Source organism: Taudactylus pleione, unplaced genomic scaffold, assembly GCF_031769625.1.
Source record: "Taudactylus pleione unplaced genomic scaffold, aTauple2 ptg000522l, whole genome shotgun sequence".
In the NCBI taxonomy this organism is placed as follows: domain Eukaryota; kingdom Metazoa; phylum Chordata; class Amphibia; order Anura; family Myobatrachidae; genus Taudactylus; species Taudactylus pleione.
In genome coordinates, this window is record NW_028284924.1 from 4,279,688 (window position 1) to 4,393,893 (window position 114,206).

Here is a 114,206-nt window from a genome sequence, read left to right on the forward strand (position 1 = left end):
TGTTTCATACCGATTCCATCAATTTAGCAGCTACAGCATTTGGTAAATAGCACATGCTTTATGTTGATGCTGAATTTTTATTTCATCATTTGAGATCCTCTGCGTTTTACAGCAGATTGGGACGCGTGTTCCCGGTCTGGTAATTACAACAGTCAGCATGGGCTGAATTATAGCACTTTCAATGGGCGTTCACAGACATATCGCGCCGGCTGTGCTGCACAGCTGATGCCCAATATTTCTGCAGATATATTGGGGCATCGTGCGGTGTGTACGGGCGGTCAGCCGACTGCTCGTACACTTGCAGCGGCAGCCGCGGGGAGGGGGATGTGATACGCCCCCGGGACCCGCCCCACTCAAACACACAGTACACTGATGATGGTTGTTCAGTGTTTATGAGCAACCATTATCTGCAGATATATCTATCCAGTGTGTACCCAGCTCAACTGTCACTTTACAGGCTATGGGGTCTATTTACTAAGCCTTGGATGGAGATAAAATTAACGGATAAAGTAGCAGCCAACCAGCTCCTAACTGCCATGCAACAGGCTGTGTTTGAAAAATGACAGTTAGGAGCTGATCGGTTGGTACTTTATCTTGATCCACTTTATCTCCATCCAAGACATTAGTACATAGACCTCAGTATATTTAAAACTCTCTCGATCCAAAGACAGTCTCAGAGAAAGCTTTATCTTGTCTACAGGGAGAAATAGCGGCAGTTCTTCATCACAGTGTATTGTTTTGTGGGCACCGGGCAGAGCTATTCAATTATTGCTCCAATCAGGCGCGAGTGCCTGCTCGCACCTCCCCCGAGGTGGGGACTAGAGCAGAACTGTGTGAAATGTCGACCATTTGGGTGCACAAATAGTTACAGTAGCTGGTTTATGCATATAATAAACCTGATGCATTTCTGTGTGTCGTGCCTGCCATAACAAATAGCTCTGTCGGGCACCCATTACTTTTGGACGTGCAAAAAACTATTGAATATATATATATATAATTTTAACATATAGGGGTAATTTTGCTAAGATGGGAGTTCTATTGAGAAGTGATGTTGCGCATAGCAACATATCAGATTCCAGGTATTCTCTTCTAGAAGGTGCTAAATAAATAAGAAGAATCTGATTGGTTGCTATGGGCAACATCACTTCTTAATAGAACTTCAATCTTAGTAAATTTACCCCTTAAAGTCAGTATTTCAGAGAGTAGATCTGCGGCAGCTCAGTGACCCAGGCCAGTTATCGTATGTAACTGAGAAACATCCAGAACAAGGTCTGTGGGGCTGACGTCGGCGCAGAAAGCCCATACAGTACAAATTACTACAAGCCAGGAGGGGGCGCCCGCGGGCGGGGTGGTGGACTTCCTGGTAGAGCGGGAAGGCTGCGCAGAAGCTGCTGGGGCCAGGTCCGTGTGACGCAGTGACCTGTTCCTCGCAGTGAGGGCGGCAGAGGCGCTGGGTGACCGCTGGGTGGCGTTACCCGTTGCGAGGAGATGATCATGGCTCACTCTGGCAATCCGAACCCGGTGGTAAGTGCGGCCCATGTAGCGTACTACAGACCCTGGGCACGGGAGTGGAACCCCCATTAGGGCCCAGTCATCACTGATCACCATTAATAATAATTATTAGTATTAGTGGCTTTGGGGAACAGTTTGTGAAACCAGCTGTGACTCTCCTAGTTGCCCCTTCCCCTTGTTTGATGGCTCAGTCCTAGCCTCGGTGTATCTGCTGCCCCTAGTGTACAGTACAATTCCTATTTATACAGTATCTGTCCCAGCCTCGGTGTATGTGCGGCCCCTGGTGTACAGTACAATTCCTATTTATACAGTATCTGTCCCAGCCTCGGGGTATCTGCTTCCCCTGGTGTACAGTACAATTCCTATTTATACAGTATCAGTCCCAGCCTCGGTGTATCTGCTGCCCCTGGTGTACAGTACAATTCCTATTTATACAGTAATGGTCATAGCCTCTGTGTATCTGCTGCCCCTGGTGTACAGTACAATTCCTATTTATACAGTATCAGTCCTCGGTGTAGCTGCTGCCCCTGGTGTACAGTACAATTCCTATTTATACAGTATCAGTCCCAGCCTCGGTGTAGCTGCTGCCCCTGGTGCATAGTACAATTCCTATTTATACAGTATCTGTCCCAGCCTCGGTGTAGCTGCTGCCCCTGGTGTACAGTACAATTCCTATTTATACGGTATCTGTCCCAGCCTCGGTGTATGTGCTGCCCCTGGTGTACACTACAATTCCTATTTATACAGTATCAGTCCCAGCCTCGGTGTATCTGCTGCCCCTGGTGTACAGTACAATTCCTATTTATACAGTAATGGTCATAGCCTCTGTGTATCTGCTGCCCCTGGTGTACAGTACAATTCCTATTTATACAGTATCAGTCCTCGGTGTAGCTGCTGCCCCTGGTGTACAGTACAATTCCTATTTATACAGTATCAGTCCTCGGTGTAGCTGCTGCCCCTGGTGTACAGTACAATTCCTATTTATACAGTATCAGTCCCAGCCTCGGTGTAGCTGCTGCCCCTGGTGCATAGTACAATTCCTATTTATACAGTATCTGTCCCAGCCTCGGTGTAGCTGCTGCCCCTGGTGTACAGTACAATTCCTATTTATACGGTATCTGTCCCAGCCTCGGTGTATGTGCTGCCCCTGGTGTACACTACAATTCCTATTTATACAGTATCAGTCCCAGCCTCGGTGTATCTGCTGCCCCTGGTGTACAGTACAATTCCTATTTATACAGTAATGGTCATAGCCTCTGTGTATCTGCTGCCCCTGGTGTACAGTACAATTCCTATTTATACAGTATCAGTCCTCGGTGTAGCTGCTGCCCCTGGTGTACAGTACAATTCCTATTTATACAGTATCAGTCCCAGCCTCGGTGTAGCTGCTGCCCCTGGTGCATAGTACAATTCCTATTTATACAGTATCTGTCCCAGCCTCGGTGTAGCTGCTGCCCCTGGTGTACAGTACAATTCCTATTTATACGGTATCTGTCCCAGCCTCGGTGTATGTGCTGCCCCTGGTGTACACTACAATTCCTATTTATACAGTATCTGTCTCAGGTTTATACATGCTGCTTCCTTTTCTTTAAAATGTATATTTGCAATGTTACGAATATTATTATGGTGGTTGTAGTAGTGTACCAAGGGCCGCCCATGCCCAATGGCGCCATGCCCCCACAGAAAAGCCTTACGTGTCCTTTACTTCTGGGATGTTTGTATATCTTTAGATGGTACTCAGGGCCTGATTCACTATGGAACGCAATTGCGAATGCAATGCGATTACGCACGCACGATCATATGCTAATCCAGTGCGATTGCAATGCTGCCGCAGCGCTGCATACGGACGCCCACTTTACCGTACACATATCCGTAATGTTTAGCAAGACTGGAAAACCATCGGTACCATCGCAGCCTCACGCACACTTGCACAAGCTCTGATCTCACTCAGAAATCGCTAACAACCATGCACGCTATTATGCTTCAGGCTGTGTAGGGCATCGCAGTGGATAATTTATGCACGCCCCTACAATGGTATTCAAACGCACTGGCACACCGTCGGAGGGAGCTCCGTCGTGCGAATGTGCGAGACGCGACGAGCGAAGGACTTTCCTTCGCTCGTTGTGTCTGATCAAAGGGGGCGTGCTGTCGATGTTGATTGACAGCACGCCCCCTTTGGTAGGCGTGCCGGGGGCGTGCCTGCCAGACGGAGGCGTTCCCAAGGGAACGCCTACCGTCAGAAGCCGGCCCCACTGACATCACTAGTGATGTCAGTGGAGTAATTTTGGCTCTGATAGAGCCAAAATCACTCCGGGCCTTGCGGTTGAGAAACTCAACCGCAGGCTTTAACTCGCAGTCGCGATAGTCAAGACCATTGCGAACATCAACCTGCACGCTCGTATATGCTGTGTGTGGTGACCCACAGCTATACGAGTGTCCAGGAGGACGCTCCATATTTATGGAGGTGGGCGGCCCTGATTCAGAGCGAGCGCTCTGGTCAGAGCGTCCGGCTCTGAATCAGGGCCCTTGTTTCGTCTCTGGAAAGTGTCATTACTTTGTATAACTTATTATGGAAAAAGGAGCGTGTATAGCCGGGTCCGTCCTGCCTGCTAGTGCCGCAAGCTCTGAAAACATTTGGCATCACCTGAGAGGCACCTTCCAATAAATACTCAACTCTAAAGGCGCATATCCACTGCACGATATAAATGGATGATTGAACGATAACTACATTGTTTAGTAATCGTGCAGTAATTATGCCGGCAACGACCAGCGATGCGCACTCCCGTCATCTGTCATCGCCTGAGCATACTGCACAACATGACTATATCGTCAGGTTGTGCAAGTTTGGGGATGAGGGAGGGTGCCTGCACTGAACGATATATCGTTCAGTGTGGGCACATTATACACTGCACAATATAATGAACGATAACGATGTCGTTATTGTTCAATCATTCTTTCATCGTATAGTGGATATGCGCCTTAACCCTCAAACCCCCGCAGCTTTGAGGATTTCTGCACGTGGAAACAGGTGGGATAATTACTGACCCAGCAAAGTAGAATAACTCACCTGTGTAGACATCCACAAAACATGACCAATCGGTGGTACTTAAGTGCTAAGGGCGGGTACACATCCGATCCCATGGATTGGAGCAACATGTAGTACACATCGCCTGATGCGTACGCACTACCATGCGCTTCCGCCCACCGGCAGATGGGACAACCCAGGTGGCCGAAAGCATGCAGCCATAAATGATATAGTGCTCGATCATGCACTATGGGGGGGAAATAAATTGACTGCGGGGTTTACCCCCACGACTAATTATCGACAACAAAGCCAGCAGCGCTTGGAAAGGCTATTAAATGAAATAGCCTTCTACCCGCGCCAAAAAAATCGTGATTCAGGCACGGAAACCTACCGATTCTGCGTAAACTGTGTTTTTTCCTGCATGCGAACCCGATTTTGTGGTGTTGTTATTTTTAAGCGGTCTTTACCTCGCAGCTCATGGTTCAGTCCGACTGCGGGGACTCGCACGCAGGGTAATGCCTGCTTCTGTCGTTCAGTGTGTATGGCCGAGCGACATTTCGTCCCGTTGGCCGAGATACACATCGTTTTGGTGTGTACCCGACCTACGATGGCCACACACCTAAAGATTAAAAAATTAATATCTGGTGATGTTTTTGAGAAAATTACATTCGTCTGACTGCTCCCAAAAAACGGAAAATGGTCAAAAAAGGTCTGCACGGCCACATTTGTCTGCTTTCTGGTGTATGAGAGCAAATGGTCATTAGTCATTTGCTCCCATACATTACCAGATTTTCATTCCAACCAGTCAAATAGTTGGCTGGTTGGAATGATAATCTGTAGGTGTGTGGCCATCTTAAAGCTGGGTACACACCATGCAATGGTGCCACCCAGTGGTGATGTGATGATACGTAACAAGTGTTGTACATACTACATGATCTGGTGTATGAAGGCGGGATGATGTGTCGTTCCATGCTGCATGTAAAATCACAGCGTTGATCATTGCATCGTCCATCTTCTGTGCAGAACAGGACGATGTGATGAATGACTGTCATGAAAGATGGATTGGGTGTACACTCTATATCAGGGGTAGCCAACCCTGGTCCTCGAGAGCTACCAACAGTGCATGTTTTCCAGGTCTCCTCACAGAATCACAAGTGATCTAATTGGCTCCACCTGTGGATCTTTTCAAATGTGTTAGTGAGTAATGAATACGGTAATGTCTAAATCCCCTTCACGGAAAGGACCCTGACGTCATCAGCCAGTGTCCAGCGTCATTCCCTGCCATCCAAGTGGACATAGAGGGGGGAATATAACCATGTGGTGAGCGTAGCGAGCCACCGTGCCCGAAGCGAGGCGAGTGCAGCGAGCCCGCGAGGGGACAACAAAGTTGTTTAAGTGGGGACAAAGTACTTCTGTAGCTGCCTGTCATGGGCAGGAACTGCACTTCCGCCATCACTCACGTCACTTCCAGGTCCCTAGCACGAAGGGGAAATACAGCCAACCTAATGAATACACCTGTGCACCAGCTAGGTGGTCTGGAGAACATGAACTATTAGCAGCCCTCGAGGACAGAGGTCCTGATTCAGAGCCTCCTGGCCGCTCGCATAGCTGTGGCTGACCACCCACAACTATAGCGAGCGGCCATGATGATGGTCGCGATGGTCAAGACCAACGCGACCATCGGTCTTGCGATGAAACCCTTGTGGTAGGGTCTTGTTCATCGCAAGCCCCAGAGAGATTTCGGCTCTAACAGCGCCGGAAGCTCTCCACTGACATCACTCGTGATGTAATTGGGGCCGCCCCCAAATGGCAAGCGTTCCCTCGGGTACGCCTCCGTTTGGGCAGCCACCCCCCGGCCCACCCACCAAAGGGGGCGAGCTGTCACTCAACATCGACAGCTCACCCCCTTTGGTGCGAGACCCGGAGCGACGGATTGCCCGTCGGCTCCGTCGTGTGCATGCGCTGTGGGCCACCATCGACCCGTTTGCGAGCGCTCAGCGTTTGCGACCGGGTCTGAATCAGGCCCAGAGTTTGCCTACCCCTGCTCTTTACGATGTGTACTATATATATCGTTCTGATCCATGTCGGAACAATATATTGTACGATACATTGGTGTGTACCCAGCTTTAGGGTTGAGCACCACTGCTCTAGACCAGTGGTTCTCAATCATTCTCCTTGATACCCCATGTTAGTCCATTTGTGTTTTTTATACCTCCAACATGTGCAAATTAATAAAATTGCTATTGGATGGGCATCACAATATAAAAAAGCTATTAACAAGATAAAAAAAATGACACAAATAGTATGAACTGTACATGTACAGTATTTCTCATGTTACATTTTATGAAAAATGTTAAATTGGTATTCTAACTATAGTGCATATATGCTTCCTTATACAGGGATAGACTTTTTCACATAGTTATCTGTGATGCTTGTGGCTAGAGGACCCTTGGACACTGCTTTCCCTGTGTGTCTGACACTTAGATGTTACAGAACATTTTTTTAGTATCCCTGGGGGTATTAGTATACCAGGATGAAAACCAATGCTCTCGTGCCTTGTTAGCAATAGTGTTCCCCTGACAATAATATAAATGTTGTCAAGTTTGTTACTGCAAAAGCACCCAGACATGCAATGATTTTTGGAATGATTTGCTGCACTATTGAATTTTAGTTCACCACAGAACTGTGTAAGCGGGAGGACCAATTCCGGTCTCTTGACTGTAGCTTCTTATTGGTCCTAGGATGGCCATCGAAGGGTCCGACATCAATGGTACCATAAGTGTTTTACATTGATGACAGGAAACCATCAGTGGTTTACACCAGGGTTTCCTAAACTCCATCCTCAAGGCACCCTAACAGGTCAGATTTTAAGGCTATCCCTGCTTGTGCAAAGATGGTATAATCACACTGGGCGGTATTCAATTGTTTACGTGGTCCGGATCTCCCGTTTAAAGTGACAGGAGATCGCGTGCCGCTATGCAATTGTTGCCATTGGTTGGGTTTAGCCACGTAAAGCAGCTACCCCCGACCAAAGTGCTGGGTGCGAACGTGAAAAGTGATGTTTGGTCACCCAAATAGGTCACTTTTGTGAAATGGTGCGCCGGCAGCTGATCACGACTGACAGGCGCAACAATTGTATAGCTCCGGACGCGAAGGGTTGTAGAAACAATTGAATACCGCCCACTGACTGAGGTACTAATGAAATCACCTGTGCTTAACTATGAATATCCTTAAAACCTATTAGGGTGCCTTGAGAACTGAGTTTGGGAAACCCTGGTGTACACCATTGATGTTTATAACAGTTCAGGCAGCGGCTGCAACACGGTGGGGGAGATGTATGAACCTCTGAAGTGTTATCAGTGCACGTTAGCACCCGTTAGCTGAGCGCTCGCAACCGGGTCGATTTTTGCCCACTGGGCATGCGCACGATCGGCTCGGCTCCGTTGCCTTCCAGAAAGAGGGCAGGGCGCCGCGCCCCGCTAAAACAGCCTAGCGGGAACGCTATCCATCATATATCTATAGCCTGCGTGCATCCATCATATATCTATAGCCTGCCTGCATCCATCATATATCTATAGCTTGCGTGCATCCATCATATATCTATAGCCTGCGTGCATCCATCATATATCTATAGCCTGCGTGCATCCATCATATATCTATAGCCTGCGTGCATCCATCATATATCTATAGCCTGTGTGCATCCATCATATATCTATAGCCTGTGTGCATCCATCATATATCTATAGCCTGCGTGCATCCATCATATATCTATAGCCTGCGTGCATCCATCATATATCTATAGCCTGTGTGCATCCATCATATATCTATAGCCTGCGTGCATCCATCATATATCTATAGCCTGCGTGCATCCATCATATATCTATAGCCTGCGTGCATACATCATATATCTATAGCCTGCCTGCATACCTCATATCTATAGCCTGCCTGCATACATCATATCTATAGCCTGCCTGCATACATCATATCTATAGCCTGCCTGCATACATCATATCTATAGCCTTTGTGCAGCTTTGCAATTACGATCCTTACAGAATCGGGGCCTTAGTCCCTGTTTTATGCCAGACTAATCATGGAATCTAGCAGAAAATGGGCGCATGGAGCACACCCCCCATCTTTGGGGGGGAGAGTGGAGTTATATTGCTCCACTTCCTGTTAATGTAGCTTTAATCAAAGTGAACTAAATAATAAGCTTACATTGGACAAATGTGGCCGGATATGCTTGAGATTTTGTAAATGCGTAGAAAAGCAATTTTCATCATTCAACCTAACACAATGATAAAATTGTTACCATTATACGGTCACATTTCTGAATGATTTGATAGATTAGATTATATAATTCTGTATCGTACACATACACGTGTAGCAAAGGATTTTATGGTCATAAAAAAATAATTGAACTTGTTCACATTGCAAGTGAGAATGGTATTTGTAGTTACATTGATGGAATTATTATGATGTATTTTGTACCCTGTAGCCACGTCTTGGAGTGTGGAAAATGATGCATGCAGCTTCTAAAGAAGACCCTTGTTTGTCTTGAGAGGCTTTCTTTACATTCATAGCTTCGAGCAGGTCTTTGGAGTGTATATGGAGAGCTTAGTTTCAAATATACTTAAGAAAAGTTAGTGTGGTTAATCCTGGGCACTCTTTCCTGTCCACGGTGCATGTTACATTTATGCCCTGTGTGCTTCTCCATATAACCAGTGATCCCCATTTCAGTGTTTGTCTGTTCCCTATTCATCTGTCAGACCGTAAAATGCAACAAAAAGGAATAATGAGTTACCACAAAGTCTTAAGGTGCGTACACACTGTGCGATCAGGAAAGACAGAAAGATTACAACATCATAATCGTACCGTCGTTCCTGATCACCTGTAGTGTCTGCACTGAACGATCAGTCATTCAGTGCAGGCACTGTCCATCATTCCTGAACATGCCAATCTGTCGTTATCGGCAGATTGGCCGGCATGTTCAGGCAATGGACAATGTCGGAAATGACCAGCGGGAGCGCGCATCGCTGGTCGTTTCCTACATTTTGGTGCACGATTTGTGCACGATTACTGAGCGATTGCACGATTACGATGTTGTAATCGTGCAATCGCTCAGTAATATCGCCAAGTGTGTACTCACCATTAGGCCTGATGTACTTTAAGGGGCTGATGTGCAGTTTGAACACACGTGTCCAAAATGCAGATTTAAAATGTGTTCCACGCAATTACGCATATATGCATGAGTCGCTTGCATTTTAAGATATGAGCGATTCGGTGTTATATGGGTGTATCTTTGTAGCCCTTCCTCTCGGTGGGAGTTAATGGGAGGGCATAGATGGAGTGCAAGGCGTGGTTATCGGCGCTGCATTGAGGAGGGGCTGGTAATGTGACGATTGCGCTGTGTGAATGCAGACTATAGGGAGATCAGGAGAGAACTGGAATCTGTAAAGAATATGGCATCCTGTATCCATCAACAGTTTGGCCATATAGCTAATGTGTTTGGGGATCTTGGGTTTCCTCGGTCTCAGGAGGGGGTTGATCCTAGGGAGAAGAGATGGAGTTTCCCTATGAGCAGGGGCCCCCTGTAGGTGTGCCCCATATTATTATACAGATTATTAGGTCTTTAGTATTATTTTTTTGGTAATTCTAGAGTAAGACCATAGTGACTTTACTGTTGTCCTTTCTTTATTTAGCCAAAACTTTACAAGTCCATTATTGAAGATGTTATAGAAAGTGTATCTGACCTTTTTGTAGAAGAAGGCATAGACGAGCAAGTCCTTAAAGATCTAAAGCAAGTAAGTGCCAAGTTACTTCTATATTTTGCTTTAGTTGTATTACAGTTGTTGTTACTGTTCATGAAGTGATCTACTTGACCAGATGTGTCTGTGCAGTGTAAAGGGTCATAAATAAAAACAACACTGTTTTTTTGCAGACCTCACTTAATGTACAGTAAAAGTAATATCTAAATATAAAGGTCAAAGGAATTTTTGTTGCAGTTTCAAGGTAGTGTCTAGGGCTGATTCCCAGTTGCATACAAGTCATCCGCAATTGCATGCATAGGAATAAATCCGGGTATTTGCCCGTACGTAGAGTTGCAGACATCTGTGACGGCACAACCCCCTAATCCACGTTAGAAGTAGTTGTATACCAGGTGCAATAGATGCGTCTAAGAGATCTCGGCGTATGCTCAAATCAGCATAGCCTGCAATCCTGCCTACATGTACCCCGTTGCTGCCCTGTTACACCCATTTAGCGTCAAGTGGAGACGAAACGGAGTTGCCATTTCCCGCAGTTGTTTATAGTTGCACATGCTTGGCTACAGAGCACGCACATTGCTGACCTCGCAAGATCTATCCGCAGTATAGAATTGCATGCAACTTCATCAGCCCATCTGTCGCCAAGATGCGCTGCAATATTATTGTCCCTGCTTGTCAAAGTGCCCAATAATTATTATTGTTGGACTAATCTATCATATATTACGTCTCTGTGATTTTCTGTTCATGGTTACTGCGGTACCCCCAGCCAGGCCTCCCGTGTCCCTCCTCTAACCTTGGCCATTACCCAGAAAGCGTGTGCAGGTGATTTGCTGGTTTAGAACAGACCTGGCAAGAGTCCTCAGGAAAATCAGCTGCGTCCCATGAGTCTGTGGCTATGGTGGGACACCCTGGTAAAACATTTTTGCTAGTGTTCATTCTAGCACCCTGCAGCTGTCACAACTCACGCAGTTCGTCTTTCCTGCCTGGGGTATCGCTCTCTGCTCTGGTGCTTCTAACACACTCTGGTCTGTATCTCAGCAGTTTGTCAGCTGAGTGTGCTAGAAGCACCAGAGAGCGACACTCCAGGCAGGAAAGAGGAACTGCACAGGTTGTGACAGGTGCAGGGTGCAAGAATGAACACTGTTAGCTAGTTGATAGTGCAGAGGTAAATCTGTAATCTAGCAATTTACTAGATTTACAGAGTTAAGTTTTATTTACATTTCTATTGTAATGTAATTGGTGTCTGCTTTAATCTCTTTGGCCCATGAGCCACGATTTGTCTAATCAGGGGGCAATTCAATTCCTGGTGATGTTACATCATCTCAATATTACTTTAGTAACACCTCAACATTACGCATTTTGCCTTACACCTCCGTATGGGTGCGCAGGAAACTACATGATGTTGAGCTACCATATGTATATGTGATGCGTGCGCTGCAAATCACCCGTACAATTTACTCTGTAGAAATGAGTTGCCCCCCGAGGGGCTGATTTAGCACCTTGGTTCAATTCTATATGGCATATGAAAATATATTTTTATTTCTCTGATGTTTAAAAATTCTTATTGCCTTTAGTAAATATAAGTTGATGCATAATTAAAATGGCTTTAATAGTCATTCTAGTATTCAATGCATACCCTGCTGTTAGGACACATTGTATCCGCGTGCACTAAACCCACCTGACGCATTTGTTTGCTACTGGTAGTGAGATTAGAGGTGAAAGGCGCGATCCACACACTGAGTGACAAGCGCTTGATCAAGACATTCATCTAAATTAAATATGCTTCATCTACTTAGATAATGTGAAACATAATGAATTTAGAATTTTAACCCTTAGGAGACCGACAGAATAGTGCCAGGATTGTAGTGGTAGGGATTAGCATTATGTGTCAAATTAGTGTTTTTAGTTATAATTTGAGAGCATTTAGATCTCTTTTAGGTGTTGGCTGAATATTAATTTCTTAAAAAATGGTTTTGACTAAACGCTTAACTGAATCCTATGAAACAATGTTATTCCAATTTAAACTTGGAAAAAGTAAAAAATAAATAAAATAAAAAAGTACAGTATATGGACTCCTGAGCATCACATATAATTCCAAAATAATGGGCATTAGAATGTGGTTGGTCCTGCTGATGCTATAACTGCATCCGCTGTTCTGGGAAGACTTTCCACTAGATTTTGGAGCCTAGCTGCGGGGTTTCACATCCGTTTAGACACGAGCCCGGGCACTGATTGGACTTCATGCCTGGCTCTGTGTCCCAATTTGTCACAAAGGTTCAGCGGGTTGAGGTCAGTGCGCTGTGCAGGCCAGTCAAATTCTTCCCTACTAGACTCTGCAAACCATTGTTTGATGGACCTCGCTTTGTGCATGGGAAATTGTCATGCTGAAATGCCACAATGTTGGAAGCACACAATTCTCTAGAATGTCATTTTATGTTGCAACCTTAAGATTTGCCATCACTGGTCTAAAGGGTCCCAGGCATGGACTGTATAATGGGTCCAGCAGGACCCATACTGCACACACTGCATGCATAGTTTATATACATGCTTCTCCCCACGACACCACTGTAATCACCAGAAAAATGGTACACAGTTCCAGAGTCTACTCCACGCAGGCGAAAGAGGGGGCTGGGCTGCATGGAGACCGTACATGGGGCTCCTCCTTTCTTAAACCATCCCTGGTCCCAGGCCAAAAAATTACAAACAGCCCCGACCAATATTCTTCTGCTCTGTTTTACAAAACTCCAACGTTTGAAAATGCACGTGGGGATCTGAGTCTCGGCAATGGAAACCCAATCCATCAAGCTCCCGATGAACAGTTAAGCTGGCCACACATCTAAAGATTATCTGTCCAACCAGCCAACTAGATGATTGGTTGGAATGAAAATCTGATAAGCTATGAAAGCAAATGACAATCAGGAATTTGCTCCCAAACGCCGGAAAATGGACAAAAACTGTTGTTTGAACAAATTGTTTAGATCAGTTAACAAACTTGTCTGACAACCATTTTCATCTGTTTTCTGACATTTAGAAGCAAATTGCTGATCATCATTTACTCCCATACGTTACCAGATTTTCATTCCAACCAATCAACTAGTTGGCTGGTTGGACCGATACTCTCTATATGTGTGGCCAGCTTTATTGTTCTGATGTTGCTTTCAGGTGCAGTTTGGAACTCTGTAATGAGTGTTACAACCTGGGGCAGACCACTATTAAGTGCTGCACGTATTCAGTATCCGGCAGTCCCATTCTGTGAGCTTGTGTAGTCTACCACTTCACAGATGAGCCAAACACACTGATTAGAAGAGGTGTCCAAATTATTTTGACCATGCACTCTATATACTCACTTTATTTTGTCTCTTCGGATCTATATTGGAAAAGTTATCCCTTGCAAAATAAAATACCTAAGTCGATTATTTGTTATAAGGGGCTGTCAACTTTTAAACAGCTTATTCTTTAGGTAACCAAATTCATTGGTAATAGAACCTCCTTTAGGATATTAATTATATAATAATTAATTAATAATTCCACACGTTTTGTTGCTCCCCCCTCTTATAGCTATCTAACTTCACTTTTATATGTCATATTTTAGAGTACCCACAGATCAGGGTATTTTTTGCTATATATTTTGTTTGCTTTTTACTGCTGTGGCGGGCACATGGAGCAGATGGTTTAACTGGGCTGTCTACAGTCCGGTGCAGGCTATTGAGGTTCTGCCATGCAATCCCAACAGGGGTTGTCACCTGTGGACCCTCTCCACTGCTGATACATACCCACACCATAGTACAAGTATGGCAGTGCCAAAGGAGTGGCATAGTAGGTGCCTCATCGTTAGGAATACATTGTTTTTTAAAATTGTGAGTCTAGCTGGAATTGTTGAGATCAGTTGTCAGTGGGATGAAACTGTGTGAAAACATCGTATTCATGGATCATCTACAATGCATAGTATGCACAATCTGATTTGGGAAGTCACTAATTTCTTTTCAGATTTGCATTTCAGTCCCACCAATTTCCATTCAAGGCTGTGTCTTTTGGTCTGGCGACAGCTCCACATAGCCTCTTTTTATACAAAATAGTAAGGTGCTATAGGCTTTCAGATGGACATCCGTTTCTTTATGCCAGTCCTAGAAAAGATAGCCCAGTATTTGAAGAAGTGAAGTCTCCATGTTTATTCAAAGGTATTTCAAAATGAACATCCTCAATAGGGACTATGCCTTTACCATATGGCATTGAGTAATTGTGACAACAGACGCCAGGCTCCAGGGCTGGGGGAGTTTTTCCGGATCTGTCCTCTGGACGAACCCATTTTTTTCAACCTAAGGAGGTTTCCAAGTTGAACTTCAATCAATATATTATGATTCCTGCACTTGATCAAAATATATCTATGGAGGAAGACGGCTCTTTCATTTATTGGATGTGGGTAGGACATTAAAAATCTATGTTAAAAGGAAACAAGAGTTGAGGAAAACTGATGATCTCTTGTCTGTCTATGATGCCTGCATCAGACTATAGCCAGGTGCATCACATCTGTGATTCAGAAAGTTTACGTTGGGACGAGGAAACCTGTCTGTGCAATGTGTATTATGTACTGTCACAATTCAGACTGGTTTTGTGCATCTCACAACAAACCTGGATTTGTGCCTTGAAGTGATGGAGGAGTGGAGCCTAACAAACCCCCGGTCTCCCCCCATGGACCCCTCCAGTAAGGGTTGGACATTGCTTTTGGTGGGCTTGCCATGGGATGTAGTTATGAGACCGGCGGTCTAAATCCCGATGGTGGGGAAAGCCCAACAAGGGGCTTAAAATAGGCGTAGGAATACCGACACCTATCTTAATCCCGATGCCGGAATCCAGAAGGACGGCTGCCCGAATGAAGTAAGTCCGGGGCGCCCTTAGTGTTAGCCGCAAGGGGGGGGGGGGGGGGGAGTGTTAGGTTTCGGTAGCATAGTGGGGTTAGCGTTAGGTTTTTTGTGGGAAGGGTTAGGCACCACTGGAGTGGTTAGGGTTAGGCACTAAGGGGGGAGGGTTAGGTTCAGGCACGAAGGGGGTAGACTTAGGTTTAGGCACTAAAAACTATCTACAATTGTTTGTTGATCAATACATATAATAAGAAATAAGGTAGTCTTTTTCATAGTTAAAGTATTGCAATACTGAATAGATCTCCTTAAAGTGATGTGGCCTATCCTAACACTGATACAGTAGTGCAGACTATAAGTGTATTATAGATAAACAAGTTTAAGCCGCTCTGATGGTTGAGACTCAAAGTTCAAATGCCGAAGAAAAGGGACCATAAATGTTTTGGGACATAAAAGCCACCGTGTTCTATTGTGTGGAAAAATTCTTGCAAACGGAAGTAAAGGCGCATACACACAAGACGATAATTTCCACAAGTGATATCGTCTATTGTTCTCCCTGCAGTGCCGGGCTGAACCTACACACTGAACGATATCGTTATCGATATAGTTCAGTGCTGGCACCCTCCCTCATGCCCGTGCTTGCAGAACGTGACTATATAGTCAGGTTGCCCTGCAAGTACGGGAGATGGAAGATATCGCTAACGACCAGTGGGAGCGCGCATCGCTGGTCGTTGACGGCATACACACTGGCCGATATTGTGAATGTTATCGTTCAATCATTCATAATATCGGCTAGTGTGTACGCGGCTTTAGAAGCCAGAAGAATTGAAAGAGCACCCTGTACACCTTGAACATGAAACTAAAGATGCAAATTGGAAAAGCTGGGATACTCAAAACTTTTGTGCTGGCATTTCACAAAAACCTTTTCATGAAACATTCTTTAAAGTTTGTTACTGGATTGCCAGATAAAGAAACCCCACACTGTTGGAGACTTTATAAAACCCATGTGTACTAGAAATGGTCGAGCTGTTTTGTGTGCTGGAACAGGGCGAAAAAAAAAAAAAAGAGAGAAGCGGTTCCCTTTATCAAATGATGTGATACATTTTAGAATAGTTTATATTTCTTTTAACATTTTGAAGCGAGTCATCGAGGAATTGGCAGCCTCGCCACTCCCCTCCAATAGTATGCAATAGCAGACAGTATCGTCGGCTCTTCTTTTGTTTTTCCTGTCTGCTGTGTACATGCATATCAAAAAGTATTTATTTTTGAGTCCTTTTTGGAAATAAAAGTTACTAAAGTTGGAGTTTAAGTCAAGAAGCTTTGGAGAATTCTGGTTTTCCTTGAGAGAAGCCTATCCTCGCCTTGTAAAGCTAGGTACACGCTGAGCGATGTGTACCCAGCCGACATATCGGACCCTGGGTACACGTTAGACTGCTGTAATGAATTACGGAAGGATCACTCGTTCCGTCCTTCGTTATCCTTTCATGGCGTTGCATGCCCTATCGTCAGGTTTGATGTGCAGCACGTCAAACCTTACAACGTTGCATGCGACCGCGGGCGTGCGCATACCATGCATACACACTGCACGATTTGTGGCCAAATCGGAACAACATTGCTTCAATGTGTACCCAGCTTAAGGTGAGCTACAGTATAGAAGCTTTCTGTCCATTTGCAACAGTACATTTTTGTGAGTCTGAAGGATCAACAACCATTAAAACAAACAATTTAATTAATTGGGTGTCCAAGTTGACGTGCATGTTTCATGTCAAAGACCACCCCACTGTGTAATGTACTACTTTGAGCTAAGCAATACCAACCTTCACACTGATGTAGAATAAAAGCTTCTGCCACCATCTTTTGATGGAGTTGCACCTCCTACAGAGGGCTGTGTAGCCTTGTAGCTCATTATTGTGCTATTATTGGGTTATGCTGCAGGAGATGCTACTGTAAATATTCAGAGGTAGATTGATTTTAACCTATTTCATATCAACCTAAATCGATCATCATTGATGAGTTTCTGGGGCTAAATCACACATTTACTAGCACTTAAAAAAATTGTCAGTGAATGTGTGATTTAGCCCCAGAAACACAACATCGATGTTGAGAGATTTTACTCAATTTAAAACCATTTTTAGGAAATATACCCCCTCAGTCTCTGGTTGCCAGAATGTATGTTCTGGATTTTGGTATATGTATTGGTAGAGGGTAGAATATATTTTATATCTGTCAGTCAAACACGAAAACAGATTATGCGATGCCCTACATGTCGTACAATTCTGTTTTAGAATATACCCAGCGGTAGATTGAAAAAGGTAAAACTCATATATGTACAACTTTATGCAAATTATAATATGTACTAAATAGTGACCTAATCTGCATTTTCAAGTGAATGAGATTAATACTCCTTTCAGACTGGGAAGCCGACTGCCTATATACCGGCAGCCGGCTTCCCGACTGTCTTATCCCGGCAAGGGTGAAATGCCGGGCGTCTAGATGTAGTCGCCCGCATTTCCCCGACGCAGGGAGACCGGCGCCCGGCATCACGATCGTAGTGATGCCGGGCGCTGTGAGCGGACAGCCGCGGGGGGGAGGGTTAGGTTTAGGGCTCCCGGGGGGGACTTAGGGTTAGGCACCCCCCGGGAGGGTTAGGGTTAGGCTAGGGGGAGGGAGGGTTAGGGTTAGGCACCCCCGGGGGGGACTTAGGGTTAGGCAACCCCCTGGGGGACTTAGGTTTAGGCATGCGGCCGGTGGTATTTCATACCCATTCCTTCAGACTATCAGCAAAATCCTGTGTTATAGCAGGGAAAGCCCGGGTTGCTGCTAGGTGTAAAAGGGTCAAGGGTTGGATTCCCGGGTCGGTCGAGTGACCCAGCATTCCAACCCGGGTAACTTGCAGGGTTTAACACTGGAACAACCCGTGTGAACAGGTAACCTGGGTCGTCCGAACCAGGTCCCGTCTACAGCATGGGCACTTCCTGTTTTCTCTGTGCTTGGAGATTGTCATCTCCAAGTACTGGAAGAATAGTTCCACCGCACCTGTGCGCAGTGTGAACAGCACCCCAACCTGGGAATAGCCCAGGTTGGTGCCGTAGTGGGAACGGGCCTGTCCTGGGTCTGACCCGGATTGGAACCATGTTCCCAATACCGAGCCAGATCCGGGACATTCGTGTAAAACGGGTATAAGTTAAGTTTTGTTAATTGATCTCCTTTCCGATTTTGCGTGCTGTCTGATGAATATGATGTATTACTGGAAGTGAAGCTGTCAATTTCTTTGCTTCATTAGAAGAATTGTCAGGAACATTCTGAGGTGGAAATATAAAGGGCCAAGGTCACAGGCTGGAGCATAATACTCAGGCATAGACCTAGATTTAAAGCATCTTTAAATAGTTTGTCAATTTTGAATTTGTCAGGCTTAGTGATGTCCGCAGTCACGTGATTGTCCCTTTATATCCTCAGCGAATCCATCTATTTTCATTTCATTTTTTGTATCACCATCATCAGTATGTCTCATTCATTGATATATTTTGTCTTGTAGTTGTGGGAAACCAAAGTTATTCAATCCAAAGCTACAGAAGGTTTCTTCAGGGATAACAATAACTTACCTCAATTTCTACTTCAACTGCCGCAGCACTTACATCAGTCCCTTCACACGTCTGCAGGTTGGCACCATACTTGTTTCGGTTCTATTGTATGTGTTTATTTCATGTGTTTGTACTCTGTATAGTAAGAGCAAAGACTCTCTTTACCTGTCCTGTAGATCGGTCCTTTGAGTACTGGCTCATCCTCAGGGATAACGGGGCTTCTAAGTAACAGAACACCCTGACACACAGCCTGTATCTCTTATCGTCGGCCCACAGCTGAGATATAGACCTTTCTCCTTCCTTCAACCACCACAGTCAGCCTCATTGGGACAGATTTGTAATACACTACAAAGAACTGCCATCTGTTACTCACCAGAGATATCATGCCGTGGTGTTTACTTAGAGAATGACATTTTAGCTGCACTATAGAAGACCAATAGTCCCTAGAGATTGATAGATTAGGGCAAAAGAAGATTTAGCCCAAGTGCCCTCTTATTTTAAGGTGCCCACACACATACCGATCTGCCCACGATCAGCCGATGTGTACGATTTGTGTACGATTTCCCTTGAAACTCTCCCCCCGGCAGCTCTACACACGATCTCCACACGATCTGCACACGATTTGGTGTCCAATCTTCAAACGATCTCTCCTGCATCCAGACGTTCACAGTGCATCGCGTCCTAGATTGTCAGATCTGCCCTACCGCACGGCAGATCTGAAGATGCGATGTGCGATCAGCGGGGACGCGCATCGCATCATGATCGTGAGTGGGGACTCACGATTTCCTCACGATTTGGCCATTTTTTACACGATCTGTCGTTCCAATGTGTCGGAATCGGCCAAATCGTGTAAAATATCGCTATGTGTGTGGGCACCTTTACAGTCCCAACTTGCAAATGAGATGGGACTTTTAACAGCCACTCACAGCCTGTAGAATATCCATTGTCCCTACCAAGCCCCGCCCTCAGCTGCAGCAGTACCCGGTCCTGAGTCAGGAGAGGGATAATAATAAGAATAATACAGGACCTATTGCTTCACTTAAACTTAAAACATGCAAAACTGAATCTTGGGCAAAATTGTAATGTTTTCTACTTCAGCCCTAACATGAAGATTAGGATGTTCTGATTACTCTAAATGCTCCACAGTTATTGTCATAAAAGATCATTTATTTTCATTAAGGGTATTGAAACAGAAGCACAGGAATAAACATTTCCTCATACTGTAGCGTATGACATGATACTCGCTAACATGGTTGCTCAGGTCCCATGCATAAAGGCTGATTTAAATCATGTTTTATTTCCATATATTCTGCATGTAATCATGCTCCTTTGTAACCATCTCCGGGAGTACAAGTGTGACATCACTGTAATCAGCGTCTTACAAATAAATTGGAGAGTGCAGTTGTGAACAGACATGGAGAACCCCAATATGTTTTACTGGTTCTTGCTTAAGAAAAGATGTCAGTCAGGCTGGTGCTTCGTGCAGAGCGTATTATGTTTGAAAAGCCCCAGGAAATCAAACCCCCCCCCCCCTTTCCGGCTCCATATGAGAATTGGCTGATTTATTTAATGCACACGGGGAAATGCTATAACTGTGAAGATGTTTGGGTAAATATGTGATCAGGGCTGGGTCCAGGTGGAAGAATTTTTAGCATCCACCTAAACGTCTGTGCACAATCTATATAGATCCGGCTCCTAATCTCCCACCACGTGGTCACTGGCGGCTGCGACACTGAATGGGTAAACACCTGTGCTGAGGCGCTATATATTTGAAATGTATTGGTGCTAGGAGCCCATTGTAAATTTATTACCGGTGCCAGGTGGCTAACAAGGTATTTTAAATGTATGACCTGTCGTGGCCTGGACCCTGTCCGGTGGCCATAGCAATACACTGGGGGACTGTGTGGAGGGGGCCAATGAGTGCTCCCCGCTGGGGGCTTGGGAGCCTGGCTCCTGGTGCCTCAGTGTAGCGATGCTGTGAGATAACCCCCAGTGCTCTGCACCTGGGGGAGGGTAAAGGAACAGCTGCTGCAGCCAGGGTATGGTCCCAGGCAGCAGCGCTGAGTGCCCCACTCTGGGAACTGGGACTTTTGCTTCCAGTGTCCCAGCACTGCAGCGCTGTTTTAGCTAAGCCCAGCGCTGAGTGCTTGGCACAGTGTAAAAGTACAAGCGCACACATAGAAAATACAGTGATCCATGAATAAAGATAATTTTATACTGTATGTAAAAATTTATATTTTAAAATGTAAAAGGCACTTACCTTTGTTTCCCTAGAAGTCCCATGGGATCTGGGGCTCTGTGGGCTGCTGGATCCCCCAGGGAAACGGACTGCCCTCCCATGCAACCTCATGCCTGAAAGCGGTATGAGGGGGGTGCATGGTTAGCTGGCTAATGCAGCCAGCTAATAACTTTCGGGGAGCTCCCAAGAGCTTCCCCTCCGTGGTCAGGAAACCCGCCTGGGGACTTTGGTTGCCCACCTCTGAAGCTCAGATTCAGGCAGGCTTGGTCCCTTTGCAGATTCCTTGGAAGTAGGTTTTGTAGGGAACGCTTTTCCATCCCAGACGTGACGGGGGATGCAGTTAAGTATAGCGGCGTCCGGAATGCCGGCTGCCAGAATTCTGACGTGCAAAGCCCGATTTGGGACTAAAGATAGGTGTCTTAATCCCGACGCCTATCTTTTTAGCCCGATGGCAATATCCCGACAGCCGCCATGCCAAATAAAGGTAAAGGTATTTCATCACATACCGATTCTCACAATGGAGCCTGAGCGGGGATGAGCCCTTGGGGCGGGCTCAGGTCCAGAGGAGTGACCACTCTTCCCCTGTCCATAGGGGACAATGCCTTGGGCATGGAAGGCACGTGCACTTAATTGGATTGGGTAAAAACAACAGGGTGGACTTACCCCCTGTGGTAATGTGTATTGGAGTGACGTGAAAGAAGGCCTGCAAGCCTGGTTTGTATGTATCTTTTTGATCATTAAGAAGAAATTAACTGCTGTAACATCTGTATGCTATGATACCCCCAAGGGGAAGAGTCTTTTTGAAGACTATTTGAGCAATAAACATCTTTGCCTTTACAACTACTGCATCTAAATCCTACGCTATTCCGTTCTCTGGCTGTTCTGGATTGAGCCCAGTGTCTCCAAGCTCAAGCCCTCTGCTTGTGTTTGTAAAAAGGCAATTGGTTTACATTGTCGTACCCCCATAGCTGCTAGCCGTGCCACCATATCTTTCCTTTTAGCCTCTTGCACATGACTCTAAAGCTGGGTACACACCAGAAAGATACATCCACAGATGATGGTTGTTCATACACGCTGAACAACCATCGCTCTGCTCCCGCTGGCCGGGATCTTGTCGCGACCCCCTCCTCTGCGGCCTCTGCAGCAAGTGTACGGGCGGTCGACTGACCGATTGTACACACAGTACGATGCGTGGATATATCTTCAGGTATATTTGCCATCTGCACAGCCGACAAGGTATGTCTGAACGACGTCGTTCACAGACATATGGTCTGTACACACTGGCCGATGTGCACACAATATATCGGCTGTTCAATTGATCGGCTTACATGTCGGCCAGTGTGTACCCAGTATTACACTGCACTCCCTGCATGTTTCCTATCACAAGATCATACCTCAATCTCTGCCTTATCTTGTGTTGACAAGACTCCACACTATTAGCAGGAAAAAGTCCAACCAAACCTGACTTTGTCTCAATTGCCAGTCTTTTAGCCTCACTAATTTAGAATTTTTTTGTGGTTGGTATTGAATATTGTGCTACTTCTTGACAGTTCACCCATTTAAAATTTGATCCTAGAATGTGAACTCTCTCATCCTTCGCTGCTTTTTCATGCTGAGGAGAATTGGTGTGTGTGTGTGTGTGTGTGTGTGTGTGTGTGTGTGTGTGTGTCTCTGTGTGGGGTGGGGGAAGTTATTAGGTGCTGAATAGGAGTGTTGATGGGTGCTGTGTGGGAAGATCTTTATGGGAGCTTATAGGTGCAAGGTACCTCGAGGTGGGCTGTGAGTGCTCGGTCACAGATTTGTATGTGTGTGTGTATGTGTGTGTGTATATGTGTGTGTGTGTGTATATATATATATATATATATATATATATATATATATGTATATATATAATTATGGGATGAGCGCCGACCCCTGTGTTTTGGTTATAGATCTGTATCTCCTTGTGTTTTGGATCTGGATTTGGTTTTGCCAAAACCACCCCTTGCGTGTTTTGGTTTTGGATCTGTATTTTTTTTTTCAAAAATTAGAAAATCTGCTAAAATCACTTTTTTTGTTTTTACAGTACTATTAACCTCAATAACATTAATTTCCACTCGTTTCCAGTAAATTTTGACCACCTCACAGCTCACAATATTGTTTTCATCCAGTTTAGGCCCAAAATTTGCACCAAGCTAGCTGGCTGACTAAGCTTGGCGACAGCAGTGGGCAGCACAAACATGTGGCAGTTCAACTTCCAATATGGCACATCAGGAAACAAATGTTTTTATTACTCAAGAGGCCTGAGGGAGTTGGAGTATGTATGTAGTTGAAGGTAGGGACAGGAAGGGTTGATTAATAGTAAATTTAATAAAACATTTTTATTCCGAAGCAAATTTATGAGGGAGGAGGGGAGGCATTTACAAAGAATATTTTACTCATTCACATCAGTCCTTGCCCCAGAAAAATCTTTGAGCGCTATACCTGCTGCTTCTGGGAATGGATTTTCATCCCAGAAGGGACCAGGAAAACTACTAGTAGTGCTTTAAAAAACAATTGACTGTTAAACAATCCTTTGCAAAGATTCCACTTCACTAGAAAAGCATTTCCTAACCTGTACAGGGACATTAAAAAAAACCTTAATTAGTGGCCTCCAAAATGCCGTTGTACCCACTGTCCACTTAACCACAGATATGTGGACAAGCCGAACAGAACAAATGCAAGATTTAAGTCTTACGTTGTGTCTTTCTTGAGAATCCTTGAGCGCTATGCCTGCTGCTGCGAGTGGATTTTCAGCCCAGAAGGGATGAAGACGTGTCTTTCTTCCCAACGGACACAGATCTGAAGAGATGCAAAGAGCTTTTGGTAAGCATATTGTCAGCTCAAGTGGCACATGATGCAGCGGTGGCTTCTCCTTCAGTTTCTCCAGCAAGTGCATCTGCCAAGGAAAAATCTAAACTTTCCCCCCAAAAAACCCCTGGTGATGCAGATGAGTTAACACAACCAAGTTTTTTTGTCTTATGCCCAGGCATGACAGTGGACTTTTCCTTATCATGGGCAACAACTGTTTCATCCATTGGTGCCTAATTTACACAAACAACATCCTTATTAGCGTCAGCTACACAAATATCCTGCTCTTCTACAGAAGCATCCTTGATTTCTATGTTAGCATGTTCACTTGTGCTTATATCACCCTAAAGGTGCATACACACGTAACTATTTTTTTGAATGATTTAACTATAACGACGTCGTTATCGTTCAATCGTTCAGTTTCTGAGTTATGACAATGAACAATAATCGTTCATGCGCGTTCCCGTTTGTAGTCCATTTCTGACTGACCAACTTAACGATTTTCATTAAAGGAAGGAACATTTTTCGTTCATCACACTTCAAAAAAATCTATCACTTTTTCAAAGGAAAAACTGAACGAAAATCGTTCACTAACAAAATCATTACGTGTGTATGCAGCTTAAGAAGCAGAACCACCAGTCATAATTAAAGGCCAAAGCCTTCGCCTTTCCTTGGCATATTGCCAGTTTTCTATTTCTGCAGCTAACTTTCCCTTTGATGTTTTCTTCTTTAAAACTGTAAAAGATTGCTTCTTGATTTTAGATGCCCTGACTTAAGCCCTGTATGCCCTTGGGCATCGGCTTTAGTAGATGATGTAGATCAGGGAACTTTTTTTTACCCCAAAATATATTTAGATACGCTGACGTTACCCCCTTGATTTGAAAGGAAGGAAATCATATAGTAGTGCCCCCATATAATGCCCCTGTAGTAGTGCCCCCATATAATGCCCCTGTAGTAGCGCCCCCATATAATGCCCCTGTAGTAGTGCCCCCATATAATGCCCCTGTAGTAGTGCCCCTGTAGTAGTGCCCCTGTAGTAGTGCCCCCATATAATGCCCCTGTAGTAGTGCCCCTGTAGTAGTGCCCCCATATAATGCCCCTGTAGTGCTGCTTGTACAAAAAAAACCCCAAAAAACACTTGCCTTAATCCAGGGCTCGACAAATCCCGGGGGCCAGGTTGCCATGGCAACTAAAATTTTACTCCTGGCGACAAGATTTTACAGAAGCCAGGTACTGTCAAAATAAAGCTAATTGGCATTAGCAGTACTAATAATGAGTCTGAGTGACTCATTATAGTATGCTGGCCAGTCAGTGACTGCGGGCATTAAGAAGGAGGCGGCATCTCGGGGCCACAATCAACGGCACTGTCAGGTATTATAGTCTCAATGGAGCCTGCCTGGCAGAGAGGATCAGCTTCGCCCCCTCATTGTGACGTGTTATGTCACTTGCTGAGTTGCTCCAGCCGCGCACATGGTGTTCGATGCCTGACAGAGCAGTTGAGCCTAGTACCCCTGCAGCTAATGGACCCTGCCGTTAATGGAGACACAGCCGCCCAGTAGAATAACAGAGGCAGCAGCGCATAGACTTCGGCTAGACCTACAAGAAGCCGGAGGATGGAGCAGAGCCGCGAGGCTGGGAGCAGCCACAGCAGGAGGAAAAAGGTTACCTATATATGTATTTCCCGGGCCTATCACTTACTGTACATGCACTGTGCCACCTTACTGTCCCCCTGTGTATATACAGACCTCCCTCCCTGCCCTTCTGTCTATATACAGTCCCGCCCCCTCACTGTCCCCCTGTGCATATACAGTCCACTTTCCCTGCTCCCTGTGCATATATAGTCCCCCCTCCCTGCTCCCTGTGCATATATAGTCCCTGCTCCCTGTGCATATACAGTCCCCCCTCCCTGCTCCCTGTGCATATACAGTTCCCCCTCCCTGCGCATTACAGTCCCTGCTCCCTGTGCATATACAGTCGCCCCTCCGTGCTCCCTGTGTATATACAGTCCCCGCTCCCTGTGCATATATAGTCCCCCCCCTCCCTGTGTATATACTGTCCCCCCTCCCTGTCCCCTGTGCATATACAGTCCCCCCTCCCTGCGCATATACAGTCCCTGCTCCCTGTGCATATACAGTCGCCCCTCCGTGCTCCCTGTGTATATACAGTCCCCGCTCCCTGTGCATATATAGTCCCCCCCCCTCCCTGTGTATATACAGTCCCCCCTCCCTGTCCCCTGTGCATATACAGTCCCCCTCCATGCCCTCCTGTGCATATACAGTCCCCCCTCCTTGTCTCCCTGTGCATATACAGTCCTCCAGTTCTCCCTCCCTGCCCACCCTGTGCATATAGTCCCTCCTACCTGTCCCCCTATGCATATACAGTTCTTCCTCCATACCCCCGTGTGTATATACAGTCCCTCCTACCTGTCCCCCTATGCATATAGTCCTTCCTCCCTGCCCCCCCTGTGCATATACAGTCCTTCCTCCCTGCCCCCCCTGTGCATATACAGTCCCTCCTACCTGTCCCCCTGTGCATATACAGTCCCTCCTACCTGTGCATATACAATCCCTCTTCCTATCCCCCTGTACATATACAGTCCTCCCTCCCTGCCCCCCCCTGTGCATATACAGTACAGTACAGTACCTCTCCTGCATCCGCCGCCGTCCTGTCTGCCAAGCTGCTCCTCATAGTGCGCATGGAGAGAGTCGGAAGCTGGAGTTCAGAGGAGAAATCCAGCCTCCGGCTAACGTGGCGCTGCAGGGAAGGAGCCGGGCGGCCGCTGATCACATCTCAGCGGGCGTCCGGCTTAGAGCCTCCCTGCGGCACAGCCGGGCATGCATATGAATCATACTATATTATAGAATGATTCATATGCATGCCCAGCTGTCCATCCATTACCCCCAGGAATTTCATTTTTACCCCATGTGGGGTAATTTACCCCTGTTCCCCGACCACTGATGTAGATGGACTAGTAAAATCATGACTGGTGGCACTGGCAGCAGCTCCAGCACTAGTATGTGGTTCCTGCTGTTCTCTCAAGTCTCAACTGACCATTCACCATATCAAAAACACGAATGGAGTGGGGTACAGCACATATGTCAACTTGTACCAATGGGGGCGGGGGGGAAGGCCCACGCGATGCGTCTTTTATTTATATATGTATATATATGTGTGTGTGTATATGTGTGTGTGTGTGTGTATATATATATATATATATATATATATATATATATATAATATAAATATATATATATATATATATATATATAATATAAATATATAAATCTCACTGACGAAGAGACGAAAGTTGATAAAACAACTGGAACGTTAATTGCATCTATAGAGTAGTGTCTCCTGATTTATTACTATTGTAATTAAGTCCTGTGAGTGCCGCCGGTGAATACGAGATATATATATATATATATATATATATATATATCTATATCTATATCTTTTATTCATTTTTTAACAGATGCACGGACGGATCTCACTCCATGCATCTGATCTGTGTCTTATTGATTTATTTTATTTTTTTCAGATCAAACCACACGAATCTCACTGATTTGTGTATTCAGTAAGCTACCTGTATCTTTAGACCTTGCACGATAGTTCTGAAGTCAAAATGTGCTGTTGAAGCACCATATTGTGACGTGGAGTGCCGGGGAGTGTTCAAGGGAAATCGTTCACGATATCATATCGTGAGCAAATCGTTCCGTGTGTAGGGGCCTTAAGAAGCAGTTGAGGGCTGGGACCATCAGCACCAGTGAGCCTTTCTGTCCCCCACTGCTGCCACTGCCCCGCACACCAGCAGCTTGCCACCTCAGCCATCTCTACTTCTGCACCCCGAAACACCTTCTGTTTGCTGTGCCCTCCACCACCAGTGCTAGTGTACCATTTTGTTGCCCTTCTCTCCTGCAGGTGGCCCGGTTTGCTGCTCTCATCCCTGATGGTTAATAAACTACAAAAAAACAATGAAATTCGATAGACAAAAAACCTTACGGTTTCACATGTCCCATTGAGACGTCTTAGACATGATCTGAAATTTCACAAAACCTACTGAATTTCTGACACTCAAACTTAAAAAAGCAATGAAATTCTGATCATTAAGGCTGACGCCTTAATGGACGTGTTCCTTGCACAATATGGTATGCCATCACACCCTGTGGTTAACTGCAGATTCAGCACTCTCACAGTGAGATTGCTGTCACTCACAAAATTGTGGAGCTGCTAATTCACAGAATTGTGTTCTCAATGGAACACACATGCATAAAGAAAAGACAAGTATGGTCAGGTAAATGCCTAGGATGCAACACTGCAAATCATCTGCATTACAGGATCTGGCCCGACTCAGTCTATTCTGCTACTCTTCTGAGTCAATTGCATTAAATCTTCTGCAGGCGCTCAGTCAACAGTATATTGGTCTTTGTTTTGAACTTGCAGGTCCAAATACCCACCTTTATCTTTGACATTCCAGTTCTGACAAATCTGGTTAACAGTGCAGCCGGTTGGGGTGGGGGGTCATCAAATCTCTCTGAACAGAGGGGGTTCATAGTCCCTCTTCCAATAGCTGAAAGAATCCTTGGGTTATCATTTATACTGGTTCCTTGTTCAGAAACCATACAGAACTTTAAGGCCCATCCTAATTCGAAACTTGTACCTGGACTGGACAAACTCTGGATGGGGGTCTATTGGTTCGGTCATAAATTCTATGGAACATGGAGAGATCCTGGCTTCTCTAGATAAAGAAGTCTCTTATGTCAATATGCCCATATGGAAGATCCATTGCATCTTCCTCAGGTTTGTGGGGTTACAATTACTTTTCAATTCTAATCATTACCTTTCAACTTTGCCACAGCACTCAGAATTTTCATTGTCATAATTTCGATTGTGGTGAGTCTCTTACAGTCCATGGGGATGACAATAATTCCATACCTTAGTTATTTTTATAAAATTATCCTGAACCTAGTGCCTTGATCTCTCTTTCTTAGGTCTTGAGGTTGAGACTGCAGCGCTTTCCTAAATTAATTAATTCCCCCACTGTCTACTCACCTCTGTCCTAAGTGTGACTTGGTAATCTATGTCTCCTTCCACCGTTAAACCCCCCCCCAAAAAAAGGTCTTTACTCCCTATCACATTATACAATGGGATATCATATTGATTATGACTACGCCCCCCATTTTGTTAATAAATTGTTTTTTGTTCTCACCACATTGTATCGATTATTAGTCATGCGGTTCAGTTTGCATGACATTCATATTGATAGCTTTGCATTCTCATTTTATTTTTCTCAATTGCATTTTCTACTCCATATTCAGTTGGAGGCGAAAAGTCCAGTTTGGCGAAAAGCGCAATGAATTTGCCTCATTCGCCGGTTTGGATGCAATGTTTTCGCCATGCGCTTCACCGCTTTTCGCCCTATTCAATTCCAAAACAGGTGAAAACGCGGATAGGCGAATGTAGTGAATAGTGAAACTAGTGAAAAGTCTGTACCCCATAAAAAGCCTAACTGACTCTGGAAGTCAATATAGTAGAGTATTAATAGCCCTAATAAAAGTATTTAATGATCGTATATTGAATCAAAGGGCTGTTATATGCATACTTGCATAAGTGTGGAAAAATTATATGAAGCAATGTTTTTTGAGAAAAAAGTACTGTAGTTAAATTTGGGGGTACATGTAAATGGGTACTAGTATATTTTGGGCTGTCTAAAGTGAAGATTTAAAAAATATAAAAAAAATACACCTGCTGCAGCTTTGTGCAATCCTAAAAACACCTATTTCAACCTTATAGCCCCCCAAAATACCAGGCCCATTACTTTTTACCCATTTTCCAACACTTTTTAGATTTGCGACCCAAAAATGACAAGTCGTTTTTAGGGTGTTTTTAAGTCTCTTTTTTGCCTTATTAGTCATTGGGGGGATCCCAAAGGGTTCTGATTCAAGTCCCCACATTTGTACCCCAAAACAGAGATTTTGCACATAATTTCGCCTGCACTGGTTGGAGAAACTTATTCGCCTGTTTTTGCCTATGGAGCTTTCGCGCAGACGAAAACGTCCTGGATTTGAATAGGGCGAAAAGTGGTAAACAGGCGAAAAGCGCAAGTCGTCGAAAACTTAGAAAAAAACTGACTTTTCGCGTCTAATTGAATACGGCCCGAAGGGCCAAATGTAATAGTGTGAGTGTTTAGAAAATGTGAGTTTTCTCACACTTTTTAAACTCTGCCAATGTAATAGAGTCTGAGGACATGCAAACTTGCATGTTTTTCAGACTCAAAGAACTCTCATGAAGTATACTCTAATCCAGATGTTTTCCCATTTTGAATATACAACTCGACCAATGTAATAGTGTGAGAGATTACTGCTAAACTCTCACATTTTCTAAACTCTCACCCTATCACATTTGGCCCTAACGGTCAGTGTACTTTTTTTCTATATGCAAATCCACCATAAAAATGGCTGCCAAAGCGTGTTTTTTTCCTGCTGGACAAGTAAATTTGTATGGTCCTATAATAGGTCAGATCACTGTTGTTTCTCAAACTAGTTTCCATCCTGCCCACTGTGACGTTTTTAAGGGAATAGGTTTCTTGTTTCGAGGCGGTATAGTTTGCCTGTTTTCATTCAAATCCATTACAGCTGGAGATCTTGGCCAGATGATCAAGAACCGACTTTCTCCTGGCATCCCAGATCATTTGTCTGTCTTCCTAGACTTGACACTTGCTGCTGGTGTTGAAGACCTAAACATGAAGACTGGCAGTCTTTTCTCCAAATGGATGTCAGCTTACGTGTTTTGGGGATCAGTGATCCTATCCCTTCGACTCCAGGGTCTTTGGTCTGGGAAAGAAGCATCACTGCCTATCATTGTCCATGCATTTTTGCAGACCCATTAAAATTTGATTGGTCAATTCGACAGCAGTGGCTTACATCAAGTCACCAAAGGGTAACCAAAGTTATTTGGTCATGTGGGAGATCCAGGATCATGCTTTGGGCAGCAGACATTTGGATAGTAGACTTCCCCAGTTGGCAGATCACCCAGCCTGGAGAGTGGTCTTTTCTTTCCAGAAGTTTTAAGAAACCAACGAAAGGTTTGGAAAGCTAGAGTTCGACAGGACTGCCTCTAAACTCAATCACAAATTGCATTGCTATTGTTCAAGAACTCAAAGCCTGTTGGCGTTGATAACCTTGGAACAATGGTCCTCATTCAGACCCGGTCACAAGCGCTGAGCGCTTGCAACCGGGTCGATGTTTATGCCCTCATCACGCGCAGCGGCCGCATTGCGCGTGCGCAAGCCCCGGAGCGGGAGAGAATTTCTCTCGCTCCGGAGCTCACTACAAAAGGGACGGCTGTCTATGTTGATCGACAGCTCGCCCCGTTTTGTAGGCGTGGCGGGGGGGTGGTTTCACAAACGGAGGCGGTTTCTGGGCGGGCGCTCTGACATCAGCAGTGATGTCAGTGGGGAGCTTCCTGCTCGATCAGAGCAGGAAGCTCCCTGGGGCTTGCGGTTGCCGAGACCCAACCTTAGGGTCTTGTCGCAAGCCGCGATGGTCTTGACCATCACAACCATCAACCTGGTCGGTCGCTAAAGCTGGTGGGTGGTAACCCACAGCTTAGCTAGCGACCAGGAGGCCGCACTTAAAAAAACAAGCGGCCGTCCTCATTCAGAGCGAGCGGTCGCTTCTTGCGATCGCCTCTGAATGAGGGCCAATATCTGCTAAGTCAAGGCCCAGGAGCACTGCGATTCCTTCCTAGTTTTCTCTAGTATTTTTGATCTGATTGATGGTTTGTGTAATCCTTTTCATGGGCTTTGTTAGTAAGAAGCTGAAGTCTTTCCAGGGGAGGGGCATAGAGAGGGAGGAGTAAGAGACCAACAAGTCTGTAGTGTGGTGCAAGAGAGCAGCTGTCATCAATTGGCACTTAAACCTACCTCATGCTAGTTACAGGGGATCTGTCTGAATTTGGCATCCAGAATGCATACACAATGATTCAGAATAGTAAGTAACTCTGGCTACATGCCTTTAAAACTCTCACAAGTTTGTTCTCTTCTGTGCCCATTGGCCGTGCAATTTACACTGAGAATTTTTTACGGATGGACAGAAACAACAGAGATGCATCCCTATCACCCAGAAATACGCAAAGATGTGTATGCTCGCTACACCGAATGTGCAGTTTGATAAAACTTGCTGGATCTGGCCACCTTCGAACTCGCATGCCTCTCAGAATTGGGCAATGTATATATAGTTTCTGATGTCTTCACAATGCTATCCATTGCAGGGTTTTTTTTTTTCCATTAATATGTTTTCTGGATTTGTAGACAGAAATATCTTTTGTGTGACTACATCCACAGGCTTCCTGGGTCCTGAAAGAGCTTCCTGTGAGCTAGAGTACAGCTTAGATCTGGGTGTTAAGTCCATGCCTTCAGTTCTACAATTTCCTTCTGGATGAACTGGGGAAAATATTTACATCCAGCACCATAGTGGTTTTAGGTGGCATCTTCAAGGCTCAGTTTATGACCACAGTCTAGCCAATTATTCATGATCACAGGTTCTTTAATGCAGCACATCAATGGTTAAAAAAAAAAAATATATAGACCTTCCCTGGCCTTTAAACCAGCTCTACCTCTACTGTCACTCTTTTTGAAGTTCTTCACTGAAGATTTATTAAAGTTCCAATAATTTTAAATATAATTCTTGTTTATTGTCACTCATAGGGTCCGATTCAGTTCAGTGCGACATACCACCGGGCATCACTGCAATGCCTTACTGTGCACATATTGGCCATATGTCACGATCCTGACTTGCTACATTCATATTTGAAGTAATTCTGTCAAGTGACATACCTTCACACCTGTCCTGCAGGTCAGGTTTTCTGTTTGTCTTGGTTGGATAACAGATGCACTAACGTCACCGTGTTAGAGCATGTCAGCTGATTGTTTTCCCTCCAGTCAAAGTCTTCCTGTGCTCAGCTGACACCAGCCAACCAATCAGAGACCTGCAACTCATTTGTAAGCCTTCTCTGGTCATCATTCCAGTGCCAGAGCAACAAGTCTCTTCCATGAGAGATATCCTGCTATCCAAGCTCTTGCTTGCAACAATCCCTGGTTCCAGAGTGTAGTTTCTTCTGTTTCCTGGCTACCACAGAATCCTGCTTAGCTGAGTTGATCTGTTAAGCCTGCTGATTACTGTGTCCCACCTAGCTTCAGCTATAGTGATTGTACAGTATACAGACTTCAGCCATTGATCTCCGTCTTCAGTAACCTGCTGAGCTGACTGAATTTCCAGTCTGCAATACCTACAGCCTTAGCAATTGCCGAAGTCCCTGACTGTAAAACGGGCAATAAGCGGCCCTCCAGCTGTTGTTGAACTACACATCCCAGCATACCTTGCAACAGTGTTCTCTTGGTCATATAGCAAAACTGTGGCAGGGCATGCTGGGATGTATAGTTCCTCAACAGCTGGGGTGCCGCTAATTGCTCACTCCAGGCTAATTATCTACCTGAGGATTCATCTGTGTCTCCAGCCTGCAGGATCCTGATTTTAGTGTTTATTACAGTTTCTAGCAAGTGCTGCTGTAGTGCATTTCCCAATCTGCTGCAGATTCTGATCCCTGGTGTGCTGTTACCCCCTGAATCCCCTGTAAGTACCCTATGATTTAGTGAGTTCTCTACTTCCAGCCATTGTATCAGTGTCCAGCAGTACAGACTCCTACCTGTATGGATAAGGTAAGGGGGGGTGAGTCTGCACTAGTCGTGCATCAAGCAATTAATGGAAATGTTATTTAGTAATTAGATCATTAAAAAACCAACATGACGGTTTATCACTAGGGAGATCCTGGATAACTCTTGGTTGGTGGTACACCCATAGGATTTGTGCTGTACACATAGAAAGTTATTTCTTTGCTCAAGGCAAAAAAAGAGAAAAGACAAATGATGCCTATTCTGGGGCACCTTTTAGAAAAATACTGAAAAATACAATATGATAATATCGGATGTAACCCATGTATTTCCTTTCCTTTTTCTTTCCTCCTCTACTCTCTTCACCCCAATCTCTGACCTTCACCATACACAAATTATGACCTATTGTTCACTAGTCTCACAACCTCTGCACCTGCACTTTTCTTATTATCTCACTCATTTATTTACTTGAACACATACCCACCCCATTATCTTCATATCAGGCACTACCATAGATCACCTATCCAAACACCAATCATGCCTCTCTATCTATTCCCCATCAGGCACATATATTGACATATATTAGGATACTTGTCTCATCTATTACCTGCTTATTCAATATTTTCTACATGATTTTTCATTAAAATCAGATATTTTCTACTTATGTTTTCACACATTGATTCTTCGCATCCTGATATTGCACAATTTGATCAATTTTGAATCTTTTCATTTTCATACACTATTTATCACCATTATCCATCTGCGGATAATAATCTTGATTACATACATCCCCTTTTTTCGTTATCCTTTTTCTTTCCTTTCTTGAGATTCTATATAATCTCACCCTGTTATATTACCAACTATCCGCACTTGGTATTATAGTCAACCTCTACTCCCGTTTATACTAGTCAACTACATCTTGCTAACACCCTGCTAGACACTACTTAAATTATAAGTATTTTAAAATTTTCTATAATTTTTCATATTTCACATCTTATTATTTATTTCTTATATTATTTTTATTTTTTATTTTTACTAATTTATTTATTTTATTTATTAATACTTTTTTATTTATTTATTTAGTTCACGCTATTTCTCCTCTGCTGAGTCCGTTTCTTTGATGTATCTTAAGATACATCCGTCATTATTTTTACTGTCTAAAGCGGCCCATACATGGTGCGATTTTCAGCTGGTAAGATGTGGAGTACGATTGCCCTTGAAATTCTTCCCTTGAAATAGACATACCATCTCAGATATGAATTACTATTTAGTTACTATTTAGTATATAGTTAGACCTCTGTGAAACAATTTGTAATAGGGATTAGGGTGTTGCATCACAATTTATATTTATTTTCGCCACATGCATTACTTTCAGATAGAATTCTTGAACAACACACTAGGTATCTGAAGTGATTGTTTTTTTTTATCGTACTTGTGATCAGCTTACGGACTCTATTGACCTTAATTAGATATTCACAATATGAAAATGCTATTATTTTTAATTTTTTTGTGTTTGATCTTTACATCATTTGGGATCACCTATCGACTACTATAATCCTGAGTGGATTTATGTTTGTGTGTTGTTTTTTCATGTACTCTGTCAACTTTTGATGTTGTAGACGTCTGTGGTCAATATTGATTTCATGTTTTGCTCAATTAATTGACTACGTTTATCCCGAGTGGATACATTTGTATGTGTTTTTTTTTATGTACTTTGTGTTTTGTACATTCTACCTGCATGGTAGAATACTTTTTTTAAGGTTCTCTTTTAAATATTAAGTTTTATATTACACTTACTCATTATATCATTATCATATTGTATTTTTCTAAAAGGGTGCCCCAGAATAGGCATAATTTGTCTTTTCTCTTTTTTGCCTTGAGCACCTTCTACCTGTATCCTGCAATCTCCTCAGTACTTTCCAAACTTGGCTATGTCCAGTCAGAGAAAAGGCTAATACAGTTCTTACTGTGGGCCTGATTCAGCAAGGAACGCAAGTGAGAGAACGCACGCACTCAGTTGATGTTTTCGCACTGCGTATGCATTGCACTGCACGTGCGCAAACTAGCCAGTGCGATCGGGTACGCAGACTACACGCAGTCCATTCCGATATTGAGTGACAGGAAGTGCCATTTGTGGGTGGTAACGGGGGGGTGGTCGACCGAACACAGGCGTGCCAGTGCCTTTGAACGGCGTTGCAGGGGCATGCATAAATTAGCCATTGCGAGGTCCTACGCAGCCTAAGCTCTCGCTGCGTGCAGGAAGTTGCTCAAATCCTGAATGAGGTTAGGTCAACCACTATTATGCTAATGTGTTCGATGGTTCTCGATGTTACCGATGTTTCTGCTGTCTTGCGGACTTCTCAGGCTGTGAGTAAATGGAGGTGGGCGGCATTATATATTGCTGGGCATCTGCATCTTGTGCTGCTGTTGCCTTGCGTATGCATTGATTAGCATATTTTCTCAGTGTCTGGGTGCGTGCGTTCTCTCACTTGCGTTCCTTGCTGAATCAAGCCCTGTGTCCTGTAATACCTGAGTTTCACAGCACTACACTCTAAATCTAGCACATACTGGTGCAAATGATCATCTTGCTGCACTACTGACTCCAGTATTCCAGTTCCAATTCGGTGATTCCTGTAATCCGGTTCCATTCCGGTGACTCATGTAATGCGGCCCTAATCCGGTGTTCCAAGCAATCCAGCCCCATTCCAGAAATCTAGTCTCATTCCGGCTGTCCAGAGCTACTACGGGTTCCATGTGATCCAGTGTCCTACTGGTTCTAGCCTGGTTGACGTACCAACACTCTCTATCCTATCTACCTGCACCTGTGTGCCTCAAGCATCCATCATCTGGTTCACATGAAGACTCCGGCTGTCCCACCAATGCATTCAGTCGCCAGCAGCCACATCTTGTTTACCAGTCAAAGACACAAGTGCATCCCATACACTTTACATTCCTGTCCAAGTCCGTGAGCAGAAACTGCTTAAAGCTGGGTACACACTGAACGATATATTGGGTGACCAATTGATCGGCCAAAATATCTGGTGCCCATTGGGCCTGTGTGTACCAGCGATATATCTGTTAACGACGCCGTTCAGACATGCTGTGTCGGCTCTGCTGCACAGCCGATGGCAAATATATCTGTCCATTGGGCAGTGTGAACGACCACCCGTACACATGCTGCGGGGAGGGGGGCGGGACACACCCGCTGGTCAGCAGGGACCCACGGCCATAAGCAGATGATGGTCGTTAAGTGTGTATGAACGACCATCATCTGCAGATATATCTGTGCAGTGTGTACCCAGCTTAAAACAAATCACCTTCCGTCAACAATAGCCTCAGACTCCATTCCAGCCCTAGACTCAACAAACGAGCACAAGTGTGGCACCATATACGGTAGTGTCAACAATCGCCAGTTTCTGTCACACCTCTATGGGGCGTCCATCCCATTGACTTGAATTCCCACCAAAGAAAGTCAGATCATATCCCTCATCCATGTATTACAGATCTTGATATCTTGTTATCTAAAACCTTTATTCCCCACAAGGTAGCTTAAACATGTTCATAGATCTTGAAGACCTTACTCGCTCATCTTTTGTGCAAACCCCAAGTCTCAGCAGGAAAGAAAAAAATGTTTCATGGACTGAATGTGACAGGATTTCTATTCCAGCAGCTCTATTTTCATGGAGCTGCTCTTCTGGATCTCCCCTGCTACATAGAGAGAGCCGAGCAACAATTAAGGCGATCAATAGAGGTCTCTGGCTCTATGCTGTTGCCGGGACTCTGATAATACAGAGAATGGTGGAGGATCGCCCACTGTAGTACTATTATTGGTAAAGGAAGTTCTTTAATCAAATGTTAGAACTAATCAATCCTTTTTTTACATTTTTCAGGTTGAGCGGCCTCTTTAATAGAATTAATTATTTTACAGCAATGGGTTTTTAATATAATTCAGTAATTCATCAAAGTACATTTTGCTATTTATAAAGTTAAAACACAGAAACAGAAAAATAACTTCATTATTTATGGGGTTCACACAAAGTGCAAAAGACAGTTACTAGGAACAGCTGTGTTCTTGTACGCAGCAAGTCATTTGGCTGAGAAAAATTAGATCTTGCACCGTAAACCATTAGTTTATGTTTGAGATTTAATAACTAGAGTTTTTTTTCCACTTTTGTTTGACAATGAAAATGATGATTTGCGCATATGGATCTAATTAAAAGTATTTCTAATAATATTAGTTGGCATCTGCTGTCCCACATTCAGGGGCTGTTGCTGCATGGATCTTGTAGGCCATCATGGAGGGCTCTAACCGGGTTTATAACCGTTGTCTTTTTAGAGGACAATCTTTAGCCATCTGTAACCAAAGCACAGCTTTGCAGGAGCTAAGTTTGGGTTGGCATTGATATTCGACTCTTATTTGTGTAGTTTGCCATAGGTGAGAAGTGTCCAGCTTTGCCCTCCATTGCATGGCCTCTGCTCCTCCCGTGCTGCTATTTTGGATTTGGTTAAGCTGGGTACACACTTGTGTATATATATCATTCGTTTGATTGACAAACATATCACTAGTGCATCGGTGAGTATGTACTTCTCAATATGCACATCTGATGCAGATATGTCGGTACATCTGGCTGTTTGAATAGGCGACCTGCGGCCCACCCGTGTGTATATCTTGCGTCGCATTTCGGATCAGTGGGTTGACCGATCCGCCGTTTAAGTGTGTACCCAGTTGGCATTTCTCCTTTATGATTATGGTACAAACAAACTCAAGGGATGCCCAGAACACCACTAAAGTGTATCCTAGTGGTGGGAATGACATGGTATATATACCAGTACTGTGTTGTATATTGTTACTTTTACTTTTCAAACTGTTGTTGCATGCATTACATATATACGATATTGAACCTCTGCGTCGTTCTGTGTAAAAGGCTTGCAGTGACACTTTTTTTGTGCGCCCCCTCCCTATCAGCAACGTTTCAGTGCCATTCTATTCAATCAATGCGGCACTTTCATCAGGAATACTGCGTTTTTGCTGCACTTATGCAGGTACCCGGCGTTATTACTTATATTGAAGGGAGAGCCGCACTTTATGTGTCTGTATGTATGTGTGTGTATATATATATATATATATATATATATTTTTTTTTATGTAGATGGTGTGGTCACATACCACATAATATAATCCCTTCACCTCTAAACAACCCAACATCTTCCTCCGGTGCACAGTCACATATAAGATAAATCCAAATATAAACAGGCACTCAGAGATTTGCAATAATGTCAACTGGAAAAATGTGTTAGGTGTATTGACTTAATACACTTTTCTTGTTGACTTTATTGCAAATCTCTGAGTGCCTGTTTATTTTTGGATATATACATATACACACATATATATATATATATATATATATATATATATATATATATATATAATAAATATATTAAAAAATGTTAGACTTAAACAATAAAAAAAGACCATTTCTGAGTGTTCTACAGGGAAAAAAAATTGTCAGTTAAGTGGTTAAAAATTATCCTGGAAAATGGTTTCAAACAGATGCATAGAACTGGCAATGACGGACTCTTCTCTTACCTCCATACTGCAACCATGTCTGCAGGCACTTCACATGTACAAAGAGGAACTGCACAAAGACTACAGAGAGATATTCATTTAGATGCTTATAACTGTTGCTTTTGTAGAAAAAGATTGGTATTTTGTCTCTGCTCATGTGATGCTAATCCCATTATTAGTACATACAATTAGTTATTTGGTGCAAGTTATAGTGTATTTTTATTTTTTTTTTTAACACAAATTTTACTTTTTCTCTTTTCATTTTAAAGTTCTTCAAGGTGGTAGAAACATTTCCAGTTTTACTGGAACGGACTTGGTAGGTGGATATTTTACTTTTGTTCCTATGCCTGTATTTGAAATCTTAAAGCTGTGCTTCAGAACTTTGCTGTTGCTCTACTGAATATTCTCATGTCAGGGACTAAGCTCATCCAATTTGTGTTTGGCTGTCAAACTTAGTCTTTATACTGTACATACGTAGATTCGAGCTTTATCCGTTATACACTGTTAAAGCTACTCATGGGAGCTGCTCTATTGAACCATAAATGGTTGTTCTTCTGACTGCAATACTACACTCATATTTACGAATATTATAATGGTGATACGGCAGAAATGTCACCAGTCAATATTTAAAAACATTAGTAGCATAGGTCCCGCGCAGGGCAGGGTGCTGGACCGTAGAAAAAACACTGCTGCGCGCGCCTTCGTGCCTGTAAAAGGGTCGTGTCTTTAAGATATATAACATTTTCATCACTCTTGGGGGCGTGCCCGGCACGTACGGACATGCCGGCCTGCCCCCATGCTCTCCCCTCTCTGTGAATAGATGTCATCTATTCACCAGCGGTGATCTCTGCACCGCAACTTTTCCGACCCGCGGGACACTGCAGCCCGCGGGTGGGGACGGCACCCGGCATGTTTTAGCAAGACGCCGCCATATGGGCAGGGAGCATTCTGCCCTTTTGAAATTGGCAGGGCATGGCGCCCCGCTAAAACAGCCTAGCAAGAATGCTACATTATAATTAAATTTTACTGGTTAGTAAAATTTCCTATTTGAAACTACCATGTACTCTGACTCCATACCGATGTGATATATACGGCTTATATTGCTTAGTCTTACCATGATTTTGTCCGCTGCAGCTCTGTGAATACATGAAGTGGAATTGAGTGAATTAATTTCTTTCCGTTAGAAAGCAATAACACCTGTCAAGAACATTCATTTGATAGGATTGGTATAGAACGAAAAGCTAAAATAGCAAAATACAGCAAGGGTGTTCCTTTTTAATATCCTCACTGGCCCTGTCACTGTGTCCATCAAGCTCTTCTATTACGTTGGAGACTTTGTAGCCAATCGCACCAGCTCTGTCTTCTCACTGCTGCAAGATATAGACGCACCACCATTCTAAGCAATGTCTGATATCTTTAAAATATATTATCGAGAGTATGCTGGAGAGTTTTAGGTAAGCATCATTTTTCAGTTCTATTTATATAACTCAGTAATTTATAGCATCGGATATGCTACTGTACCAAGGTTTTGTTTTTCTTAAATTTCTTTATATTTATTCTTGACTTTAGGTTTCATTTACACTACCGGTTTTAGAACACCTGCATTTTTCCAGTTATTATTGACATTTATGCTGTTTTAATGTCTCAATGTCCTCTGAAATTAAAGTGCATAACAAATAAACAATTGGGGATGAAATATAAACCTTAGAATCGTTATGTTTAACAAAATCTAATCTAAATTTTTCTTTCATCCACTAGGGGACACTGGAGGTGCTTACGCTGGGGTTTAGAGGCGTGGATAACTGGAGCTGGCACTTTAAAATAATCTAGAAGTGTGAAGCTCCTCCCCCTCTATGCCCCATCAGCCCTCAGTTTAGAAAATGTGCCTCATGGAGCTGGTCACATTATGCTGTGCTCCAGCAAATACATTTATTTGATTTAATTTTTTATTTAAAAGCATCTTTTACACTCCTATAGGTACCCTTCGCCACCTATCTAAAAGGTGGGGTCCGGGTACCTGGCGTCCTTTTAGCAAACACCAGGAAGGAGTGCACAGGGCTCATTACAAGAGCTTCTGACAGCTCCTGATCTCCACAGCTAAGTCTTCACACAAGAAGAGAAGACTGATGACCTGCCAGAGAGAGACTACAGGGGACACGCAGTGAGTAACAAGCTGCGCATCCCCCGCTGCCCAGCGCTAACACAGCATGCTGCACTGTGTTAGTGTGTGCATTGCACAGTTAAACAGCGCTATACCTGTGCGCTGTGTAAGGGAAGCCCGCTGTCGACGCTGCCCTGTGCTGTCTAAGGGAAGATGTGTGTACACAGTGCTACACGCGCGGCTCCCTGCTTCTTCCCTCTCTCCGCTGATACACACGGCTCCCTGCTTCTCCCCTCTCCCCGCTGATACATGCGGGTACCGCGGAGGGGAGGGGGGGATGGACCACATAGCAGCCATAATGGAGCCCTTAGGGCATGAAGAAGGGGGCGGAGCCTAAGCAGCGCGGGCTGTCTCTCCACTATACGCGGCAAGCGGCTGTAGTAACAGCGTGGCTGCCGTTTGTTAACTGTTTCATGCCTGTATCTCTCCCTTATCCAGGAAGAGTGCAGCAGAACTGAAGGCTGGATTCTTTTGCTCCCCATTCCTGGCTAAAAAGCTACAAGTTAAGCACAGAAGGCTCTGGTACAGGGACTGTGCATAATACACTGGGGGTGCAGGGAATCTGATCTGTGGGAAGGGAGTGGGGTGTATCTCCTCCTCTGTGTCCCAAGCCAGCCTTCTGTTTTCCTTTACTTCTGTATATACTCTGTCCCTCTGTATATACTCTGTCCCTCTGTGTGTGGTGACTGTGTGTATCCATGTCAAACAGAACAAAGGCATCTCAAAGGATGTTTGTTTGTTCTAGGTGTAACAATAAACTAACCAAGTCGCATGCTGCTGGGTCCACGTTATGTGATGCTTGTATAGCAATTGATCCACCTATGGCTATTATTGCCTCACCTGTGCCTAGATGGGCCGCTGACATGGTAGGAGTAATGACGGATTTAAGGTCTGAGTTAGCTGAGGCATGTAAGTCTCAGCCTCCCTGGGTTGCTGGGCTAACCAAGTCTCTTGATACCCTGGTACAGGTTATGGGTACAGCTGTGTCCGCTCCCTCCACTTCCTTACAAGGACCGACACAAAAGCGTCCTTTATCGACTGTTCTCCAGTCAGAAGAGTCTGACGAGGAATTCCTCGCTACGGAAGAGGAAAGGGAATTGGAGGAAGCGTTACAGGACGATACCCCTCTAGAGTTAGAGTCCACCTCTCCCGGGGTGGAATCTCTCATTTTGGCGGTCAGAAAAATCCTTAAATTACCTGAAGATGTTATTCCTGCATCCCAGGAGTGTGAATTATTTCATAACCAAATCGGCAGTTTTTCCATTCTCACTGCATCTTCAACAGCAGCTCTCAGTGGCCTGGAAACAACCGGATAAACGGTTCCAAATTCTGCGCCGGTTTCCTTCTAGCTACCCTTTTCCATAATCCATGATGGAGAAGGTGGGAAACGCTCCCTCCAGTTGATGCGTCCGTCTCCCGTCTCTCTAAGGCACTCCCAGTACCGGGAGCCACAGTACTAAAAGATCCTTCGGATTGTAAATTGGAGTCAACGCTAAGATCTATTTATCCTGCAGCGGGTGCTCAGCTTAGGCCCACCCTTGTTACTGCTTGGGTTAACAAGGCTGTGGTTTGCTGGGCTGACCAGTTGATTACAGGTTTGGTCTGGTACTTCCAGAGCAGGTTACGCATACTAACAGAACACATCCGTGAGTCTGCAGTTTTCCTGGGAGAAGCGTCAAAAGATATTAGTCAGATTAGTGCTCGCATATCTGCTTCTGCTATTTCGGGCCGCAGAGCCCTCTGGTTGCGCGCCTGCCATGCGGACGCAGAATCCAAGCGTGCGGTGGAGGGTTTACCATTCAATGGCGACATGCTGTTTGGCATGAATTAGACATATGGATATCCCAGGCCACGGGGGGAGGGCCGGGGGGGGTGGGGGGAGTCTTCCTTCCTCACGTCAACTGCATCGGCTACCAGAAGAGCTTACGCTGGACCTTTGTTTCATTCCTTTCGTGCGCCACTTTTCTTTTTTGGGAGAGCCAGAGGGGCTCCCTCCCAAGCAAGAGGCGACAGAGTAGAGGCCGCCCACACACGGTTGCACGTAGACAGGAGCCTAAGCCAGCTGAGAAACAGGTGGCATAACGGTCTTCCGTCCCACCTGGGACCACCTACAGTGGGAGCCCGCCTGCAAAGATTTCAACAAGTTTGGAACCAGACGTCTCCAGAACCGTGGATCCGCAGACTAGTTTCCCTGGGGTGCCGAATAGACTTCGAGGTCCCCCCTCCACCTCGGTTCTTCACTACAAGTCTGCCAATACCTGCAGACAAGGCCAGGGTTCTACAGGAGGCTATCCAGTCTCTAGTAGTATCATCTGTGCTAGTTCCGGTTCCAGAACATCAACGAGGTATGGGGTTTTACTCTAACCTGTTTGTAGTACCCAAACCGGATGGATCGGTCAGGCCCATCTTGAACCTCAAGTCATTGAACCTGTATCTGAAGATGTATCGGTTCCAAATGGAGTCTCTGCAGTCAGTTATTGCGAGCTTGGAACCAGGAGAGCTCCTATTATCCCTGGATATCACGGATACCTATCTCCACGTTCCCATCTGGGAACCACATTCCAACACGGTTGGATAATAAACTTCAAGAAATCAAATCTCTATCCGTCCCAGAAGCTCCTGTTTCTGGGCATGATCTTAGATACGGCATCACAGAGGATCTTCCTTCCAATAGACAAAGCCCGGGATATCCGGTGGTTGGTTCAGCTGCTCCTCAGACCAAAGAAGGTGTCCCTCCTTCTTTGTCTGCGTCTCCTGGGGAAGGTGGTAGTGGCCTTCGAGGCACTACAGTTCGGGCGATTCCACTCCAGGGTGTTTCAGCTGGACCTACTAACACAGGGGTCAGGGTCTCATCTGCTTCTACATCGACAGATCCGTCTGAGCCCAGCTACCAGAGTGACCCTTCTCTGGTGGACACAATCCAACAATCTTTTAGCGGGCCGGAGATTCAGAGTGTGGGACTGGATCATCGTAACAACGGACAGCCTTCGAGGATGGGGAGCGGTAGTCCTCGATTATCACTTTCAGGGTCGATGGTCCCCTCTAGAACAAAAGTGGCCCATAAATTTGTCGGAATTCAGAGCGATTTACAATGCTCTGATAGAAGCAACAGAGTTTCTAAGAACTCGTCCGGTAAGAGTTCAGTCCGACAACGCGACGGCCGTCGCGTACATCAACCGCCAAGGAGGGACTCGGAGTCGCAGGGCCATGTGAGAAGTAACTCAGGTTCTCAGGTGGGCCGAGAGCCAGTCAGTAATCCTGTGGACGGTATTCATCCCGGGTGTGGACATCTGGGAAGCAGATTACCTAAGCCGCCAGGATAGCCATCCCGGGGAATGGAAGCTTCATCCAGACGTGTTCAACGTGCTGATACGTCGATGGGGATGTCCTCAGGTGGACCTCATGGCGTCACGATTGAATCGTCAGCTCCCGGTATACATGTCAAGAACTTGAGATCCGCAGGCAGTGGCAGTAGACGCTCTGACAGTTCCGTGGATCTAGGACTTCGTTGACCTTTTTCCTCCGATTCCACTTCTTCCTCGAATGCTAAAAAAGGATAAAACACGAGTCAGCCTCTATCATTCTCGTGGCTCCGCACTGGCCTTGGAGAAGTTGGTTCTCGGACCTTCTGTCCCTATTGGCAGACGATCCGTGGCCCCTTCCTCTGCGCCCGGATCTGCTGCAGCAGGGTCCTTTCATACACTCCAACCTAGTGCAACTGCGTTTAACGGGGTGGCTCTTGAAACCGATGTCCTAAGATAAAGAGGAATCCCAAACTCTGTTATTCCCACCATGCTACGTGCCAGGAAACCAGTTTCGGCTGCGCATTATCATCGCCTCTGGCGTTCTTATATCTCGTGGTGTTCCAGTCGGGATCTTCCCTTTAGGACTTTTCGGTGTCCTGGTTTCTGTTTTTTTCTTCAGACTGGTCTGGATTCTGGCCTTCGTCTTGGAACTTTAAAGGTGCAGGTTTCTGCCCTTTCCATTTTCTTTCAACGGCAATTGGCCCTCATTCTTGAGGTGCAGACGTTTCTTCAGGGAGTATTGCGTTTGCAGCCTCCTTTTTTGTACCTCCGATTGCTCCCTAGGTCTTGAACTTGGTGCTTCTGTTTCTCCAGTCGTCCATGTTTGAACCTTTGGAAGAGGTTCATATTCAGTACTTGTCTTGGAAGACGGTCCTCCTCCTGGCTCTAGCATCGGCTCGTAGAGTTTCTGAATTGAGTGCTCTGTCCTATAAGCCACCTTACCTTCTGTTTCATGCTGATAGGGTGGAACTCCGGACGGTAGCCGCCTTTCTTCCCAAGGTAGTGTCGGCTTTTCATATTAATCAGCCTATCGTGGTACCATCTTGGGTGGAGGACTCTGGTGGTTCTTCTACCTTGGATGTGGTTGAAGCTCTCCGCATCTATGTTGATAGGACTGCTTCCCTCCGTAAGTCTGAGTCGTTTTTTGTCCTCTATGATGCGGTTCGGAGGGGTTGGCCAGCGTCTAAGCAGACTTTGGCACGTTGGATCCGGCTGACATTCATCAGGCTTAGGTTAATGCCGACCGCTGGCCTCCTTCGTCCATTTCGGCTCATCCCACACATTCTGTGGGTGCGTCATGGGCGGCCGGTAGGGGAGCCTCCACGTCACAATTGTGCCGTGCGGCCACTTGGTCTTCAGTTCACACGTTTGTCAAGTTTTACAAATTTGATACGTTCGCTGTTTCGGCATACCGTTTTGGCCGCCTAGTTCTGCAGGTGCCGCAGAGTGCTCCTGCCCGTGGGGAAAACTTTGGGACGTCCCCAGCGTAAGCACCTCCAGTGTCCCCTAGTGGATGAAAGAGAAAATGGGATTTTGGTACCTACCGGTAAATCCTTTTCTCTGATTCCACAGGGGACACTGGACGCCCACCTCAGCGCTCTTCGCCTGCCTGTTCGGTTTGTTCCGTATGCTGTATGTTTTGATTATTGTGTGTTCTTCTCTCCCTTTTACTCCGCTTGTTCTCCATCTCCTCTCTGTCTTCATTTTCTAAACTGAGGGCTGATGGGGCATAGAGGGTGAGGAGCTTCACACTTCTAGATTATTTTAAAGTGCCAGCTCCAGTTATCCACGCCTCTATACCCCAGCGTAAGCACCTCCAGTGTCCCCTGTGGAATCAGAGAAAAGGATTTACCGGTAGGTACCAAAATCCCATTTTTTGACTCTGCAAAGTAGCCACCTTTTACAAGTATACACTCGTGGCATTTTTCTGCAGTGGTAATCAAATATTGTTTCAGAAGTTCTTTCTGACACAGTTGCACAAGTGTTTAGCACTTGTTGGTTGTTTTGCCTTCACCCTTCTGTCCAGTTTATCCCAAACCAGCTCAATGGCGTTTATGTCTGGAGACTGCTGGTCATTCCATTATTTGATGCCTACCACCTTTTTCTTTTCTTCGAAGGTAGTTCTGACATAGCCTGTGATATGTTTTTGATCATCACTGTAGGATGCACCCTTGGCCAACTAGGCATAGACTAGAGGGTATTGCATGGCACTACAAAGTGCTGTGGTAGCCCTTTTGGTTCAGGGTGCCAGTCACTCGGGATCCAGCAAAAGACCCCCAGACCATCAGGCTTCCTCCTCCATGATTGACAGTTGGTGTCACAAGGGTTTACTTACTAAGCCACAGCTTTAAGTGTTTTTAAGCCTTCTTGACAGCATATAAAAATCCTGTGTGATGAACCAAAGATTTATATATTTTATTCACCTGTCCATAGACCACCTTCCATTCTTCAGTAGTCCACTTTCTATGGCCCAGGCAAGCCTCTTTTTCATTCCTGCAGAATAGGCTTTTTTTATACTGTAACTCTAAAACTTACATTATTTTTTAGTTATTGCTAACATAAACTTTTTTTTTTTTACCATTTAGCAGTTTACTGCTTAAATTGCAGGTTACATTTCTAGGGCTACACTAATTACATGAAAGTAGTTATGGAAACAATAATGGAAAAAATATATTGCATTTTTGCCTGCTGTCTCCTAGCTAATCCAATTTAGTTTGAGAGCGCTGTTTACATGGCAAGAAAGAAAATGCTTAAAAAAAAAAAAAAAAAAAAAAAAGGTAAAGTGACCCTCCAGCAATGATAGTAGTTACTTTACCCTTTTTACAATTTCTCTGACAGGCATTTAGTTTATTACCATTTATTACCAGTTATTTATATAGCGCACACATATTCCGCAGGGCTTTACAGAGAATATTTAGTCATTCACATCAGTCCCTGCCCCAGTGGAGCTTACACTCTATATTCCCTATCACATGCGCACACACATACACACTAGGGTTAATTTGTATTGGGAGCCAATTAACCTACCAGTATATTTTTGGAGTGTGGGAGGAAACCGGAGTTAGAAAAGTTCAACAGAATGCGGTCATTTCAAGACCCGACAACTTAAAAACTTTTAGTGTGCTCACTTATTGGCACAGAGCAGTAACGTAATGAAGTCAGTACGCTATTTTCATACTTAATTTCCAAAACATCCCTTGAGAAAAGTATGAAAAGACAGAAGATTAGTGGTAAGTAAGTGATGTATGACAAGTCATTACTTATCTTTTCTGGAAGTATTTTTTTTTTTGTGTGTGTTAAATAAACCCCATCACACTCAAAATACTAAGCAATGTACAGTGTACATGATTATGTACTGTACAGGAGGTACACTTTGTTTTAGATGGATGGCATAATTGCCTCCCTCTCTCTTTATGGGGAGTTGATTACACTATTCACTGCACTGAGCTTGCATAGTTTTTCCATAGAGTGGGCTGCTTAGGAGGATGGCTTCCGCAGCGGTGGCAGCGGTTTGTCCGGAAAACGTTCCTTGTATCTGTTTCCCCCCTAGTTTATGAAAGTGCAGCGATCACCATAAAGGGAAAAATGTTTTCCATGTTTACCATCTTCTGAATAATTGTGGTGTCAGGCTTTCAGAGCCTAGAATCTAATTGTTCCAGCATTAACCCTCTCTTACTGTGCATCTGCAGAACTACCACTGATTGTCTGCATGAAGCTCTACGATCGCTATAGTGTAACAGGGGAAACCATGTTCCCCGTTTGTCTTCAATGTTAAGCTGGGTGTGTGTATTTCGGAATATCTTGGTTCTGTTACAGCGCCCGTTCCTGCTCAGAAAATAGGTGTTGTGAAATGTACTCGTGTGCTTGCTGTGCTTCCACAACACCCCCCCCAATCACTTACACAATGCAATAAGAAAGATATTATTAAAAAAGGAAGATGGATGGAGTTCTTTAAAAATGGGAGCAAATGTGTTTTGGTTCATATGTGTAGTTTTGTTTACTTTTACTAAATGGTAACCTTGTTTTACAATGCACTTTCAGAATTCAACTGGATCAAGCGGTACATTTACTTTACCCCCTGGTATCACTTATCCCATCCACCTGCCAGCTGGAATGACTGTGCAGACTGCATCAGGTAATCAGATCGTTGTTGCTCCAGGGTGTGAGAAGTTTAGTGCCCATTTCTGGGAGGTAACTGAGGTGGCGAAGTCGACACAGGTGAGTCGCTGTAAGCGGCTGCGCTCAAACACACTCAGCCGCTCACACAGGAGTCTGACGGAGAAACTGCGCCTGGCCGAGGGTTGGTGCATGTTCCGATGGTGATGTAAAGGTGTCTTAAGACGCGGCAAGTGGGCGTCTCATTTGTTTGAAACTCAGGCACGGCATTAGCATAAAGGCAAACACGTGTCTGTCTCTCACCTGAGAATCCCCTAAATTGCTCCATCACTAAAGCAAGTTCCGTGGAACTCCATCTTTATATCTACAGAGCTCTACTTGGTGGCCATGGAGAAGATACCATGGAGTCTGGAAGCGAGTGGATGTTCATGATGTCTGCGTTTTAGGTCAGCTCTGAGCCCTATAACTTGCATAGTCATTTTCTCTCAAATCTAAAACCTCAACATACTGAGAGCATGGTTATTTGTAGAATATACTTAATGCCATTTCTGTTCAGTTCAAGTGAGTTTAATGGTCATAGTGAGATCTCTGTTGATCCTGTGGTGCTCACCGCTGCCTCCTGTGGTGCTCACCCCTGCCTCCTTGGTGACAGCAGCTGTCATCGCACACGGGTGAGAACTGCCCTGGCTCTTTTTCCAGCAGCAAGCATGACTCTAATGAGGAACACTGGACAAAAATATTCAAGGAAGCAAAACCCTCCTCCAGAACCAGCAGAGGAAGGACACTCCGCTTCGATAAATGGTGGACGACAGTTATGGTTGCTGTTTTAAGGTTTCTCCAGTAACTTTGGCATGTTTTGTGTCCCCGTCTTCCGCTGTCTCTCCTTGTTCTAGCTGTACTACACCATCAGTATCTACACAGAAATGCCATTCGTCAATGACTGATTTATTATATATTGTTAGAGGCTGATCAATAGCCGTACACACTTTCTCCACCATTGTTATTGCACTACCTTCTGCACAACCTTAGACTGTAAGCTCATTTGGGCAAGTCCATCGCTACCTCCTGTTTTATTTTACTCAATGTAACTGGGGTCATATCATGATCCCCTCCAGTGAACAGAGCTGTGTAATATGTCAGCGTTTTCTGAATTCAAAGATACTTATAGACTCAACATGTACCAGTCCCATTGCTAAGCTGGCGCCATGATTTGGTCATGGAACTTGTAGTACAATGTCAGCATATTTGACCATACCTAACAGACATATCAAGTGAAAGCTAATGATGGGTCTAAATAGCCACCTCCCAGGTATGGCCAGTGCATTTCCAATACAATTCTGATAAGTATCAAACACTAGAACCATCTTCATTACCTATGTCTCAAAATCAGGCCCTTTGCCTTCGTGAACTTCGCATTGTATCTTTACAGCACAAGTTTTATTTGCAGTGTATTTATATTTTGTTAAATAGTCTCACTGACCGAGATTCAATTCAATGCGATGTTGACTAGCTCTGGGAGGGAGCTCCCGGAACTAATCAGTTCATCGTGCTGTTAAGTCGGAGAATGCCGGTTCTCACAACTTAACTTGGGTGTTTAGTCTCACGAACAGCCATTCTCCAACTAAAGTGCTGGTCATGAGGCTTTTAGCGCCGCGCTAAGCCAGCAAATTGCGGCGCGGCCGACACTTTTGTTGTATCTCTCCTCGCATACCCAGGAGGGTGCGAGAAGAAATCCTTTATCCCGACCGAACATCGCGTTGAATGGAATAGCTTTGGGAGCTCCCTGCCGGGGCTATTCATCATCGCATTGAATTGAATCACGGTCAAAGTACAGTGTATGATTTCCTTCTAGAGAGCTAACTGGGTAGGTACCGTACGTCTTTTCTGTGTTTGCTGCAATCCCATATTACAAACTGAGATCACAACTTGACAAACCCTCTGCTAGTCTGCAGGCCATTGCTCGCCTCCAGGTACAAAGTGTCGGCTTCAAAAAACTTTCATTCGGCGTCGTGAGATTTACTTGGATATGTTCGGTTCTCATAAACGCCATCATATTGGCTACCTGGCTGTCCTGTATTTTGGATAGCCAATGAGATAAATCCGAACTAATCCGAACTTGCGCTAATTTGGCGATAAGAACCGAATAAAGCCGAACCCACGCTCTACGTCATATACAGACTCAGACTCGCACGTAGATATTCAAGTGTTACATATCAAACTAATCAGTGCACTCCCATGAAGCTGTTTTGTTGCATCCGATTATGACTAATACCCGCGTGGGACCTGGCGTTCCACAGAGATGTTTGGTGCAACTACAGCCCTAGTGTATGAGGACACATCTATATATAAACCTCAATAAATAAATTGTGCTCTATAAGGGCCGAATGCGCTCAAACCAAATTAAAATGAATTGAAGATTATCTGTGTGTGCCTGTAATCCATAATATCTTAATCTCCTGCATCAATCTAGTGGTTCCCAAACTGGGTGCAGGGTGCCATGGGGCACTTACAGGGGTGCCACGGGTTGGTGGTCCAGGACTCAATCAAATCTTTTATGGTCCAATTGATAGGCAAAACCAGTACTGGTGGCTGGCAATCATAACCTATGTGGACAAACAAATGCACTGCCCTGTCCACCAGCACATAACTGATCCTAAGGGTAACAGTTATATAATTTTTGCAGAATTTCACAATAAGAGAGTTTTTGGCCTAGGGGTGCAATGAAAAAATGCTGTGATTCAAGAAATTGTGGGAACCACTGCATTAGTCTCTTCTGTAATATTCCTTTGATTTTTTAAATATGAGAAAAGACAAATAAAACTGCATGGTGTGGTAACAACTTTTCTTTTTCCTACTTCATGGCAGTCGTTACTCTGGGATTACATCCCATCCTCCTTGTCACGACCTGGCCCTTGAGATTTCCAGTTAGAGGACTGGGAGTCGGGGTGGCTAGGTGGGGATGCAGCTGTAGACGGGGAGGAAATGTATACGACTTCCTCATCGGGCAATTCCGGGTGTTGACGAGACCTGACCAAAGGCGCGGGGTCTAACTCATTGATGGTTGTCACCAGTGACCCCTCCAAATGGGATATGGGCTTAGCTGCGCCCAATGAGCAGGTTGCGGCCCCCTGGTCAGGCACCCAGGAATTAGCAACTGACAGGAAGGTAAGGAAGACAACAGAGTGGTTGTAGGTAGATTATCACTAGTGAATATTGGTAGTAACTGATGTTGAGTATTACTGAAGTATATCGGTAAGGACCGATGGAGAGAAACGGTAGTGACCGATGATGAATATCACCTGAGAATATCGGTAGTGATCGATGTTGAATATCACTGGAGAATATCGGTAGGTCCGCCTCCGCCTCTCTCAGCCAATGAACGGCTCCCACCATTGAAGTCAATGGTGAGAACCACAGGCTAACCTTTTAGTAACCTTTAGAACAGTGGTTCTCAAACTCGGTCCTCAGGACCCCACATAGTTCACTTTTTCCAGGTCACCAAGCAGGTGCACAGGTGTATTCATTACTCACTGACATGTCTTAAAAGACCAACAGGTGCAGCTAATTATATCACTAGTAATTATGTGAGGAGACCTGCAAAACATGCACTGTTTGGGGTCCTGAGGACCGAGTTTGAGAACCTGTGCTTTAGAAGACCGAGGATGCCTACATGAAGAAGAGGACCGGTCCAGGTATTGTAGGTGAGTATGTCTGAGTGTGTATTAAATGTATACTGTCAGTGTGCGTGTCTTATCTTTCTTTTAACATTTCTTTACAGGTGAGCTACAGGTACCAGCGGGACCTTAATGCCTCGCCTGCTGACACTTGTGGTTCTTCAAGTACCAGCATGCGGGGAAGGCTTGCTGGGACCTGCAGTTCTACTGGTAAAGACAATGTTTACACTTCTGGGCTGACCAGCGGTCATGCTTCGGCTGGGCAACCCGGTGATAGGGTTTCCTTGGCTGGGGCATTACCCGCCCCCTGCTAGAAAGGGTCCGGTGCTGGTTATGGAAATTACAGGGGAACCCTACGTATTTTTTCCCCTGTATTTACACAACCAGGACTGGCTATGAAAAGTCCGGGGCTGGTTGTGATTTTAGAGGGGGACCCCACGTCATTGTTTTTTTTTTACATTAACACTTTACAAGCTTTATACAATAAGAAACATGCATGCATCTGTGTCAAATAGAACTGCTCATGCTGAAATCTAAAGCATGAAGCTCTTCTATTCATTTGGGGATTTGAAGTTCGATTTTGTGTTCGTTTTTCATTCGCTTTGCAAATCGAATGTTAGTAAATGAAGGGATCCTATAGTCTTCTATGGGAAAACATTAATGATTTTCTGAAATGCTATTTTGGATTAAATTCATTTTTCTGTTCGATTTGACATTCGATTTGGGCTTTAGTAATCCCCTCTAAGAAAATTGAACCAAAATTGAATGGCAAATCGAACAGAAAACAAAATCGAACCTTTGTAAATATACCCCCTGGAGTCCTGCTTTATACGCTTAGGTAGCTGTCCATTGGAGGAGAGAGTCAGCTGAGAGCTGGCAAGGCTACCATTGGTGGAGGGTCCGGGTTAAGTGAGAAAGACATCATGGCTGCGCCCATGACCTTCTGCGGGAAATCCGATATGGACGATTGCGTGGAAGTCAACAGGGCCCCGGGGAGAACTCTTAGCGTGTCACCCGCCACACCTGTCATCTGACCGCAGGGCTGGTCAGGGGAAGCCAGCACCGTGGTGAGTAACAGTCGATCCCAGGCTGAATCCTGACACGCCTATTCTTAGACAGGACTATTTTTCCCCCCTTGGGACTGCCCAGTAAGGGTATATAGGTTCCCTCCTCCTCTTCCTCCCTAGTCTTTTTTTCCTGTCTCCTAGTACAGACAGTGTTGGGAAGTGTGTTATTTTATCTACACTGAGGACTTACCTCAAGCTCTGCCCAGTAAATATGTCTCTTGCAGCCGTGATCTGGAAAGGGGTCGGCACCCCGGGGAGAGGCTGACGTGCTACAATGTATGAATTCCGGTGTGCGTCCGTTTAATTTTTGTCACTGCTAGCGCTGCTGTTGTAGTTTCCCAGTCTCTGCAGCCATGGGTATGGCGGGCAGAAGCGCTGTCCTGCCAGTCCTGTCCTCCCGTGGGTATGGTGGGTGGAAGTGCTGCAGATGGTCGTGGCAGGTGGCAATGTGGGGGAATGGCTGACGGCCAGAATTTTCTATGACGCGGTCGTCCCCAGAGTTCTGTGCCGCGATTGGTCTGTGCATGTATCTGAGCCAGGTAGGGGTTACAGGCTTTAAAAATGGGGCTGAGCGCAGAGTGTAATGAAGCTGCTTTTGCCTTCCATAAAAGTCTGACCTAAAGTGATCCTGTGTCTGTCAACATCGATAAAGAGCCTTCTCCCCAAGAGCATTTATGTGCCCAAAAGAGGCAAGTCCTCATAGAGGGCACTTTTTAGTATGTAGTGCTAGATAAGGTGTATAGTGATAGTTACTATCCTATCCTGCAGTGTCTCCAGCTTTGGGAGCCAAGAAGATGATTTGTAAGAAGAAACGTCCTGCATGTGATAAACCATTCTCTGGTAATCAGGATTAGTTTTGCAGTGATTGTCAGAAGGCTACACCTGTTGATAATCAATCTAAACTGCAGGCTTTAATGGATTGTATGAAGAAGAATTTATGGAGTCGCAGGGATCTAACAGATCTAGGCCACAAACTAGTTTGGATTTTGACTGGATTTTCACCAGAATTTATGCTTGAACAGGAGTGCAGGTTATCTCGAAGTACAAGGCCGTGTTAGAATATTTAATTTGGATCTTGTGGATAGTCTGGTAAAAAATGCATATAAATCAATGAATTATAAGAAGACACTGGAAGATGTGCAGAATTTACTGTTTGAAGACAGGTCTAAAAAAAAAAGATATTTTTCAGTGCATACAATTATGAAGGAGATCACGAGTGGCAAAATGTTGATAAACGTCTGGGTAATGTCAAGAGAATTGATCGCATGTATCCTGTTAATGATGAACAGTTTTTAACTTGGTGTGGGGTTCCTAGAATTGATGAAGCAGTTTCTTAAATTGTATCTAAAACGACCATCCCTCTTAAAGATGGGGCTGTTTTGAGAGAGAGTATGGATAAGAGGATGGAAAGCTCTGTAAGATAATTGTATAGCTCTGTGGCAGTCTCAATAAAATCTGGTGTTGCGATAGCCTCGGTCTCTAGAACTTTGAGACTTAGGGCATCTTTTATAAACACAGACTTGGAAGAGAAAATGTCAAGGCATTATTTACAAAGAAGTCTCTATAAAGAATGACTATAGCTAATGTGTGTGAAGTCTCACTTGATGTGTTGGAATTTCTGCAAAATCTATAAGTGCAGTAGTGATGACAAGAAGGTCTCTATGGCCACGTTTTTGGGCAGCTGATATACATTCAAAGAATAGGCTTGTTTCGCTACCTAATGAAGGTTCATTGCTCTTTGGTGATAAATTAGAAGCAATTATAATTAAGTTGACTGGCGGTAAATCTGTAAAGTTACCTCAGGATGGACGAGGCAGATATCCTTTGCCATCTCCTAAACAACAGTTTAAGAAAGGAAGAAGTTATAGACCTAGGTGACAATATAGCGGCAGATATCTGCATGGATGACAGGGCGGTCCTTTTGTCAGTCCTATGGGAGAAACAATAGACAATGACTATCACGGATCCCTAATAAACATGTCAGTAGGGCGGCAGACTTCTAAAATTTGCCAACCAGTGAAGAATTACTATTCAAGACAAATGGGTGCTGGAAGTTTTGTCTCGGGGGCATCTGATAGAATTTTCAGAAATGCCAAACAAACAATTTTCTGGAGTCAAGAGTTCCATTGGTCGCTTTGGAAGTCAAGGTTCTGAAAAACAGTTTGGAGAAAATGATCAACTCAGGAGCCATAGAGTTTGTCCTGTGGTTGGAAGAATGGAAGGGTTTCTATTCTCCAATATTCCTGGTAGAAAAACTTTCAGGGGGTTGCAGAACAATTTTGGATCTCAGACAATTGAAAACATTTGTGAAGGTGAAGAAATTTCATATGGAAACACTGAAATCCATTCTGACTGTCATAAGAGGACTTTCTGGCGTCAATAGATCTAAAAGATGCCTATTTCCATGTTCCAGTGGACAGAACACATCGAAAGTTTCTGAGATTTTGCAACCAGGGAAAGCCTCCTCCTGGCGGCTCCCGCTGTGTGTGTACGGGCACACCTGCCGATGGACAGATGTGTCTGCAGACATATCTGTCTATCGGCTGTGCAGCACAGCCCATGCGATATATGTCGGTGAACGACAACGTTCACCGTCATATCGCGGGTACACACTGGCTGACGTGCAGCAGATATATTGGCCGATAAATTGATCGGCCAATGTATCTGTCAGTGTGTACCAAGCATAAGTCTGGTTGATCTCTAAGATTGTGTACCACAATAGACATGCAGGAGTACTGCACTCGAAACACTCACTGTCTTGTAGCCTGTAAGCCTTTAATGGCTGCAGATATAGATGATTAAGAAGCTGCAGTCCTCCACGCCGGTTGGTAACGGGGTCCCAAAGGTCGGGATGCCTGCTGTCGGAATACTGCTAGTGGCATCCCGACGGCCATGGGTAAGTACCCCTACACTAACTCACCTTTCCTTCCTTCTGACCCCGTCATATTGCCTGTCGACCTTTTGGTGTCGACCTATACTACAGTCACTGTGAGGAGCACTGCTAACAAATGTAAAGAAGAGGGTCATTGTAGGGAAAGACATGGGCACTATTTAAATGCAATTTAGTATGTAGAAGACATGTTGCCCAAAATTACAGAAATAAACCCTTCTGGAAAACCCCAGTCCTAAACTTTGTGTCACTGCTAAACGACAGGGCAATAGGTCAACGCTGTCGACCTATACATTGTCGACCTTTTTTCCGGATACCTTTTAAGCACAGGCTGTATTATGACAGGAGCTGATTGGTTGGTACTTTATCTCCCTTCGCTTTTTCTCCAAGCTTTGATAAATAAATATCCCCCATAGAATCCTATAATTTACATAGTGCTCCTCTCTCCCCTTCAAAACACCTTGCCCGTGCTTAGTAATGCAAAAAAAAAAAAGTATCACTCTGCATATTACATTGTATACTCACCTACAGTACACTTCAGAATATTAATTAATTAGATTTAATTATAAGCTAACCTCCATAGAACTGATGATATTGAAAAAAATATTCTTGTTCTGTTTTTTTTTTTTTCTTCTATCTCAGGTCAACTTTACAAAGTTACTGTGCCAGTAATGGTAACGCAGGCCCCCGGAGCACCGAGAATCCTGCAGCAGTCGGTTCCGCAGTACTTTCACCACATTACTCAGCCCACCAGATTGGCCACAAGCAGCCAGTTTGGTGGGAGTCTTCAAGTTGGGCAAAAATGGCAGCAACAGCAAGCAGCTCACGTTACCAGGCCGCCTGAGGTCATAAACACATATGAATCCGAAACCCCTCTGGATGACACGTTTGGGAATGCTAATGGCGAGTCATTCATTCGGCAGACTGTTGATATGCAGAAGCAGCCACTTGCACGTAATGTGCTTAATCAGCCATTGAATAGTTCAAAAGAAAATAATTTTAATGATATGCCACCATCGCTGTTTAGTCCAAAGCAGACTGAATTAACCTTGGCTGATAACTCTGATTGTATGCTGAATAGCTTAAACATGTCACAGACAGTTCAAGGGCAGCCAGCAAATGAATGTACAAGCCTATTAAAATCACAGGTTGCTGATAGCGACGTTCAGCTGATATTACTGGATGATGATGACGACGACACAATACAATATAATACAATCCAGGACAACAGTAGCATAAATGTATCAAATGAGGTGAGTAGTTTTTCTTGTGTGGCCAAAATCCGTTATTTTGTATTGTACTCAATGTATTCTATTATAAGTTTGGAGTTGATATTTAATTCCGGTAGCTGATGTATACCACAATTATACAAAAGATTTTTAAAAGCATTTTATTTTATCCTAATGCTCATTTATACAATGCAGATCACTGACCTCTCTTGCACTATTGCAAACTTATTGATACTCAAGTGTTCAAGCCAGGACTTTTAAATTTAGTGTCGTGCCACCACAGGGGTCCAGCTTATGTTGTTGGCTTTTTTCTGCAATTAGGATGAGCCACATTCAGCATGACCGCTCTTCTATCAAGAGGTATTGTAGCAATGCAACAGAGCAAAACAGATCATCTAGAAGTTTGTATTTTATATTATGCCCACTCCCTGCTGAGAGAAGGGTCTTCAATTTTCTTGCATTAAGTTACTGTACTGTCGGATGTACTAAGCAGGAGAGTGTATCTAACCAGCAGTGGAAGGTAGGATAGAGTCTTGCTTGTGTGAAATAGAACCTATGGTGTACGTGTCCTTGATTTGTCTAAAGAGCTTTGCTGATCTAGCCATGAACCGATTTGCTCCGTTGGTTGCAGGATATACTTTTTGGGCCTGTCCAGTGAAGACGACCAATGTAGATGCTATGTCAACTGGCTCTCTCCCCCGCATGGCACACTTATAAATAGCGATGGGTTGTCGATCTGATCACACACGATTGCTGCTTACTGTAGAGACATGAGAACACAGCTATATAATGGAAGTCACTATCCTCGTGCATCTTAATGCTGCCCTGGTGACATGGAAGAAGATGAGTGTTGGTGAGCCCCCTTTAGCAAACTGTTTAGGGTCTTAATTAGGGATCTCCTTTGTTTCTTGATAACCATAGTCAGCACCATTTGGGTTATCTGGTAACATGTATCTGAAAGTCTGTGTACCAGCAGCAATTGTCAGGGAATACCCACAACAAGTAACTGCAGTTATTCTTTCCTCCTCCCTGAATGCCCTAGTGCATATAATGGACTCCTGGTGACAAGAAATACTGCCTGTATTCCAGCTGCACCACTCTGAGTGAATAACTCCATTATACGTCAGAGCTGTAGTATTCATGATTAGATGTGTTCATGCGTATTTAACAATTTATGCTATCTCTGTGCTATCGATCCTGATTAAAACCTCTATGCAATCCTGTGTATACCTTCTAAAATCCTGCCTATACCTTCTAAAATTGTCGCTATTTAGCGTAATGAGTCGACAGTAAATAAATGCTTTCAGACTTTGAATGTGGTTCCAAAGCACAAAAAGTTATTATTCAATATAAAAACAGATGGTTACACGCTGTGATCTAAAGACAATTAGCGCAAATAAATCATACAGACCCAAGGTACAATTATATACGCACGCGCTCTGGGCCCAGATACCGGCATCAGCATTAGAAACCTCTGTCAACAGCACAGCAAGAAGACTCAAGACTGGGGTCAGAGAGCGTACTCTTACAGGGATAGGCAATACTTCTTAAAGGTGCCTCTGTTACAGGATAGTTCATAGGTCAATTCGAATGGACACAAACAGCCTCTAACAACTCTTTGTCTCCTTTTTCCCGCTGCATGCTAATCTAAGCTGCTAACATTACAGAGTACATTTTAATGTTATAACTCTCTATAGTCCATAGTTTGCAGACGCATGTTGCGATCTTCTCACCGATGATACCGGAAATCTGTGGAGACACAGTGGATCAGAATAACACCAAACACGGTCTGCTTACCATGTATTAAACCTTAGATATCAAATAACCTTTATTACACAACATTAATAATTACTGCATAAACCTTGAATATTACACTTTAATGCTAGGGAACATTTTATGTAAGTGTGCAGTGTGTAAGTATTGGGGAATTGGGAAAAGACGCTAGTTAGCATTGTGCGACTATGTGTTTTGTGGAATACACCATGGTACGTGTTTTGCGGGGATAATCATTTTATATGTATTAATGACTGTATTTGTATGGTGAGGACCTTTAACTTCTTTCTAGTGCGTGGGAATCGCACGACGCTAAATAATAGCATCGCCGTATGTACTTATAATGGCGAGTTTCACTAAAAATGGCGCTGGGCGGCCGGTCGCAAAATGGTGTCTCATTGCCATTCGCAAAATGGCGTCGCCTCGATCTGATTTTAAACCGATCCTGTCTCAACCAATTATCTGGCTTCGACGGTGCACAAGCACTGTACATTGAGCGAATCGGGATATATATATATAAGTAAAATACAATGGTAAAGATATCCTACAATGAAAGAGGAGTGGGGAACAATTGATAATTATATCCGATGGTGGGAAAAGACAGTGGCCCTCATTCAGAGGCGGTCGCAAGAAGTGATCGCTCTCTCTGAATGAGGGCGGCCGCTTGATTTTTTTAAGTGCGGCCTCCTTGTCGCTCACTAAGCTTTTGGTTGCCACCCACAGCTTTAGCGACCGACCAGGGTGATGGTCGCGATGGTCAAGACCATCGGGGCTTGTGACGAGACCCTAAGATTGGATCTCGGCAACCGCAAGCCCCAGGGAGCTTCATGCTATCAGTGCGGCTGCCCACAAAACGTCATGCGTTCCTTAAGGAACGCCTCCGTTTGTGTAGCCACCGCCCCGCCTACAAAATGGGGCTAGCCGGCCCCACGAATGGACCAGACTGCATTTCGGGTAAGGCGGGTCACCGCTCGCGGTGATCCGCAGATTGCCAGTCTTACCTCCGGTCTCGGGACATATACACTAGACCACCAGGGTACATATGGAGCGGGAATACAACGTCCCAGTGGTTAATTATCAGCATGGGGAGGTTAGCTTTCCCCATTAAAGCGGCCCCTCCCCTCAGCTCAGGGCGCCATTCCTCTGAGGTCTCGCTTCCCTGAGCTGCTCTCCTTCTCTGACCATGCCCCCTTAGAGGTTTCCGACGGCCATTTTCTCCAGGCTCAGCCACAGCTCTCTCAGGAAAACGCTGGGTCCGGTCCCCCTACATACCTCCCCCTGGAGTCAGGTTATGTAGAGCTATAGCCTACCAGATGTTGAGTCTCCCACCACAGAATCTGTGTAGTTGATTGTAGTGCCATTCTACAGTTATATTGTATTTCTGTATTATATATGCTAGCGCTTCCTGTCTGTATATTTCTCTATACTGTCAGCACATATCTTTCCCTTTTTTCCTTACTTTGCCCTAACATACAGGTGTATTCAAGGTTTTCCTGTGCCTCACATCTCTTGTATTTGTGAGGGTTGTCACATTCAGTTGGTTACTGCACTGTGCCATATTTGTGCTGGGTGCTACTGCAGCTTGCCCAAGCATAAGACAAGGATCAGTATATTGCATTCCTACTTGTATTCTACATACCTAGTGGTTGCAGTGCCATATTGTGTGCTGTACTACTCTATGTCTAGCAAGGGCAAGAGTAGCAAGCAAGCATCTTCACCCATACTGCTATCATGCAAATTATGTGCTGCAGGCTTAAGTGAGGAGGATTTGATACAAGATGGGTTATTTGCGAGCTGTTATACTCCGCCAGCTCAATCAGACCCCCAGCTCCTGCACAAGAGCTCCCCTGGGCTTCCTTTTCTGAGGTGCTGGCTACTATTGTGGACCGCCTAGCCTTAAACTACGAGTGCGCAGATACCTTCACAGTCCACTCAACAATGCAGGTTCTGGGATCCATGGTATCCACCTTCCACATGGTGGAGTATTATCAGTTCCACTTCAGGCCTCTGCAAAGGCTAATCCTCTCCAGGTGGATCGGGTTGCCCCATCGGATCAGAGCTCGGACGATGGAGCTCTCTCCAGAGGTTCGTCTTCGCTATCTTGGTGGCTACAGACATCTCCTCTAACCAAGGGTCTCCCCTTTTGGATCCCAGACTGGGTACTCCTAACAACGGACGCCATCACCGGGACTGGGGCGCAGTGACCGGTCAACACTCCTTCCAGGGCCGTTGGACATTGGTCGAATCAACCCTGCCAATCAACATATTGGAACTTCGAGCTGTATACACGGCCCTCATACTACTTCAAGGAAAACCTGTACAGGTACAGTCCAACAATGCCACAACAGTGGCTTACATCACCCATCAAGGAGGCACTCGAAGTCGGGCAGCAATGACAGAAGTGTCACGCATTCTGACATGGGCCGAGACATTCTGACACCTCCCGGCCATCTCTGCAAAGTTCATTCTGGGAGTTCTCAATTGGGAAGCAGGCTTCCTCAGCAGTCACGACGTGCATACCAGGGAATGGTCTCTTCACCCAGAGGTTTTTCAACGCCTAGTGAATAGACTGTGCCTACCAGAGGTGGACCTAATGGCCTCCCGACACAATCACAACCTTCGTAAATGCATTGTCAGTGAAGTGGATTTTCCAGTTAGCGTACCTATTCCCTCCAGTCTCCTTTTCTCTAGTTCTTAGGAAGTTCAAACAAGACAGAGGCACTATCCTGCTGGTGGCTCCAGCTTGGCCCAGACCTCATTGGTACTCAGATCTTCGGAGTCTCTCCATCGACACTCCGTTCCTGCTGCCTCAACATCCGCACCTGTTGTCTCAGGGTCCTTGCATATACCTCGACCTGGGTCATCTGTCTTTGACAGCGTGGCTCTTGAGAGATCCCTCCTGAGGTCCTAAGGATGCTCTAGCTCTGTAGTCCAGACTATGCTCAGAGTGCGTAAGCAAGCCTGTGCTCGGATCTACCACAGAATGTGGCATACATATTTCCAATGGTGTCGTACAGAAGCTACGAACCTCAAGTGTTTAGGATTTCCAGAGTCCTGGCCTTTCTTCAAGCTGGATTGGACCTTGGACTCCGCCTTGCTGAAAGCGCGTCTCTGATCTATCCATTTGGTTCCAGCGTAGATTTGCTCCCCTACCGGTTGTTCACACCTTCCTCCAATGGCTCCATGGGATTTGTCAGTAGTTCTCCGTGCCCTACAGGGTCCTCCGTCTGAACCCCTGGAATCTGTGGAACTCAAGTGACTCACAGCAAAGACTATGGCATCAGCCAGAAGGGTGTCAGATTTAGGGACGCTCTCCTGTCGCTCCCCATTTCTGATATTCCATCAGGACAGACCTGTTCTTTGGACTTGTCCTGGTTTCCTTCCAAAAGTTGTTACTCGTTTCCACATTAATGATGAAATTGTAGTCCCGGCCTTTCAATCACCAGACCAATCGGCAGGTGAGGCCTCCTTGGATGTGGTCCGTGCCCTCAGGATCTACGTGGACCGTACCAGTTCTCTTCGGAAATCGGTCTTCTTATTTGTGCTCTACGGATTTCGCAAGAAAGGATGGCCATCCAACAGACAAACATTAGCTAGATGGCTTCGTATGACTATCTCACAGGTTTACACGCAGGCAGGCCTTCCTGTACCAGCTACTGTTACTGCTCATTCTACTCGCTCTGTGGGTCCCTCGTGGGCAGCTCACCGTGGCGCCTCAGCTGAACAGCTTTTTAAGGCGGCCACATGGTCTTCTGTCCATTCCTTTCTGAGGTTCTATGCCTTCGATACATTTGCCTCTCAGGATGCTTCATTTGGAGGCTGGATTCTTCTCCTCAGCGCAGGAATATCCCCACCCTTAATTAACTGCTTTGCGACATCCCCAAGGTCTCCCTGTGAAGCCCTATAGACCCTGAAGAAGAAAATGTTATGGTAAAACTTACCTTTGTTAACTCTTTCTTCAAAGTCCATAGGGTCCACAGGGCACCCGCCCTGACACACCTGGTTTCAAATGGGCTATGTTCTGGTCACCAGTTTCCCGTCGTCTTCTATGTGAGAGTGTGATTCTTGTGTGTACCAGTCTTCCTTTTCTCTTATCCTCTTCCGGCGTGAGGTGGCTCGGGGGCGGGGTATAGAGGGGATGAAGCGATGCATCCTTGGAGCTGAAAGCTTTAACTGTGTGGTACCTGGTCCTCAACCACCACCTACACCCCAAGGTCTCCCTGTGGACCCTATGGACTTTGAAGAAAGAGCGTTAACAGTAAGTTTTACCATAACTAATTTTTTAAAAGTCGCTGATTCTCGGTGGCTTTGAGGGCTGTATTTAAAAGAGCATTGGTAATACCAACAATATCAGGCTTTGAAAATCCGATTTTTAGTTAATACACCCCCAAAGCTCCATGAAAACTGTAGCGTATCTTTATGATGAATACAAAGTTCATTGCACAAATTTTATTCATCTTTTTTTTTTTTTTTTTTTTTTAATGCAAACTGGCTTATAATATACGTTACTTCCTCCCCGATAGATTTTCCCATTACATATAACTGAAATGGGGGTATATCTTCATTTATTTATTTAAATAAACCCCTTCACCTATCATCTACCCTTTCTTTGGATCCGCTGCCCTGAATCATGCGCCAGTGCATTGCAGGCCCTCCATAAATCTACAATAGAGCTATATTACGACCTATAGAAGAATTTAGCCGAGCGATAGTTTACGTGAAGGCGGGTGGGGCTAGTGAAAGCTACCAAAGTATGGGCTCTTTGAGCAGAAGCCTGTCTCTCTTTTCCTGGGAAGCCAGCACATGTAGACAGGATAAATGCAGGTTTCCGGTGCATATGCGCAGTTATTGGCTGTGCTCATTGAGCAATACCAGTGCTTGTGTGCCAGGATCAACTATTGGTAGTATACAATTGTAAATGACCTCAGGACAGGCCACTGTACATTCCCACCAGGTCAGGTTGTACCGATCACTAACTCGCTGTAGGTAAACATAATTGGCTATTTCTGTGACACTTGGCACCTGCGATCAAACAGATAAGCCAGGAAATATGTAGGTTCTTGGCTATGTGAATACTGTGACATCCTGTCACAGTGATCACAGTACAAAGTTAGTTATAAATAATGTAGGTTCTGTGGCTTGTCATCTCTCTCGCCTTTTGGAGCCTTTGTTTCCAGTAAATCAGAGCTCTGTTTTGTAAGGGAAACGAAAAGTTTGTTCTGCCCAATTTTCTCCATACAGGCCATGTTATAATTCACAGCAACTAGTTTCTTAGTGTTTTATGTAGGTTGTTTCAGTTAAAAATGTTGTTGGTTTGTTAAAGAGGGTATAAGTGATGGGATTAGTAGCTGTTTGGTTGTTCTAAATCTTACATTTCTCTAGTGGTAAGAATTTTGTTAATAGCCTACCTGTTATTTTTTTTTTTTTAGGGTGTAAGTAATGGGTTATATATCTGTATAGTTAGGATATACATAGAGTAAACAAATGCATTGTTTTGCTTTTCTTAAGACATGAGCCATGGGACCGCGTGTTTTTTCCACGCCAAGTTCCATTGTGCTTCATTTACAGACTCTGTCGCACACAGATATACAAGCATCGCATATCAAATTATTCAGTGCAGTCTCCTGGTGCGTCTTAGTCGCATCACATTGCGACTAAGACGCATCTTCGGGCAAAACAGGCGCTTGGGATTCGCACAGGATCTGGCATCTCACGCCACATGGTGTATTAAGGCTAGATGTATGAGGACACATCTGTAAGCTGTCGTGAAGGAGTGATAAGAATTTTATTATAAAGCTCTAACAATGTCTATTTCAAGTTAGGTTGTAAAAGTTTAAAATAAACCCCAGGACACGTCCGGACCAGGAGATATGTGTGATAAGAGATGGAATGGTGGCAGATACAGTGGTTTAGACTTGGTAATGTCAGCTGATAAAGCATCTCTGTGGGTCTGAGTAAGAGGAGGCAGGTTGGCCCCTGTGAGAAGTCTGACGTGGTTCGTTCACCAATAAGGGTAGATCCAGATCAGTAAAGAAGTCATGAAAACAAGACAGAATGTCAGAAGTACGTGTACGGGCTTCCCTGTAACTTAGAGATCATTTCCCATATTTATTTCCCCACCTATAAAAAGCTGATATAAGGTAGACAAGACTGCATCTGTGCCATAAATAAATAATATTATATACTACAAGAGGTGCTCTTTATCTTTTGGTCCTAGAACCTATACAGAGTGGGGAAAACAATACCAGGAGGGTAAAGTTCTTGTTAACATAATTTCTTTAATCATGCAGTATTACACTATGGACGGAGAGAGAGGACCCCACACTCACATCACAGCACACGGTCCATGTAAAAAAAACCTTGTCCTTTGCTAAAGGATATATCATGGACTATACATGTTTGCAGTACATATTGTGGACGAGGTGCATTAGTTGAAGTTATGTTGTCATGCTTGTTTCTTAAATGTCGCCAGGTGAATTAATAAGGGATGTTACATGAAGTCTGTATGTGTATCGCCACTACTCCCTCCTCTGAGACAGGAAGTTCCACTGGCTGGAAGCCGCTTTCCTGGTAAAAGGCATGGGTGGGGTCAGCGTGGGGATGGGGAGGAGCTCCTCACTCATACTCCCCTTCATTAACATCAATTGGTTCTTATTATTCCAGTAAGAGAGCAGGTAGGCTTAGCGGAATCTACATGATAGGGGTTACTTGGCTAAATGAGGTAGGCCAACACGCCTCCCATACAGCCCTATCGGGGACTTAGCGCATGGTTTTTGTGTGGCTATCTGCCCAGGGGAGGTACAGAGCTGCATGGCCTTTAGCCTAATTTGACATTAGGCGCGGGTGTCCAAGGGGTTCTGAACCAAGTCTCCACATTTTAAAAACAAAAATACTGATTTTCACCTGCTCTGAGAGGGTGAAAACAATTTGGCAGTTTTTGTCTATGGAGTTTTCGCACATGCAAAAACTTCGGTGATAGGATTGCACGATGAGCATGTTTGTGCGAAAAGTTTGCGCCAAACCGCGGCTTTTCACGGCTAGTTGAATCCGCCCTTAGTGTTACCTAGCGAACTCAGGGCCTGATTCAGAGCCGAACGCTCTGACCAGAGCGCTCGCTCTGAATCAGGGCCCTCCTCCATGAAAATGGAGCGCCCTCCTGGACGCTCGTATAGCTGTGGGTGACCACCCACGGCATATGCGAGCGGCCAAAAAGATGGTCGCGATGGTCTTGACCGTCGCGACCATCAGACTTGCGACGGAACCCTGCGGTAGGGTCTCCCTGACACAAGCCCTGGAGTGATTTTGGCTCTATCAGAGCCAAAATCACTCCCACTGACATCACTAGTGATGTCAGTGGGGCCGGCTTCAGACTGTAGGCGTTCCCATGGGAACGCCTCCGTCTGGCAGGCACGCCCACCAAAGGGGGCGTGCTGTCAATCAACATCGACAGCACACCCCCTTTGGTGCGAGAAACGGAGCGATGGAAAGCCCGTTGCTCCCCGGGTCTCGCGCATGCGCACGACGGAGCTCCCTCCGTTGTGCGCATGCGCAGTGGGGAACATCGACCCGCTTGCGAGCGTCCTGACGCTCACGAGCGGGTCTGAATGACCCCCTCAGGCTCCATAATCGGGTGTCTCACAGTCCTGTAAAGCTTTCCAAGTCCCAGAAGTCTCATTAAACTGTCACAGTCAAACGTTTGTCAAAAGGAATATAGTCTAGTACATAAAAGCACATTGCCATCCAGGAGATGCAGAGCTGGAGTTATTAAATCTTCTTTTTACATCAAGCAATAATGAAATAAATCAATAGAAGGATAGGCAGGAGATGGATATACATCTCAGCCACTGTGTGAACGTTTGTGGATCTATTATTTTCTTATAACTCTTAAAAGCAGAGTTTAATCTTCCATTCATTTACTGTAATAATGCGCTCTTTTTTTTCCAATTTCTGAAGCGTTGTAGTTTTGTAATCTGTGCAACTGCGTTTTCATTAGTTATAATTAATATTGCTGACTGTTCTGATATCAAGAGTCATTTGGAAGGAAGCACTGTAATCAGATCGGATAAATTATTATTACCGTGCCTCATGCTGTAATTGGGGTATATGTACTAAGCCTTGGAGAGAGTAAGTACCAACCAATCGGCTCCTAAGTGTCATGTAACAGGCTGTGTTTGAAAATTGACAAGAGCTGATTGTCTGGTACTTTATCTATTTCCACTTTCTCTCTCTCCATGGCTATTCACCTTGCTTTGAAGTGAATCTACCCCATTGTTTTAATTATGTCTAATATACTTGCATATTATAAAGGTGGTTAAATATAGTGTAACTACAGGCTGTTGTGCTGTAAACGTTGGGGTGTTTTAATTTGCATGTATGTATTTTGAGCAACAAAGGGTTTGTCTAATAAAATCCTCTGTCGAGCGATTCTTCACTATTAACTTAGCATATAACGATTGCTTATCATATATATCTATTTCACCCCAGTATGGCCCAATCCAGCGTCTCCATCTGACAGCTGGGAGGCTTGCTCACCTTTTCTGTGTTCTCTTTGCAATTGGCACTGCACATAGTCACTTTGCACATAGAATAAAAAGACACTTCAGTTCCTCTTTAATGAACTCCGCAATCAGCCACCTACGGATCCTAACTGCCTATTTCAAGGCCTGAATTGTAATTCTCAGATGCTTTCCTGTAATGCTAATTGTGGCATCCTGGCTTGCAGTGTTATTATGTCTAGTGCAACAAAGCTACCCAGTTGCTTACATGTATTGTTGGCCCAGATTCTGTTCCCTGCTGATTTTAGACTTTGCACCTTTTGCTTGGAACACATGACGACCTCCATTGTCTGACTATTGATCCTGTAAGGAGGAATTCCCAGCAGGACTCCCCACAGAGACTGCCACCCTTCCAGACTCCAAGCCCTGCGATTCTTACTATTGTTGGCTTACTAAGTATGCTTAGTAATACACACGCAGTTAGGTTCCTTGAGAAAGCTATGCATTGTAATTCAGTTCTCCATGTTTTTTTTTTAAATCTATTTTACACTCCTTTTTGTGTTTTTATTGATATTTATGCTGTTTCTTTTAGCTGACCGATTTTGTGGTCATACACAGTGTATAGCAAGACGATATCTGGGTTCCTCCTCTCGGGAGGAGATATTTCTCCGTTCCTTCCCTGTGTAGAAACAGGGGCAATATGAGGCGTGGCCACAACAGTGCATACACTGCCCAATGTAGGCGACCAATGATCGCATCAGTCAGGTATGTGGGAAGATTTCTCATGCCTGTCCGATCAACTCCCAATTGCTTGCTGCTATATACTGTGTGATTTTCTACTTCAGGGTCCATAGGGTTCCACAGGATACCTTGGGGTATAGGCGATGGCGGCAGACATCCAGGCACCACAGAGTTAAATTTTCAGCCTCCCAGGATGCACTGGGGTCCCTCTCCTATACCCCGCCCCCGAGCCTCAGGCCACTCAGTTTTCGTAGGTGCCTGGCCGGACCAGTTGCACCGTACAGAGGGGGGTCTTTTTAAGGCCCCTGAATATTTCTTCGCAGCTGTGGCTGCACAACTAGAGTGCTCCAGCATAGGACAGTCAGTATTGACGTCCATGCTGTCACTCCTACACCCCACCGGTACCAGAACGCGGGTACCGATCCGGGGATGCTGGTAGGTAGCTGGGGTCACAGCTAGCGGTGATCCCCGGCTACCTGGACTGTGGCCGGATGCACGGGGAACAAGGTAAGCGGCGGGGTCCCGCGGTGGGCACCCGCCGGTAACACAGTCCTGTTTGGTCCCCAGGCAGGGGGCTCCCTGGGGACCGGCTGCGCGTGGGGCCAGGTACTGATCCTGCGCCTTCCACTAGACCACCAGGGACAGCGGGCCGCAGCATGTGCGGTACAGCGCGGCGTCCCAGGGGTTGATAGCACGCCAGGGGAGAACGCCTTCCCTGTCTCACAGCCGGCGTCTCCCCCGCTGCACAGTGCCATTCCACAGCGGTCTGAGCGGGCTGTGTCAGCGCTCCTCCCCCGGGCCCTGCCTTCTCTCTGCTCCTCGGTGGCCATTTTCTCACTGCATGTGCTGGGGATGGCAAACGCTGCTGGAAGCTGATACAGATGCCATTGCGGTCCGGGTCCCCCGCATACCTCTCCTTCAATTAAGGTCAGTGTATGCAGCACTGTTTCCTACCAGGCTCTGGTCTGTGTAGTTGATCGCAGTACCTGTAATGCAGGATGTTATCTGTGCATTGTATGTGACTTAAATGCTAGCGCTGTTTGCCTGTACTTTCATTTCTGACTGTCAGCCTTTTCCTATCCCTGTTCTTCTGCTACAGCCCTTGCGGTGCGGTGTCGCAGGGTGTTTATTACCTCACAGTAAACGTGGTTTTTCTGTGTGGGAGGTCACATACGCTCCGTTCACACTCCTCATGTCGGAAAGTGAACGAGGATATCCTCTTCCAGCTATAATGTACTGATATCATGTGCAGTTAGCGGAGGGATATGTAGACGCTGAGGGTTTATGGAGGGCATGTTGTATTATATATCACTCCCCATTTCTGTCACTGTGCCTGCACAAAAAAGGGGACCGCCCTCGGCTGGCTAAAATGCTTACAGCCTTTGTGGGCAACGCCCCCTGCGTTTCCCCAAGGGGTTATCGCAGCCTGTGGTGGTCTCATCACATGCAGGGGTCCCTGGACAGTTGATGGTACCCCAGTGTATCCTGTTTTTTGCCCCCCCTGGTCTCACAGGAGCCTGTGTGGGTGAATTTATTGTCCAAATGGTATAGCACCTGATGGACGTTTTACAGGGGGAGTCACCATTTCGGCCTTCTAAATGGCCTTTCGGGTCTCAGACGGGTAAAGACATGACGTCTGATGACGGTGACATTATTGATTTTTTCAGACACGAGCCCCTTAGTGCAAAGGAGGCGTAGTCTGGGTCTAAAGTCTATATACGGGCTGCCTTATACGGGCAGTCCGTGCGGTTTTGGTTATTACATATCCCCCGTGGCTAAATCCAACTATGCCTTCTTTAAGGATAAGGGTGTTGCCACTGTAATTCCTCTATTTGGTCAGGTGGATCATTTAGAGGAGGCGTGGAAAATCCGGGTAGGCGGTTCCAGCCTCAAAAACGGTTGACCTTTTGTATACCCCTTTTGCGGATAATTACATTTCCGAATGGGAGTTACCTTTACGGGTAGATTCTCATGTTACACGCCCATGCCCTCCAGGTCCTCTTTGAAGGAGGTTCCAGATTGCAAGGTGCAAATATATCTAAAATCCAATATTCCCTTGCTGGAGGGGCTTCCAGGCCGGCTATGGCTGTGTGCTGGGGGGCCAGAGCCATGGAACACTGAGTAGGTAACTGGATCTCTGCACACTGACTCTCCAGCAGAGCAGGTGGATAGTGGCAAATTCTCAGAGACTTTGCCACGTTCATAATGAGACGGTCTTACATATAGCCTACTACTTTCCAGAATCTCCTCGGCAGCAGTAGCGGCTTGCCGCTCCCTGTGGTTGCGCTCTTGGAAAGCGGACGCAGATTCCATTTGGAATGCTTTGCCTTTTACGGGACAAGTCCTGTTTGGCCCTCGTCTGGACGCAATTGTGGCCCTGCAGGCAGCAGCTACGTCTGGGTGTCTGCCATCGGCTAAAGTCCCATCAGGGTCTGGGACTTTGTCTTTTCGGCCCTGTGAGGCCAGGGTAAGTCTAAAATACAGCTTTTCAAGACAGTCAGTAGCCAGGAAATCTGCTCAGCCATAAGAACAGGCTTAGAGTACTACTCCCAAGTTGGACTATAAGCCTTCAGTCTCACGGGACGGGCCTCCTCTCGGGAGCCCCCAGAGTTGGAGGCCAGCTTCTCCAGTTCGCCCAGTGCTGGTGTCTGACCACCACGGACACTGGGGTAAGAGAAGTATTTTCTTGAAGGTATGTCCTTTCCTCCCGGTAAAAGCCTCCCAGAAGGTTTTTCGTTACAGGTCTTCTGTCAATTCAGGACAAGGCCCTGTAATTTTTGAGGGTGTTACACTCTATGCTCCAGGCAGGAGTTATAGTACCTATTCCTTTGCCCCAAAGGGGAACGAGGTATTACTCCATCCTCTTTCTGGTACAGACACCCAATGGGTCTTACCAAGACATTCTCAACCTCGAATCCTTCAACAAATTATTAAGGGTTCCTCGGTTCGGGAGAGGGACCCTGCATTCCATCATTCAATGGAGCCTGGGAATTTTGTGGTGTCGTTGGATATATTCAGGGTGACTACCTGAATATCCCTCTTTTCTTAGCACACCAGTGTTTTCCTCAGGTTTGCAGTGGTCGATAAGCATTTCCAGTTTCTGGCATTGCCCCTTGGTCTGGCCTCCGCGCCTCACGGTTTACCAGGGTCATGGTAGTTATGGCAGCCCACCTGCGGATGCAGGGGGTCCGCTTGTTACCCTATCCGAGTGACCTCCTGTTGTTACCACGGTCTCCAGAGATACTTCAGTGCCATATGCAACGGACAATATCTGGGTTGCTACGTTAGGGCTGACTGATAAACTGGAAATGGTCCTCTCTGATTCTTCACAGAGGATGCTCCATATCCCAACATCTGAGGATCTTTGTGATTGAGGAAAAGATCTCTGCATTACAGGCAAAGGTACGCAGTTGCCTGCAGAGTCGCCGAGTGTCTATTCACTTGGCAATGTGGTTCCTGGGTTCCAGGATGTCGCTGTTCGACATGGTGGAGAGTACCCAGCTTCACTCTAAAGAACTTGATCCTCTCCGGATGGGATGGGTTGCCCCATAGGATAAAGTCAATAGGCTTTCCCCGGAGGTTTGTCTCTCTCTGGCCTGGTGGCTGCAGAAAGCTCACCTAAACAAGGGGCACCCCCTTTGGGATTGCGGACAGGGTCCTTCTGACGACGGACGCCAGTATCCGTGGCTGGGAAGCATGACGGGTCCACACTTGTTCCAGGGCAGGTGGACACCAGTAGTTTTTGCGCTTCCCATAAACATCTGAGAACTCTGAGCAGTATTCAGGGTTCTCCAGCATGCAGGACAGGTCCTCCATGGAAATACCGTGCAGGTACAGTCTGACAACGCCATCATGATGGCTTATGTAAACCACCTAGGAGGTTCTCGAAGTCAGGCAACACTAACAGTGGTGTCCCGAATTCTGGCTTGGGTGGAAGGCTATATCCCTGCCGTCATCGGCAGTGTTCATTCAGGTATCCTCAGATGGAAAGCAGGCTTTCTCAGCCGTCAAGACGTGCATTCAGGGAAATGTCCTCTTTATCAGGAGGTGTTCAATCTTCTGGTGAACAAGTGGAGCCTTTCAGAGATGAGACTCTTCTGATAGACGTAGGTAGGTCCAGTGGACCTTCCAAGTTGTGTACCTCGTCCCTCCGTTATCCCTTCTTCCTCCAGTAATAGCAAGAAGGAGGCACGCTCCTGCTGATAGCTCCAGCGTAGGCCAGATGGCACTATTACTCAGATCTTCGGAGCCTCTCAGTTAACACTCCGAAGCTGTTGCCTCTACGCCCGGACCTGTTGTCTCAGGATCCTGGCTGATACCCAGACCTGGGTTGTCTGTGGTGGAGACTGCCCTCTTAAGGTCTAGGAGTTTTTTCCAGCTCTATAGTTAACAGGGGCTGTGTCCATGCTAAGAGCTCGGAAGTTTTTATCTGCAAGAATTTACCATTAGGTATGGTATACTTTCTTTCAGGTGTCGCCCTAGAGGCTAGGCTCCTCGGGTATTCCGGATATCCAGAGGTTGGCTTTCCTACAGGTGGGCTTAGATAACGGTCTTCGCCTTGCTTACCTCAAGGTGCAGGTTTCTGCCCTGTTAGTATGGTTTCAGTGTAGGATTGCTACTCTTCCTGATGTCCGCACCTTTGTGCAGGGTGTACGTTATATTCAGCATCCCTTTGTTCCACCTGTGGCTCCTTGGGATTTGGCTGTGGTCCTTAGGGCTCTCTGAGGACCGCCATTTGATCCACTGGGCTCAGTGGATTTCAAATGGCTTACGGCTAGGACTGTATTCCTTCTGGCTCTTAATTTGGCCAGTAGGATCTCAGAATGGGAGGCTCTGTCATGTAGACCTCCCTTTTTCTCATCTTTCCTAGGAACAGGGCAGTGCTTGCCTTTACTTCCCCAGTCCTGTCTGCTGGTGAGGCCTATTTGGCTGTGATACGGGCGCTAAGAATTTAAGTTGACCGTACCAGTCCATTTAGGAAATCAGACTCTCGGTTTTGTCCTTTCTGGTTTCCATAAAAAGGGTTGGTCTGCCACTACGCTAACTTTGGCAGGATGGATTCACAGTTCCATCCTCTATTAAAGCTCTTCCACTAGGTCTGTGGGTCCTTCGTGGACAGCTCGACGTGGCGCTTCAGCGGTGCTTGGCAGCCACGTGGTCATCTGTCCATATTTTTGGTAAGGTATTATGCTTTTGATACCTTCGCCTCTCAGGATGCTTCCTTTCGGCGGCGGATTCTCCTTACAGCACAGGAGCGTCCCCGCCCTTAAAGGATACTGCTTTGGGACATCCCCAAGGTATCCTGTGGATACCCTATGGACCCTGAAGTAGAAAATATGAGATATGGTAAGAACTTACCCTTGTTATCTCTATTTCTACGAAGTCCATAGGGTTCCACAGGACTCCCGCCCTGTCGCACCTGTACTGCAGATGGGCTTTGATCTGGTCACCGGTTTCTCCGTCTCCTTCTGGTGAGAATGTGATTCTTGTGTGTTCCAGACTGTCTTCTCTCTCTTTTTTGCTCCTGCTCCGGCCTATGGCTTGTTACGAAACTGAGTGGCCTGAGGCTCGGGGGCGGGGTATAGGAGAGGGACCCCAGTGCATCCTGGGAGGCTGAAAATTTAACTCTGTGGTGCCTGGATGTCTTCCGCCATCGCCTATACCCCAAGGTATCCTGTGGAACCCTATGGACTTCGTAGAAATAGAGATAACAAGGGTAAGTTCTTACCATATCTCATATTATTTGCCTGATTCACCGATAATCTGCTAGGTTGATTAAAGGATTTCTTCACGCACTCTCCTGAAATCAGACTAAAGTGCCGGCCGCGAGGCCGTTTGCCGGCACTAACAGCCTCACGCCAGGAAACGTTAGTCTGAGAATGCCGGCTCTCGCGAATAAACACCCAGGATTAAGTCGAGAACCGCCATTCTCCGACTTAAGTTTTTATGGTCGGACTAAACTGTGAGGTGATGTGATTGAATAGTCCGTGATCAACTTCCTGGTGCTATTCACCTCACTTTGAATTGAATCACCCCCAATGTGACCATAGACACATTTTGCTTGGGGTAATGCTGTGTATCTGGCACTAATCAGCACCGTTATATACAGGGTTTTTCACTCAATATCGGCCCCAAAGTTTTTCTAATAACTTTTAAAGTAATTGACTTACTTTAGTGAAATGTGACACAGACATACCTTGGTCTATGAGAAACATGAGGAAGTCATAGCAAGTGTTAAGTGTTCGCCATTAGCATCCATGCCAGCTGTTCACGTATGCGCGAAGTGAAGGCCAGCTGTTCGCCACCCTAGTCAGCAGCGCAGTCCAAAATTGAAATAGGGGAGCCACACCAACTGCCAGTGAGGGTGGTTGTGAGGGTGGCAGTTGGTGTGGTTCCCCTATTTGAATTTTGGACTGTGCTGTAGCCCAGCCTCTGGAGCCGCCATTGCTAGTCAGTAGGTATTCCGGCTTCTGACAGTGGTGTTATGTACTGAGGCGTCCACATTCATCCTCAAACAAAGTACTTGCGGTTACACGCGCCCTCCAAGGTATTTTTCAGGCTCTATATGTAGTGTTCATATGGTTCAGTTCTAACTAATATCCTGAAGGTCTCACACTCCGCTTCTCATGATATAATATTAAGGAGGATATGGATTAAATAGTAATTTCAGATATGACCAAACCTCCAACTTTTCTCCGTAGTATATAGGAACGGGTACAGATTACCCAGGCCCAGGCTTCCTGAGGTGCCCGGCGCTGCCCCCTCCACCCTCCCTCACAGCAGCCCAGCACACAGCCATGTGCTGAGCTGCAGTGGGAGACTGCTCATGGTTGCTGAGCAGCATCCACAGCAGTCTCCTATGCCTGTGGGGGGGGAGCAATCACACTGATCGCGGCGCCCCTAGCTCAGAGCGCCCCCCCTCCCCAGCGTGCGGCACTGCAAAGCTTTTTTTTATTCCGGGAAGGTGGCATGGTCACGCCTCCCACGATTAGGCAACGCCCCCTGTTACCCGGGCACCCCGTGGCTCTTGGCGGGCCTGTATAGGAACATACAAAACATATGAGAGTATATATAGTGAAGTATAGTTTTATTCAAGTTAAAAATATATCATATATCCACCATTGTGACAAATAGGGCAGCGTACCAGATAATGGGGGGGTGTCAATTTGCACACACCCAAACTCGCATATGCAGTATGTCAGTCACCTCCCAGGTTTTGGATACTGAGACCCCGCTGGTCATGTGTGCAACGAAACCTCTCCAACAATTCACCTGGATATCCCTCTGCTTGTGATAGTCACAAGCAGTGCTTAGTTTGACATTTGATTCTATAGAGGTGGGAGCGACCATCTCAGCGGTACCTGCAGCACTATTGTTTTGGAGCGCAAGACTTTCTATCATTATTTGTTTTGTCCACATTCATCCTGTCTGTGTGTTACGTGCCGATATGAACCATTTCGACTCAGTTTTCCAGTACGTCTGGACGGAATGGGATTGAAATGCCGGCGGTTCAAATCCCTACAGCGTGAGCCGAACAGTAGGAAATCCCTACAGCAGTAGGTAAGTGATCTAACCCTCCCCTCTCAGCCACCTACCCTCCTTTAGGGGTGCCTAACCCTAACCTCCCCCGGGGGTGCCTAACCCCTAACCCTCACCTACCGCTCTCTAAACCTAACCCTCCCTGGGAGGGTGCCTAACCCTAACCACTCCTTGGAGTTGCCTAGCCCCCCACGGCTAATAGGACGGGCGCCCTGGGCTTACCTCGTTCGGGCACACGTCGTTTTGGATTCCGGCGTCTGGATTATGGGTGTCGGTATTTCGACGCCTATCATAAATCCTTTGCCGGCATTCTGCAGTCGGGACTGTGACCGACAAAACACCCTGTATAAACAGCCTGTGTAACCATAGTGTTGGGTTATTATTAGGTATGCCATATCATCTATTTAATTCAGGACACATATGAATTACACAGATTCTGTGGGTGGCTGACTTCAAGTTTCCAGTTCACCTGGTTTTAATCAACCACAGAACCTGTGTAATTCACGTGTCCTGAATTAAAGGGATGATATGGCAAGCCTAGTTATTAGGTTGATTTTACTGAATTATTTCCTCTAAAGGTGATCTTGACAAAGGTGACATCTTATAGTGTTTGAGTGGATAAAAATATTTTGTACTACAGTATGAGGAAAGTCTGGGGGGTGTCTTCTAATTATATGGTAAAAAAGTTGTCCTGGAGTTGTAGTGAGGTTGACAACTCGGTGAAGAGATACATTTGGTAAGTGTTTATTTGGAATGAGGAAATGGTGATAGATCTAGATAATTTTCGGCAGCTAACTTTTTTTTAATATGGAAACTGGTTCAATTTTACGGTACCAGTAACGAGTTTTAGGTGCACACATGATGCACTAATGTAAGGAGTGAAGCTCTAAGTTTGGCAAATGAGATAAGCCTCCCCACTCTGAATATAGCTCATGGTGTTATTTGCCAATTAAACATCTCCAAGATTTATATACAGTATGCAATTCAAAGCAGGTAAGTTTGTAACACTCAATCTCACTTAATATCCACAGCTAAACTACCATACTAGGGGCGCTGTCATTTCCGCAGTGATACCTATATACAGCCATGATCAAAAGTTTTGAGAATGACACAAGTATTGGTTTTCACAAAGTTTGCTGCTTCAGTGTATTTAGAACTTTTTGTCAGATGTTACTATGGTATACTGAAGTAAAATTACAAGCATTTCATAAGTGTCAAAGGCTTTTATATACAATTACATTAAGTTTATGCAAAGAGTCACTATTTGCAGTGTTGAACCTTCTTTTTCAAAACCTCTGCAATTCGCCCTGACATGCTGTCAATCAATTTCTGGGCCACATACTGACTGATGGCCGCCCATTCTTGCCTAATCAATGCTTGGAGTTTGTCAGCATTTGTGGGTTTTTGTTTGTCCACCCACCTCTTGAGGATTTATCACAAGTTCTCAATGGGATTAAGGTCTGGGGAGTTTCCTGGCCATGGACCCAAAATTTAGATGTTTTGTTCCCCAAACCACTTAGTTATCACTTTTGCCTTATGGCAAGGAGCTCCATCATGCTGGAAAAGGCATTGTTCATCACTAAACTGTTCTTGGATGGTTGGGAGAAGTTGCTCTTGGAGGATGTTTTGTTACCATTCTTTATTCATGGCTGTATTCTTAGGCAAAATTATGAGTGAACCCACTCCCTTGACTGAGAAGCAACCCCACACATGAATGGTCCCAGGATGCTTTACTGTTGGCATGACACAGGACTGATGGTAGCGCTCCCCTTTCCTTTTCCGAACGAGCATTCTTCCAGATGCCCCAAATGATCGGAAAGGGGATTCATCAGAGAAAATAACTTTACCCCAGTCCTCAGCAGTCCAATCCCTGTACCTTTTGCCGAATATCAGTCTGTCCCTGATGTTTTTCCTGGAGAAAAGTGGCTTCTTTGCTGCCCTTCTTGACACCAGACCATCCTCCAAAAGTCTTTGCCTCACTGTGTGTGAATATGCACTCGCATCTGCCTGCTATTCCTGGGCAAGCTCTGCACTGGTGGTACCCCAATCCAGCAGCTGAATCAACTTAAGGAGATGGTCCTGGCACTTGTTGGACGTTCTTGGGTGCCCTCTATTGAACATCTCTCCTTGAAGTTCTTGATGATCCGATAAATGGTTGATTTAGGTGCAATCTTACTAGCAGCATTATCCTTGCCTGTGAAGTCCCTTTTTATGCAAAGCAATGATGACCGCACGTGTTTCCTTGCAGGTAACCATGGTTAACAGAGGAAGAACAATGATTTCAAGCTCCACCCTCCTTTTAAAGCTTCCATTCTGTTATTCTAACTCAATCAGCATGACAGAGTGATCTCCAGCCTTGTCCGTGTCAACATTCTCACCTGTGTATAACGTGAGAATCACTGACATGTTAGCTGGTCCTTTTGTGGCAAGGCTGAAATGCAGTGGAAATGTATTTGAGATTAAGTTCATTGTCATGGCAAAGAGGGGCTTTGCAATTAATTGCAATTCATCTGATCACTCTTCCTGACATTCTGGAGTATATGCAAATTGCCATCATAAACACTGAAGCTGCAGACTATGAAAACCAATACTTGTGCCATTCTCAAAACTTTTGGCCATGGCTGTACATGGTTCTGTATATCCCATCTGAACTATTAACTGTACCTGGTTGCTTTTTGTGAGCCTTCAACATTAGCATTTTATTATCTTTTAGAATTCCATTTCTAATACATACATACATACATATGTGTCCTCATACATCTAGCCTCAATACGCCACGCAGGGTGTCTTGCCTGGTGTGAGTGACCCGCCAGGTCACGTGCATCTTTTCTCAGACGAAAATGTGTCTAAGTCGCAATGTGATGCGACTAGGACGCACCAGCAGACTGTGCTGTTAATGTTATATGTGGAGAACATATATATGTACAGTCGCACAAGATATCTTATTTACTCTAGATGAAGAGAACAGAGACCCTCACAACTTATTTTTCAAAAATCCAATTCACAAGTGAGGGGTACTACCACGGACATCTATAGTACAATCTCAAAAAGGCAAAAGGAAACTGAATTGTCCCTTGTGGTGCACAGTATATTTACATATAAATGTTAAATAACTTTTACTGTTCAACATTTAATATCACAATCTAAAAAACTGCGAAAATAGATTACAAAATTATAGAAGTGTGTCACAAAGTAAAGAAATGTGATTAAAAGGTCGGCGCATTTACATCCCCATTCTATGTCACAATAAAGTTTATCTGGCGTTCTGTTTATGTATCTCGTTTGTGTGTCCCACTCGCAATGGGGAATGACTGTTTATACAACTGTATGCTTAATAACCTTATGGGGCAGATTCAATTAGCCGCAGGATTTACCTGCATAGGATAGTACCTTCAAGTCTCTTGTGATTGACTGGTGTTACTGAATCGAAGGAGCGATGACGTCTATCTAAGGTTACCTAATAGGAACCAGAGCACCTTGAGTATACTAAAATAGTCGATCACTGATCCATGTACGATATTATCCGTACAGCGGGGATTCTATTCGAAATAAATGTATACATATATTGGTTTTCATGACAAGATGTTAAGAAAATTAGGTTCCATTCATATGGGCAATCCAGTATTCAATAGAAAAATAGATAAGTTCAGCCGTTCTGGTCACGTGACAGCTGTGTAAGGTTAGATATATGGGTCTATTAAGGTTTAGGTAACAGATGACCTAATCATGGATTACCCTTCATTTTCACCAGACCAGTAAAATCAAATACCCATAATCAATGTATTCTATCATTTATTATCAATAGCTAACCAATATAAATATACATCTCACATTGTCTCTTAATGATATGGTAGTATAGTGATTGTTCTATCTATATGTGGTTTCATATGACAAAACCATATGATACTGTAACAAAAAAATATCTGTCAAAGAAGTGAAAATAAGTATATTAATATTTATAATAATAGTAATCACTCAAATATAGACTTATAGTGTTGTGAATGCTCATACATATTATTTGAGTGTCATGAATATTATAATATAATTGATATATATGTTATCCATAAATAGTTATTAATTAAATGGATTTTGGATAATTGGAAATACAAACCTAAATATCTCAAAAACTAAAAGACACAGTGAAATCCTATATAAATCATAAGATAAATCCTAAGTAATAAATAATTCAATAATTCCAATATCCCAGTCATGAAGATGTGATGAAAGGTATGTGATAAAAATATGTAATATTGTGTATACTGAATATTGGAGGTGTAAATCAAAAATAATTAGGTAAACTACATTTTAGTTAAGGAAACCACTAGGGTGGTCTCAGATAGTGATACGCAAATACGTGTCAGGGCAAAATTGTTCAAAAGTGTGTAATAAATACAAACCTACCTATCACAGTAAGTTTCTGTGGTTACCATGACCAAACAGGCATTGCAAGTTCCACACTTCCTTGAGCCTTTTTTGAAATATAAAGGCTTCTTTGGTGTTTCAAGATGGCTTCGAACTAAAATATCCTTTAGATTAGATTTTTGGTTCGTCTCCAACTTATTTGGATTCTGGGCCTGATTCAGAGCTGAACGCTCTGACCAGAGCGCTCGCTCTGAATCAGGGCCCTCCTACCTGTTTTAGGAGTGTCCTCATGGACGCTCGCATAGCTGTGGGTTACCACCCACAGCTTATGCGAGCGTCCATGATGATGGTCGCGATGGTCTTGACCATCGCGACCATCGGGCTTGCGACAGAGACCCTGCGGTAGGGTCACGCTGCCGCAAGCCCTGGAGTGATTTTGGCTCTATCAGAGCCAAAATCACTCTCACTGACATCACTTGTGATGTCAGTGGGGCCGGCTTGAGACGGTAGGCGTTCCCATGGGAATGCCTCCGTCTGGCAGGCACGCCCACCAAAGGGGGCGTGCTGTCAATCAACATTGACAGCACGCCCCCTTTGGTGCGAGACCCGGAGCGATGGAGAGCCCGTCGCTCTCCGGGTCTCGCGCATGCGCACGACGGAGCTCCCTCCGTTGTGCACATGCGCAGTGGGGGACATCGACCCGCTTGCGAGCGTACTGCCGCTCACGAGCGGGTCTGAATGACCCCCTCTATCTCCAAGGATTTTAGCTAAGTCTTGATCTGTGTGTAGTATATCAAGGTGTTTGTGTAAATTTCCCTGTATAAGTATCCATTCGTGACAGAATGCTCTTACGAATCTAACACATTCTTGCTCGTTCTCCTTTACTTTGGATATTAGCAATTGATCTCTGGTATACATGTTGGTATCCTTATAAGCTTGTTTAATAATCCTATTACTGTGTATGATCTTCTGAACAATTCCGCTTTATGCGTAGAAATTCGTCCTTAGGCAACCCTCTCGGCACCGGAGGTAAGTGTGAGCTCTTGTTATGTAAGATACTATTAGTGGATTTTTTTTGCAAAATAGATCTGATGATATATGTTCATCTCCATCATTAGTAAGTGAAACATCCAAAAAGTTGATTCTCTCTTTACTTGCCTCATAAGTTAACTTCAAGTTATGGTTGTTCGAGTTTAATTTGGTCAGGACTTCCACAAAATACTCCACTTCTCCCTCCCAGATAATCAGGAGGTCGTCGATATATCTTAGCCAAAGAATGATGTGTTTCGTGTAGATATCGTTTGCCTCATTAAAAACGCACTCCCTCTCCCACCACCCCAGGTAGAGCATATGTGGGGGCACACGTGGTCTCCATCGCAGTATCTCTTAACTGGAGATAGAAGTTACTGTTGTTACACACAAAAGTAATTTTTGGGGAGTACGAATCGTAGTAGTGAGAGAAGGATGTCGTTGAAATCATTGTCTTGATCCATGCTTAGAAAATATTGTACTGCCTTAATCCCATACTCATGTCTGATACTCGTGTAGAGACTTTCTACATCACATGTGATCAGCCATGTATGGTCATTAGGAAAATGTCTTGGATTTTGCTTAATACATCAGATGTATCTCTTGTAAATGATGGTAGCCCAAAGACATAGGGCCTGATTCAGACCCACTCACGAGCGGCTGTCCGCTCGCAAGTGGGTCGATGTTATGGACTGAGCATGCGCACGACGGAGGGAGCTGATAGAGCCAAAATCACTCCGGAGCTTGCGGTTGAAAACCTCAACCGCAGGCTCCGGCTCGCAAATTCGATGGTCGCGACCATCACAATGCACGCTCGTATAGCCTGTGGGTGGTGACCCACAGCTATACGAGCGTCCAGGAGGACGCTCCATGAAAATGGAGCCCGGCCCTCATTCAGAGCGTGCGCTCTGCTCAGAGCGTACGGCTCTGAATGAGGGCCATAATTCATTAGATGAGAATCTAAAAATCTCCTGTCTTTTTCAGAGAGACTACCCATCCTGGAAACAATTGGTTTTCCGTGTGGGTTAGTCTCATCTTTGTGGATCTTGGGTAACAAATATAGGGTTGGAACCATAGGATTTTCTGTTGTTAAAAAAATCATAATCTCTTTTTATTATATGTGACACTTGTATATCTGAGTGCGACTGAGTCTCTATATGAACCACAATGGAACTTGGAATGAAAAAAAGCTGCGGCCGCTAGATTGTAGCACATCGCATACAGATTTAGAGAATCCGTCGCACATAAGGACACATCTGTTGATAGGGTGTCTGTGCAGCAAGACAATTACACTTTGTTGACTCTGTGGCTTTCAAATACGGCTACTGTATTAAACCTCCCCTTTTACAATGTGAGCCGATCAGTGCCATAAGTGATCGGCCTCCCTGTGTCCACCCCAATCTGTCTCAACCCCCCTCTCTTTCCACTGTTCTGTATCTGCCCACTCCATCCCATCCCCTGCTCCATGCACTGTGCATGTAGGAGATGGGGCAGACCTAAGCAGATTATTAAGTTAAGGGCCTGATTTATTACGGATCGCGACTGCATTTACGCACGCAATCGGCTGATTGTTGCATTCTGAACATGCGTCTGTATCGCAGTGCAAGAACCAGCCACTGCGATCGGAATTGTGATCGCAGTGACTATGCAGACCTTTCGCAGAGTGATTGACAGGAAGTGACCGTTTGGGGGTGGCGCAAGGAGAGTGGTCGGCGAAATGCGGGCGTGCCAGTGCGTTTGAACGCTGTTGCATTGGCGTGCATAAATTATCCACTGCGATGCCTTACGCAGCCTGAGGACACACATCGTGCATTGAGGTTAGCAATTCCTGAGCAAGGTCAGAGCTTGTGCAAGTGTGCGTGAGGCTGCGATGGTACTCGTTGTTTCCGATGGTATCGCAGTCTTGCTAAGGATTACCGATGTGTATAAGGTAAAGTGGGCATCCTTATGTTGTGCTGCAAGGGCATAGTGATTGCAGTGGATTAGCATACAATCGCAGTGAAACTGCGTGCGTAATCGATATTGCAATCGCGGTTGCGATCCATAATGAATCAGGTCTTAAGTTTGTTGCATTATTATGTCTGCTACAATATTACATTGACATGAATGTAGAAAATTTTTTCGCCAAACAAAACATACTGTATCTTGTTTATGTTTGTGTGCTGAGCCAAGTATATTCTCTGGTGCAGACTTTTTTTTTTTTAGAAGCTTTTTAAAAATTAGGCTGCAATAATATTGATTTTAATTTTGTTTTGGCTTTTTGTGGGTCTGTGAGAATTTTTATATGCTTTATTTATTAAAATCTTGTTACTGGAACCTATTGCTTAGGCCTGTGAGGGTCTCTATTTGAGAACCAGTATAAGTATTATACAGTTCACTATGGGAAAATTAGGTACTGTACTTATTAAACAGGGAGTAAACAGGGAGTAAGAAACAAAACATTTGAAAATATACGCAGAGGTAATGTTTTTGAAATGTGTACATTTTTCCATTTTATTAAACCTACATTTTTGGCCTAGATAGAAAACGGTTGCCGATTTGCATATCATATAAGGTGCGGTTAGGTACATGTTTATAAAATGAAGGTTTTCGTATTGTTACTGGTAAAATAGCTTCCCTAGTACTGTATACTGTACTGTAGCTGCTGTAACCATCTGCAGGCTGTGACAGACATCTAAACTATTGGTCAGCAACTGTACAGTATTGCATTGATAAAAATTTCCACTTAAAGTGAATGTATGGAATTTGTCTCAGAGGTGATTCCGCTTTAAGCAAACGACTATAATTATTCATATTGATTAAATGGTCTACGTTATTATCATTCACTATAATGCATTGTACATCTGGGCATTAACTGTAAGCACCTAATGTTCATGCTTAAGGCCTATAAAATGCACTGATACACTGATAGTTCTAACAATAATGTAAGCTGAAGAATGGTCCTACAGATGTGTCCACATACCAGGGCTCGACAAATTTTTGTAAAATCTAGGAGCCAGCTTAAAAGTTTACGAGCCAGACCATCGTCTGCGACCAAATATATGAAAACTTAGATAAACCACCACTGCATCTCCCTGTATGGCATCAGGCCACCAAACATGCTTCTTCAATGGTCGTCAGTTTCTATCACATGCCCATACCTGTCCCTAGTTAATGTTATGCCACACAGTATACCCCAAATTCAGTGTTGTGAAGTCCTTTCACAACACTGCACATAGCACTTACCTGGTTCAAAGGTTGATCTATGTAGCACTGACTAGCTACAGGGATAGCAAACGTGCGGCCCTCTGGCTGCTGTGGAACTACACATACCAGCATGTCCTGCAACAATTTTTTTGCTAGGGCATGCTGGGAAGTGTAGCACCATATCAGCTGGAGTGCCTCACGCTGCCTACCGTTGGACTGACTCTAGCACATCTAAGACATCTCCTTTTATGGGAGAACTTATTGCAGAGTCCTTTACATATATGGAGATTACACTTTGGGTTAGCTGGATGGTAGGTCTCATACAAAACTGTGGTTGGCAAGATGGTCCCTATTATCCCCTCCTCCAGAATGATGCCAGGCCTCTCCATTCATAGCACCACTGACAGATGACAGGGCAGAGGGGCAGTTATTGGTGATTACCACATATACAGCTGGGAGGGCAGTTATTGGCGGTTGGCACATATATGGGGGGGCAATTACTGATGGGTGGCACACATACAGACCCCTGTACTGATACCAATACCCACAACACAGAGTACCTAATATAATAATGCTCTCCCCTAAGCTGCAACACAACTCACCCTGCTGCAAACCTGCAGTGGAGCTAATGGCAGGCTCCCTCATACAAACATAGGGACTTCACCCTTATAGTCAATGCAACAGGCTGAGGAAACTAGTAGGGGAACTACAAGTACCAGCATGCACTGTAGAAGCCCCAGGCTGTAGGGGTTGCAGGCTTATCTACCCCACACTGTTCGAGCTAGGAGGGGTATCAGCCACTTACTTTAAAAGCCGGAGCCCTCTTCCAGGTTGGACTGGGTCTGCATGGGCTCCCTGTCAAAGTTGATCCCGCGGATGTGAGTCCGGGGAGCCGCTGCGGCCCCAGCACCATCCTGCAGCGGGCGAACTACTTCTTCAGTCCTGAAGCCTCTGGCGGAGGACCGCAGTCCTGCAGCAGCACAGTCAGGCCGGGTGAGCTTCTGGCGGACAGTCACAGCGCGGTGCCATGGCCCGTGAGACGGTCGGTTGGTCTGTCCGTCTGTCTGTCCCACTACATGGTGAGGCTGAGGTGACTCTGGTGACTTCTCCTTCACCACACACACACTGCCTTGCAGGAGGGAGGAGGCGGAGCCACACTGAATGTGGCTGGTGCACACTCCTCCTCCTGTGACAGGCATGCCTCACCTATTCCTGTATCCATCTCCGGAGGAGCGCTTTTTTCTTTTTTTTTTTTTTTTTTTTTTTATAACAATTCGCTTTGCTTGTACTGTACTTGGCTCTTGTAAAACCTAGTCGCCAGGACTAAAATCTTGGTCGACCTGGCGACAGGGATTTGTTGAGCCCTGCCACATACAGATGAGCCCTCTTGCATCTTTGCCACTTTTGCGGCAAATCGCACCACGTATGGTGCGAGAGGTGTACCTGCGAGCGGGTACACGTGCTGCATTCGCACCCGTGACCCATAGGATTGCATGGTGCGATTGCAGCATGTGGCGTAGCGCACCCGGCCGCAGCTAATCGAATGGCGCGATGTGTGCGCCCGTTTGTAGTGCGATCGGCAAAGATGCAAGAGGCACAGCTGTACAACTCACCTCCGTGCGCTACAAGTAGTGTTAAGCATAACGCATGAGCACCATGCAACTCGGTAGCGCTGAGCGTCTTTTCGTGCGACATTTTGCCTTCGAATGCATCTTATTTGCAAAGCAATGCAAATAGGACGCGCACACAGGTTCTTCTGATGATATGCGGCATACCTATATTCTATGTGCAGCTGTGCGTGACTGCATGTGAAACACTGCGTAGCATTTTGCTTGCTATTTGAAGGGAATAAGTTGCAGGAAAAGTCGCTCAGCACTTCCAGCTGCATATTGGGACTAGAAGGGCTGTTTAACGCGCAAGGAATTGAGATGTATGTGGACACATCTGTATACACATAGAGTACAGAACAGAGTTGAACGCAGGTACATTTTTTGGATGGATCTTGCATGTTTTTGCGCAGCGCATGCAACTACAAGAGCTGTGCTGCATTGTTGGAAAACTGAGTAAGGTCAGAGCTGGTGCAAGTGTGCGTGAGGCTGCAATGGTACTCCATGTTACCAATGGTTCCGCAGTCTTGCTAAACATTACAGATGTGTAAGGTAAAGTGGGCATCCTTATGTTGTGCTGCAAGGGCATAGCTATCGCAATGGATTAGCATACTATCGCAGTGAGACTGCGTGCGTAATCGCTGGTTGCGATCGGTAGTGAATCAGACCCCAAGTTCAACAAGAGCATACAGACATCTGTGGACTATGTGAAATGTCTACACAAAGATGCAGTAGGCCTGCTTTCCAGTGTCTCTTTTGCACCAGGGCTTGGACTTGTACAAGCATGCACTGATAGGGATGGCGGCTACTAAACACTCCTCCTCTATACGGCTTGATATTGAACTCTGCACCATGTATCTATTCTTTCATAACTTGTGCAATAGTGGATTACATCTGTTAAGGGAAGCAATAGGCTGCCCGTTCTAAGGCAGTCAGGTACAGACTGTTAAGCTCTTGACAAAGTTAACAGTGATATTAGAAAATGTTGTAATATTATTACATTTGATGTTACACGTCTCGGGGCTCTCGTCATTTTGCTTTGGATCCTGCAGATGTTTGGCTGCTTGTGAGAAATAGCTTGCGGATAAGGAGCCCTGATTAATCCAATGGATATTTAATACAGGTCATTACCCACTTTATAAGGAGTTCACTCTCATACTCTCATACATCACAGTCGCAGTACGCATGTGATTCGATATCATGGGGTAGATGTATCAAACCTTGGAGAGAGAAAGTGGCGAAGTTGTCCAGAACAACCAATCCGGACCTGTCATTTATCTAGTACAGTATAAAATGACAGAAGCTGATTGGTTACATTGGCCCACTTCTCCACTTTCTCTCCATGGCTTGATACATCTCCCCTCTTATCACTTATCTGCCGGTCAGATCTCCTGGGACGATAATGTCTCTTGTAATTTATATTATTGTAAGAACACTTGTATTTGGTAAACTATTTTTCACTTTTTTCATCCAGTTTCATCGTTACCATGATCCATACTTTAAAAGTACTTTGTGCATGTATTTTTTTATATTCTGTAACATGTAGGGAGCTGTGGGGCAAAATGGTTCATTTGCAGTCACTATGTAATAGAAATACTCCTGTGCTGCTTGGTGAGGTAATACTGTATACAGGAATATTGCCAGTGATATCACAGCAGGTGTAACTCAAATTAGGTTTGTTTATTTCAGTTTAGATGAGAAATAAAATTACAATACAGGATATGAACATTTACCAGGAAAGCATAGTTGTATAAATTTTACAAGATATTACAGTACATCTATATAGTTTGAGTAGAAGGTCATGAGGAGAGTGAAAGTAGGGGAAGCCGTGTTTGGGATGGGATAATTCTGAAAGCCCATGGAAGAGTGACATCTCTCATATCGGGGGTGATGTATCAAAGCTTGGGGGTAGATTTAATAATGCTTCTAAAACAGACAAGTGGAAGTATTCCCCTTAGCAACCAATCAGAATCTGTCTATCATTTTCTAGAATGTAATAGATAAATGCTAGCATCTGATTGGTTGTTATTGGCAACACCACCACTTATCTGTTTTAGAAGCTTTAGTAAATCTACCCCTTGGAGTGAGATCAAGTACCAACTTATCAGCTCCTAACTGACATTTTTTTAAACACAGCCTGTAATGTAACATGAGCTGATAGGTTGGTACTTCCTCTCTCTCTACTTTATCTCTGTCCAAGGTTTGAAACTGTACATAACCCCCCATCATGTGAGATTTGTCTGAACTGAAACCAAACTCCACGTCGCCCCATATTTAGGTATTGGGAGACTCTCTCCGTGGCTGCCACACCATATTTTACAATGAAATAGCGGCATTTATTTAGTGCTTTACAAGTAGGAGCATTAAGGATCTGGGAGGCCAGTTTATTAAAACCCAAGAGAGAACACCAGGTGTTAGTAACAGCCGGTACCTGCCTTTTTGTTGTGGTTGTCTTTTCTCAGCTGGCACTTAGGTTTTATCATTGCAGTCACGTGATTTATATGTAATCTAGGGGCTGACCCTGGGCTGGATGCTCGTTTGTACTAGTTGCTTTACATAGCAGCCCTAAGCTCTAATACCTTGCTGGTTATATCCTTTACACACTAGTGTCACCGTGCTAGTGTTCCTGCTTAGGCTGTATTCTAAGCCCAACTTGTGACCTTGTCTGCTGCCTGGAATTACCTCCTGCATACGCCATTTGCATTTGGCCACTACTCTGCTTTTACTCCTGCATACCGCCGACCATCGCCTGCGACATTTGGCTCGTCTGTGACTTTTTCTCTATACTGCCGAACTGTGTTGCTGGTCACCTTGGGGTACTACATCCTGCATGCATCGCATATAGTACTTTTGGCCACTCTATGCTGTGGACTGGCATCCCCTGTATTGCACAGTATCTGCTGTATCCATTGGTGCAACAGTCTGTAATTCTCCACCAGTACCTTGGTCAATCCATGTCTATACTAGTATATGTCTCCTGTAAACTGCACCTGTTAAATTGCCACAAGTTTGAGTTTAGTTACTGAGAACAAGCAAGTACCTATGAAGGCTTAGGGCCTGATTCAGAGAAGCCCGTAGTGGCAAGTCGCACGCAAGCCACCAATGTTTACGGGTCTGCACATGAGTCACGCTGTGATGGTTACCGCTCTGAGACGCAGATTGAAATTACATGGAGAGATGGTCTTTCAATGGGCAATCCCGGGAGATAATGGTGGCGTCTAGCCGGACGCAGGCATATTGCAGTCAGCAACTGCTTCTAAAGATGCAGTTGCACCGACACAGGAGGCCATGTTCAGACAGCGTAATTACACCTGCCAAGGATGCTACAATGGTGCGTCTGCATATGTGCCATGATGTCACAGCTCTGCTGCCAGTGGGCGTCTCTGTAGGTTGAGAATTGGTTGAGACATTTGCATAAAAAGACACAGATACGGTTGTGGATAATGAAACCATTGCGGTGGTGACTGCGTGCACCCTCTGAATCGGGCCAATGGCCGCCTGTGGTTAACGGGGTTTGCTGCAGTTGAGTATCCTGTCTAACCCAGCTCTGATCAGTTATTTTATGCATGAATTTGGTAACACCGGCGCTCTTTCAGGTTATCTGATAACTTAATTCCAATAAATAGTAGTTTTATGGCAAGTCCACTAGATGGGAAGGAGAAACCAAACATTTCTACAATGTTCCCAACAGGAAAAGTCTAACTTGTACTCGAGGCTTTTAGACACAAAGGGAGAGATGTATCAAGCCTTGGAAATAAATAATGTGGAGAAGTTGAACTTGCCAACCAATCAGATTCTAAATGTCATCTATCTACCACAGTCTTTAAAATGACAGAAGCTGATTATTTGCTTGGGGCAACTACTCCACTTTATCTCTCTCCAAGGCTTGATACATCTCCCCTAAAATACTGCCTGTAACCTAATTGCGGACAAGCATCTGGTAGCTTACCCAAACTGGCCCATTTATATTCATTTTTAGTTTTATTTCAAAGCCTAAATCATGTTATAAAGCATGGAGATTATATTATTATGTGGTAACCGGTCTCTTCAAATGTGGACAGATTTCTGGAAATGCTATCCTTTGCAATCAATCTAATGATGATCAATTGGGATATATTCTAATGATCTTATTAACACCAATTCTGAGGAGTCATCAGGCAGCTCCACCCTCAGCAAATGACAGCAGAAGTGCTGAGACAGACAAACAGGAAGCCAGCACCAGCAGCGGACCGCGGTCAGATTTAGGAGGGCCAGTGCCAGCAGACAGGGCTCTCTGTTAATGTGCAGCCTGGGGATTTGGGGGGGAGGGGGGGCATTGTAAGTGTGACGAGGAGGGAGAACAAACAGCAGCAGGGGAGCTTGCGCACAGACCCTATGGGATGCGTCTGTGGATGGTGAAATGTGAAAACATTAAACACCCACTGCCTCTCCCTAGTCACAGTTTTCTGTATGCTGTTACGGTATTTAATGCACTGTATATAGGTTACAGCAAGACGGCTTTTAATCTAACTTTAATTGCTATTAAACTCCCCCCCCTAATAATTTAATTAATTTACATGTAGGCGGCGGGCCGGGTGAGTAGTGGGGTTGTGCTGACAAGGGGAAGGTCCAGAGGAGTGGGGGTGGGCCCCCTTATCATAAGTGCCCTGGGGCCCCTGAAGGCTTAATCCGGCCCTGTGTATAAGGCATCTAGTCTCCGTTCATCAGGAATTGCCCAGACCACAGATTGACGCATATATGTAATTTTAAAACCTGTGTTGGAGAAATCCCAACCGCCACCTGACTTGTGGTACAATATAGTAATTTCTAATGTTCGCTGTTCCTGTTTGTAGTTGATGGTGCCGAGTCAAATTTTTTTCTATGTATCAAACAGAAGATGGTCTGCGTACCTGATATGGTAATGTTATAATTTTGGGTGTTTTGCCTGTTCTTCCACCACTTTTAGCCATTGTTAGTTAAGTCTGAGAGTCAAATGCGCTATTACAACTTACCTTACATTTTAACTTCTATATTTGTCATATGCAAAGGAGTAAATCAAATTAGGTTTAAGATCCTTGCACCTGCAAGTAAGTGTGTCTGTATGCAGCACTTACAGTACCACCGGACTTGTACATTTCTGTTTGGGTCCGGTGTGAAATCGGGTCGCGAGGGGAGGGGCCAGTTGCTGTGCAGTTTCCGGTGTTTCTATGCTGTTCCAACGGCAATTCGCACCTAATTGGATCGACCCCCAAGGTGTTTGTGACTTGCCCTTTAACAACTAAATAAGCAATTGCATATAGCAAACAAAGCATATGTCGTGTTTTATATCCTAGGTGCCTACAGTGGAGAAACTGGCATCTCTCAGTGACATAATTCAGGTAGATGGGACGGGAGACACTTCCTCTGATGAAGAGCTATGCGTTGTGAAAGAGGTCGATGAGAATGAGTTTCTAGGGATTATTGATACAGAAGATCTTAAAGCTCTGGAGGAAGATGATTCTGGGTCCAACGATTCAACCAGCAATAGTAGTGACGATGAAGATCCAGAGATTGACATCATTGAAGAGGTACAGTACATGCAGTGCTGAGTGTGCAAAGTTTATTTGGGTTGCTTGAGATAGGCGGCAGATTCTAAAGCAGCAGGGCTTATTTGGCCATAGAGGTGTGGTAGGTACAGGAAATGTAAGCAGATCTCATAGTAGTCTCGCCTACAGTTATATGCAGTTCTCCTCAGCCAGATACACTGTTTCAGAGTTTGCAGTCTCTCCTGGCACAATGTATTCCATTCACTTACTGTACAGTTAAGTTGCTTCCATAAATATGGCCTGAGAGCTACATAGCATCTGCGAGTGTGGAGTAATAACGTTTACTGTAGTTCACTTGCTGTGAGTTAAGCTGGGTAAACACTATGCGACGCGCGTTTCACTGATTGGGTTTGGTTCACAAGGAGCTGTCTTGTGAACAAGCCACATTGGCGAAACGCACATTCCGGAGACACGGGACCCTTGATTCCGCAAACTGAGATAGTAGCAGTCTGAGACCTGTAAGTACTCAATAGTTTGACAAGAAAGTCACAGAAAAGAGCTGAGCTCAATATTCTAATTTTGCCAGTGTATCCTAGTGTTTAATATGCACATTCTGAACAATGACTGTATGTGAATACAGCTACTGATTGCAGTGTTCTCCCCAGGCATTTTTTTGCGGGTGCACCACCCGGGAAGAAATAGCCTACCACCCGGCACTTTGGGAGCCTGCAAGTGGGGATAGTATCTGGGAGCTGTATAAATAGGACCAGATCCTACAGACTTTGCAGCTTTTTCATAATCAGACGACTGGGCCTCTAATAAGAAGAGGAGAATTTATATATAAAATGTTATTTCAAATTTAAAACATTTTATTATTGCAAGGGGTCCCCACCCGGCTACTTCTTGATGCCACCCGGCTGGAAAAAATTTCTGGGGTGAACACTGCATTGTATTTATTGTTGTCAAATAATTTATTTATGATTTTGCATATGCTCTGGACTGAGGAATACCAACTTAGGACCAGCTTTTAATTGTCCTTTACTGCATGTACTCATATATTTTACCTTGTGTTGATATTGAATTTATAACCTGGATTCGTTATATACTAGTGTAGGGACCTTAATTATTCCCATATTTGCATTGGTGTGATTTTTAATATTTGTATGTATTTCTATCTCTACCTTTTTCTACACACCCTCCACATATTTCGCCCTTCTTTTTTTCATTAGCATTTTGTTTTTTAACCATTCATTTTATTCTTTATAACTACTGGGATAACGGATGTACCTAATAGAAAGAAATAGCCAAAACTGATGCCGACATTTCCCATAAATACCATACATAAATGTATTCTGTGTATGTGTATGTTATGTTATAAGTAAGTCCAAATATAAGGATTTAAGCAATTTCTCTAATATTGGTACATCTGCCTGTGTGTACGGGTGACCCGCTGACTAACCGAAATGCTGGCCGCAGGAACCGCCGACAATGACATCACTATCGGTTCCTGTGGCCAAGCATGTTGGGTGGCGGACTGCTGTGTATTCACAATTTGTTTGTGCAGAACCATTACCTAATAGTTGGATTGGTCGGTCCAGGGGTGTATCTAGGGGTCTGAGCGCCCCTGGCAAAGTAAGGCACTGGTGCCCCCGTATGTCGCTCCAGGCTCCCCTGTGTCACTCTAGGCTATCCCCTCATGTCTCTACAGGCCATCTATGTGTCTCTCTCCAGTCCTGGTCCCAGTCCTAGTCGCAGGGAATTACAAATCAGACTTGAAGCAAAATAAATATATACAAATTGCTAAAAGACACAAATGCACAATTAAAAAATAAAACAAAGTCTTGAAAGACAGAACAATCACACACGTTTGCATCTCTGACTGTTTGAGGCTTACCCCACCTCTCCTACTCGTGGCTCGACCCCCTACCAATGCCGGATTAAGGCTTTGGGGGGCACAGGGCACTTAAGACAGGCATGAACCTTAGGTCTACAATAAAAAGCACAGTGTCCTCATTCAGAAGAGAGTTAAAATGTTGTGGTAGATTTTAAAGAGACAGTCAATACTTTCACATTTTGTAGTGTGTTGTGCTAGATACAGTCTAATTTCTCTACCACAAGTACTGTACAAGGCAATTTAGGGCCGTATACAATTCTGAGCGAAAAGCCGTTTTTGCATGGTTTTTTTTGCGAACATTTTGCCTGAAAATTTTTCTCCGTATTCAATTCCAGTCCGTTTTCGTCTATGCTAAATGTCAATGCACTGAAATAGGCGAAACTTTTTCTCCACAGAATAGCAGGAGAAAAGAAGTGCAAAATCTATATTTTGGGGTGCAGATGTTGGGAAACCACTCAGAACCCTTGGTACACCCCCCTAAAGGACATTTCATCCCAAAAAATAAATACAAAATTCCAGGAACACCCCGAAGAACGCTTTTGATATTTGGGGCAAAAATGAAAACTTGGGGGAACAATGTAAAAAACTAGCAAAATAAGCTTCTGGGGTGCTCTAAGAAGGGGCTAAGTGTTCTTGGGATTGCAGGTGCTTCTATGACGGAGGAATTTCACTTTTAGTAAAGCTTCACTTTAGAGACATTAAAATATGCTAGTACCCATTTTCAGGTACCCCAAATTTGATGGAACTACTTATTAGCTCCATAAAACACTGCATTATGCCATCCTTCACCACTTTTACCAAGACGCTAATAGCAAGCAATTACCACCACTTAAGTACCCTAACTAGTTCAATTAGGGCTAATACTAAACTACCATAATGATTTCTGAAGTCAGCCCATCTTTTTCTGGGGTACAGAGTGATTCCCCCAATTCATCCTGCACTTTTCACCTATTTCACATTCGCCGGGTTCCGTTTTCACCTGTTTGGCAATTGAATATGGAGTAAATCGGGAGCGCGCATGAAAAGTTTTCGCATCCAAAACACGCAAAGACGGCGAAAAGTCAGGCAGGCGGACCTTACTCGCCGATGCAAAACTAATTGAATACTGCCCTTAGTCATAAGCCAGGAAACCTACTATTACATGAAATATTGATATATTCCAACTTCTACCACCCATATTCTATACTATGATTACTCAAGTTCCCCCCTCCTATTCTACACTGTGTATACCCACCTTCTCCCACCCATATTCTACACTGTGTATACCACCTTATCCCACCCATATTCTACACTATGTATACCCACCTTCTCCCACCTATATTCTACACTGCTTCTTCCCCCTATTTTACACTATGTATACCCACCTTCTCCCACCCATATTCTTCACTGCTTCTTCCCCCTATTCTACACTATGTATACCCACCTTCTCCCACCCATATTCTACACTATGTATACCCACTTTCTCCCACCCATATTCTACACTATGTATACCCACCTTCTCCCACCCTTATTCTACACTATGTATACCCAGTTGCTTCCCCCTATTCTACACTATGTATACCCACCTTCTCCCACCCATATTCTACACTATGTATAGCCACCTTCTCCCACCCATATTCTACACTATGTATACCCACCTTCTCCCACCCATATTCTACACTATGTATACCCACCTTCTCCCACCCATATTCTACACTGTGTATACCCACCTTCTCCCACCCTTATTCTACACTATGTATAACCACCTTATCCCTCCCTTATTCGACACTATGTATACCCAGCTTCTTCCCCCTATTCTACACTATGTATACCCACCTTCTCCCACCCATATTCTACACTATGTACACCCACCTTCTCCCACCCATATTCTTCACTGCTTCTTCCCCCTATTCTACGCTATGTATACCCACCTTCTCCCACCCATATTCTACACTGCTTCTTCCCCCTATTCTACACTATGTATACCCACCTTCTCCCACCCATATTCTACACTATGTATACCCACCTTCTCCCACCCATATTCTACACTATGTATACCCACTTTCTCCCACCCATATTGTACACTATGTATACCCACCTTCTTCCACCCTTATTCTACACTATGTATACCCAGTTGCTTCCCCCTATTCTACACTATGTATACCCACTTTCTCCCACCCATATTCTACACTATGTATAGCCACCTTCTCCCACCCTTATTCTACACTATGTATACCCACCTTCTGTACCCAGTTTCTTCCCCCTATTCTACACTATGTATACCCACCTTCTCCCACCCATATTCTACACTATGTATACCCACCTTCTCCCACCCATATTCTACACTATGTATACCCACCTTCTCCCACCCATATTCTACACTGTGTATACCCACCTTCTCCCACCCTTATTCTACACTATGTATAACCACCTTATCCCTCCCTTATTCGACACTATGTATACCCAGCTTCTTCCCCCTATTCTACACTATGTATACCCACCTTCTCCCACCCATATTCTACACTATGTACACCCACCTTCTCCCACCCATATTCTTCACTGCTTCTTCCCCCTATTCTACGCTATGTATACCCACCTTCTCCCACCCATATTCTACACTGCTTCTTCCCCCTATTCTACACTATGTATACCCACCTTCTCCCACCCATATTCTACACTATGTATACCCACCTTCTCCCACCCATATTCTACACTATGTATACCCACTTTCTCCCACCCATATTGTACACTATGTATACCCACCTTCTTCCACCCTTATTCTACACTATGTATACCCAGTTGCTTCCCCCTATTCTACACTATGTATACCCACCTTCTCCCACCCATATTCTACACTATGTATAGCCACCTTCTCCCACCCTTATTCTACACTATGTATACCCACCTTCTGTACCCAGTTTCTTCCCCCTATTCTACACTATGTATACCCACCTTCTCCTACCCATATTCTACACTATGTATACACACCTTCTCCCACCCATATTCTACACTATGTATACCCACCTTCTCCCACCCATATTCTACACTATGTATACCCACCTTCTCCCTCCCTTATTCTACACTATGTATACCCAGCTTCTTCCCCCTATTCTACACTATGTATACCCACCTTCTCCCACCCATATTCTACACTATGTATACCCACCTTCTCCCACCCTTATTCTACACTATGTATACCCACCTTCTCCCACCCTTATTCTACACTATGTATACCCACCTTCTCCCACCCTTATTCTACACTATGTATACCAAGCTTCTTCCACCCATATTCTACACTGTGTATACCCACCTTCTCCCACCCTTATTCTACACTATGTATACCCAGCTTCTTCCCCCTATTCTACACTATGTATACCAAGCTTCTTCCACCCTTATTCTACACTATGTATACCCAGCTTCTTCCCCCTATTCTACACTATGTATACACACCTTCTCCCACCCATATTCTACACTATGTATACCCACCTTCTCCCACCCATATTCTAAACTGTGTATACCCACCTACTCCCACCCTTATTCTACACTATGTATACCCACCTTCTGTACCCAGTTTCTTCCCCCTATTCTACACTATGTATACCCACCTTCTCCCACCCATATTCTACACTATGTATACCCACCTTCTCCCACCCATATTCTACACTGTGTATACCCACCTTCTCCCACCCTTATTCTACACTATGTATAACCACCTTCTCCCTCCCTTATTCTACACTATGTATACCCAGCTTCTTCCCCCTATTCTACACTATGTATACCCACCTTCTCCCACCCATATTCTACACTATGTATACCCACCTTCTCCCACCCTTATTCTACACTATGTATACCCACCTTCTCCCACCCTTATTCTACACTATGTATACCCACCTTCTCCCACCCTTATTCTACACTATGTATACCAAGCTTCTTCCACCCATATTCTACACTGTGTATACCCACCTTCTCCCACCCTTATTCTACACTATGTATACCCAGCTTCTTCCCCCTATTCTACACTATGTATACCAAGCTTCTTCCACCCTTATTCTACACTATGTATACCCAGTTTCTTCCCCCTATTCTACACTATGTATACCCACCTTCTCCCACCCATATTCTACACTATGTATACCAAGCTTCTTCCACCCATATTCTACACTATGTATACCAAGCTTCTTCCACCCATATTCTACACTATGTATGTCATCTTCTCCCACCCTTATTCTACACTATATATGCCCATCTTGTTCCCCCCTGTTGTACACTACTGTATGTATGTCCACCTTCTGCCACCCCCATCCTACACTGTTTACCCACCTTGTATCCCTCTAGTCTACACTATGGTTGCTTGTTTTGTGTAGACTCCCTATTTCTGTGACAATCCCTCAGGCCTCACCTCACAGTCATGCTGCAACTCCAGAACACCACCTGCCCCCTGTCATCCCTGCAGTTTGTGTGGCCAGTGTTTGTACACTGAGCCTGTGCAGGCTGCCACTGCATGCTCATTGCTCACTCATTGGCTGGCCACAGAGCAGGCCCAGCAGAGGAGCTCCGTAATCACTGATCTGCGCTCATGCCATGACCAGTGATCCAAGCGGCAATCCCCACTCCTACACTCAGGGCCTGAACCCATTCGTGGGTACCCCCACTTTCCCTGCGTCCCGCTGAAACCCACTCACGGGTGCCCCCGCTGTCGAGTGGAATACAGTCACGGGTGCCGCCCCCCTTCCCCCGCTCTAAGCCGGAACCCACTCGCGGGTGCCCCCCTCCCTTTCCCCGTTCTCGGCCGGAACCCACTTGTGGGTGCCCCCCTTCCCCCTCTCTCCGCTGGAACCTCCGCTGCTCGGCCGCAGGTGAGTCCCCTGTATTGCCTTATCCATAATGCGGCCCTGGCACCCCCCCCCCTTGGCCGACGCCCCTGGCCAGTTTCCTCCTGGCCAAGGGGTAGATACATCCCTGGGTCAGTCCGTAGTGCGGTAAGCCCAGCCATCGTACCTGTGTGTACCTAGCATTAAACACTTGTCTGGCCAGCTGCAGCCTACAGATGTGTCCACATACATTTATCCTACTTGCTCGTTAAACAGCGACTCTGTAGCGCAGAGTGTATTTTCTTGCGTCTTTTTCCCTTTAAAATGTGCCTTATTCACAAAGTGATGCGAATAGGACGTACAAGCAGCTTATGGTGATTGATGATTTGCAGCATGCCTGTATTCTGTGTGTGTGATTGTAGGTGTATGTGCATGCAAAATGCTACGTTAGTGTCACAGCCGCAGTTGCTCACAGAATATAGGCATGCCGCATGTCATTTTAATCACCACACGCTGCTGTATGTACTATTCGCATCGCTTTGCGAATAAGGCGCATTTTAAGGGAAAAGTCGCACGGAAAGACGCTCTGTGCTACAGAGTCTCGCACGGTGCTCACGTGTTATGTGTAATGCAAGGTGTAGCGCATGTAGGATAGATGTATGTGGACACATCTGTACTTCTATCTTAATTTCCTTCTCCACAGGTGGTGGCTCTCAGACACTAGTCCATGCAAGCATGCTGCAGGCGCTTTGTTATGATGTCACAGTAGAGGCATACTGCTAGAGAAGCTGTATTGCTTATAAAGATGCTGTGGATGATTGTCATTAATTACCACATTCATTACACCTAAAGGGGCTAATTCTGGGTTGAGAGTAAAGCAAAAAAAAACCTGTAACTATGCACCTGGTAAAACCATGTTACACTGCAGGTGGAACAGATGATACAAAATTTGCAAAGGGATTTAAAGTTCAAATCTATTGCAGTGTAAAAATAAAGCTGTCAAGTATTTGTGGGTTACATGCAAACCAGACAGTATTTACCCTGAATGCAGCAATAATAAATGTTTTTGCACCCCTTGCATTGCAGCATGGTTTGTTCCAGATACAAAGTTTCTCCCAACTCAGAATCTGCTGCAAAGTGTTAATGTAATACCAGGCTGCCTTTATCCGACCATCATTATCATGTTAAAGAGTCAACAAACAGGGATTCACAGAAACCTTTACAAAATATAACTCTGCAGAGACCAAACTGAAACAGACATATACACATTTATTGGGCAGAAATTATCGTCTTTACAAATGTTTATACACTGTATAGGTTTAGCTTTTAATTTTGATTATCAAAAGTGAGAGCAAGCAGAGTGTAGGGGTAATCCTAACAGAGTGATGCTGCACAGTTTGTGATGTCATACAGGTTGGCTGAACCAGTACACCAGGGTTTTGAGAACTTTCTCCTTCATCCACTAGGGGACACTAGAGGCTTCATGATAGTGGGGTATAGATGTTTGCTAACCGGGAGCCGGCACTTTAAATTTAGAAAGTGTGACTAGCTCCTCTCCCTTTATACCTCCCTACAAGCCAGTCTTAGTATTGTGCCCAATAGAGATGCTCTCCCTCTTTGCCCTTATCTCCTACTATATATCTGTCTCTACTCTTACACTGTCCACTACTCTACTGTATTGTTTGTATGTCAGTATTGTGCACAATGGCTGGAAGAGGATCTAAAGCTTCACAGAAACTTTCACAAAGTGCGCAGAAAAGTTTACACAGGGACAATCATCTAGCTCCCTGTTGTGTGACAATTGTGATTCAGAGCGGCAGGCTCAAGGATCACCCCAGACGCAGGAACCGCCGTTTTGAGCGGCGCAGTTCACTTCTGTTATGTCACACCTGTCTGCAGAACTGGAGGCCTCTCGTAAGGATAGAGAGGTTTCTAGATCTCTGAGTTCTACTCTCTCACCCCCCTGAACCAGCCTGAGCTCGTTCCAAAGTCGGTGGAGGATGAACAGGTTCCAGAAGCTTTGATTTTAGCAATACGTCCGGTATTAAACGTGGAGAAAGAGGACGAGGGTTCTGCTCGGCCGTCTAACTTTAGTAAAAAGCAAAGACAGGCTGCCTACTTTCCAGCATCTGAAGAGCTGGAAAGAGCTGGACCTCTGCCTGGAAACACCCTGATAAACAATTCCAGGTATCCCGTCGACTTTTGTCTCCTATCCTTTCCCTATAGAAAGCAGGAAGCTATGTGAGACTCCACCCTCTGTAGATCCTTCAGTGTCTTGTCTGCCCAAAAAGACGGTTCTGCCAGTACCAGGGGCCATTTACTTAAGAGACTTCTGAGAGGAAGTTGGAGAACACCCTAAAGTTCATTTACACAGTAGCGGACGTGATTCTTCGCCCTGCGCTAGTAGGCTGCTGGGTCAATAAGGCGATTGAAGCCTGGGCTAAACAACTATCCGAAGAATTACAGACAGGACTCCCAGTTTAGGATCTTATTCCTTTAGCAGAACAGATTGGGGAGTCGGCTGCTTATCTTGGCGAGGCTTCAAAAGAGGTATGTAATCTCACTCCTAGGTCTTTCCGCTCTAGCAATATCTTCCCGCAGAGCTCTTTGGCTGCGACAATGGCAGGCTGATGCCGAATCAAAGAGGACCCGAACTGGACAAGTGGATCTCCCAGGCTACGGGGGGTTAAATCTAATATCCCCTCAGCTGCTTCGGTTTCTGTAAGCCTTATTCAGGACCATCCTTTCATGCCCCAGGAAGATGTAGAGGCTGTTCCAGAGGACGACCTACCATTTCTCATGGTTACATAGGTAGGGGTAGAGCCGCAGCACCTCTACACACCAGGACAATAAGCCCGTCACCAAACCCAGTGCATGATGGGTTTCCCTCTCATGTAGGGGACCCCAGGGAGGGTGCTCATCTTCGGGATTTCAGGGCAGTAGGGCATAATCTTGTCCGGACGCCTGGGTTTGGGACCTCATCACCCAGGTGTACGAACTCGATTTCCAGATCCAACCACCTCCTCGGTTTTTCACCAAAGGTTTGCCAGTTACCAACGGCAGATGGGTCATGATACACGAAGATGTAGACAAACTTCAGGTCCCCACACATCAATTAAAACAACGGTTCTACTCCAGCTTGTTCGTGGTTCCAAAGCCAGACGGATCGGTCAGACCTATTCTGAACCTGAAGGATCTCAATCCCTATCAGGATGGAGTCCCTTCAATCTGTCATTGCGGGGCTCGAGGAAAACGAGTTTCTGGTGTCTTTGGGCATAAAAGATGCCTATCTCCACATCCCCCATCTGGCCGCTTCACCAAGCGTTCCTACGATTCACAATTCGGGGCTCACATTTTCAATTCCAGGCTCTCCTTCGGACTCAGGGAGTCACGATTGTCCCTTACCTGGAGGATCTCCTCCTGAAAGCTCCTTCCAGGGACCAATTATTACAAAACATACTGATGACTCACAGGTTCCTCATACGACACAAGTGAATCCTGATCTTTCCCAAGTCCCATTTGCAGCCAACACAGAGGCTTCAATTTTCTGGTGATGATTCTGGACACTGTAAGTCAGAAGGTCTCATGAAAAAGCAACTTCCATTCAGGAGATGGTGCGGCTGATCTTACAACATCGATGAGTATTGGTGCATACAACTCCTCGGGAAGATGGTTGCGACCTTCAAAACCATCCCATACGGCCGCTACTACTCCAGGCCTTTTCATCTAGACCTCCTCTCCCAGTGGTCAGGATGCCATTTATTCCTTCATCAATGAGTGAAGCTGGCCCCCAGAACTCGGATATCTCTTCTCTGGTGGCTAAATTCATCTCACCTGTTGGAGGGCAAGAGATTCGGAGTGTGGAATTGGATTCTCACCACCACAGACGAGAGTCTGAGGGGGTGGGTGGTAGTGACTATGGAGAACCACTTCCAGGGCCGCTGGACTCCACATTTTGGAATTACGGGCAGTGTTTTATGCTCTTCATCTAGCGCATCACCTGTTGCGGGATCAAGCTACCAGAGTCCAATCAGACAACGCCACGGCGGTGGCGTACATAAACCGACAAGGGGGCACCAGAAGTTGGGCAGCAATGAAGGATGTAAGCAGCATTCTTCTCTGGGTGGAGGAATTCGCCGTGGCAATATCAACAATATTTATTCCAGGCGTGGACAATTGGGAAGCCGACTACCTCAGTCGCCAGGACGTACATCCCGGGGAGTGCCACTCCATCAACAGGTGTTTCAACAGCTTGTTCAGGGGTGTGGCCTTCCACAAGTTGACCTCATGGCGTCCAGACACAATCATCAACTGCCTCTGTACTGCTCTCGGACAAGAGACCCGGAGGCCGTGGCAGTGGACGCACTCTCAACACCCTGGCGGTTCCGATTCGTCTATCTGTTTCCGCCAATTTCTCTTCTGCCTCGGCTTCTGCAACGCATCAAGAGGGCCGGGGTTCTGTTAGTGGCTCCAGATTGGCCCCGCAGAGCTTGATATTTCAACCTGCGTCTACCGCTGATAGACAATCCGTGGCCTCTACCGCTGCGAGAGGATCTCCTGCAGCAGGGTCCTTTTGTCTATCCATACTTAAGGCGGCTGCGTTTGACGACGTGGCTGTTGAAAGGGCAATTTTAAGGCGAAAGGGAATCCCATCTACTGTAATCCCTACCATGCTCTGGGCCCGGAAGGAAGTTATTTCCAGACACTACTATCGTCTCTGGAAAGCTTATGTGATCTGGTGTGAACGGCCCAGGCTCCTCCTTTTCCTGCAGGCAGGATTCTCAGCGGGCCTACGTCTTGGATCCCTGAAGGCTCAGGTTTTAGCACTGTCCATTTTCTTCCAGAAGAAACTGGCCTTACTCTAGGATGTTCAGACCTTATTGCAGGGGTTATTCATTTGCAACCACCCTTTGTCCCTCCCATTGCTCCGTGAGTTTTGGATCTCGTCCTCTCTTTCTTGCAGTCTTCACTGTTTGAACCGTTACATACGGTTGAGTTTAAGTACCTTTCATGGAAGGCGGTACTTCTCCTTAGCCCTGGCTTCGGTCAGGCGAGTTTCGGAGCTCAAGGCTCTTTCCTGTCGTCTTCCGTACAGGATATTCCATGCGGATAGGGCTGAACTCTGTACGCAGATGGCATTCCTTCCTAAAGTGGTCTCTGCGTTCCACATAAACCAGCCTCTTGTGGTCCGGTTCTTCCAGAGGACTCGCAGCTTCCAGATCTCTGGACATCGCTAGAGACCTCAGGATCTACTTGGATGGGACCGCATCTCTATGGAAAACTGATTCCCTGTTGTCCGGTATGATGTCGCTCGTCCTGGTTTGCCAGCTTCCAAGCAGACTATTTTTACGCTGGATCCATCTGACCATCAGGCAGGCCTATGTGGCCTCCTCTAAGGAACCTCCGGCTTCCATCAGAGCGCATTCCACGCGCTCGGTGGGTGCTTCGTGGGTGGCTGCCCGCGGGGTTTCCTTGACTCAACTTTGTCGAGCGCCCACTTGGTCAGGCCGACATACCCCTGTCCGGTTTTATCGTGTTGATACGCTCATGGCCTCTGCCTTGCATTATGGCCATGCTGTTTTGCAGGGTTCTCAGCGCTCTCCCGTCCGGGATGGGATTTCTGGGACGTCCCCACTGTCATGAAGCCTCCAGTGTCCCCTAGTGGATGAAGGAGAAAACGGAATTTTGGTACTTACCTATAAATCCCTTTCTCCGATTCCACAGGGGACACTGGACGCCCACCCGGCACTGTTCCTTCCTGCCATGGTTGGTTGTCATTCTATGTTATGACTGGTTGTTTTTCTTTGTTCCACTGGTTTTTAGAACCTTTTTACACATGTTATGTTTTGTTTGTCATGTGTACTTGTTTTACCTCCTCCTCTACAGTTTGCCTTTCCAGCTCTCCTCGGCCAGAGTTTCATAAGACTAGCTTGTAGGTGGTTATAGTGCCAGCTCCCGGTTAGCACACATCTGTACCCCACTGTCATGAAGCCTCCAGGGTCCCCTGTGGAATCGGGGAAAGGGATTTATTGGTAAGTACCAAAATCCTGTTTTTTAACTTCACGAGTAGGGCCTTGGCTTCTATAATGCTATGTAATGTAATGTTAGATAGAATATGCAAGTGAATTTATTCTTCCTGCCAGTTGGCAAAATAATAATCTACTGTAAACATTAGCTACATAGCTTTAGAGCCAGTCATGTCATCTTAAAATCATAGGTTTTTCAGCGGGATCCGGTCACAATCCCGACAGTCAGGATGCTGGCACTTCGAATGCCGGTGCTGGAATCCAGACGCCTTTCAGAATCCTGTTGCCGGCATCCCGACTGTAAGTACTGGGTTTAGGGGGAGGGTTAGGGTTGGGCACTAAGGGGGAGGGTTAGTTTTACGGTGCGGGGAGTAGGAGTTTAGGTTTAGGCACCAAGAAAGAAGAGGGGGAGGGTTAGAATACTGACCGACAAATGTTTGTAACCTAACCCTGTCCCGAGAATCCCGAGCACCGGCGTCACCTACCCAAGCCGTTCAGCACCTATTTAATCTGCAGTCAACGCGGTTATGTCAGCTGAATAATTAGTGTTAACTTTATTTTATTTTAGCACCTAATGTGTATTTTTAGTTTTTAGGACTTGGCTGAGCCAGGAGTAACATTACCCCTTTCATTATTGTTGCACATTTTACATGGAAAATGTCCTGAAAACGGACTCATCGTTGTTAATTATGCAGAATTAACATGATGTAGTTCTGACGTTTTCTTTTTTAATCAATGATTTGCTGCCCGGCGCTAATGTTGAGTATTGTTTTAATAAGCTACTGCTTTAAAGTACATTGGTGCTTTTTCTTCTCATTGATTCTTTATAGTGAATTTCTGTTATGCTGTCACATCTTTAGGAATCAATTAATTTAATTGATTTACATGTGTTGGATAAGTCTGTGTTGCATTATTGTCTGCGCCTGGTTCAAATGTATTTAGTGTTTCTCTTCATGGCTTCCAAATCATTTGAGCTCTAAGCTGTCACATAAATTACTGGTTTCCTTTAGAGGGATGTAATGATTGAATTATTCAGACACTGCCACATATTTGCCGTAAATAATAGACCAAACATCAGCTCACCATGCACATAGAATATTATACAATAATTATTTTAGAAGTCAGTAGTTTAATATAAACACCTTAATAACTGTTATTAAATGTGCAATATTGCATACTATAAACGCTACCTTTGATATGAATTTATTTTGCAATTTATTCTTTGGTTACACTTTGTCAGTTTTGTTGCATATTTTGTATTCCTAAAGCATTATATAATTTATAGAGCCTACCTCCTTGGCAGAGTTCAAGTCAATAATAAATTCTAGGAATTCTTAAATGAGGAAACAACTACAGCAAATATAAATGCTCGAGTCACATAAAGCAGAGAGGTAAAGGAGGAATCATTCAAATAAAGAAACATTAACTTAAGGCACTTATGAAGACACACATCAAATACATATTAGACATCTGTGGGGCAGCATTACTGCCTCACAGCACTGAGGACTTGGCTTCGAATTCCACCATGGCCCTAACTCCTTGGAGTTTGTATATTGTCCACCTGCTTGTGTCGGTTTCCTCCGGGTTCTCTGGTTTCCTCACACTCTACAAAAATATACTGGTAGGTTAATTGGCTCCCAACAAAAAATTAACCCGAGTGTGTATGTGAATGTGGTAGGGAATATAGATTGTTAATTCCACTGGGGCAGGGAGTGATATGAATGGCTAAATATTCTCTGTGCGCTGCGGAATATGTGTGCGCTATATAAATAACTGGTAATAAATAAATCTCGGTGACATTAAATACCGTAAGACATGGGTCTTCAACCTTTGGCCCTGCAGCTGCTGTGGAACTACAGATGCCAGGATGCCCTGCTACAGTTTTAGAATGCTGTTATATCAAAATGGTGGAAGGGCATGCTGGGATGTGTAGGTCCACAGCAGCTGGAGGGCCAAAGGTTGAAGACCCCTGTCGTAAGATACAGTATACACATTGACCAAATCTGGCACAGCACATAGCGGTCTTCAAAAAGAACAAAATGTACGTAAACTGATGCTATCAAATTAGGACTCCTCACCTCCCACACATACAAAATATCTGGACCTATATAGCAGCATGACCAAATCTAATGGTATTCATGATTGGGTCATGGTATAATTCACCAGGGTCAGCCATTTATAGAGATTAGGCTCAGAGGAATCGGTATGAAATACCGCCGGCCGCACGGCTGCCCGACAGCGCTGGAAATCCTGATTGACTATACTAACCTACCCCCCTAATCTCCCCTCCCCCCAAGTGCCTAACCCTAACCTCCCGGGGGGGTGCCTAACCCTAAGTCCCCCTCCGGGAGCCCTAAACCCAACCCTTCACCCCCGCGGCTGTCCGCTCGCGGCGCCCGGCATCCCTTAGATCGGGATGCCAGTATCCCGGCGTCGGGGAAATGAGCGGCGTTACATCTAGACGCCGGGCATTTCGCCCTCGCCGGGATACAACAGTCGGGAAGCCGGCTGTCAGTAAAATGTCAGCCGGCTTCCCGATTGCATCCCGGCTCAGATACCACCCAGGAATGAGCAACAATCATTTTAGCCAACGTGAAAAGAGTAAAAATATGTTTAGTGAAAAGAGTAAAAATATGTTTAAAAGGACATTTGTCTAAAGTTTGCTTTTTGAACGAGTCATGGGTGTCTCTTGTATGGCATCCCACATTTATAGCCAAAATCCATGTACTTGTGTACTAAGTATGTGCCAGAAAGTACATTTGAAAGCTTTACACTTTCAGCATAAAGAATGAATATGCAGGTTCATAGGTAACAAACTGTGATGGGTGCGGTGTACACGGTGACGTATGCTGTAGTTGGTGCAAGGAGGAGGTAACCTTTCTCGTAATGCCCAATGACCAGCCCCATTCCTTGTCCGAAACGCGTTGGTAATCCCTCTCCCCTGTTAGAGAATGCAAGGCTATAGAGATATTTCTGCGGGTGCAAATATTTGACATGAGTCTAGGATAAAAATAATAAAATTTAATTTGGGTACTCGGGGCATAACATAATCTCAAATGATTTCAGACAGTGATCACCCTGTCACACCCATAATGGTCTCTTAATTTACTCAGCTCGTGGAACCTGGCCTTGTGGCGCAGCAAAGTATTTGGGTCAATACCCGTACCAACTAATGCTATTGGAACTGTATAGTCTTCTGAAAAGAAAATGTTTATATATAATTTGTGTGGGTACTGCATAAATAATTACTGATATTGACATTGGACTGTGACCAGCCCAAAAAGTGCCAAAATACATTGGCGAAGCAGTTACTTTTTATTTTTTAAGTATATACCCTTTATGCATAAAAACCAATCAAAATCTGAGCTCTCACCCATACCTTACTAAAAGCAGACTCCTTTATCAAACAGCCAATGTTCATGTCCTGGTGTAGTCAGAGATACCTCTAGGTAGATAATTAATAGCAGGAACCTGTGGAGATGATGTGTGAGATTATAAAATCAAAACAATTAATACCTGAAAGTGTATCCTAAGTGGTTGAGTGACTGCTGAACAGGGTATGTAAGCCTCCAAATATTGGCCTGACTCATCTCATCAATTTGTTTAGCAAAATCAGAGGGCCTATTGGAAAGGGGTCCTGGGAGTGTTGGCCATCTGCCATTAATTAGCGCAATCACATGGTTAAAGTCACTCAAACACACTAGTGGCATGTCAGGGGAAAGAGCCATTGAAGGAGGTACATTTTTTTTTTTTAAGACAAGTTTGCTATAAGTGGCGGGGTATAGACCGCTAATAAAATAATAGTATAGGAGCCAATTAAGGCTCTGATAAACACACATGTACCCTGTGGATCAAGGTAGATCTTTTCCAAATTTAAGTTCAGCTGTTTTCTGGCTTCTCAAGTGTTAACACCGCTATTCACCATATATGTCACCTATAAATATGCACTTACAGTTGTATTCCCTTATACACTTAAAAACCAAATACATTTTTATTTTATGATTTTAACATTCCAGGTGAGGAAACTGAGCCCCCACAACAGATCTACTCAGACTTGACCAGTCATAATGAACACCAGGGAACCGAGGGTCAGATCCACCTGAGATCGTACCCAGGCAGAGCTAGAGCACCAAGAGACCAGCCATGTGCAAGGAAGAAATAATGAAAACCCTTTACAGTATAAACACACGAAAAAGTCACAGAATCATATAAATAAGTGCCAGCCCTTTTAGCTGTTTAGAGAGGTGCTTTGGGCCCGTGTTCACTTGAATAGGATAGGCTACATAGCAGTCTGTGCACAGGGCACACAGTGACATAGGTGTGAGTGGTGGGTGAATAGGAGAGGTTACATAGCAGTCTGTGCACAGGGCACACAGTGACATTGGTGTGAGTGGTGGATGAATAGGATAGGCTACATAGCAGTCTGTGCACAGGGCACACAGTGACATTGGTGTGAGAGGTGGATGAATAGGAGAGGCTACATAGCAGTCTGTGCACAGGGCACACAGTGACATTGGTGTGAGTGGTGGATGAATACGATAAGTTACATAGTAGTCTGTGCACAGGGCACACAGTGACATAGGTGTGAGTGGTGGGTGAATAGGATAGGCTACATATCAGTCTGTGCACAGGGCACACAGTGACATTGGTGTGAGTGGTGGATGAATAGGATAGGCTACATAGCAGTCTGTGCACAGGGCACACAGTAACATTGGTGTGAGTGGTAGATGAATACGATAAGTTACATAGCAGTTTGTGTACAGGGCACACAGTGACATAGGTGTGAGTGGTGGATGAATAGGATAGGCTAGATAGCAGTCTGTGCACAGGGCACAGTGACATTGGTGTGAGTGGTGGATGAATAGGATAGGCTACATAGCAATCTGTGCACAGGGCACACAGTGTGAGTGGTGGGTGAAGGCGCTGCTGGTCACGTGGGCCACTCCCGGCAGAGGATTCCTATGGAAAGAAATGCAACCATAACACCTCAAATAAGAAAAAAAAAATGTTGGCACAAATACCTGAAATATGGTAAAGTCATCTTGTCCATTAGCAGTCCTTCACCAGCTGTTAATGCTGGGTATATTACTAATGGTTCTTAGATGGATGCACCAGGAGCCAGTGTAACAATAAATGTAATAACACATTCGTGATTCCTTGCCCTACAATAATTAGCAGTTAATCATGAATTAGCTAGCTGCTAGCGTTATGTAGAGGTTATGTTTATGCACTGATGTCATAATGAGAGGGGTTTCAATTGGCGAAGCAAAGTCCTTTAAGGCCCCAATGACCCAACATGTTGCTTACTATTGAAATGTATTAGGAAATTACACTAATTTGTGGGGTGTTTTTTTTCCAGGATCCTTTAAATTCTGGCGATGACGTGAGCGAACAAGAAGTTCCAGACCTGTTTGATACAGACAACGTAATAGTGTGCCAATATGACAAGGTAACACATATTTTTAGTTTAGTCAGGTAAGGCTTTTTGTATGTCTGCATCTGTACGTGAAATTCCATATCTTAAAGTGGAGAATTCCTATCTTCTGACTAAAGAAGGTGTTTTTGAGACCTTTATTACTATTTTAGTTATGACCACTTGTGATAATGTTATGAAGGATTTCTCTTGTAATGCCCATTTTCTGTTCTTTGTTTTGGGTTCTTGTCAGTGAAGTCCATTATTTGTTGGTTATGTTCCTTGTATGTGTTACATTTTTAAATGTATTAGGCTTAGAGATTGAATGAGGGTAATTTTCCATTAAGATAGATTCTCTTAGTTTTTGAACTTGCCCGTCATGGTTAAAGTCTATAAAAGTTATGTTAAACGTGTCAAAAAGTATAATTTTTGGCGTAGTTTTTCATTTATTTTTTTGCTGCAGCAGTTCTGGAAAATGTAAATTTTGGAATTAATCTAATTCTATCCCCATTTTCCCTCAAGAACATTTTAGTTTAGGTGACTTTATAAATAATGGTAGTTTTTATTACCTATGTCTTGCAGCTACAATAGACTTTTTAGTGGTGGCAGAGTGTCATCCCTATTGTTGATTGAGCCAGTGTGCAGCCTGTCCGTTTTCTCTGAGGCACCTTCTTAAAGCAGGGTACACACTTTGCAATTTTTGGCCCGACAAGGTTATATCTGTCAGGGCCGATAATTGTCTAGTGTGTACGCAGGACCCGACAGCCGGTCTAAAACCCGTACGATCAGCTCCCAATATAGAGTGTTCTGCACATCATCAGAACGGCATCGTTTGGAATTTGTCTTGTGTACAGAGATCGGCCCGATCCTGCATATAAAAAACATCACCTCAGCAATTTGAAGTCCAGTTGATCGTTTGAAACTAAGCAATTATTGTGTGGTGTGTACGCTCCACATCTGGAGTTATCGGGATTGTTTTGGTTGTCCGAAATTTGTCTAATCATTGGCAAATCTGTCAGGTGTGTACCTACCTTAACAAATAGTCATGAGGACAGCCGCTGGCGCTGTAACGTAGCATTTCGCATGCAAATACACCCTTAGTCGCACACAGAATACAGGCATGCTGCATATCATTTTAATTAGCAGAAGATGCTTGAGCGTCCCATCACTTTGCGAATAAGGCGAGTGTTTATTGCCCACCCCTGCCCCTAGGTTCATTAAAGTTAATGCAGTCACCAAATCATCAGGGGGTTAGCCTAGCTAAGAAAAAGAGATTCATTATTTTTTCCAGTGTGTCATAAGCTGTCATAAAATACAGATTGCTCCCAGAAGGAAGAAGAGATGTTTCCGTACAATATCCCTTTTTTTTAAAAATGTATTTATTTATTTCATCAGATCCACCGAAGTAAAAACAAGTGGAAGTTTTACTTAAAAGATGGAGTCATGTGTTTTGGAGGAAAAGACTATATTTTTTCGAAAGCAATTGGAGAGGCGGAATGGTGAAGCTGATCCTGTTTAGGAAGGAGCGCACACTTCTATGCTGTGTTGCAATAAACTATTCTTGTTCATTGAAAGAGGGCTCCCCTGTCTTACATTATGGCACTATATATTTTTGTTGTCAGTGGTATTTTTTGCGTTCAGTGCCATTTTTTTTTTTCACCAGTTGGAATGGTATCACAAAATGAAATACTGTTTTTGTTTAATAATAATTGTATTTAAGAAGACACTAAAAGTCTTCAGTGTCAGGGTGTTGGCTGGAAATGTATTAAATTTCTGTGATAGATTTCTCCTGTTTATAAACCGTTTGGAAAACAGCCTATCTGTCTGTCAACTCTAAGGTAATAAAGTATTTGTTTTTGTATTAATCTGGAAATTAACTTACCGTACTTCTTGTTTCTTGTCATCTGGGAGTTTAAGGTGCTGCAGAAACTCTGGCTTCCTCCACCCAGTAATACATCAGACAAGTAATAATTACATGTATATTCAGAGTGGCAAAGATTAAATGATTCCGTGTGATTCTTAAAACAAGAACCTTTATGGCGTCAACCAAATGATTGTTTGTTGCATCATAATTTATTATTGTTGAAAGTTGTTCTTTATTTTCATATAAGAAAGTGACGTCATTTAAACCTTTAATTAGAACTGCTTGCAATGTTTTCCGAAGGCGTTCTACATAATAATAATAAGTACTCTATCAATTGGAGCCCTTTTTCAAATGTCTGTTTAAGTTGTAATAGTATATAAATAACATTTTTGTTGGAATCCTTGTGCAATAAAAAGTTTAGCAAAAATTGTTTGTTTTTGTCTTTTTTTCCAATTTGAAGTAAACAAACTTTGTTGGCAGAGATCTGTACTATGCAGACAATTACCTATAGACGCAAGAAAAGAGAACAGCATCTTCAAGGATCGAGAGGGATTTGCGCATTTGAGGACCAACTGAGTTGGCGCACCTTACACAGTAGGCTTTGGCAACACCACATTACTAGCAACCTGTGCTGGTCACCTTACATAAGCCTGTGCCTCACCACATTATACCAGCTTTGATAATATACTGTATATTACACTTGCAGCTGGTCAGCAGCATTATTACACCAGCTTATATCCAGCACGTCAATCAGGTTTCTGCTAGACCTATAATCCCGAACCATCACCATATAATTCCTGTCTGTTACCCATCGTTATGATTTTCTAGTAGTTAAACCAGTCAACATCTTTATCATTACACCCGATAGCACCCCCATTCACGTTACCAGCATGCCCTCTAACTGTAACACATTATACCAGCAGCCTGATTCCTTATTATACCCTACTGTGCTCTCATTAAGCAAGCCTTTGCCCGATATTATACCAGCCATTGTCCGATCACAATAGCAGCCATCGCCTCAGTGTCACACTAGCCAGTGACCAATGTATTATATAACGTTTTATTATTAAACCAACATGTGCCCTATTATTACACAAGCCTATTGCCCCTCAACATGCCAGCCCGTGCTCTTATAATATACCAGACTTTTCCCCCTCATACTAACCCACAGCTCTCTATGTACAGTAGCAGTACTTACGCCAGATGACAAATATATCAGTCTGCACACCTCAGTGTTTCTGCCTTTACCCTCATTATACCAGCCTGTGCCCTACCAGGTCAGAATATCAACATGGACTTTAGGTAGACAAACAATATGTCGACATTTAAAAATGTCAAGATGGTTAAAATGTAAACATGTTTATATTATGTTTATATTATATGTTTATATATTTTGACATTTAGCATGTCTGCATACAGTTTTATGCTTATAGTTATGGTTACAGTAAGGGGTTAGGTTTAGGCTAAAATAAAAAACAAAAAAAATATGTCGATATTCTGGTGTCAACATGTTAACTTTCGACTTTATGAACATGTCCACATTTTAACCATGTCTACATTTTTGAAAGTTGACATATAGGTTGTCGACCTAAAATCCATGTTGACATTCTGACTGTCGACGTTTCATACTACACCCCTATAAAACACTAGAACATTATCCTCCACTTAATTGCCCATGTTTTGCAGAATCCCCACACCTATGCCTGACTGACAGGTCTGAGGCAGCTGGTAGCAAAACGTATTTAACAGTTCCTGTATATGCGGATGTAGGAGAGTCTTCTCATGGTTTCCAAATTGCCAGTGTGAAGATCTAAATCTAAATGTCGTCATGGTCAGGTGTCATTAGATACTATGCGAGAAAGTCTATGCAAATGAGCAATGTGAGCTAGGTAAGGATTTGTACAGTATTTGCAAAATAGGACTAAACACAAAACCTCACACACATTTTCTTTCTTCACTTTCGCATCCTTCTAACCCCAGGCCAACATTTCTGTGTGACTGGATCATACACTCCACCAAGAACCTCTGCAATCTGGCTGGACTGATATGCATTAAGTTGCACCTATCCTTGTGTATCAATTCCTATTTCTACTTCAGGGTCCATAGGGTATCCACAGGATACCTTGGGGTATAGGTGTGACGTCAGTCGCAGGGCACCAAAGAGTTAAGCTTTCAGCCTCCCAGGATGCACTGGGTCCCCCTCCTATACCCCGCCCCCGAGCCAAGGCACCTCAGTTTAGTTTGGTGCCCGGCCTGAGTCGGGTGCACCTGTTGGAGTGGGGGCTAGAAGAGCCCCTGAAGCTTTTTCTTCATGCAGCTGTGGCTGCACATCTGGATGAACAGCATGGACAGTCAGTCCTGACGTCCATGCTGTCTTCCCTTCACCCCGCCGGTACCAGAACGCCGGTACTGATCCGGGGATGCTGGTGGGCATCTGGGGTCACAGCTAGCGGTGACCCCAGATGTTCCGGACCATGGCCGGATTCAAGGGGGACAGAGGTAAG

At 44.8% G+C, this 114,206-nt stretch overlaps 1 protein-coding gene across 1 annotated transcript; it reads left to right on the plus strand.

Moving 5' to 3' along the window:
• Positions 1-1,335: 1,335 nt before the first annotated feature.
• On the plus strand, positions 1,336-112,102 carry GTF2A1L (general transcription factor IIA subunit 1 like). Its single transcript, XM_088450733.1, has 9 exons — positions 1,336-1,524; positions 10,237-10,338; positions 18,691-18,814; positions 39,307-39,353; positions 48,545-48,638; positions 56,893-57,503; positions 91,524-91,757; positions 109,785-109,874; positions 111,234-112,102. Exons 1-9 carry the CDS (start codon positions 1,489-1,491, stop codon positions 111,339-111,341), a joined length of 1,446 nt encoding a protein of 481 aa, XP_088306859.1. The 5' UTR covers positions 1,336-1,488; the 3' UTR covers positions 111,342-112,102.
• The last annotated feature ends 2,104 nt before the right edge of the window (positions 112,103-114,206 follow it).

What these genes read in the sequence shown, in the direction of transcription:
- GTF2A1L (XM_088450733.1), top strand. Translation starts at nt 1,489, where the DNA reads ATGATCATGGCTCACTCTGGCAATCCGAACCCGGTG. An exon ending in GTCCCTTCACACGTCTGCAG is followed by an intron (nt 18,815 to 39,306) that starts GTTGGCACCATA and finishes TTCATTTTAAAG; the next exon opens with TTCTTCAAGGTGGTAGAAAC. An exon ending in GTTTTACTGGAACGGACTTG is followed by an intron (nt 39,354 to 48,544) that starts GTAGGTGGATAT and finishes ATGCACTTTCAG; the next exon opens with AATTCAACTGGATCAAGCGG.